This window comes from Chlorocebus sabaeus, chromosome 17, assembly GCF_047675955.1.
Source record: "Chlorocebus sabaeus isolate Y175 chromosome 17, mChlSab1.0.hap1, whole genome shotgun sequence".
NCBI classification, from domain to species: Eukaryota; Metazoa; Chordata; class Mammalia; order Primates; family Cercopithecidae; genus Chlorocebus; species Chlorocebus sabaeus.
This window is the reverse complement of record NC_132920.1, coordinates 31,979,425-32,112,423: the sequence shown is the minus strand read 5'-3', so window position 1 is coordinate 32,112,423 and position 132,999 is coordinate 31,979,425. Positions and strand designations below refer to the sequence as shown.

At 50.8% G+C, this 132,999-nt stretch overlaps 11 protein-coding genes and 2 long non-coding RNA genes across 27 annotated transcripts in view; 6 read left to right on the top strand and 7 right to left on the bottom strand.

Moving 5' to 3' along the window:
* LOC103221732 (complement C4-A) overlaps nucleotides 1-9,816 on the bottom strand; it is a 21,357-nt gene extending 11,541 nt beyond the window's left edge. For both annotated transcript variants that reach the window (XM_073005888.1, XM_073005889.1), the window contains exons 1-9: nucleotides 9,512-9,816; nucleotides 9,182-9,380; nucleotides 8,774-8,975; nucleotides 8,494-8,564; nucleotides 8,327-8,415; nucleotides 8,026-8,108; nucleotides 7,759-7,855; nucleotides 7,515-7,620; nucleotides 7,292-7,424 (exon numbers count right to left, since the gene is read on the bottom strand). In XM_073005888.1, coding sequence (XP_072861989.1) covers nucleotides 7,292-7,424; nucleotides 7,515-7,620; nucleotides 7,759-7,855; nucleotides 8,026-8,108; nucleotides 8,327-8,415; nucleotides 8,494-8,564; nucleotides 8,774-8,975; nucleotides 9,182-9,380; nucleotides 9,512-9,576 — 1,045 coding nt within the window. In that variant the 5' untranslated portion in view covers nucleotides 9,577-9,816. The remainder of the gene's footprint in view (nucleotides 1-7,291; nucleotides 7,425-7,514; nucleotides 7,621-7,758; nucleotides 7,856-8,025; nucleotides 8,109-8,326; nucleotides 8,416-8,493; nucleotides 8,565-8,773; nucleotides 8,976-9,181; nucleotides 9,381-9,511) is intronic.
* Nucleotides 9,817-10,224: 408 nt separating this feature from the next.
* Nucleotides 10,225-17,915, bottom strand: WHR1 (winged helix repair factor 1). Of its 3 annotated transcripts, XM_073005604.1 has the most exons (8): nucleotides 17,669-17,915; nucleotides 17,374-17,583; nucleotides 17,106-17,242; nucleotides 12,631-12,726; nucleotides 12,124-12,263; nucleotides 11,135-11,232; nucleotides 10,872-11,019; nucleotides 10,225-10,669 (listed from the first exon to the last, which is right to left on the bottom strand). In XM_073005604.1, exons 1-8 carry the CDS (start codon nucleotides 17,913-17,915, stop codon nucleotides 10,624-10,626), a joined length of 1,122 nt encoding a protein of 373 aa, XP_072861705.1. In that variant the 3' UTR covers nucleotides 10,225-10,623.
* DXO (decapping exoribonuclease) lies at nucleotides 17,849-20,067 on the top strand. Of its 2 annotated transcripts, none has more exons than XM_038005932.2 (7): nucleotides 17,849-17,957; nucleotides 18,204-18,639; nucleotides 18,737-18,972; nucleotides 19,060-19,279; nucleotides 19,407-19,542; nucleotides 19,680-19,774; nucleotides 19,859-20,067. In XM_038005932.2, the coding sequence occupies exons 2-7, from the start codon at nucleotides 18,530-18,532 to the stop codon at nucleotides 20,004-20,006; spliced, it is 945 nt and encodes a 314-aa protein (XP_037861860.1). In that variant the 5' UTR covers nucleotides 17,849-17,957; nucleotides 18,204-18,529; the 3' UTR covers nucleotides 20,007-20,067. The 2 variants fall into 2 exon arrangements, with proteins under 2 accessions (XP_037861860.1, XP_007971239.2); XM_007973048.3 differs by having other exon boundaries at nucleotides 17,855-17,957; nucleotides 18,204-18,565.
* Nucleotides 20,068-20,122: 55 nt separating this feature from the next.
* Nucleotides 20,123-30,733, bottom strand: SKIC2 (SKI2 subunit of superkiller complex). Of its 2 annotated transcripts, XM_007973056.3 has the most exons (28): nucleotides 30,618-30,733; nucleotides 30,432-30,535; nucleotides 29,730-29,839; nucleotides 29,512-29,629; nucleotides 29,301-29,415; nucleotides 29,107-29,181; nucleotides 28,788-28,841; nucleotides 28,494-28,684; nucleotides 28,205-28,333; nucleotides 27,826-27,971; nucleotides 27,296-27,442; nucleotides 27,090-27,174; nucleotides 26,797-26,903; nucleotides 26,328-26,474; nucleotides 26,154-26,250; nucleotides 25,769-25,981; nucleotides 25,552-25,662; nucleotides 23,886-24,116; nucleotides 23,043-23,180; nucleotides 22,748-22,885; nucleotides 22,500-22,604; nucleotides 22,015-22,162; nucleotides 21,795-21,921; nucleotides 21,339-21,549; nucleotides 21,081-21,191; nucleotides 20,788-21,006; nucleotides 20,458-20,598; nucleotides 20,123-20,363 (listed from the first exon to the last, which is right to left on the bottom strand). In XM_007973056.3, the coding sequence occupies exons 1-28, from the start codon at nucleotides 30,637-30,639 to the stop codon at nucleotides 20,163-20,165; spliced, it is 3,741 nt and encodes a 1,246-aa protein (XP_007971247.3). In that variant the 5' UTR covers nucleotides 30,640-30,733; the 3' UTR covers nucleotides 20,123-20,162. The 2 variants fall into 2 exon arrangements, with proteins under 2 accessions (XP_007971247.3, XP_007971248.3); XM_007973057.3 differs by lacking the exons at nucleotides 20,123-20,363; nucleotides 20,458-20,598; nucleotides 20,788-21,006 and having other exon boundaries at nucleotides 21,149-21,254.
* Nucleotides 30,734-30,741: 8 nt separating this feature from the next.
* Nucleotides 30,742-37,332, top strand: NELFE (negative elongation factor complex member E). 2 transcript variants are annotated; one of them, XM_007973053.3, is made up of 11 exons: nucleotides 30,742-30,939; nucleotides 31,377-31,459; nucleotides 32,838-32,907; nucleotides 33,010-33,155; nucleotides 34,254-34,328; nucleotides 34,451-34,488; nucleotides 34,654-35,015; nucleotides 35,128-35,272; nucleotides 35,436-35,490; nucleotides 35,739-35,841; nucleotides 37,162-37,332. In XM_007973053.3, the coding sequence occupies exons 2-11, from the start codon at nucleotides 31,385-31,387 to the stop codon at nucleotides 37,257-37,259; spliced, it is 1,167 nt and encodes a 388-aa protein (XP_007971244.3). In that variant the 5' UTR covers nucleotides 30,742-30,939; nucleotides 31,377-31,384; the 3' UTR covers nucleotides 37,260-37,332. The 2 variants fall into 2 exon arrangements, with proteins under 2 accessions (XP_007971244.3, XP_007971246.3); XM_007973055.3 differs by having other exon boundaries at nucleotides 30,826-30,939; nucleotides 34,669-35,015.
* A 143-nt stretch (nucleotides 37,333-37,475) lies between these two features.
* CFB (complement factor B) lies at nucleotides 37,476-43,494 on the bottom strand. Its single transcript, NM_001329959.1, is given in 19 exon segments — nucleotides 37,476-37,685; nucleotides 37,955-38,004; nucleotides 38,086-38,218; nucleotides 38,317-38,417; nucleotides 38,616-38,692; nucleotides 38,792-38,942; nucleotides 39,158-39,275; nucleotides 39,415-39,512; nucleotides 40,009-40,146; nucleotides 40,222-40,323; nucleotides 40,598-40,729; nucleotides 41,051-41,189; nucleotides 41,459-41,595; nucleotides 41,700-41,801; nucleotides 42,022-42,135; nucleotides 42,137-42,196; nucleotides 42,352-42,537; nucleotides 42,940-43,173; nucleotides 43,261-43,494. Coding segments are annotated over 19 exon segments (2,292 nt in total). The 5' UTR covers nucleotides 43,325-43,494; the 3' UTR covers nucleotides 37,476-37,529.
* A 381-nt stretch (nucleotides 43,495-43,875) lies between these two features.
* C2 (complement C2) lies at nucleotides 43,876-61,904 on the bottom strand. Its single transcript, XM_007973062.3, has 18 exons — nucleotides 61,636-61,904; nucleotides 61,270-61,479; nucleotides 60,517-60,702; nucleotides 56,955-57,128; nucleotides 56,773-56,871; nucleotides 56,439-56,572; nucleotides 54,069-54,207; nucleotides 52,686-52,826; nucleotides 50,885-50,974; nucleotides 46,445-46,585; nucleotides 46,225-46,319; nucleotides 46,016-46,127; nucleotides 45,734-45,899; nucleotides 45,550-45,626; nucleotides 45,317-45,408; nucleotides 44,694-44,820; nucleotides 44,517-44,566; nucleotides 43,876-44,368 (listed from the first exon to the last, which is right to left on the bottom strand). The coding sequence occupies exons 1-18, from the start codon at nucleotides 61,679-61,681 to the stop codon at nucleotides 44,189-44,191; spliced, it is 2,259 nt and encodes a 752-aa protein (XP_007971253.3). The 5' UTR covers nucleotides 61,682-61,904; the 3' UTR covers nucleotides 43,876-44,188.
* Nucleotides 61,905-66,248: 4,344 nt separating this feature from the next.
* LOC140708868 (uncharacterized) lies at nucleotides 66,249-89,220 on the bottom strand. Its single transcript, XR_012089117.1, has 2 exons — nucleotides 88,777-89,220; nucleotides 66,249-67,176 (listed from the first exon to the last, which is right to left on the bottom strand). It is a non-coding gene; the product is annotated as an uncharacterized lncRNA (long non-coding RNA).
* Nucleotides 89,221-89,243: 23 nt separating this feature from the next.
* Nucleotides 89,244-92,415, top strand: ZBTB12 (zinc finger and BTB domain containing 12). The gene is made up of 2 exons (XM_007973076.3): nucleotides 89,244-89,485; nucleotides 89,995-92,415. Exon 2 carries the CDS (start codon nucleotides 90,015-90,017, stop codon nucleotides 91,392-91,394), a length of 1,380 nt encoding a protein of 459 aa, XP_007971267.1. The 5' UTR covers nucleotides 89,244-89,485; nucleotides 89,995-90,014; the 3' UTR covers nucleotides 91,395-92,415.
* Nucleotides 92,416-92,519: 104 nt separating this feature from the next.
* LOC103221738 (uncharacterized) lies at nucleotides 92,520-93,542 on the bottom strand. The gene is made up of 3 exons (XR_005242990.2): nucleotides 93,376-93,542; nucleotides 93,051-93,084; nucleotides 92,520-92,665 (listed from the first exon to the last, which is right to left on the bottom strand). It is a non-coding gene; the product is annotated as an uncharacterized lncRNA (long non-coding RNA).
* A 49-nt stretch (nucleotides 93,543-93,591) lies between these two features.
* On the top strand, nucleotides 93,592-111,632 carry EHMT2 (euchromatic histone lysine methyltransferase 2). Of its 8 annotated transcripts, none has more exons than XM_007973074.3 (28): nucleotides 93,593-93,682; nucleotides 94,329-94,395; nucleotides 94,494-94,712; nucleotides 94,801-95,054; nucleotides 98,752-98,836; nucleotides 98,928-98,968; nucleotides 99,099-99,251; nucleotides 102,055-102,189; nucleotides 102,314-102,428; nucleotides 102,588-102,689; nucleotides 102,909-103,057; nucleotides 103,150-103,293; nucleotides 103,380-103,615; nucleotides 103,695-103,877; nucleotides 103,997-104,079; nucleotides 104,553-104,659; nucleotides 104,757-104,879; nucleotides 104,969-105,070; nucleotides 106,392-106,496; nucleotides 106,609-106,763; nucleotides 106,849-107,016; nucleotides 107,455-107,599; nucleotides 107,972-108,049; nucleotides 108,426-108,541; nucleotides 108,650-108,736; nucleotides 110,293-110,371; nucleotides 110,546-110,721; nucleotides 111,129-111,632. In XM_007973074.3, exons 1-28 carry the CDS (start codon nucleotides 93,641-93,643, stop codon nucleotides 111,307-111,309), a joined length of 3,630 nt encoding a protein of 1,209 aa, XP_007971265.1. In that variant the 5' UTR covers nucleotides 93,593-93,640; the 3' UTR covers nucleotides 111,310-111,632. The 8 variants fall into 8 exon arrangements, with proteins under 8 accessions (XP_072861991.1, XP_007971265.1, XP_007971264.1 ...); XM_007973073.3 differs by having other exon boundaries at nucleotides 106,392-106,517; XM_073005890.1 differs by lacking the exon at nucleotides 102,588-102,689 and having other exon boundaries at nucleotides 93,592-93,682; nucleotides 106,392-106,517.
* Nucleotides 111,633-112,362: 730 nt separating this feature from the next.
* SLC44A4 (solute carrier family 44 member 4) lies at nucleotides 112,363-128,847 on the top strand. Its single transcript, XM_073005884.1, has 21 exons — nucleotides 112,363-112,459; nucleotides 114,302-114,350; nucleotides 115,249-115,322; nucleotides 115,448-115,526; nucleotides 116,663-116,762; nucleotides 116,845-116,970; nucleotides 117,171-117,231; nucleotides 120,445-120,532; nucleotides 120,609-120,692; nucleotides 120,959-121,194; nucleotides 121,303-121,402; nucleotides 122,063-122,160; nucleotides 122,448-122,545; nucleotides 125,891-126,144; nucleotides 126,233-126,327; nucleotides 126,427-126,530; nucleotides 126,640-126,713; nucleotides 126,948-127,018; nucleotides 127,118-127,212; nucleotides 127,294-127,378; nucleotides 128,291-128,847. Exons 1-21 carry the CDS (start codon nucleotides 112,420-112,422, stop codon nucleotides 128,410-128,412), a joined length of 2,133 nt encoding a protein of 710 aa, XP_072861985.1. The 5' UTR covers nucleotides 112,363-112,419; the 3' UTR covers nucleotides 128,413-128,847.
* A 301-nt stretch (nucleotides 128,848-129,148) lies between these two features.
* NEU1 (neuraminidase 1) lies at nucleotides 129,149-132,792 on the top strand. Of its 2 annotated transcripts, XM_007973077.3 has the most exons (6): nucleotides 129,149-129,391; nucleotides 129,813-130,005; nucleotides 130,552-130,814; nucleotides 131,375-131,557; nucleotides 131,732-131,954; nucleotides 132,051-132,792. In XM_007973077.3, exons 1-6 carry the CDS (start codon nucleotides 129,230-129,232, stop codon nucleotides 132,275-132,277), a joined length of 1,251 nt encoding a protein of 416 aa, XP_007971268.1. In that variant the 5' UTR covers nucleotides 129,149-129,229; the 3' UTR covers nucleotides 132,278-132,792. The 2 variants fall into 2 exon arrangements, with proteins under 2 accessions (XP_007971268.1, XP_007971269.1); XM_007973078.3 differs by lacking the exon at nucleotides 130,552-130,814 and having other exon boundaries at nucleotides 129,813-129,938.
* Nucleotides 132,793-132,999: the final 207 nt, after the last annotated feature.

Sequence of the window (132,999 nt, the reverse complement as noted above, 5' to 3'; positions counted from 1 at the left end):
TTCTGTGTTGGGAAAAGGACTTGTCGGGTATCTGTATAAACTGGCCATAAGAATATGGGAGAATAAGTTGTGGAAAGCCACAAGAGGCCTCTGAGGAGAAAAGTCTCCTAATTGCCATGCTCAGAGCAAGACCCGCTCTCTTATCTGTAAATACTGTGTTCAAGGAGAAAGACCCTCCTTTGAAGCATTGGAATATGGGCAGATGTGCAGGCTCCTAGTTAGGCCCGCTGCCACTAGCTACTCTCTGATGAGTTAAAGATATGCTGTTTGAGCACAAAGGAGATTCATTTAAACTGCTATTGCCATAGATTATGCCTGTGAGGCACTGCTATCCTTTCACTGTTTTGCCCTGAACATCTTCTTCTTAGATCTGAGTCATTGTACTCAATAGTGTGGAGACCAGAGCTCTGAGCCTTTTGCAGTCTCCATTTTGCAATTGGCCCCCTGGCCCCCTACTCTTTATGAACTCTTAACCTGTCTCTTCTCATTCCTTTGTCACCACTGGACTTCATGTACCCTATGGGTGGTGTTGAGGCTGGTCCCCAACATTGTGGCGCCCAACGTGGGGCCCAAAAGAATTCGGTGAAGAAACGCTCAAGCGTGTAAAACAGAGGACCAACGAACAAAGGACTCCTAAGGACATAAAAGTTTTAACCTCTACAGGTAAGCAGGACAACCAGAGAAAACTAGGGACACAATGCGAAAAACTGCAAGTAAGTACATCACGTATTTGAGCTTGCTACGGCAGCTCTTGAAGCATGGTGGGGTAAAAGTTGATATAGAAAATCTTATGGATTTGTTTCATGCTGTGGAACAATTTTGCCCTTGGTTCCCGAAACAGAAAATTTCAAAATTAAAAAAGTAAAAAAGAATTGGAAAGGACCTTAAAAGAGCATATAGTGAAGGAAAGGAAATTCCTTTGTCTGTTTAGTCAGTTTGGTCATTGGTGTGTGCAGCACTGTAGTCTTTTCAGAAAGAAAATTAGGCTGAGTCAGAGGAGGAGAGAGAGGAGTTTGATAATCAGAACTCTGAACCACCTCTACCTAGTACTAACAAAAAGGAGAGTCTGAAGGTGATTTATGCCAATTTCCCCAGTCTCCCTAAACCTGCTCAAAAAATTGTTCAGCCCATGGTTCTTCTAAAGGAATGTCCAGAATGGCCGCCACCTCCTCAGCCAAGTGAGTGCACGGGGAGGGAGCCCGAGACTCAGCTCACCAAGACTCGGCTCACCTCTCCCATTATTGCCCGACCCCACAGTTCATTATGGAGATGGGGCAATTCAGGTTTGCCCTGCAGTTCATTACGGTGAAGGAGCAATTCCCCTTAAAATGGATGACCCACCGCCCGTTTGGGTCGAACAGTGGCCTCTTCCTAAGGAAAAGTTGGGGGTGCTTTATAAAATACTTAAACTACTTTTAAAAAGGATATTATTTCACCCACTTTCTCTCCTTGGAATTCCCCAGTATTTGTAATTAAGAAAAAGTCCGGTAGATGGCGCATGCTGACCGACTTGCCAGCAGGTCAACGCTGTAATTGAACCGATGGGAGCTTTACAACCCTGGCTCCCATCCCCCACTATGCTCCCTAAAGACTGGCCACTTGTTATTATAGATTTAAAAGACTGCTTTTTAACAATTTCTTTAGCAGAGGCAGATTTCAAAAATTTGCCTTTACCATCCCTGCCATTAATAATAAAAAACCTGCAGCCAAATATCGTTGGAAAGTTTTGCCCCAGGGTATGTTAAACAGTCCCAAAATTTGTCAAACTTTTGTAGGCAGAACTATCCAGCCTGTTAGAGATCAATTTCCAGATTTGTGCAGCAAAAAATAGAGACCAACTTATTCAATGTGATTCATCTTTGTAAAAAATTACAAATGCTGAATTACTTACAGCACCTGACAAAATTCAAATAACCACTCCTTTTCAGTATTTGAAAATATAAGTACAGGATAGAGCTATGAAGCCTCAAAAGGTTCAAATTAGAAGGGATCCTTTCAAAACCTTAAATAATTTTCAAAAATTGTTAGAAGATATTAATTGGATTTGGCCCACTTTAACAATTCCTACTTATGCTATGTCTAATCTTTTCTCAATATTGAGGGGAGATTCCAACTTACACAGTAAAAGAGAACTAACACCCAAGGCCATGAAAGAGTTATGAGTAATTGAAAAAAAAATTCAGCAAGCCCAGGTCAGTAGGATTGTCTCAGACTTGCCTTTACAATTCATTGTGTTCCCTACTTCACACTCCCCAACGGGGGTTATTGTTCAAAATGATGATTTAGTTAAATGGTCCTTTTTGCTACATAATACCATAAAAGCACTTACAGTATACTTAAATCAGATGGCAATTCTAATTGGACAGGCTCATATACGAATTATTAAACTTCGTGGCACTGAGCCCAATAAAATTATAGTTCCAATAAATAAAAATCAGGTTAAACACGCATTTATTAACTCAGTTACATGACAATTTAACAAAATTTGTTGGATGTATTAATAATCATTATCACAAAAATAACACTTTCCAGTTCTTAAAATTACATGGATTCTTCCAAAAATTACTTGTGATGCCCCTTTGGAAGGAGCCATAGCTATTTTTACTGGTGGGTCTGGTAAACATGAAAAAGCAACAGTCTGGTGGAGACCACATAATCCAATCACTTGATCTGAATTTACTAACATTCAGAGAACTAAGGTTATTCTGTTTGTTTATTTTAAAACTTTTACAGCCTTAAGTTTGCTCTGGAGCCCACTGTGTGTGCTCTTTTTCTTCAACTTCAGCAATTACTAGACCAAGGTACACATCCTATTTTTATTACACACATTCGAGCCCACACTACTCTGCCTGGCCCATTGGCTTACGGCAATAATCAAGCAGACCTTAAGGTTATGACATCACTGATTGACCAAGCCACCCAATCACATCACTTTTTCAGCAAAATTGGAGAAACTCATCTAAATAATTTCAACTTACACAGAGGCTGGCTAAACAAATTATCCTACAATGACCAGATTACCAGCTCACAGTCACATCCCCTCCTCCAACAGGTATTAACACTAAAGAATTGGAACCTAATCAGTTGTGGCAAACAGATGTTAAACACATCCCTAAATTTTAAAAACTAAAATACGTACATATATCAATTGTTACCAACACTCATCTAATTATTACACATTTTAAAAAATAATAATAAAGTTTAAAAAACTAAAAAAGACAAAAATCAAAAAATAAATAAATAAATAAATAAAAGTAAAAAATTTTAAAAAGTTATAAAAATGTACTTTTAGTAAAAAAATTATAAAATACGAAAAGACAAGCCGGGCGCAGTGGCTCACGCCTGTAATCCCAGCACTTTGGGAGGCCGAGGCAGGCGGATCACAACGTCAGGAGACCAAGACCATCCTGGCTAACACGGTGAAACCCCTTCTCTACTAAAAACGCCAAAAATTATCCAGGCGTGGTGGCGGGCACCTGTAGTCCCAGTTACTCGGGAGGCTGAGGCAGGAGAATTGCGGGAACCCAGGAGGCGGAGCTTGCAGTGAGCGAGATCGTGTCACTGCACTCCAGCCTGGGTGACAGAGCGAGACTCCATCCCCCCTCCCAAAAAAAAAAACATTAAAAAAATATTAAATTGTCTGTAAAAGTCATAAACAATTTTATAAAAATTTATACAAAAACAGTTGTATAATTTATATTTTAAAGGTCTAAACAAGTTTTAAAATGATAATTGTAAAAAATTCTGGTGTAAACATGTTTACTAAAGTTAGAAAGGTAACCAGTTTTTCTATAAACTAAACATTAACAAAAACACAAGTTTTTCTTAAAATAGTAACCTGCTCTTTAAAAATTGTAAAAAGTCTCTGAACACAGACACCACCCCTAAAATTTCCAGTACCAGCCTAAAGACTACGTCCTCATCAAAGGATAAAAAAGTTTAAAATTTAAAAAAATTCGAGCCAGCCTAAAAAAACCCTACAGGAACTACAGCCTCAACAATACGACTTCCACAAACAACACAGGCCCCAGATGTTATACTACAATAAAGAAAGTCTAAGCCAAATAATTTATTCATTTTTAATTCTCTCACTTTGCCTACTGCCTATACCTGCTACACTCTATTAAGTTCATACCTTAAATCCACCTTTCTTCTGCCCTGTTACTTTAACGAACACCCCCTTCTCAGTTTCTAAGAACTGCTTAGCTGAAATAAATTAACATACCCCAGTGGCATTCCACATTAATAACATATAGTAAACTAAGATGCCAAGTAACACTACAGGTCACTCTTTAACTAAAAAAAAATGTTACTAATTATACTCACGTTTGTCTTCCGTTATTTACTAATGCTAGAATACAAAGCCAAAATAAAAACAGTGACTTCCTCACCTAACAAACCTGTGGCTACAACAGCCCAAAATTATACCTATTGGGCATATGTCTCATTCCTCCCTTTAATTAGGCCTGTCACATGGTTAAAACCCCCAGTTGAGGTTTATGTTAATAATAGTGTTTGGATGCCTAAGCCTACAAATACTCACAGGCCCTCTCACCCAAAGAAAAAAAATGTTAATAAATGTGTCCATAGGTTATTAGTTCCCCCCTCTTTACATAAGGCCAACTATCGGTTGCCTAAAAGGCTACCGACAACATTGACTAGTTAAAATTCCAGGTCATAATCAAAGACCAGTATCCTATCATTTATTTTCTGGATGGAGCCCGGATCATTCACAGAGTTCAATTCAATTAAAACAGTTTAAGCCCCCAAAAAAGAGGTGCTGACAACCTCAACAATGGTCAAAGGATTTTAAAATATTAATCTTTAAAAATTACATATCTGATCACACTATGGTACTACAAAATAATTCCTATGAAGTTATCATTATTTGGTCCCCTAAGGGGACCTTTACAGTTAATTGTACCAATCAAAATAATAAATACAAGACAAAACTAAAACAGAAACTATACTATCAAAAAGATAACACTACTTACACTGAAAAACGTGCTCATTTTCCCATAATTTGGATCAATTTTAGTACGGCCGGCCCACATCCTAAAATAATTAATCCAATAATAGGCCCTAAACACTCCAAATTATGAAAGTTAATAATGGCCCAATCTTGGGCCGGGCGCGGTGGCTCAAGCCTGTAATCCCAGCACTTTGGGAGGCCGAGACAGGCGGATCACGAGGTCAGGAGATCGAGACCATGGTGAAACCCCGTCTCTACTAAAAATACAAAAAACTAGCCGGGCGAGGTGGCGGGCGCCTGTAGTCCCAGCTACTCCGGAGGCTGAGGCAGGAGAATGGCGTAAACCCGGGAGGCGGAGCTTGCAGTGAGCTGAGATCCGGCCACTGCAGTCCAGCCCGGGCTACAGAGCAAGACTCCGTCTCAAAAAAAAAAAAAAAAAAAAAAAAAATAATGGCCCAATCTCATATTTAAGTTTAGAAAAAACTATATTATCTTTTAAAAAAAGGTTAAAAACTTCAATTTGTGTATCAGTTTTCTTCCAACCAAATGGTGACCATTCAGAGTTGTGTCAACCCTCCTTTTATGTTAATGGTCAAAAATATTGATATTCGACCTAATTCGCAAACTATGCCTTGTCAAAACTGTCACCTTTTCACCTGTATTAATTCCACATTCAGTGTAAAAACATCTGTGTTACTGATAAAAACTAAAAAAGGAGTTTCGATACCGGTTTCCCTCAATAGACCTTAGAAAGCCTCTCCTTCCATTCATATCGTCACAAATATGTTTTTTAAAAAAAAGTATTTACCAAAACAAAGAGATTTATTTTTACCCTTATAACAGTCATTATGGGCCTTCTTGCAGTCACAGCTACTGCTGCGGCTGCTGGAATTGCTTTACACTCCTCTGTTCAAACTACAAAATATGTAAATAGTTAACAAAAAAATTCCACAAAATTGTGGAATTCTCAGACCCAAACAGACCAACAACTGACAAATCAAACAAATGATCTCAGACAGACTGTTATTTAAAAGGAAGATTGTACAATAAACTTGAAACATCAATTACAAATACAATATAATTGAAATACTTCTAATTTCTACATAACTCCCTGTTTGTATAATACTACTAAACATCATTTAAAAATAGTTAGACATAATCTAAAAGAAAGAAATAAAACTTCAACATTAAATATAACCAAATTTTCAAAAAACAGGTTTTTAAAGCATCTCAGGCTCATCTAACTCTCCTGCCTGAAACTGACATTCTCACTGGACCTACTGATAGACTTTCAAACGGAAATCCTCTTAAATGGATTAAGACCATTAAAGGATCAACTATTGCAAATTTTACTTCAATGTGTATCTGTTTATACTGTTTACTTTTAGTCTACAGATGCAAAAGACGCTTCTGAAAACAGACCAAACACCACAAATAAGCCATAATAGCAATAGCGGTTTAAAAAAAAAAGGGGGGGGTGCATGTTGGGAAAAGGACTTTGGGGTGCCTGTATAAACTGGCCATAAAAATATAGGACAATAAGTTGTGGAAAGCCACAAGAGGCCTCTGAGGAGAAAAGTCTCCTAACTGCCATCATGTTCCCATGCTCTGAGTGAGACGCGCTCTCTTATCTGTAAACACTGTGTTCAAGGAGAAAGACCCTCCTTTGAAGCATTGGAATGTGGACAGACGTGCAGGCTCCTAGTTAAGCCCACATCCACTAGCTACTCTCCGATAGGTTAAAGACATGCTGTTTGAGCACAAAAGAGATTCATTTAAACCTCTATTGCTATACATTACGCCTATGATGTACTGCCACCCTTTCACTGTTTCGCCCTGAACATCTGCTTTTTAGATCTAAGTGATTGTACTCAATAAATAGTGTGGAGACCAGAGCTCTGGGCCTTTTGCAGCCTCCATTTTGCAACTGGCCCCCTGGCCCCCACTCTTTGTGAACTCTTAACCTGTATCTTCTCATTCCTTTGTCAACACCAGACTTCAGGTACCCTACGGGTGGCGTTGAGGCTGGTCCCCAACGTGTCTGTGCGTGCTGAGGCCCAGCACAGGACATTGAACAACACATGTCCACTGGAGGAGTGAATGAATAGCAGAACAAGCAAATAAATACACAAACTGAGCCAGGGAAAAGGGCCGAGTCACAGAGACAGGGTTGGAGAGAGACCAGGTCTCCTGGGTGTTTCCTGGTTTTGAGTCTGAGACGAGGTGGGAGAAGTGGCGTGGTGTTGGTGCTGGAGGACAGAGGGTTAGCTCAGAGGTCAGAGGCAAGGTCTGGGGTTACAATAAGGGAAAGCCACCCACCTGGAGACTCAATGATGGCTGCAGCAACGTAGAGGCGCAGCCCCTGTAGGTCAGTCATGCCCATATTCAGCTTCCCCAGGGCATCCTGGAACTCTGCCTTTGAGAGGGAAATGTGGCTCTGTCCATTCACCAGCTGGGGCATAGAAAGAAACAGGACATAGGATGAGACTGAGTCTCACCTCCCTTGCCCCTTCCCCTCCCCAGCCCCTATTCTCCTTCCTACCTTGGTCTGACTCTCCAGCCCCCGAAGGAAAGTCTTCTTACCATCCTCATCTAGGAGCCCAAAGCGCACATACGCCACCCCCTGCACTGGCTTCCCATAGATGTACCTGTCGTGACAGAGAGAAGAGGGTGGGCCAAGGGCTGGGGGGAATAATGGCCTGAGGGCAGGGAAGCAGGAGCCCATTCATACTGAGTAGGGAGCAGGACCCAGTGCTGGCGGGCAGAGGTGGGGAGGGAGGTATTACCTGGCCTGGATGTCTAACTGGATTTCATCAAGATGGCCTGGCACCGTCAGGATGTAGGGCTTTCCAGGGGTGATCTTCACCTCAAAGTTGGGAAGGACTGACCCAGGGTGAAGGGATAGGCAGGTCAGACTCTAGCTCAAAGACTCCCCTCCACCCAGGGCTGTGGCACCCATATCTCCCTGCCCTGAGCTGCACACACTATGTTTCCTCCCACCCTTATTTCCTTCAGGAAAGCAGTTGCCTGTCCCTCCAGTTTCCAGCTCTCACCATATTTCTTCACCTCAAACTGGGTGCTGCGGTTGGATTCCAGGCCATCTGAGAATCGGGCTGAGATCTTCCAGGTCCCTGGCCTGAGAATGGACAAGGAAGGGACTCAGCCCATCTGTGCAGTGGGGCACGGAGAGCCAGAGGCCTGCTTCCCTGGGCAGAGGACCGTGGGGGTTAACCAGAGGCTCAGGAGGCTGAGGGCCAGGGTATCCCGGGACGTGCTTCTGTGTGGGAGGTGGAGAGCCTAACAGGAATTGGGGTGGTGTAGCTTGGGGACAGCCCCCACACTGGCAGAGCTCACTCTGAGATGTCTGGGATCACAAAGTCATCTTGGAAGATGGACGAGGGCAGGTACACCTCCTTCTTCCGCACGCGGAGGCCGTGAGAGTTCTGCAAGGGGAGAAGTGGTCACAGGCAGGAGGTCGCATCAGTGGCCAGGATCAGGAAGACCAGAGGTCGGGGACTCACCTCCACCGTGACTGTGATGGCGTCAGTGCTCGGGCGCATCTTTTGATCCAGAGCAAAGACCCGGTACCGAACTGGAAAAGGAGGGGGAGAGAGGTGAGCAGGGATCCATGTGCAAGGGGAGAGTGGGTCCAACTCCACAGAGGGAGTGGGGGACAAATATTTCCTAAGCAGCCCTCCCATGTGGCACTTTCTTTCAGGTTATCTCACTTAGGGGGCACCAAACTCGTCCTGACAGGGCTTGGAGGGGGTTCAATGTTGAGGCCCTGGGGCTGAGACTCACCCCGCTGGCCAGGGTTGTAAATGGGCTGGTCCGTCTGCAAAAAGAGGTGCCCCCGGCGAGAGGAGAAGAGCAGGTTGACACCCTGGATGTTTGTCTTTCTGGACAGAGAGTCCTTTAGCCATGGCGACTGGGCCACCAGCTGGACCTCAGGGCCTCTGAGGAGTTGATAGAGGCCACAGCTCTTCACATCTTTCAAGGGCACCTGTCAGGAGAGGGAGACGGAGCGGGTCACAGAGCAAGAGAGAGCTGGCCAAAAAGGACAGAGACCAAGGGAGAAACATAGAAGGAGAATGCGAGGCTGGGAAGACAGGAGGGGAGGAGGCCGGTGGGAAGATGAAGACACTTACAGGACAGAGGGGAACAGGGCGGGAGCCCCACAAGCAGCAGGAGGGCGTGGGGTCTAGTTACCTGGAGACTGAGGAGTGCGAAGTCTCTGTCTGAGCTAAGGGTGAAGTCCACCTTTGGGGAGCAGGGGACATTATTATGAGATGGGTTTCGCAGGAACACTGATCCTTTCACTACCTGTCCTCGGGGCACATCCTGGAGCTGCACCCCCACCGATAGGGGGACCCCCAGATGAACCACAGAAGGAGAGAACAAGAGCAACCTGGGGAGAACAGACAGGATCAGCAGTCAGACTTGGCTCTGACCCTCCAACCCTGCTCTCCCTCACTCCTGAATTGGGTCCTGTCGCCAGCCCTGCCCCAATCCAAGCACCCAGCATCCCGCCTCCAGGACCTGGGCTTCTGCAGAGATAAGGTGAAGAAGCTGGATGCCCAGATCAGCCCCCAGAGGAGCCTCATGGCTGGAGGATGCAAGAGGGGTTAGATCCGTCTGTCTGTCTGCTACCTTCTGGCCAAGCTAGGGCTTGGGGCAGAGTTGACTCTGGACCTTGCTCCTCCCCCAGCCCAGCTAAGCTGGGAAACCACGTGACAGCCAAGAAATGCAACTGGCCTCAGGCCCAGTGTTGTGGGGGCGCCCCGGACACCTGGGTCTCCAGGGGAATCTCTGAATCTTGGCCCAGAAATAACCTTGTCCTTCCCTGTTAACCCCTCATTCCAGTGCCTGAGCACCTCCCCCTACCAGGTATATCTGTATCAGGGTATAGGTGCACACAAGCTCCTGTGTACATGGGCGTACAAAGGCCCAACATGGCCCACGAGTGCAGGATATTTAAAGGCCCTCACAAAACAGCAACACGTTTCTAAGACACTTGTCTCTTACTTTCATTCCAACACAAATTGAACAATACTAGGCTTTTGCTTTTTTAAGCCCTAACAGAAATTCCATGGTTTAGGAGATGAGGTACACCCGTACCACTCCACAGGGAGAGTGGTCTGGTGAACCCCTAACCCCTTTCCTCTCTGAACGAGGCAAAGCTCAGACTTCACCTCTACCCCTAAACAAGGCACCCAAGCACACGTCTCAGTAAATAAAGGACATCCAGAAAATACCACAGGCAGAAGTACTTTATTTGGCAATTTTAACATGACACGTAGGGAAAAGAACCCTGTCCTCCTTCACCAGCCTCCCCAGAAATCCCACCTTCCTATTTCAAGACAGAGTAATAACAGCACCATTTTACACAAAAGGGAACAGCCACAGCCTTGGCACCATTTCTGGTTCCACTTTCCATGGAAGGGCAGAGAAGCACTGCTCAAACCCCACCACAGGGTCAGAGCCCAGGCAAACAGCAGCAGCCACATCTGACCCTTTGCATACACGAGAGCCCAACACTCATCCTGGCTCCCAAGCCTTCCCAAGGTGACCCTGTTTCAGCCACCATCATGCAGCAATTCCAGTCCCCTCCAGGCCCACTCTGGGGAGCTGAGCAATGACGAGAAGAATCTTCATGTCTCTGGCAGGCGGAGGAGGGTTCCAGAAGTGGTAGAGATGCTGTGCAGGAGAAAGACAAGGCTGGAGCCAGACGCCTAGGCTCAAGCTGTGAGGAGAGCTTATAACTTGGAAAGGGGTGTTCCCGGGTTCCAGAGAAGAATGAGATCCACTGGCCTTCACTAGGGAACTAAGCATGAGCTGGGAGGAAATCCGACCTTGGGTCATTGCTCCGTCATCTGCCAGAGGCCCGGGCAAGACTCACCAGTCCACTAGCTGGGCCCCAATGAGGTCATGCACATGGTAGGTGAGACCAAGCCGTACAACGGCAGGAGCCCGCCGGCCCAGGAGCTCTGATAGGAGCAGCTCCCGATACTTGGACTTCCGGACCATGCCAAGGACAGCCTGGCGCCCTGGAGAAGTGACAAAGGAGAAGGGAAAGGTGAATAAGGCGTAGAGGCCTGAAGAGTCACCAAAAGGTGAGGGGCTGCAGGCCTGAACTGCAGGCCTGAGCTGCAGATGGGATACCTTTAACAAAGTACTTGATGAATCTCCCAGCTCCAGGCACAGCTAGCCACCAGCTCCCAGCATCTCGGACGGTGAGGACTCCAGCGTTCACCAGATGCCTGAGGGCAGTGGGAAGCCAGCAGAGATGAGGTCTGGGCTCTGAGAACAACCTCTCCTCCTCATCCATTAATATTTACACAAGTCTCGAAAAACATGGGCAACCACGCAAGAGAAAGTAGATAACAACACCCCAACCTGGGGTGGTTGTGTGCTTGCACTAACTGCCTCTGTTGGTGCAGTTGCTTGTTCTAGGACCCCTACGTGGACTGCCCTCCCTCCACTCTCTTTTCCTGCTACTATTACTCATTCATTTAAATAGCTTCTCTTCCCTGACCACACGTCCTGACACACATTCAGTCTCAGGACTGAGGAGAGGAATCAGGGTCTTCTGCGCTCCTGCCACTACCTAGGCAGACCACGCCAAGGCTCCCACCACATCTGAGAGTGTGTCTGCCCATGTGAGACCGGTGCTACAGCTCTTCAAATACTTTCACATATTCCATGTGTTACAAAGTAGGAGGCCTGAGCCAGATAGAGCCTTTCAAAATTATATTTTTCTTTAGCGCCTGCCCAGTTGTTTTTTAGCTTTGGGGTTTTTTTGTTTTAAAGTGAATGTTTAGGGGTATCCCAACTGCTATCATTCTCTATCCTCTTAGTCCTAGTATAATTAACATCAAGCTTTTACGGTTCCTGCCAGGCCCCTGCATGCTTTTGATAAGCCACCAAGGACTGAATTCTATTCCAGGGCTCTTTCTAAGGCCCCAGGTAAGATAGGTCTCCTCTCTTGTGGGGAGGAATAAAAACTTGGGTAATTTTATTAAAAAGAAGAGTCAGCCTTTTGGCAGCTTTGCTGGCAGGTTCACCAAAAAAGCAAAAGGACAGGCTGCATGGAACTGGAGGGAGCCAGGGAGGCGTCAGATGCCTGACTTTGTTGGTTCCACAAGTCTCACGTGATTTCTGAGTCCCTGAAGCCAAAGGTCTGTGTCATTTGGTCCTGCTGGAAACTAAGGTCCCCACAGGCTGGAAGTACTGAAGCTAGAAATTTCTGCACTGCCCCAGCATACGGTCGGCCATCACAGGCCTTGAGGACCTAGAAGCAGAGATGAGATGCATGGTCCGTCCCCACCCTCACTCTCCACCAACCTCTCCACCCCTAGGACAGCATTTCTCTTCCTGTCTTACCTCTTGCTCAGATCCTTCCACCTCTCATACCCTTCCTCCTCCTCCTCCTCCTCCTCCTCCTCTCCCTCCTCTCCCCACTCTTTACCCTCTCGCTCCTCCCTCTTTCCCTCCTGTCTCTCTCCCTCATATTACTACTTACCAGGGCCCTGTGCCCTCTCCATGGGATGTGGGGGCAGAGAAATTCTTTCTTTTGTTTTTATTTCTGTTTCCCAACTTCCCTATCTCCCCCAACCTGTTCCCTGCCCCTGGCACCCCTGACACACATAGTCACATACTCTGGTCCTGTAGTCCTCAGTGAAGATAATTCCATGGGCATCCAAGTCGAAGCCCAGCTGGACGATTCTGATCTCCCCCTGCTCTTGAAGCTCCTTCTGTCTCCACAGAGAAGAGAGTGAAAAGAGGGGTATCAGGGTAAGATGCTCTGCTATACTCTGGGCACTCTCAGGCAGAGAGATTTTGCCAATATTGGGGCAAATTTATCTTAGTAAAGAAAAAACTGTGTGAGAAGATAATCAGGTAAATGACCAAGCAGCCTTTTCCAACTAGCTACCCACTCTCTCATCCACCTGCCTTATCTATGGTCTGTCAAACAGTCAATATAATTTTCTAAGACCAGGCACTAAGATAAAATAATGATTAAGATGCAGGCTCTGGCTTCAAAACATTAACAGGAAAATTCTGGGTGGGGTAAGGTGGGGAGGAGTATGGGATTCAATGTTTAAAACAAATAAAAATGAACCAGGACTTCTGTTTATGAGAATACAGCAAGAACTAATACACCTGTTGGAAATTTAACTAAAATGTTATTTAAAAATTGTTTAAGACCAGGTACAGTGGTTCATGCCTGTAATCCAGCATTTTGGGAGGCTGAGGTAGCAGGATCAATTGAGGACAGGAGTTCAAGATCAGTCTGGGCAACACAGTGAAACCCCCATCTCTACAAAAAATGTAAAAACTTAGCCAGGCGTGGTGGCAGAGACCTGTAGTCCTAGCTACTTGGCAGATTGAGGCAAGAGGATCACCTGACCCAGGAGTTTGAGGCTGCAGTAAGCTAGGATTGCAACTGGGCAACACAGTGAGACTCTGTCTCTTAAAAAAAATTGTTTAGACACTAAAGAGCTCACAAGATAACAGGAATTACCACTAATATAACATCTAAGTAGGCCAGGTGAGATGGCTCACACCTGTAATCCCAGCACTTTGGGAGGCTGAGTGGGGGTGGATCACCTGAGGTCAGGAGTTCAGTATCAGCCTGACCAATATGGTAAAACCCTACTAAAAATACAAAAATTAGCTGGGCGTGGTGGTGTGCACGTGTAGTCCCAGCTACTTGGGAGGCTGAGACAGGAGAATTGCTTGAACCCAGAAAGTTGCTGTGAGCCAAGATCATGCCACGGCACTCCAGCCTGGATGACAGAATGAGACCCCATCTCAAAAAATAAAAATAAAAATAACTGGGGCCGGGCACAGTAGCTCATGCCTGTAATCCCAGCACTTTGGGAGGCTAAGGGTGATCACTTGAGGTCAGAAGTTCAAGACCAGCCTGGCCAACATGACGAAACCCAGTCTCCATGAAAAATACAAAACTTAGCTGGGTGTGGTGTCAGGTGCCTGTAACGCCAGCTACTTGGGAGGCTGAGGCAGGAGAATCACTTGCACTCGGGAGGCGGAGGTTGCAGTGAGCCAAGATCATGCCACTGCACTCCAGCTTGGGTGACAGGGTGAGACACTGTCTCAAAAAAAAAAGTAATTGGAACATGGAGTGCATTTATTAATCTAGGCAAATCTGCCCAGAACATTTTCAAAAGTAACTGGGTGCATAAGGAAACAAAACTCAAAGAGACAATAAAAACAAACCCCAAAAGACAAATAATAGTGGATTTATCAAAAAGACAAACAAACAAACAACAAAAAAAATGGCATTTTGGGAGGCCGAGGCAGGCAGATCATTTAAGGTCAGGAGTTTGAGACCAGCCTGGCCAACATAGTGAAATCCCATACCTATTAAAAATACAAAATGTGGCCAGGCGCAGTGGCTTATGCCTGTAATCCCAGCACTATGGGAGGCCAAGGGGGGGCGGATCAAGAGGTCAGGAGATCGAGACCATCATGGCCATCATGATGAAACCCTGTCTTTACTAAAAATACCAAAATTAGCTGGGCGTGGTGACATGTGCCTGTAGTCCCAGCTACTCGGGAGGGTGAGGCAGGAGAAGTGCTTGAACCTGGAAGGCAGAGGTTGCAGTGAGTTGAGATCGTGCCACTGCACTTCAGCCTGGGCAACAGAATGAGACTCCACCTCAAAAAAAAAAAAAAAGGAAAACCGAGGGAACAATGACCACAGCAGTCACCTCCCAGGGACACTCTAATCAGAGACATTTTGATCAGAGAGGAATATATGTGGGATACTGGCCATGTTCTATAGTTTGACCTAGGGAGTAGCTAGATGGGTATCTGCTTTATAAACATCATTTAAATTATATATGTTTATATTTTCATTCGGCAACTTTTAAAGGTTTTTTAAAAATAAAAGCTAACATCAATATATTAAAAACAACAAATACTTCTTAAGGAGTGGTTCCATCTGGCATGCTTCCTCACAGGAGACATAGTGAGGGAGACTAGCTCACCTCAAGGGACAGCCAGACTGCCTTCCTTTTCTTCCCTCTTTTCTTGAAAGATCACTATTGACCTTCTACCTGCTAAATCCAATGGACAGATTTCAGTTCTGGGTTTTTTTTGTTGTTTTCATTTTTTTTTAGAGACAGGGTCTCACTCTGTCACCCAGGCTGAAGTGCAGTCGTGCAATCATAGCTCACTACAGCCTCAAATTCTTGGGCTCAAGCAATCCTTCTGCCTCAACTTTCTAAACAGCTAGAACAACAGGTGCATACCACCATGCCCAGCTAAGAATTTTTGTGTTTCAATTTATTTTATTTATTTAGTAGAGATGGGGTCTCAGTTATTTAGTAAACATGGGGTCTCACTTTGTTGCTCAGGCTGGTCTCAAACTTTTGGTTTCAAGCTATACTCCTGCCTCAGTCTCCCAAAGTGGTGGGATTACAGGCATGAGCCACCACACTCAGCCTAGATTTTAGTTTATATTTTACTTTACCTCTTCCCTCTTCTTAGACCACTGTCTTGAATCACAGGTTCTAATACTGCCAACTACTTCACTTTCTCAAAAATCTCTTTACTTTTACAATAGGCCTCTTCCTGGGTTACTTTTTTTTTTTTTTTTTTTGAGACAAGGTCTAGCTCTATCACCCAGGCTGGGGTGCAGTGGTGCTATCTCAGCTCACTGCAATCTCCACTTCCCCAGCTGAAGCAATCCTCCCACTTCAGCCTCCCCAGGCACGTACTACCACGCCTGGCTAATTTTTGTATTTTTTTGTAGAGATGGGGTTTTGTCATGTTGCCCATGCTGGTCTCAAACTCATGAGCTCAAGAGATCCACTCACCTTGGCCTCCCAAAGTGCTGGGATTACAGGCGTGAGCCACCGCCCCGGCCTCTGGGTTCCTCTTAACTCAGGCAATTCCTTCTCTGCCTCTGCCACAGATTCCTCTTCTTCTGCTTTCCCTTTATGTCAGTGGGTCTCAAATTTTAAGGCACACTTAAAAAAGACTTGAGGCAGTTCAAAAGTGTAGAGTCCCAAATCCCACCCCAAGAGATTGTAACTCATTAACCTTGGATGAGTCCCAGGAACCTGTATTTTTTAAATAAACAGCCCATGTAATTTTGACACAGGCATAACTCAGCTCATACATTCAGTAACACTGCCTTAAATGACAGTGTTTCCCAGCATTGTGGATTTGACCCTATGAACTTCCACTCTAAACTTGGAGTCCTTAACCATGGACCTCAGAAGATTAGTGAAGTATTTCCCACCTAACTGTACATACATCCTATGTATATGTGGCATACGTGCATTTTTCTGGAGAGAAATAGCCATAGCTTTTATCACCTTCTAAAGATTATAAAAAGGTTAGAAATCACTCCTCTACCCACTCTTCCTACTGGATCTCACCACATCCACAGAATTAACCACTTGCTATTCACACCTCCATGACTTGTAATTCTATTATCACTGGCCCAGAATTCTCTCCAACTCTAATATCCACTTGTCTAATACGTTTGTCTTTGGATGCTCCACATGCACCATCAACTCAACTTGTACAAAATTAAACACATTATCCGTAGTCCAACAACTAAATGTGCTCCTAATACCACCAGCCACGCAGTCATCTGGAAAGTCTGAGTTGTCCTGGACTCCCCCCTTTCTCACTCTCCTCTCCCTCTGTACTGCACTGACCTAATTTAGGCCTTCACCACTTCTCAGATGCAGTATCTTCTTAGTTGACCTCCCTGCCTCATCCACTACCTCCAATACACCATTCCCTCTCTCTATGACATTCTCTACCAGCCCATCGCCTCAGTGTAAGATGGAAACAACACTGATGTACAAGGCCTGTCATGATCTGACGTCTGTCTGCACTCCCAGTGCTCTATGTTCGAACCATGCCCCATGACTCGGTTTCCCCAAAAGCCTCGTTCTTCTCCCTCCATGACTGAAATGCCCTGTACTGCCTGCGGCCCATTTAACAGGGTCCCTGTGGCACCCCAGTGCCCGGAACAGTGCCCTCCCCTGAAAGGCCTAATGCTTGCTGAACAGCTGGCAGAGTGACTGAGGGACAGGAAATTTTAGGAGTCAGGAAAGGGACTTCCGGCGGTCGCACCGACGCCCCTCACCAGCTGCCGGTCGGCCACGGTCCTGTCAGGCACGAGGCTGTACACCTGGCTCCTCAGCACGATGGGCGGCAGAGCGTCCTCAAACAGACCTCGCGGGAACAGCTGCATGAGCTCTGAGACAGCCGCGCGCGCCGACCCTGGACCGAGACACCGGGTCAGAGACAGGGAACTGGGGCGGGGACGCGGTTCCAACAAAACTCTAGGCTACCGGAAGCGAGGCCCCACCCAGCTGGGGTCTTTAGCCCCGCCCCGGGGTTGCCATGGTTACCTGGCTCACCCAGAAGAGGATCCGACTCCACAAGCCCTGGCTTCCGCCGCCTCTTAACGCCAAAGGTCTCAGGGACCAGCTGATGCCTCTTTCGGCTCATATCCCGGGATTTTATGGTACCGGGGAAGAGGTAGTAATGGAGGGAAGAGAACCTGAAAATAGGGTCTTCCGGCGCAGAACAGTGACGCACGGTCTCCCCGGGCGTCCCTCCTAGACTAGGTGATGACGAAAAGGGCGTCAACTTGTCATCCCTCAGGCCAGTCAGTGTTGGGAGGGGCGGTGGCGACGCAGATACCCGCACCACGTCCGCCCGGCCGGGCCCCAAGCCGACCGCGGATTGGCTCCCTCCAAGGGCACGCACGCCGGGGGACTCGTGGGCGGCGTGGAGGGGCGCCGGTGGCCACGTTGGAATCAATCTCCTTCGTAAAGCTCACACCTCCCCGGCTCCAGGAGGGGTTTGCCCGCCACTGTCGCTGAATGATTGCATCATCGAAAGCAGAAAAACCACTTTTGCATCCTTCGGCCTCTGGTGTGCCTGCCATGACGTCATAGCCCTGCGGAGGTGGAAGTTGGGGAGCTTTGAGGTAACTGGATTCTTGATCTGAGCGCAGGCGTCCTTCCTAATCTCACTGCATTTGGAGGACCTGGAGGGAGGGTGGGTGAAGGGCAAGGAAAGAGGCAGGATGAGAGCTTGGCCGCGGTGGCATCTGAGGGGCCTGAATGTTTCAAGGCCAGAACCTGGCGATCAGGTGGCTCGCTTAGTCCTAAACCAGTCATCCTTCTCCAGGCCTCCTCTGTAAAATGGAAACTCTGTCCCCCTCTTCCCTTAGGACCTCATGGATCCCAGGGGGACCAAGAGAGGAGCTGAGAAGACAGAGGTAGCTGAGCCTCGGAACAAACTACCCCGTCCGGCACCTTCTCTACCCACAGACCCTGCCCTCTACTCTGGGCCCTTTCCTTTCTACCGGCGCCCTTCGGAACTGGGCTGCTTCTCCCTGGATGCTCAACGCCAGTACCATGGAGATGCCCGAGCCCTGCGCTACTATAGCCCACCCCCCACTAACGGTCCAGGCCCCAACTTTGACCTCAGAGACGGATACCCGGATCGATACCAGCCCCGGGACGAGGAGGTCCAAGAAAGGCTGGACCACCTGCTATGCTGGCTCCTGGAACACCGAGGCCGGTTGGAGGGGTGAGCAAAGCGTGGCAGGCAGTATATCTGGAGACCCGTACCTACCCTCTAAAATTAGGAGAGCCACAGCCGGGGTGAGAATCAGTCCTTAGAAGAAACAGACTATTCTTCGAGGGGAGCATCTCACTAATGCTTGTGTCAGACCTTCAGCCTGTAACTCCTGCCTCTCAGGGGTCCAGGCTGGCTGGCAGAGGCCATAGTGACATGGCGGGGGCACCTGACAAAATTGCTGACGACACCGTATGAGCGGCAGGAGGGTTGGCAGCTGGCAGCCTCTCGGTTCCAGGGAACACTATACCTGAGTGAGGTGGAGACGCCGAAAGCCCGGGCCCAGAGGCTTGCTCGGCCACCGCTCCTCCGGGAGCTTATGTACATGGGATACAAATTTGAGCAGTATATGTGTGCAGGTGAGTTGCCCCTGCTTCAAAGCCCCCTTCCCCTTCCCAGAGATTGAGAGCCCCCCCACCCCTGCTGCTGCTTCTCTCCTTGTGCAGACAAACCTGGAAGCTCCCCAGACCCCTCTGGGGAGGTTAACACCAACGTGGCCTTCTGCTCTGTGCTACGCAGCCGCCTGGGAAGCCACCCTCTGCTCTTCTCAGGGGAGGTAGACTGCACAGACCCCCAGACCCCATCCACACAGCCCCCCACCTGCTATGTGGAGCTCAAGACCTCCAAAGAGATGCACAGCCCTGGCCAATGGAGGAGCTTCTACAGGTTCAGGATAGGGGTGGGCAGGGCGAGAGCTTAGACTTGAAGGCTGGGAAAGGGACTTGGGGAGGAGGGTGAAGGCAGAATGGAGGGTGGACGAGGGGTCCCACTGACCCCTTGCTTTTCCTGACAGACACAAGCTCCTGAAATGGTGGGCTCAGTCATTCCTCCCAGGTGTCCCGAATGTTGTTGCTGGCTTCCGTAACCCAGAGGGTTTTGTCTCTTCCCTCAAGACCTTTCCTACCATGAAGATGTTTGACTATGTCAGGGTAAGGGAATGATGCTGCAGCTCCCACCCGCATCCCCAAACACCAAGACCACAGGTCTAGCGTCCAGGGCAGCAGCCTGCCTTCCCCTCGTCCCACCACCCCCACTGCCAATCTTCTGCCTCCTCTGCCTGCTCCAGAATGACCGTGACGGCTGGAATCCCTCTGTGTGCATGAACTTCTGTGCCGCCTTCCTTAGCTTTGCCCAGAGCACGGTTGTCCAGGATGACCCCAGGTGAGGCATTCGGCTCTGTCCATCCTCTCTGGATCCCAGGATCCAGCCTCTGGTCCTCAACTGATTCCTCCATCTGCCCCCCAGGCTCGTTCACCTCTTCTCTTGGGAGCCTGGTGGCCCAGTCACCGTGTCTGTACACCGAGATGCACCCTATGCCTTCCTGCCTATATGGTACGTGGAAGCCATGACTCAGGACTTCCCATCACCCCCCAAGACTCCCTCCCCCAAATAGTGATGTTTAGAGGGGGGCAGTCATATCTCTGTGTGCAGATAATAAAAGCATATTTCTAAGAGGTCCTGCTATCTTCTTAGCTGAGTCATCCCTGCCCAACAACTCAAGCACACACAGTGGTTTGCTGTTTTATCATCACATTTTTACATGGGGCATTCACTGGGTGTAGAGGCTGGCCGCAAATACGATGTCCCGCCGTAGCAAAGTAGCCGCTGTCTCCATCTTGGCGCCCAGCACAGGCTCTCCTACTAGGCGGGCTGCCCCCCGCAGTGAGCGACACATCTCAGCCAGGCGCTGAATGCAGCGGACCACCAGGCCCTCGGGGGTCCCTGAGAGCCCTGCCAACTCGGAGAAGGGCTGTGGGGAAAGTAGGGTGAGAATTGGATGTGCTCACCCTGGGCAGGCTCACCTCAGTCAGCCGTCTGCAAAATCCCAAACCTCAGGTACTCACCATGCCCCGGGCCCACTCATACACAACCTCGACCAGCCCAAAATTCAGCTCGCCCACAAATTCCTCCACCGTTTGGTTCAGGCCACAAGCCACCTGGACCTCACCAATCCGCTTGGCCACAGCCCGGACACGTTCTATTCCCTGCAGGGAAGAAGGAGCGATTAAGGCCTGCCTTCCTGCTCCAGGAGAGGGAAGGACCAGATCAAGGAGGCAGCCATTCCCATCCTCGGGGCACTTACAGGGCAGCAGGGGGTCACTTGGGGGACTACCTGAGGGTGGAGGTCAGGAATGCCACAGCCCTGGCAGGGAGAAAGGAGTGATATCCCCTACCTGCTTGAGGGTGTTTGGGAGCTGATCTCCAGCGTCCCCAGGGCTCTGGCAGACCAGGCCAGAGAGCAAGGCAGCAATCTCCTCAGGCCGCAGGGTACTTAGTGCATTGTCAAACATGAGCTCAGTGAGGAGCAACTCATGGCTGCTCATGGCACAAGCCACCCGCCCTGCCAGCTTCACGGTGCCTGCCTCGTCCACGTAACCCAGGGTTCGGAGCACCTGCAAGAAAAAGAGTGGGCATTGGACACCCTGCTATCCCCTAGCCTCCCTGCCCCAACCACTGCCCCGCCCACCTCTACTCGCTGGTGGTACTCAGGAAGCAGCAGCAGTGACTGATCTGACAGTAGGAAGCGCAGCCGCTCCATCTCCTTCTGTATCTGCATTCGCTCCCGTAGCTTCAGGTACTGCAGAGAGCCACCCGTCAGCCTTCTCCTTGCCCCTTAGCAGGGGTAGACTGAAGACAAGGGCTGAGATGGGGGTGGTCGGTCTACAGGGAACCACAGAGGAAAAGCCCCTACTCCCAGCTCAGGAGTTAGCACCCAGGGTCCTACCTGGGCAGGAAAACGGGGGCTGTGTACACACTGAGCCCCCCGGATCAGCTCCTCCAGCTTCCGGGCCCGGAGCCCACCCTCTACAACCGACACGTCTTTGAGCTGCAGGTCATTGACAGGGTCGAGGGTGGGGGGTCCGGCTGGGTGAGCCTGAGCCAGACGCAGTAGTTCCTGGACAGCAGTGGTCACGGCCGCAAGGGGAGGATCCTTCCTGAAGAGGGAGCAGATCTTAAGATCTGGGGTGAGATCTTCTCTCCCACAGAAGCCCCCCTCAGGCTGTGGGAGCCCTCTTACTACAACCCCCACTTCACAGTCTCCCTTAGGCTGGAGGAGCCCCCTCACTACAACCCCACCAGTTCATGGTCTCCCTCAGGCTGGGGAAAACTCCCAGACCACTGCCCCTCCCCACTTCTACATGCCCCTCTGGAGGAAAAGGGCCTCCCTAGCATCTCTGACTTGAATTTTGGCTGCTGCCTCTTGCTGAAGTCCTCCAAGATCTTCTCCCCATTCACCCGGAGCACTTTGGTGGTGATGGCAGCCATATCTCCTGGCTGGAGCTTGACCACGGTGTGCTCACAAGGCCCTGTGAAAAAGGGAGAGCAGGGCAGACCTTGCCCTGGACCAAGGCATCCTGCTTATACTGCTGGCAGAAAACAGGCATCTGCCGCACTCTCACCTTCAGGCAGGAACAGCTTGAATCCCACGAGGTCATCTGGATAGGGCACCTCTGGAGTGGCTGGCCCCCTGTCCTGTGGGTCCTGGGACAAGGGCTTATCACACAAGACCAGGGTTGTGAATACTCTGCTGGTGGAGTTCGAGGAGACCTGGGGGTGGTCAGAGAGGCCAGGAGAGCGGGGTGTGAGGAGTAGACATCAAAGGTAGGGACCAGATACCCACCCTTGGGCAGGAATCAGGAAGCAACCATGCAGAGCTCACCAGTAGAGAGGGGCGACCAAGTCAAGCGATCAGAGCAGACTTCTTGGGGTTGTGGGAGGAAGGAGTGAGCATGATGTGGTGATGGGAAGGGAGAGGGTGAAAAGGAGGGCAAGAGGGGAAAATGAGGACCCTGTGGTGATGCAACCTGCCCTGGCCAAGTGGGGAAAATGGAGAGAGGGCTCACTCCCTCCCACCCTCTGGAGTCCAAATTCCCATCACCCTCACCTGTAGGATCACTCCCAGTGCGTTGTGATGCTCCTGATTCTTCACAACCACCACCCTTCCTGCTGAGAGAGACTTCAACCCGTTCACAGACTCCATGATGCGTCGCTGAAGAGCAGGGACGCACACAAAGCACAGATGGGAGGAGGCATCACAGGGACACACACTTGGACTAAGTTTAATAGCACCTAGGGTGACACGATCTCCTCCTCCCTTCTCCTATCACCTCCTCAGCACTCACACTTGCTCACCTGAATCATGTGCTGGGTCTCTGTCAGTTCCTCCCCCCAGCCGTAATATTCAGGCAGGTCGACCAGTTGGCCAGTCATGTCAGGCTCCTCCAAAGCCCCCAGCCTCTTGGTCAGTTCGGCCAGGGCTTGTTCTTGGGCCTTGGGTGGAAGCAGGGGGAAGCTGTGAAAGGGGAGTCTCCAGGCCCAGTCTGCCACACCCCCGACCCTCAACACACTGGCCTCTGGATGCCTACCTATTCCCAGCCTGGCTTTGTCCAACCTCCTGCTCCACATACTGGTTACCCAGGCTCCTTACCTTGCTGTCCTTGCGGGAGGGAAACTCAGAGAAGCTCCTCTTCATCATGTCCTCCACCCTGAGGGCATCCACCCGCAGCAAGTTGAGGATCATAGTGTACGTGAGACGGAACTGGGACTGCAGCTGGGATGGCTTCCCCTGGAATCAGGTCAGAGAAGTCAGTGAGATCAGGGTGGGACCTACTGCACCCCAGCCAGTCTTCTGGACTGGGCCTACTCCCATCAGACCTGGTCCCAGCTCTGCAACCATGGGGCCTTTGACAAACCACTTGCTCACCTCTTCTGTAACATAAGGGAGCAAATTGAAATAAATAGACTCAAAGGCCCCATCTAGTTCCGTATTCACGGAGGAGAAAACTGGAAGAGATAGGCTTCAATCTCATCCTTGGATTTGCTCACTCCTACCTCGGCTTCTCCCAGGCAAAACAAAAAAGTCAGAGAAAGTTGGGCGCTGTGGCTCACACCTATAGTCCCAGCACTTTGGGAAGCTGAGGCAGACAGATTGCTTGAGCCCAGGAGTTCAAGACCAACCTGGGCAACATAGCAAAACCTCATCTCTACAAAAAATAGAAAAAGAAAAAAAAAAAAAAATTAGCCAGGCATGGTGCATGTGCCTGGAATCCCAGCTACTTGGGAGGCTGAGATGGGAGGATCACTTGAGCCTGGGAGGCAGAGGTTGCAGTGATCCAAGATTATGCCACTGCACTACAGCCTAGGTGACCCTGCCTCCAAAAAAAAAAAAAGAAGAAGAAGAAAAAGAACAAGTCAGAAGAGAGGAGAATGGAAGACAGAATCCAGCAAGGTCCTGGAGCTGGGGCCCTGCCCAGGATGCTGGGTCACTCACCATCATCATGCGGTGCAGGTCTGCCATCTCGGGCACTCGGCCCTTGCAGAGCAGGATAACGGTGCCTGTGGGGTCCAGGCCCCTCCGCCCTGCCCGGCCTGCCATCTGCACATACTCCCCAGGGAGCAGGTCCCGGAAGGTGGAGCCATCGTGCTTGCGCATGGAGTCAAACACTACTGTACGAGCTGGCATGTTTACTCCCATGGCAAAGGTCTCTGTGGCAAACAAGACCTGGGACAGAGGAGAACAGAAAGGATTAGCAAAGTCTCTACATATACACGCCCCCAGCCCTGGCCAAGCCCACCTTACTTTGTAGGCACAAGGCACCATCCCAGTTGTTACTTATGGGTTCTCATCGAACTCTCCAGGCAAATCTATGGGATTGGTACTACTGTTTTCCTCATTTTACTTATGTAGCTACTTATTTCTATTTCTTTCCTTTTACCCCCATATCCCATTCCCATCCCTGACTGCAATCATTCCAATGTATCCAACAAATATTTTTATATAAATATGACCTTATAGAACATGTCTTCCTTTGTGAGCTTGTAGTTTATAATTCATATAAAAAGTGGTTATATATCTGATTTTTTGTTTCTTCTTTTTCTCCACCTAGTGTTTCAACATCTGCCCATGTTCCTGTGGTCACTGCTTCCAACTGCTGCTGAACACTCTATGAGTGCACCCCCCACACTAACTTTCCCTCTCTCCCAGTGAAGGGCACCCTGGTACTACCAACACCCTGCCACCACAAACAAAGGAAGGGTGTAAACGTTCTCTCTCAGACCACGGTGAGAATTTCTTGGTGATACATACCCAGGAATGAAATATAGGCTCAGAGTATGATATACCTTTTGTTTGTTTCTTTGTTTGTTTTTGTTTTAAGATGGAGTCTCACTCTGTCACCAGGCTGGAGTGCAACGGCGTGATCTTGGCTCACTGCAACCTCCACCTCCTGGGTTCAAGCAATTCTCCCGCCTCAGCCTCCCGAGTAGCTGGGACTACAGGCGCGCGTCACCGTGCCCAGCTAATTTTTGTATTTTTAGTAGAGACAGGGTTTCACCACGGTGGCCAGGATGGTCTCAATCTCTTGACCTCGTGATCCACCCACCTCAGCCTCCCAAAGTGCTGTGATTACAGGTGTGAGCCACCATGCCTGGCCAATATAGTTATTTTGTCTAAATAGTGCCAGGGTGCATTCCAAACTGGCTAGGCATCCTGTACAAGGATTCCCAGAACCCTGCAACTTCCTACAACTCTGGCAACACTCGGCATTAACTAGTTTCCTAAATTTTACCAGTCTAATAGCTATAAAGTCATATCTTGTGAGTACTTCCATTTGTATATTTCTGATTACTAATAACTTTTCAAATTATTAGCTAGTTTGCTAGCTTCCTGGGTTTCTTTTCTGAGACCTACGTGTTCATATCTTATGCATCCCCATTTTAAGATGAGAAACCTGAAATTCAGGAAGGTTAAGTAATTTGTCCAGGATGATACTATGAATACACGGTGGACCTGGGATTCAAACCCAGGTAGTCTGGATCCAGAGCCCAGGTTCTTAACCACAGCACTGGCCTGCCTAAACCTCTGCCCCTCTGCCCTCTGGGCAGCCCCTAAGCAGGTAACAAGCACCGAGGAGTTCCTTTCCCACCACCACATGCACCTTGACCAGGCCGCGGCTGAAGAGCATCTCCACGATCTCCTTGAGGATAGGCAGGATGCCGCTATGGTGCACACCCAGGCCACGATTCAGGAGCTCTGACATGTGCAGGACCTTTGGTGGGAGGAGGCCCATGGTCAGGGATGGAGTCTCAGAACACCCTATCCTTACCAGTCTGCTAAATGTGTACATGCATACACACATACGCACACAGATGCACCTGGGGCAGCTGGCGGTCAGAGCCACGGAGGCGAGCAAGGCAGCGCTGCAGGAAGAGGTGGATCTCACTCTTCTCTGAACTGGTGGTGAGGTCAAGGGAGGTGAGGCCTGAGGCCTGCTCATCACAGCGGCCCCGGGAGAAGGTGAACACCACCACAGGCAACTGGGCCCGTGTGCGGAGGGAGGCCAGGAGGGACAGGTACACTCCGCGGTCCTGGAGAAGGAAGGGGAAGGGGCAGAGGTTGAGTTCCTGAACCAATGAGAGGTGAGCTAGTGTTAACTGGGGCAGTGCTCAAAGTTCAAGTCAAAACCCCTGGGGAACAACGAAAAAAAAAGATGGGAGGAAAAATGGGTGCTGGCAGGTACAAAACCCTCCCAGTTCTCACCTGTGCAGGGCCCCCCTGATGTGTGGGCTGCTTGGCCCCAAAGGTCTGGGCATGTTTGCTCATTCTCTCCTTCTTGGCCTCCACAGCTGCATAGTACCTGGGGCACAGGGAGGGGCAGCCGTCATGTCCAGCTAGGGACCCAGCCCTAACTCTTTCCCCCATCTCGGGGCTCACCCTTTTGTATGGAAGGCTCCTCGAGAGTCCAGCAACAAAAAGAGCTCCCCCTGGGTTTTGGAGCTGTTCCCTGTGAAAAGATAGTGCTCCAGGGGCACGGGGCGGGTTACAGTGCTAATCACATAGATCTGACGACGCTTCAGTCGCCTGAAGGAAGGAGAGGGTAGCAAGTCAGGGATGGGAGTGTGGGAAGGAACCCACATCCCCACACCCTTCCCTACCGCTCCAACTTTACCCAGTCTTTCCTGAGACCCAAAATGGAAGGCTATCCCCCAACATCCCATTCCATTTCAACATGCAAAGTAATCTGGACCCAAAGGGGATCCCACAGCCACCAGGTGGGACATGTTCCCCAGCCTCACCCCTAAGGCCTGACCACTCTCCTTGCTGTGGTAGACTTAGTGCCCCCACCCCAATCAAGGAGTACTGTAGCCCCCATCAACCAGGCAACCCAGGACACACGTCTCACCCAATCCAGTCAGCAAACTCAAGGGCGTTGGGGACGGTGGCACTCAGAAGGATGATAGAAACGTGGTCAGGGAGCATGATGAGCACCTCCTCCCACACGACCCCACGCTGGGCACAGAGAGGGAAGAGAGGTCACAGGAGGGCAGGAGCTGCCCTTCTGCCCCTAAAGAGGCACGGGATTCCGTATGGGGGTAAAGAAAGCAGGAAGGTGCCCTGAGTGTGTAGAATAAGGGAGCCGTTCAACTGGTCCCAAAGGAAAGGACTGCCGGCATCTGCAGAGCCCAAGGCCCTTACCTCGGCATCGTTGATATAGTGAACCTCATCAAAGATGACCCACTCCAGGTCCCGAATAACATCTGAGCCACTGTACAGCATGGAGCTGGGGAGAAGAGGCCAAGGATTGACTCCTCAGTGGCTCGTCTCCATCCCCTCTTCAGACTCTCCACAACAGCCACATCTTCCCAGCCAAAACTCGCCTGTATTGAGTGTCCATCTCTCACCGAAGGATCTCTGTGGTCATGATGAGGCAGGAGGCCTCCGGGTGCAGCTGCACATCCCCAGTGAGCAACCCCACATCCCCAAACGTGTTTCGGAAGTCCCGGAACTTCTGGTTGCTCAGGGCCTTGATGGGCGAAGTGTAGATGGTGCTGGGGAAAGAACATGAAGTTAGCCAGTCCCTCTGCAGACTCATGGCCCACGCCTCCTCTCCCACATGGAGCTCTCGCAGAAGCATGCCCCAGAAGCTTAGTTGCTCCACTTCTTCACCCAAACTGCCCTACATTCTCTTTCATGATATAACCCCAGAAAAATTCTGTCCCCAATCCCTTCCTAAACTAACCCAGGTCATTCTTCTAACCTTTCTCCCCACCATGCCTTTTCATTTCTCTCTGGGCTCTTGTCTCAGTCTCACCCCTGAACCTCTCACTTAAAGGATGAGCTAGAGAGGTGGGGGAAGAGATGGGATTTTCAAAGGCTGCAGGAGAAAATGGGGCTGGCTGGTGAAGGGGGAGGTTGGCGAAGCAACTCGTACCGTGTCATGTGTTTCTGGGCCAGGGCAATGGCATATTCAGCCACAACTGTTTTTCCTGCAGATGTGTGAGCTGCAACAAAGACAGAGTCATGCCGCTCCAAGTGCAGGATGGCCTGTTTCTGAAACACATCTGGCTCAAATGCCCACTATGGGAGAGAGAAATAGACAGGAGCTGAAGAAAGGAGCAGGGCCTTCCTGCCTCCTGCTTATGGAGCACACAGGGCAGGGGGATGAAGGCCAGAGCCAGCCGAGGCTAGGACTAAGGACCAAGACTGGCCTGGGATGGATCTGACCTCTGGCGGATAGAGGAGACAAGGGGTTGGCTGGGAGTGTGACCCAGCAAGAGGTAGAGGAGCATGTGAACATGGGGCCAAAGTACCTGGAAGGCTGGCTGGGGAATGAGGCGATAGAAATCACCAACGGGGGAGGTGGCATCCACAGGTATGGCCCACTGCTCCTGAGGTGGAGGCTCTGGGGCTTCTGGGGCGGATACAGCTGTGGACGCTTCCTGGAAGAGTCAGGGGTAGGGGTTATAAAGATACAACCAGAGGGCTCTCGATTACCACTCCTCCCAAAAGATGTCCCTTTCTTCCCCTCAGACTCATCCTAGCCAGTCCACATCCTGGTGGCAAGGCTCTTTCTCGCCTCCACTATGCAGAACCACCAACCTTCAACACTAGGTCCTCCAAACTGCTTGCTCGGGCCAGGGGAATACTGCAGGGAGAGGCTGAAACAGTGTCCCTTCTGGAACCTCCTGGCTGTCCCACTGCCTCATTCTCATCCTCTTCACCCCCACCCAAATCCAGAGGCTCCAACAGATAGCTAAGGCTTAGTAGTCCAGGAGCTGGAGTTGGACGATCTGAGAAGCAAGGCAACAAGGTCAACCTCGTCATGCTGACATCTCTGTTCCTTAGGAGAAAGACATGATTTCTCCTACACCCCACTCAAAAACCAAAACGAACCTTTTGGTGCAAAGTCCATGCCTTTCTTGAAACCAGGTGGAACAGTAAGAAGATCTGTAGGACAGGGACATGGAATCAGGGTCACTGCACACTGGTGAACAAATCGTGTACATTATATAAACCTAAAAGATACCATTTACAGGACAGATGCTGTAGAAGGGGATGTTTGCTATGGCACTTTCCCAACAGATGACAGTAAAGGTTGTTGTGGACAGGATATCTCTTTCTAATTTTCTCAGAGGCATGGGAGGGCTAGCAGTAGCCCAGTGATAGCCTGGGCTCTTCCTCCTCAGGGTTCAGACTCAGAGCCCTACCTTACCTTTCTCAAAGTCTATCTCCTCCTCAGCCTCCTCCCATGTGTTCAGATCTGTTATGGTGGGTTCATCCATCCCCCCTGGGAAGAGACAGGACAGACAGGGATTCATGGGATGAGGATAATACAAGATAGGTGGGGAACCCTTCCCTGGAGATTAAGGACACCCTCTTCTACCATCCCATCTCCACAAGAGTCACCTGGCCAGAAGGGATACTGAGTTGGATTTCCCCATAAGGACTGGGAGGCTGGCCCTGGAGGCCGGCGAAGAGACAAGGAGGTTGTGGCCGAGAGATTTGTGTTCTCCAGCAAGACCTAAAGCAAGAGATCAGAGCCCCAATGAGGTTGAGCTTGTCTCTGATCACCTCCCCTTCTCCCCAACTCTGTTTCTTATGACCCCTGACCTCCTACCTCTTTGTAACCCAGTATCTGGCCTGTGGTTGGGTGTCTTTGGGCCTGTAGGTCAGATGGGACTGGGGCTCCCAGGACAGCCAAAAGAGACCAGGGATCCGTCTTCCTTTGCCATTTTCTGGAGAGGAAAAAAGTAATTTTTGGGTCTTTTTTCTTCCTCTGCCCCAGCTTCCTTCAGGAACCCATCACCCTAGTCTAAGCCCCTCCAGACTCCTCACCTGGCTGAGTGCTCCACACCATGCAGAGGCAGCCAGGCTGGGGATGACAGAAACAACTGTTCTGCTTCTTGCTGCAGATCTGGGGCACAGGGAGGGAGGCCATGGGGAAGCTGAAACAAGGGCAAGATGAGAGGCATTAGGTAAGGAAAGAGGGTAAAATGCAGACAAAAGAGGTGATGGGATTTGTGTTCAGATCAGAAATGGTAGATGTGTCGAACAGACTAGGACAATCAGGCTTGGCCAAAAACTACCCGCTACTGAATTACCTGGGGCAGATTTTGGATTTCAGAAACATGGAGGCTGGACCTAGGAATCTGCATTTTTAAAAAGCTCCCCTGCTAGTCATGAAGCACATGAAATTTAAGACTCACTGATTTTAGAAAAAGGGGTCCCAGACCTAAGGATGAAGAGTTGGAGGCTCAAAGCCTAGCATCTCAGTCACCAAGTGCCCTGGGGCTTGGAGACAGAAGGGAGCTCCATGGAGAAAGAGCAGCTCTTAAAGCAAAAATATCCCCAGGACTCTCTGCTGTCTTCACATGGACTGCAGATACACTGGGCTGGAAGCTGTCCAACACCCGTTCAGGCTGGGATGGACAGGAGTACAAGCACAGATGAACAAGGTTAAGCTAGATCCTACTGTGAGGAGGGTGAAGGAGGTTTGGACTCAATCAGGGTCAAAGGTTAGGGTCAAAAGTCACTCACGCTGCTCTCCGGAGCTCCAGGCAAGTTCAGCAGCTCCCAGCGACCCGTGCATCCGAGCTCCACGGCCCGAAGGGGTAGGTCCAGGGGATCTGGAGGAGGTAGCACTACGGGGAAAAGTCAAAAGTCAGGGGTCAAAGGTCATTCCATGTCTGCTACTCCGTTCCATTTCACTCCCCTCCCCCTCACCGAGTCGCTCTGTCTCCATCATTCTGGAGCCACAGCGCCTGCCGAGCACCCGGAAATGCTGCAAGTAGTCCCTGCGAGGTAAGCCCCGCCCCGGAACGGGCGGAAGTAGAGACAACTTCCGGCACGGCCCCGCCGAGAGCGTGAACTATCGCTGCGGAGGGGCAGACCTGGACCGGTGGAAGGCCGGGCGGAAGTGCGTGCCTGGGGCCGCCTTGGTTACCGCGTTTTCCGCCCTTCGCTACGTCATCGTTGTGAGCCCGCTATCAGCGGCCAGCGCGGGCGCGGCCGGAGACCGTGGGGCCTGCGGTTGCCGCCCCCTCAGGTAAGGCCCTCTGCTTCTCACTCTTCGGCCCCTTTTTTCATAGCCCTTTCTCTCTTCTTCCTCTTTGAGTTGCTCTGAGGGCGCTACGCTGGCTCCACCGCCTTCTCTGCCGTTCGAACCCCGCGGCTGTCCTTACCCCAGCGAGGGTAGGGGGGTCGGGTGCCATCGTCTTGCCGACGGAGTGGGTGTTTGTCCCTCCCTGAGCCACATGGTTCCTCGAGGTGCTGGTGTCTGTGATCCCTGGAGACAGGAGGGAATGCTGGATGATCCCGACCAGCGGGAGCTTGGACAGCATCCTGGTTTAAGCAAGGAGTAGGGAAAGCCAAAGGCAAGAGTAGGCAGACCTGAAGGGGTGGAGTTGGGTACAGTGTGGACGGCGTGTGAACCCCGGGTGGTAACAGGGGAGAAAGATGTCTTGGGCCCTGCCCCTGAACTAGGAGCCACCATGTTGGTGATACCCCCCGGACTGAGCGAGGAAGAGGAGGCTCTGCAGAAGAAATTCAACAAACTCAAGAAAAAGGTGAGGGACTGTGTGTGGACATGGCCTAACCTTTCACAGACTCTGCACTCTGAGAAGATCTGGGGTGAGTGTGAGCGAATGGGAAAGTTTTTCTGGCCCGTATCTAGAGACATATCACCCACCTCACAGTGTAGCTTCGAGAGGTGGGCTTTCCCAAGCCCTAGTGTGGACCTTCTGTCTTTTCTGTGCAATCGGCCATGGGATTTTCTTCCTTTCCAATGGCTTTTAGTACCACCTAAGAGCTGATGATCCCCAAGTTTGTTTTTCCAGTTCTATCCAGTGTCATACTGAAAAACTTCAGATACCCAAAGTTGGAGCTATCATCTTTCTATTCTTGATCTTCCAAGTAAGATTGACTACACCAATTCTGCCACGCGTTTGGACTCAAAATCTCATCTCTGACTTCTCCGCTATTTGCATAATCAAGCGTTTGCCAAGTCTTCTTGTTTTTTCTTTTGAAGCAATTTTTCCTGTTTATTCTCCATTGTGTATTCCCCCGAGCAGGGCTTTATTGACATTCACATGGGCCATTGTAATGGTCTCTCAACAAATTTCTCAGTCTTTTTGTTTTTATAACAGACTTCTTCACTCTTGGTCAAACGATCCATTGAAAACACAAAATTCTGCTCCCTCTGTTTCTCAAAAACCGTAAATGGCTTCACATTGTCTATATAACAAAGCCCCAAAACCTTAGTTTGGCAGCCTTGTCTAGTAAAGTAGAACTATTCACTACTCCCAAAACATGCATTCCCAAAGCATTCTTACCTCTGCATGTTTGCCATCCTGTCTTCTTTTTCTAAAATACCCTTCTTCTCTCTGTGTCGTGCAGAGATACGGGGGAGGGCCTAGTTTAATAGCCATTAAACATCAGAAAATCTTACTAGCTTTCAGCTATGAATAATCTGCACCTCTTATCGTATTGCTAACTCACTCAGTTTATTTTTATTTCTCAGACTATAAGCTTCTTGAGGATAGGAACAATGCTTTAGCCTCCTGGATATCCCTGTTACAAAGTCATGTCTGGGCCTTATTCAATATGCAGGAAATAGATGGATGAAGCCTCCAGGAAAGGCACATAGACTTATACTTACTTGCAGCTTATATCCTAGGATTCTAGTCCATGATCAAATTCTTTGTCTTCAACCTCAAAAATGTAACACTCTGGAAAACCTCTGGGTTCCGTGGTTTGGTTAGATTAGGAATTTCCGGCATCATACATGATCTAGGGGACCAGAGGCAAGAGGCAGAGTACATCAATGCACCACTCTGAGGACATCAAGAAAGATGGTCCCTGGAGTGATGTGCCCAGGGGTCTTGGGAGAAGAACCGGCTAGGGGCTGGCCCTCACTGACCTCTCTCCTCTCACCCTTGTTCCCAGAAAAAGGCATTGCTGGCTCTGAAGAAGCAAAGTAGCAGCAGCACAACCAGCCAAGGCGGTGTCAAACGCTGTGAGTGACAGGGGAAATGGGGATGGACTGGAAGTGGGCAGCATGGGGCTGACCTTCATCATGGCCTGGTCAACATAATGCCTCTTCCCCTTATCACTCCAGCACTATCAGAGCAGCCTGTCGTGGACACAGCCACAGCAACAGAGCAGGCAAAGCAGCTGGTGAAATCAGGAGCCATCAGTGCCATCAAGGCTGAGACCAAGAACTCAGGCTTCAAGCGTTCTCGAACCCTTGAGGGGAAGTTAAAGGTGGGCACAAACAGAAGGATTGTTTAGAGGGCATCCCTCCAAGTTGGAATGTAGATGGGTTTGGGGAAAAATATGCATACTCAAGCACTGGCAAATTGCTGTACCATTCTGAGTTTCGCCTCTCAAATATAAAATGAAAAAACTAGGTGACTCCTGAATTCTCCATTTTACAAATTTTGTAGTTCTAATCCACCTTGGATTGGAGCTCTTGGAATATGTCGCTCTAAGGGATGGAAAGGGCAGAAAATGTTATCAGATTCAAGAGAGGTTCAAATAAACTGAATATATAACATATCAAGTCACTTATAAAAAGTATCAGCTGGGCGTGGTGGCTCATGCCTATAATCCCAGCACTTTGGGAGGCCAAGGTGGGCAGATCACTTGAGGTTAGGAGTTTGAGACCAACCTGGCCAATATGGTGAAACCCGTCTCTACTAAACATAACAAAAATTCGCAGGGCATGGTGATGCACGCCTATAGTCCCAGTTACTGAGGAGTCTGAGGCCAGAGAATCGCTTGAACCTAGGAGGCACAGGTTGCAGTGAGTGGAGATCGCACCACTGTACTCCACCCTGGGCGACAGAGCAAGACTCTATCTCAAAACAAAACCAAAAAGCTGCAATGGCAGGTGTGGCAGTGGCTCATTCCTATAATTAGAGCACTTTAGGAGGCCAAGGTAGGAGGATTGCTTGAGGCCAGGAATTTGAGACCAGCCCTGGCAACATAGTGAAACCCTATCTCTACAAAAAAAATAAAAAATAAAAAAATACAGAAATTAGCCAAGCATAGTAGAGCGCATCTCTAGTCTCAGCTACTAGGGAGGCTAAGGTGGGAGGATTGCTTGAGCCTGGGAGGTCAAGGCTGCAGCAAGCTATGATTGCACTATTGCACTCCAACCTGGACAACAGAGCAACACCCTGTCTCAAAAAATAAAAACAAATAAATAAAACCACATAGTCAAATAAGAAATGTATATAGTGTTAAAAGGAAAGAAGAGATCAGAGGAAATCTAGAAGAGGGTGAGGGAAGAGGAACATCTCTGTTCCATGGTTGGGCAGCCTCCTGCTCCACACTGAGGTAGGTCTCTCACCTCTCCAGGACCCCGAGAAGGGACCAGTCCCCACTTTCCAGCCGTTCCAGAGGAGCATATCTGCTGATGACGACCTGCAAGAGGTAAAGGCTTCTAATTTCTGTCCCTGAGGGGTTGGGGATGGAGGAACATGAGAAACTAACTTATTTTGGACCACATGTTAGCAACTGGGAATCATCTTAACTGTTCTTGGTCTCTTTTACAGTCATCTAGACGTCCCCAGAGGAAATCTCTGTATGAGAGGTTAGAGAGTAGAGATAAGACTGGGCCCACTTGGTGGGGTTGATTGCCTGAGTCCTTGGGAGGTTTGGGCTGTAGAAGCTGTGCTATTGAGGGAATATTGAGTCTCCACAGGGTCCGAGGGGAAAGGTAAAACCCCCCTTTGATCTTCAGTCTGCATCTCCCCAGCTTTGTGTCTTCTAGCGATCGACTTCGAGAACTAGGGCCAGATGGAGAAGAGGCAGAGGGCCCAGGGGCTGGTGATGGTCCCCCTCGAAGCTTTGACTGGAGCTATGAAGAACGCAGTGGTGCCCACTCCTCAGCCTCCCCTCCCCGAAGCCGCAGCCGGGACCGCAGCCATGAGAGGAACCGGGACAGAGACCGAGATCGGGAGCGGGATCGAGACAGAGACCGAGAGCGGGACAGGGATCGGGATCGGGATCGGGATCGAGATCGAGATCGAGATCGAGATCGAGACCGGGAACGGGACAGGGATCGGGAGCGGGAGCGGGATCGAGACCGAGACCGAGACCGAGAGGGTCCTTTCCGCAGTGAGTGATCTTGGCTGGAGGTCAAGGTGACCTTAACTGAGGTTTATGTGGGTCCTACCAAGTGAAGTGTGGGATGGACCATGTCTTGTGACTGTGATTCCTGCTCCCAAAGGGTCGGACTCCTTCCCTGAACGGCGAGCCCCTAGGAAAGGGAATACTCTCTATGTATACGGAGAAGACATGACGCCTACCCTTCTCCGTGGGGCCTTCTCTCCTTTTGGAAACATCATTGACCTCTCCATGGACCCACCCAGAAAGTAAGGATGACAACAGGGCATGATGAGAAGTCCTGGGCGAATCCTGGGGTGTGAGACTTGAGGGAGGAAGCTGCCCTCCCGGCAGCCGCCTATGATCGCTGGGTTTGGTTGGGTCCAGAAGAGCCCCTTGGCTCTCCACTGACCCTGTTTTTTCTTATCCCAGCTGTGCCTTCGTCACCTATGAAAAGATGGAGTCAGCAGATCAGGCCGTTGCTGAGGTTGGAACTTCGCAAATCTGTTCTTCCCATCGCTTCTGCTGTTCTCATGTGTTCTCATCAAAATACTAGATGCCAGGAAGAAGTTGGTTCCTCTTGATAAAGAAAGTCTCTCCCTATTCACACAGAAAAACTTACATTCTCAGATTCCTTATTCAGTCTACTCCTAGGATAGCAATTCCTGGAATAGCTTCTTTGGTTTATCTGTAATGTTTTCCTCCCCATCCTCTGCCTCCCCTCTTCTGCTTTAGCTCAACGGGACCCAGGTGGAGTCTGTACAGCTCAAAGTCAACATAGCCCGGAAACAGCCCATGCTGGATGCCGCTACTGGCAAGTCTGTCTGGGGCTCCCTCGGTAAGAATGGGATTTTCTTTCCCATCCTCTCCCCTACAGCACACTCCTTTTGGTTCCCCCACACATCCTTGGGTTTCCTAGAGATTATCGAGGTCAGAGTGTGTGCAGAGGCTGTGGGAATGGGAAGGAAAATTTCAGATCATCTGTTAGTTAGAGGTAAAGAAAGGAGAGAAAAGGATTGAGAACAGCTTCCAAAGCAGCGACTGGAACAAGGAAGAAAATGGGAGCTGGAGTGAGATTAGTGAGAAAGATGAGTGTCTCATGGGGCTTGTTCATTTTGAAATGGAGTAGAGTGAATTTCGTAAGTATTTGAAAGTAGGGATCTGGAACTCAGGTGTGAGGTAAGGAATGAAAACATAGATTAAGTCATCTGCATCACAGGGTGGCTCCGCGATCATGAGGGAGACTGATTTCGGAGAAAAAAAACGACCCAGGACTAGACTTGAGGAATACTCAGGGACTATGTTAGGAAACAGGACTGTCCACCTCACGCCCCACATGTCTCCAGCTCTCCTGACATGTTAGGCTAACGTTGAGCCTAACGTTAGCAAAGGAGACAGGAGGAGGGGTCAGAGGGCTGGGAGCAGCACCAGAGGGGCCTGGGCCACTGAAGCGAAAGGACACATGCTTTGAGAAAGAGGGAGTAGCCAGCAGTGTCAAGGTACAGAGATCACAGGATGGGAAGTGGGTGGGAGAGATTCTCTCTAGGTCAGGGGTGGTGGGCATGGAATCTTTGGATGGGGTGAAGAGAGTAACATGTCTGGTGGAGGGAGGAAAAGAGGAAGGGGAAGAAACAGCTAGAGGCTTGAGAGAGAATGGTGAGGGCCAAAGCTACATGCTGGATGAGTTCTGGTGGAGCTAGTAGCATTCCTTAGTATGAGTAACCCATTTACCTGAAAGTAGATTTTCCTGGGAAAGGAGTGAGGAGAAAGAAGGACTCAGAGCAACAGTGGCCTTTCAGGCAAAAGAAAGGAACTAGAGTTGACCAGCACGTCAATAAAGGGCTACAGAGGCTTTCTAGTTTTTAGCTTCTGACATACTGACTATAAGTAGTGGGTTAATATCATTCATATGTCTCAACAATGACATTTGGGATTTTTCTAAGAACAAAACATTCATCAAAATGTCCACTTACACTCTCCTTGGCCGTGGGTTGGCACAAAGGAGCTAAGGAAGACAGGCCATCCTGGCCACCAGAGGGCAGCGTGGAAACTGGGTTTCCAGGGGCCAGCAGCCAGGACTGAGGTGGTCAGGAGTCAGCCTCAGGGTCTGATCTATGATCTCCTTTAGACCTTAACTGTTCCTCTCCTCCCTCCCTAGCTGTCCAGAACAGCCCTAAGGGTTGCCACCGGGACAAGAGGACCCAGATTGTCTACAGTGATGATGTCTACAAGGAAAACCTTGTGGATGGCTTCTAGGGAACAGAGCTGGATTCCTTGTGCCTCATATGCCCCAATGCTGGTCTCAGTAAAACACTGAGGTAGAAGCTTACACATCTCCCTCAGCCTCTGGTTTTTCAGCACTTGGGATTGGGGTTAAGCCTTTAAAAATGGGTGTCAGGTTTGATCTCAGTGTAACAACATGGCCAGTGCCCATTCCCCACTCCCTTGCCCCAAAAGGATCTGGAACACAAGTGTTGTCGCAGCTGTTTTAATTCAATCCCGCGCCCCTGTCCAGCAGGAAACCCCTTAGAGAAAACCCAAATCCTCATCTTGGAGTTTCTCCTTCAGCCAGGGCAGCACTTGGAAGAGGTTGACGTGAAAGTCTCGGGCGTGAGCAGGTACCTGCTTTTGCCGCTTCTGGTTTTTGCAGACATCCACTACTCCCCAGCTGATTACACCAACCTGCAGAGGCAGTGGGGTGCCATGAATCATTCATAGAATTCCTAATCCTGGAAGCATGACTGTTCCTGATTGTGTCTTAGCTGACCTAAAGGAATCAGGCTAGGGACCCAGCTCAGCCTCATTCTTGACACACACAGGCTAGACATGCAGTCCTAAAGTGAGGCAGGCTCTGCCCACCTCGAATTACTAGCCACGTGCATTGAGCTTTCCTGCTTTGGGGCCCATGCTGACCACTTGGCATCTCCCCAGATAGGAAAGGGAGGACTCACTTGAATGAAACGACTTCTCTTGTGAACTATCAAGGGGCCGCCAGAATCACCTGCAAGGAGAGGAGAAGCTGTAGGGAAAAGGACTCTTGGCCCTCGGGCATTTGGAGCACAACCAGAGAGCGTTCTCTCACCTCTACAAGTATTGGGGTCAGCATAGGGACTCACTCCTCCAGTACAAAGGAACCGAGGGGTGACCACCTCCGAGATGTCCTTGACTTTGTCATAGCCTGGGGCATATTGAGCATCTCTCTCACAGCTGCCTTTCTGTAGGGGAGGTGGGAAGCATGGAGAAAGGTAATGAACAGAGGTGGCTTAGGAAGGATTAGGGCCTAGAGTGCCTCCTTAGGATGCCCATTTCTCACCTTATCCCCATTCTTGATGTAGACCTCCTTCCGAGTCAGCTTCTTCTCCTCCTCAGACACAAACAGAGCTTTGATATCCTGTGCAGGGAGCAGCTCTTCCTCTGGACAAATAGACTGCATCACTTCAGCTGCTCCCACCACTGTCATCTCCCTATTGACTTTGTCACTCAGCAGATGTCCCCTAAGCCCTTCCTAGTGCTAGGTTCTGGGCCAGGCATCGTCTCTTCCTATTGCATCTCCCTCTCATGCCTCCCTTGTCTCGGGATCTCATCCTTATCCTCCCCCCCAGTATGTCTTACTCTGTTGCTGGCAAGTGGTAGTTGGAGGAAGCCTCAAAGCTCGAGTTGTTCCCTCGGTGCAGGGGAGACAAATGGGCCTATAAAGGACAGGGAGAAAGAACAGCAAACTAGGCCTGCTCCTCACCCCAGTCCTCCAGCCTTTCCCAGCCTTTCCTCAGGGATCTGGATGCTCTCACCTGATAGTCGGGTCATAATTCAACTTTTTCTTGAGCTTGATCAGGGCAACGTCATAGTCATAAAATTCAGGAATTCCTGCTTCTTTTTTCCCGCTAATGTTGTAGTCGGGGTGAAATAGGACTTTTTCTATCTCCAGGTCCCGCTTCTTCCCTTGAAGTAGGAGAATAGGTACCACCTCTTTGTGGGCAGCTTCTTGCCTCTGGCCCCATGTCATTCCTAACTTCAAGTCTTCCCCATCCCTGACTGGTGTGGGGTGCAAGGGATGGGGCTGCATTGCAGATGAGTGGAGTGTGGGATCTGTAGAAAGTGGGAGGTGTTGCCTGGAGGGCGTAGGTGCAGCCCGGGACCTTCAGTTGCATCCTTACCCACGCTGACCTTGATCGAGTGTTCCTTGTCGTCCACAGTAAAACAATGTGCTGCTGTCAGCACAAAGTACTCAGACACCACAGCCCCCATACAGCTCTCATGTCCCTTCGAAGGGCGCTGGGAACAGAACAGTAGAAAGGGAAAACTCAACTTTCACAAACCACCATCTCTTACGGCCATTTTGCCCTTCCCCTACTCCCATTTCACCTTGACCTCTTCCTCCCCCAAGTCCTCACTACCGGGATTCTGTGCTTACGGTGACTGAGATCTTGGCCTGCCATGGTTGCTTGTGGTAATCGGTACCCGCGCTGTGTTCCCAAACCATGCCACAGAGACTCAGAGACTGGCTTTCATCTGGCAGAGAAGGAGAATGTGCTGAAAACTCGGAACACTTCATTCCCAAACAGCAGCAGCCTTTGGGTAGGAGTCTATGGGGGGCAGAGGCCCAAAAGGAGAAAGGGAAAGGCCACAGGTATTTGTTTCCTCGTGTTGGGAGAAAACTGCTGTGATGGAGTGAAAAGGGAAAGAACTTGGGATCAAGCTCTCAGAGGCCTGGCTGTTTTCAAGCCCAGCCCTGTTGCTAGCTTGCTGCCCCTTGACCTCCTTTGGCCTTTGTTTCCACATGTGTCAAATGTAGGACAATAGAAAGATCTCTGAAGTGCCTAGAACTCTGTGATTCTAAGGTTAAGAAGCAAACAGTGCCAGGAAACAAGAATAGTGATACTGAGGTAGAGAAGGAGGAATGAAGAAGGCTTTCCAGGCAACTAGAGCTTCAGGGGTAGAGGAAGAATGAATTATTTCAGGGGAACCTGAGGAGAGTTGCATTCTTTATTCCCTTGTATCTGCCTACCAATCATTTGGAAGAAAACGTCTTCCAGGTTTTCCATATCCTTGACTTTGAACACATGTTGCTCATTGTCTTTCTTGGAAGCCAAAGCATTGATGTTCACTTGGTCCACCAAAGGTCCAACCCCAAACACATAGACATCTGAGGGAGAAAAAGGAAGGATGAGGGTCCAAGCCCTGAGGAAGTAGGGTGCTGGGTCCTAGGCAGGTTACTCACCCAGATAATCCTCCCTCGGGTTTTTGCGATCCTTGCCGATGTATAACAAGTCCCGGATCTCATCAATGACAGTAATTGGGTCCCCGCCCATGTTGTGCAATCCTGCAGAAGAGACAGGACCATGAGGGTAGGAGATAAGATAAATTGGCTAGAGGCAGTGATACACGTGGCAGGGTAAGTTGAGGAAGGGTTAGAGGTAGTTGATCACAGGGCTTTAGGAATAATTCTTTATGAAGGGTCACAGGAGAGATGAACAGCCAGTTATGAGTCACATTCAGGGCCCCAACCATGGGTATAGTGTTACAAGTGGACTTAAGGGCCACATGCTGGTCTGAGAAGGTGGGGAGGCTGGGACAGGAGAGAGGTCCCTTCTGACCATCGGTCATGAGGATGATGACATGGCGGGTGCGGTTCCAGCCTTCAGGAGGGATGTCCTCTGGCCAACTCATCATGCTGTACACTGCCTGGAGGGCCCTCTTGGTGTTAGTCCCTGACTTTAACTTGTGGTCTGTGGAGAGGGAAGAGAGCATCACCTCACCTGGTCTTCCAAGCCATCTTTTAACCCCAGAGACCAATCTGCAACTGAAATCTCACATCTTTCAACTTTTTAAGTTAATCATCATACGGACTTCCCTTTGACCACAAAGTGGCCCTTCCAGCCCTCAGCAGGTTCCCACTAACCTCCATTGCCCAATGACCCTGCTGTCCAACCTTTGACTACAAAGTGGTCCCCCTGTTGCCCTCAAGGTAGTCTCATGACCCCCTCCACACAACACTCCTGAACCTCCTGACCCCAAAGTGAACCTCCCACCATTCCCTAACCTCTGACCTTCATAATTGATTTCATTGAGCCTCTTCGTGACCCAGTCTGCATTACTGCTCTCTTGTTCAGACACTTTGACCCAAATTCTGGGGTATGTGGCATATGTCACTAGACCATATCTTGGCTTCACACCATAACTTGCCACCTGTGGGTGAGAACAAGGCGCCATGGCATTGAAAGTAGAATACTGTGATTGGGAGACTTCAGCAACGTTGCTAGGACAGGGAGGCTCTTAGGAAGAGGCTCAAGCACTGAGGTTCATGGAGGAATCACGTACAAGGGAAGGAGGACAGAATAGGACCTGGAGACTTTCCTGGGGCCCTGCGGTTCAGAGGGGCTGGAATGATCAGGGAGCTAGTCCTGGAAGATCAGCAAGATTCCATTCCCCCAAGTTCAGGGATAGGAGGACTCCACCTTCTCAATTAAGTTGACTAGACACTTTTTGGCTCCTGTGAAGTTGCCGGCCCCAATGCTGTCTGATCCATCTAGCACCAGGTAGATGTTCATGGAGCCTGAAGGGTCTATGATGATCCTCCGCTTCTGTTGTTCCCCTGGGTGCCAGGAGAGTGACTCAGGCTCCAGCATGAATGATTATCTTGTCCCTTCTGCATTTTCCCCCAGTTCCCTGCCCTGCCTCCCCTCTCTGCCTTCAAACCTGGGCTGTGCCCATCCTCGGCATCGACTCCTTCTATGGTCTCCGTCAGGGAAGACAGGAAAGCTTCAGCCACCTCTTGAGGGGTGTCGTACATGAAGGAGTCTGAGAGAGTCAGAAATGAGGTCAAATGTCTGGGAGTGTCAGGGACACAGTGACCAAAGAGACAGGGGATTGTGGGTTTCCAGGGTGGAAAAGGCTCAGAAGTGAGACAGTTCTAGAGGGAGGTTTAAAAGAAGTGAGGAAAGAGCAGGGTTGAGGTGGGGAGAGAAGACAGTAGGATGCAAGATCAGGATCTGACCTGGGGGTACAGGTCAAGGGTTACCTTGGCAGGAAGGCTCCGTCCCGCTCCAAGAGCCACCTTCCTGACACGTTCGCCGCTGGGAGCCACGCAGGGTAAGCCCCCGGCTGCAGTGGTAGGTGATGCTGTCTTCAAGGCGGGTACCGGCTGCCCACCTTCCTTGTGCCAATGGGGATGCCTGGGTTGGAGCAGTACCCCGCTGCAAAGGCATGAGACATGGAGGTAAGCGCTGAAGCCTGAGGCCCCGTGGGCAAGGTAGAGAGCAAGAGTTACAGTGTCCGGGGGCAAATGCCCACTCCTCAGGCTAGGCGCTGTCAGGGAGACAGCAATGTGGGGGGAGAGGATGCTTCTCACCTCCGTTGTCACAGATCGCTGTCTGCCCACTCCACCGGCCATTCACTTGGCAGGTGCGATTGGCAGAGCCCCGGAGAGTGTAACCGTCATAGCAGTGGAAAGAGATCTCATCACTCACATTGTAGTAGGGAGACCGGGGCCGGTATTCCCCGTTCTCGAAGTCCTGTGGTCGTGGACAGCGGATTGCTTTGAGAAGAGGGGAGAAGTAGAAGTCATCAAGAGGGAAAGGCTGCCTTAAGTGTTTCCCTCCTGGTCTCAGAGACCAGGTCACTGAGAAACAGAGCATTCCCAGTCCCGCAGAAGCTGCATCTTACCTACCCTTCAACCCATAGGGGTTTCCGCTGCTCCTCCCTCCCCATTGCTGAGTGTTCTCTTGACTTCCAGGGCTGCGTGGAATCCCAGGGTAAATGCTTACTAAAGGTTAACTCCCCCTTTTTTTTTCCTTCCTTTCCCTCTACAACCCTAAAACTGCTCCTACTCCTGGTCAGCCCACCTTGTCACCCTGCCTAGTCTCATCCTAGTCCTGACCTTGCTGCCACCTGCCCTGTTTCTCCCTTAGGCCACTGCCCACACTCATTGCCCTCAAACCTCTGCACTCTGCCTTCTTGACAGTCTTTTGATCTTGAGTCTGCAGGGTGCTCCAGGACCCCGTGGATCTGCAGGTACGTGTCTGCACAGGGTACGGGTAGAAGCCAGAAGGACACACGTACTCCAGTGCCTGGCCCTCTTGGAGAAGTCGGAAGGAGCCACCTTTGATCTCTACCCCCTCCAGAGAGCAGGATCCTTGAGGCCGGGCCGAAGACAATGGAGTGGTGGTCACACCTGAAGGGAAAGGCTGATGAAGCCTGGCCCCAAAAGGCCAAGGAGGGATGCTGGGGACAGCAGGAAGGGAAGGTTACCCTCACTTACCTCCAGATAAGAGGCCCAAGATGAAGGGCATCAGGCAGAGCTGGGGGCTGAGACTGCTCCCCATGGCGTTAGAAGGCAGGAGAGAAGCTGGGCCTGGGGCAGGATGGCGTGTCCTGGCTTGTTTTGCTTGTCTGCTTAGCTCAGTGTCCAAGCTGAAACTCCAGACCTAGACCTGGTCACATTCCCTTCCCCTGCCCCCCACCAGCTCCCAGCCTTTTATGCAATCTGTGTTCTGGCACCTGCAGCTTGCCCCGCCTGTCCTACCCACATCACTTTCCCGGAACATCCAAGCGGGAGGGCCCCGCTGAGCTGCCAGTCAAGGAAACAGAAACTGCAGAAGTCCCACCCTTTGCTGCCCAAGGTCCAGGACTCTCCCCTTCAGTACCTCCTCTCTGGCCTCAGCTCCTCCCCAACAAGCCCAGACCACCCACTTAGGGACCAGAAATAAGGATCCAGCTCACTCCCCTGTTGCTTGTGTGTTATGGTACAGAGTCCAGCCACTGTTTGTCCAGTGGGGTCTCTGACCTGCCTTCCTGTGGCTCTTGGAGTCATTCTGGCCTCCCCTTCCCCCCAGGCCAGCCCTACCTGGCCTCCAGATAGAGGCACAGACAGATGTGGAAACCACTGATTTTTATTAATTTCATAACTGGGAAATTCCATGTGAAAGTGAAATGAGCATGAGTCAAGTCAACCAGGGGAAGAATTTGGGGACAGGCCAAGGAGCGGGAGGTGGGGCAGCGAGGCAGTCCCGCTGGTAGGAGCCCTGAGGATTTCCCAGCTTGTGTGCGCTGCCCCTGGTATCCTAGAGACCCGGATGAACTCAACTAGGAGACGACATGGGTCACAGGGTCTAAGGGTGGGCATTCAGAGGTAGAAGATGGAGGGGGGGAAGATTCTGACAGGACAGCAGAGGGCTCAGTGGCCATGACTAAAGGGGTAAAAAATTCAGGACATCCCCCAGGTGCTGCCTCAGCCAGGGCTGCATGCGGAAGAGATTGATGTGAAAGTCTCGTGGCGGCGGGACCTTGCTACGAGGGGCCCTTTTGCGAGAGTTTTTGTCAGCAGAGCCAAGGCAGGGGTTGTAAAGACCCCAGCTCACCAGACCCACCTGGAGAAAAGGAGAGAACTGGCTGGGAGGCTGCCACAGCTCCAGCTGTAAGCCCCAACCTCCCTAGATCCCTCAAAGGCCTCCCTCATCCCCCCAACAAGGCTGACATCCTATAACCCCTGGGTCCTGCAAGCTTCCACCTTCTCACCTGAAAAAACCTGAATCTCCGCTCAAGGAAAACTGCTCCCCCAGATTCTCCTGCCAGCAAAGGGTGACAGGAGACAGTGTCATACAGGGCAGTGGCCTGGTGTTCTGGCATGCACGCTGGCCACAGAGACACAGGTGGCCTTCCCTTTTGGGAATCCAGGCATGGTGAGGGACTCACCCTTGCAGGGACTCTCATCCTCCTGGGTCCCACTGCATAGAAACTGGTCTGTCACCACCTCCCTGACATCTGTCAAGTTGGGGAACATGGTTTTTTCTTGGGAGACGACCTCGGCACAGCTTGTCCACTGCGGTAGGGGTGGAACCAGAGAGAAGGGAAGAATAAGCAGACCTGACTGGGTGCAATGGCTCACGCCTGTAATCCCAGCACTTTGGGAGGCTGAGGTGGGCGAATCACTTGAGGTCAGGAGTTCAAGACCATCCTGGCCAACATGGCGGAATCCTGTCTCTACTAAAAATACAAAAATTAGCTGCATGTGGTGGCAAGCACCTATAATCCCAGCTACTTGGGAGGCTGAGGTAGGAGAATCACTTGAATCTGGGAGGCAGAAGTCACAGTGTGCCAAGATCGTGCCACTGCACTCCAGTGTGGGAGACAGAGCAAGATTCCATCTCAACAACATCAAAAGAATAAGCAGACTCAGGGACACCTAGCAGGTTTGTGAGACTTGGGAGGAGGGGTGACCCACGTCAGAGAGAGAAAGCAGCCAGAGCTGGAGAAGGAAGAGAGAGATTCTGCGAGCTGTCACGGGGATCCCAGCATCCCCAACCTGAGACCCTCACCTCCACTCCCATCTTAAGGTTAATGTTCAGTTTGCTCCCATTCAAGGCGACAAAATGAGCAGGAACACTCTGTTTGTTCAGCAGTTCATTCTCTATAGTCAAGAGAAGAGGATATTGGTGCTGGTCCTTTTACCCAGAATCCAGATTCCTGGCTTGGGGACTGAAGCCTAGTCCTTGTTATCACCCCTAAACCCCGGCCCCAGCTCTCAAGCACCATAAGTCCCAGCACTCACCATGGTCCCTACAGGTGCTGCCTTGAGGTCTCCGCAGAGCCAGATTGGCCTCCATGGTGCAGGGAAGGCAGATGGGCCTGGGGAGAAGAGCAAGAGTCACACCAGCCTGTCCCCAGTATCTCTTCCAGGGCTCTCCAGAGCACTCTCCCCTGGAGGGCACCCTCCCATCCCAGACTCCAGGCACCTGGCATGGGTGGACATCTTTACTTTCTGGGCCAGCTTCAGCAGGGCGATGTCATCACCATAGAACTCCAGGATTCCCTGGTTCTTTTTGGCAAAGACATCAAACCCTGGGGAAATCACCGCCTTCTCAATAAGGAATTCTTTGCCCCACTGGGATTTGGGGTCTCCTGGAAATGATATGCCAGATTAGGCTAGACCAGGGATCCTGCAGGGGCCAGAGGCTGGGTCAGGTGGTGGGATCTGTGGCTTCAGGATCGGGAGCCTGGTGCATCCCCTGCCTTACCCACATTGACCCTCCATAGGGAGTGGTCCTTGCCATCGCGGAAGCAGTGAGCCGCTGTCAGGACCCATTGGTCGGAGATGAGGGCTCCCCGGCAGGTCTCTTGGCTCTTGGGCTACAGGGGGAACAGGTGATCTTCAGGGATTGCAGTATCTCTGGCCCATGGCCACTTTCACCTCTGGAATCCAAGCCCCGCCCCTCCTTCCTGGTACCTTAATAGTGACATGCCAGGGTGTCCTCTCTTGGTCAGAGGCGTTTGCTGACATGTTCCCCACCCCGCAGATGGTGTCTGTGAGCTTGGAGACATCTGTGGGTGTGAGGATCAGATGGGGAAGGAAGCAAATGAAGGGCACTGTGTCTAGCTTCCCAACATGGGCTTCTGATGGGCTCCTCACCATCCTCCCCACACCAGGGAGGGCAACGCTCACTTACCCAGCATATGTTCAAAGACCTGGTGCAGAGCCTTTGTGTCCTGCAGAATGAAGGCATGCCTCTCGCCATCCTTCTTGGACCCCAGCTCATTCAGTTCTCTCCAGTCCACATCCAGCTTGCCCACCCCGATGGCATAGATATCTGTTGGGGAAGAAGGAAATCACCAGACTCCTGCGGCTTTGGGGCTACCCCATGAGACAGGAGGCTGTCATCTGAAACTCACTGTGTCCAACCAAGACCTACATAAGCTGGACCCCTGCGTCCTCCCCACTGCTACCTGTCTGCCCTCATTTCCTGCCACTCCCTGCCCTTCACTCTCCTGTAGCACACAGCCTCTTTGAAGTTTATCAAATCCTTAGGCATAGTCACACCTCAGGCCCTTGGCCCCAGCTATGCCTCTGCCTAGTTCACTCCTCCCCCAGACTTCCACATAGCTCACTTTCGTACCTTTTTAAGTCTTGGCTCAAATGTCACCTTCTCAGTGAGGCCTTCCCTGGTCTTCCTGTCTAAAACTGCAATGCCCCAGACACTTTCATCCCCACTTTGGGAGGTAAGGTGGGAGGATCCCTTGAAGCCAGAAGTTTGAGACCAGCCTGGGCAACATGACAAGACCTCTTAGCTTGTGTCACCTACCACCTGCTGGGTTCTATGGTTTTCTTATCCTGTTTATTGCCTATAATGGTAGAATTGTGTCCCCCAGAAAGGTGTGTTCAAACCCTAACCCTTAGTATCTGTGACCTTATTTGGAAAAAGGGTATTTGCAGATGTAATCAAGTTAAGATTGAGTCATACTGGATTAGGGTGAGCTCTAGTCCAATGACTGGGGTCCTTATAAGAAGAGGTAAGCCAGGCCAGGCGCAGTGGCTCACGCCTGTAATCCCAGCACTTTAGGAGGCTGAGGTGGGCGGATCATGAGGTCAGGAGATCGAGACCATCCTGGATAACTGGGTGAAACCCTGTCTCCACTAAAAATAATAATAATAAAAATAAGAAGAAGTAAGCCGGGGCCAGGCGTGGTGGCTCACACCTGCAATCACCAGGAGGTGGTGGTTGCTGTGAGCCGAGATCAATCGTGCCATTGCACTTCAGCCTGGGCAACAAGAGCGAAACTTCATTTCAAAAAAAGAAGAAGAAGAAGTGAGCCAGGCGCGGTGGCTCACGCCTGTAATCCCAGCACTTTGGGAGGCTGAGGCAGGCAGATCACGAGGTCAGGAGTTCGAGACCAGCCTGATGAACATAGTGAAATCCCGTCTCTACTAAAAATACAAAGATTAGCTGGGCATGCTGGCACATGCCTGTAATCCCAGCTACTCAGGAGGCTGAGGCAGGAGAATCGCTTGAACCTGGGAGGCAGAGGTTGCAGTGAGCCGAGATTGCACCACTGCACTCCAGGCTGGGCAACAGAGCAAGACACCATCTCAAAAAAAAAAAAAAAAAAAAAAGTGAATTGGCTGGCCATGGTGGTGACTCATACCTGTAATCCCAGCAGCTTTTGAGGCTAAGGCAGGCAGATCGCTTTGAGGCCAGGAGTTCAAGACCAGTCTAGCCAACATGGCGAGACCATGTCTCTACTAAAAATACAAAAATTAGCTGGGCATGGTGGCACATGCCTGTAATCCCAGCTTCTCGGGAGACTGAGGCATAAGAATCTCTTGAACCCAGGAGGCAGAGGTTACACTGAGCTGGGATCTCGCCACTGCACTGTGGCCTGGGCTCCTGGGTGACAGAGCGAGACTCTGTCTCAAACAAATGAACAAAACAAGAAGAAGAAGGGAATTTGGACACAAAGACACAGGCAGTGAGTCTCCTATCTATATAAGAGAACAGCATGTAGCGACACAGAGGTGCACACAGAAAAGAAGGCGAGTTGAAGACAGAGGCAGAGAACGGGTTTATGCTGCCGCAAGCCAAGGCACGGTTGGAGCCAATGGCAGCCAGAAAAGACAGGAAAGAATTCTTCCCAAGAGCCTTCCAAGGAAGCACGGCCCTGTAACACCTCGATTTCAGACTTCTAACCTCCAGAACTATAAGAAAAAGAAATTCTGTGTTCTAAGCCACCCAGGTTTGTAGTACTTTGGTAAGTATTTTTAAATGACTGAATGAATAGAAAGAACTCAGAACATAACATGGAAACAAAACCTCAGATGTGGTCTTCCTCTGTAAAAGGTAGCATCTGGGAGAAGGGCCTAAAGCCAAGTCCTCCCACTGGAGGCCCTGGACCCACGCAGCAGGCTGTGCCTGTTCTCTGACTGCGGTGCCAGTCAGAGCTGCCCTCAGGCAGATCAGAGTCTGCTCCTCTCTCAGCCTTTGCAACCCTTGTGGCGCATTTTTGCTCTCAGAGAGCCCTGCGTTGTGTGTAAAAGCAAGGTGCTTAGGTAGACCAAGGGATCTTCATCCAGGAGGCAATCTGGCAATGGCCCAGAGAGAAACAGTTACAGTTGGAGCTAGACAATGATCATGCCTTGTGCGTTTTCTTTGACTATTTTCATTTGGTTTCCTACTTATTTTCAATAAAATGTTTTTGTAGCATTTGGCCCAATGACCTAACCTTGGCCAGTGATGCTAAGGAGGAAGGGAGTGGGCTTTAAATTTTGTCTTCCTTGGGCCGGAGTTTTAAAGAGGAATCAGCTTACCCCCAGGGCCAGGTGAGCTGGGAGGGAGCAGTGTGAATGGAAAGGAGGGGAGCTAAGGGGAAGATGAAATGTTGGGGCTCAAAACCGGTTGCCCTCCCTGTCTGAGCATCTCTCTCTGAAATTACTTTCTGATCAAAGGTCAGTGCAATTTGTGTTTAGTCTGAACCTGAAGAATTGTTCCTTTAGAGGCTGCAACTGCCAAAGCCTTAGTTAGCCAGCTGTGCTGCTGAAAGAGAAACCACCAGGGACATTCCCTAGAGGGAATCGAGGTCTCTTCTTCCTGGAAAGTTTCCTGAAACATGAGATACTGACGATGATGATGATGATGATGATGACGACGACAGTCGTAGTCATGGCTAACATATGCTGGGCATTTTTCTGTGCCAGGCAGGCAGTGTTTCTCTGAGCATCTTCCCCTGTCAGCTTATGAGCTGGGTCCTAGTACTATTGCCCTTTCGCAGATGAAGAAACTGCCCATGGCCACAGCCCACTGAAGATGAAACCAAGATTCTCTGTCTAAAGCTATTGATTAAAAATAATAAAGGCCGGGCGCGGTGGCTCACACCTGTAATCCCAGCACTTTGGGAGGCCGAAGCGGGCGGATCACGAGGTCAGGAGATCCAGACCCTCCTGGCTGACACGGTGAAACCCCGTCTCTACTAAAAAATACAAAAAACTAGCCAGGCGAGGTGACAGGCGCCTGTAGTCCCAGCTACTCGGGAGGCTGAGGCAGGAGAATGGCATGAACCCGGGAGGCAGAGCTTGCAGTGAGCTGAGATCCGGCCACTGCACTCCAGCCTGGGCCACAGAGCGAGACTCCGTCTCCAAAAAAAAAAAAAAAAAAATTAGCCGGGCATGGTGGCAGGCGCCTGTAGTCCCAGCTACTCTGGAGGGTGAAGCAGGAGAATGGCGTGAACCCGGGAGGCAGAGCTTGCAGTGAGCCGAGATTGCGCCACTGCACTCCAGCCTGGGCCACAGAGCGAGACTCCGTCTCAAAAAAAATAAATAAATAAAAATAATAATAATTTAAAAATTAAAAATTGGCTGGGCACAGTGGCTCACGCCTGTCTATAATCCCAGCATCTTGGGAGGCCAAGGCAGGCAGATCACTTGAGGCCAGGGGTTTGAGACCAGAGTGGCCAATATGGTGAAACTCCGCCTCTACTAAAAATATAAAAATGAGCCGGGCATGGTGGCACACACCTGTAATCCCAGCTACTCTGGAGGCTGAGGCAGTAGAATCGCTTGAAGCCAGGAGGTGGAGGTTGCAGTGAGTTGAGATCCAGTCACTGCACTCTAGCCTGGGCAACACAGCAAGATTCTGTCTCAAAACAAAAAATTAAAAATTAATTTTAAACAATTTGTAAAGATGGGCTGAGCATAGTGGCTCATACCTGTAATCCTAGCACTTTGGGAGGCTGAGTTGAGAGGATCGCTTGAGCCCAGGAGTTTGAGGTTGCAGTGAGCTATGATTGCACCACTGCACTCCATGGGTGGACATCTTTACTTTCTGGACCAGCTTCTGGGCCAGCATGGGTGGACATCTTTCCAGGAATATACCCTGAGTGACAGTGAGACACTGTCTAAAAAAAAAAAAAAAAAGAAGAAGAAGAAGATAAGGTTGAGACCATGGGCAGTAGTTTGACTCCAGACTCTTCAACATGATACTCAGTTGCCTTTGTACAGAACGATGCAGAAATAAAACCATGTGGCTCTGGACGAGAGCTAAGATGCTGGGATCCCTGGCTGAAGATATCGTGACCTCTGCAGGAGCAGCACAAATGTGGTGGCAGTGGCAGGGGCTCACCCAGATAGTCATTCCTCTTCTGGTTGATATTCAGGATCTCTCTGATTTGGTCAACAGCTGTTTTAGGAGAGCCACCCATATTGGACTTTCCTAGAACAAAGAGAATAAAGACTTCTTCTAGGTAATATCAGGATTTCCCAGGGCCCTGGAAGAGTAGGAAAACATTTAGCCTGGGAACCTCAACACTTACACTGCCTATAAGAGCTTCAAAGTATAGTTTCAGACTGGGCATGGTGACTCACACCTGTAATCCTAGCACTTTGGGAGACCGAAACAGGTGGATTGCCTGAGCTCAGGAGTTCGAGAGCAGCCTGGGCAACATGGCAACACCCTGTCTCTACTAAAACTGCAAAAAATTAGCGAGGTGTGGCCGGGCACGGTGACTCATGAGTGTAATCCCATCACTTTGGGAGGCCAAGGCAGGCGGTCACCTGAGGTCGGGAGTTTGAGACCAGCTTGACCAACATGGAGAAACCGTGCTTATACTAAAAATACAAAATTAGCCGGGTGTGGTGGCACATGCCCGTAACCCCAGCTACTCCAGACACTGAGGCAGGAGAATCGTTTGAACCCAGGAGGCGGAGGTTGCAGTGAGCCAAGATCATGCCATTGCACTCCAGCCTGGGCAACAAGAGTGAAACTCTGTCTCAAAAAAAAAAAAAAATTAGCCAGGCGTGTGACAAACACCTGTAGTCCCAGCTACTCTGGAGGCTGAGGCACGATAATTGCTTGAGCCCGGGAGGCAGAGGTTGCAGTGAGCCAAGATCACACCACTGTAGTCCAGCCTGGGTAACAGAGTGAAACCCCGTCTCAAAAAAAAAAAGTATATATATATATATAGTTTTACTGAAATTTTCTACATTCCAGGCACTGGACCAGGTGCTTCCTATACTTTATCTCATTTAATTCTCATGAAACCCCAGGAAGAGTCGGTATCCTCATCTTATAAACTAAGTCCTGGAGGAACTGTGTAATTTGGATAATATCAAGAGGCAAATGACAAGGCCAGATCCACTACAGACTGCTCCTTGCATCTGTGCCCCTCGACATTCCTGCTCGAGAGCCACGTTTCCTCACCTATCTCCAAGTTACCTCCCAGAGGGTAACAAGAGCTAACACAAAGCACTTTCACACAGGCAACTTAAATAGCTTTCCATAAAAACTGTGTAAGGAAAGGAGGACAGCTATCATGATCATCGTTGCTGTCGTTGTGGTTACAGTCATCATCATCAACACTGATTCTATTTTTTAAATTTTATTTTATTTTATTTTGAGACAATGGAGGGTCTCGGTCTGTTGTCCAGGCTGGAGTGCAGTGGCATGATCTTGGCTCACTGCAACCTCTGCCTCCCGGGTTCAAGCGATTCTCCTGCCTCAGCCTCCCAAGTAACTGGGATTACAGGCATGTGCCACCACACCCAGCTAATGGTTTTGTATTGTTAGTACAGACGGGGTTCCACCATGTTGACCCCTCTGATCTCAAACTCCTGACCTTAAGTGATCCACCCACTTTGGCCTCCCAAAGTGCTGACCACACCTGGCCCTATTTTATAAATAAGAAACTGGGCCAGGTTTGGTGGCTCATACCTGTAATCTCAGCACTTTGGGAGGCTAAGGCAGGAGAATTGCTTGAAGCCAGGAGTTTGAGACCAGCTGGGCAACAGAGCAAGGCCCCATTTCTAAAAACAAAAAACCAGGGCCCAAAGTGTCAGGCAGAGGGAGAATCACAACTCAGGGCTTCTGACCCCATATTGTTGCCCCTTCCACTATTCCAGACACACTCAGAGACCATGATACCCACCATCTGTCAGAAGGATGATGGCATGTCGGATTTCCTGCCAGGCCATCGTTTTCATGCCAAGGAGTTGCATTTGATTGTTCATCATGAGATAGACACTGTTTAGGGCTGCATAGGTGTTAGTCCCAGTTCCATTTTCATGATCTGGAATATGCCAAAAGGAAGGACTCTCTTAGAAACTTCCCACCTACCACCAAGGGATAGGGGATCACTCTATTCCCCCAATTATTGGAAATGCAATTTTTTTTCTTTTTTTTTTTTGAGACAGAGTCTCACTCTGCCACCCAGGCTGGAGTGTAGTGGCGTGATCTTGGCTCACTGCAACCTCCGCCTCCCCAGTTCAAGCGATTCTCGTGCCTCAGCCTCCCAAGCAGCTGGGATTATAGGCACTGACCACCATACCCAGTTAATTGTTTGTAATTTTAGTAGAGATGGGGTTTCACTATGTTGGCCAAGCTGGTTTCCTGACCTCAAGTGATCTGCCCATCTCAGCCTCCCAAAGTGCTGGGATTACGGGCATGAGCCACCACACCCGGCCTGGAAATGCAATTTATCAATTGCTTTGATAAACTCAGACATTTGCCATTCAGATAGAGTTTTGGCATCTTTGCTTGTTCAAACATTAAAAGCCTTTCCACCTTAGAGATGTTCATTGCATAGGGCCGGGCAAGGTGGCTCACACCTGTAATCTCAGCACTTTGGAAGGCTGAGGCGGGCGGATCACGAAGTCAGGATCACGAGACCAGCCTGACCAACACAGTGAAACCCCGTCTCTACTAAAAATACAAAAAATTAGCCAGGCGTGGTGGCAGGTGCCTGAAATCTCAGCTGCTTGGGAGGCTGAGGCAGGAGAATCACTTGAACCCGGGAGGCGGAGGTTGCAGTGAGCCGAGATCGTGCCACTGCACTCAAGCCTGGGTGACAGTGCGAGACTCCATCTCAAAAAAAAAAAAGAAATGTTCATTGCATAACCCCAATTCAAGACCACACTAAAGTCCCAAGATTCAAAGATGAGATTTCCAAAACCTTGAGAGGCTTCAGCCATTTGCTAAGTGCCAACAGGCAGCTTTACATGGCGTATGGGTGGCTAATGACATGGGGAGATGGCAATGTGCAGCCATGCAAACCAGACAGTGTGGTTTTGGCAACTGGAAGGAACTGAAGACCTGCACAGTGTCTTTGGACCTGCAGCACCTTAGAATGAGCTATGAGCTGGGGACAGCTGGGTTCCCCCATCATAACCCTGGACGTTGAAACTACCCCAGACTTGTGGGACTCAGGTGCCACCAAGAGGCCTCACTCTCTAACTCATCCAGAATTTGTTTGCAGGCCCTGAGAGGGTCCATCTTCTCCTCTCCCATCGCCATCATGTGATGACACCTGTACCTTTGTATTTGGCATTTTCCAGGCTGCTGATCACCTCAGTTATATCCCGGGAGTTGACGTTCAGGACAGACATGAGGACTTTGGGCTCTGAGGCAAAGGTGATAATGGCAACACTCACATTGATCTCAAAGCTGAAGATCTGTGTGGGGCAAGTGAGAGGCAGTGTAAAGGGCCCTGAAGTCAAAGGGGAGATGGTAAGAGAGCAAGCAAAGAGCTCTGGAGGAAGCAGAGAAACTAGAGTGAGACCGACAGAGGCTAGGACCAGTGGAGACACTAGGAAATGGCTGTTAGGAAGAAGCTATGGGCCAGGCGCGGTAGCTCATGCCTGAATCCCAACACTTTAGGCAGGTGGATCATCTGAGGTCAGGGGTTCGAGACCAGCCTGACCAACATGGCAAAACCCCATCTCTACTAAAAATACAAAAATTAGCCTGGTATGGTGGCAGGCACCTATAGTCCCAGCTACTCAGGAGGCTGAGGCAGGAGAATCACTTGAACTCAGAGGCAGAGGTTGCAGTGAGCCAAGATCACGCCACTGTACTCCAACCTGGATGACAGAGAAAAACTATCTCAGGAAAAAAAAAAAAAAAGTAACCTCTGTTGAGTATCTTTCTCTTTGACAGACTCTCTCCTCATTTAATCTTCACTCAACCCTGTGAGGGGGCATGATGGCCCTTATTTTATGGATAAGGAAATTGAAGCATGGTGCCTCGTCCCCCTCCCCCCATCACATCATGAGGAGGAGGTGGAAGTGGGATCTGAACCTGTCACATGACTCTCAGTCACTGCTCGAACTTGTGTGTGTTGCTGCCTCACAGTGCAACAAGTTACTTAATTTTGAGTCCCGAGAGAGCACAGAAACTGCCCTCTTTAAAATGTAGGTGGGAGGCCGGGCGCGGTGGCTCAAGCCTGTAATCCCAGCACTTTGGGAGGCCGAGGCGGGTGGATCACGAGGTCAGGAGATCGAGACCATCCTGGCTAACACAGTGAAACCCCGTCTCTACTAAAAATACAAAAAACTAGCCGGGCGAGGTGGCGGGCGCCTGTAGTCCCAGCTACTCCGGAGGCTGAGGCAGGAGAATGGCGTAAAACCCGGGAGGCGGAGCTTGCAGTGAGCCGAGATCGCGCCACTGCACTCCAGCCTGGGTGACACAGCGAGACTCTGTCTCAAAAAAAAAAAAAAAAAAAAAAAAAAAATGTAGGTGGGAGGGAAAACTATTTATAATATTACATGAAGTATTGTGAAAAGCATAGTTACAAAACAAAGTTCTGGTGAGGAACTTAAACCAGTGGCTTCCAAACTTCTATCACACATATTTTATTTTATTTTTTTTGAGACAGAGTTTTGCTCTAGTTGCCCAGGCTGGAGTGCAATGGCACAATTTCAGTTCACTGCAACTCCACCTCCCAGATCCAAGCGATTCTCCTGCCTCAGCCTCCCAAGTAGCTGGGTTACAGGCGTGCACCATCACATGTGGCTAATTTTGTATTTTTAGTATAGACAGGGTTTCACCATGTTGGTCAGGCTGATCTCAAACTCCTGACCTCAAGTGATCCACCCACCTCGGCCTCCCAAAGTGTTGGGATTACAGTCACTAGCCACCACACCTGGTCTATCACACACATTTTAAAGCCTGCACAAAATGTTGAAGTTGTTTTTTGTTTTGTTTTGTTTTGTTTTGTTTTTTGAGACAGAGTCTCGCTCTGTCGCCCAGGCTGGAGTGCAGTGGCCGGATCTCAGCTCACTGCAAGCTCCGCCTCCCGGCTTCACACCATTCTCCTGCCTCAGCCTCCCGAGTAGCTGGGACTACAGGCGCCCACCACCTCACCCGGCTAGTTTTTTGTATTTTTTAGTAGAGACGGGGTTTCACTGGGTTAGCCAGGATGGTCTCGATCTCCTGACCTCGTGATCTGCCCGTCTCGGCCTCCCAAAGTGCTGGGATTACAGGCTTGAGCCACCGCGCCCAGCCATAATGTTGAAGTTTTAAGAGGAAATTATTAAATGTTAAATTATTAATCTGATTTAAATTATTCCACAGGGGACCAGTATTTTTTCCTTCACTCCTGTGTGTTATCTCGCTACCTTTCTGTGGAGACCACTGTTCTAGGTGATGAATTCCTGGAAAGCAAGACCTCAGGCTTTCCATCTTTGCTGTTCCCCAGCCCCCAGCACAGGGTCCTAACAGTGCTTGTGGAATAAAAATTATGGTTGTATAAATTGAATTCATGATTCCTACATGGCATGAGTAGAATCTGAGAAGATTTCTAGGAGGAGGTGGGCCGTGAGTGGGGCTCTGAGGAGGGGAAGGAGACAGAGAGAGAGAGTGAGCGCAGGAAGGCTCTGCTGCAGGCAGGCTCCTGATTCCTGACCCGGTCCACCATGAGGGAGGCGCTCTCCTTGAAGATGAGAAAGTCATTTTCCGACACACTCTGCGAAGAGTCCAGGAGCAGGTAGAGGTTCAGGTGTCCAGAGCGCTGGATTTGGATTTTACGGCCCAGGCTTTCTGGAGAAATGTGGAAGGGGAGGATTGAGATCCCCGCCTCCTTCCTGCACTCTTGCCAAGCAGGTCCAGCTTCTCTGCCTCCCTCCCTTCCAGTGGCTGAGCCCACCAAGGCTCCTGGCCTCCAGGAAGCTCGCACCCTCCCTTGCTCCAACCCAGATCCAGCACCCTGCTCAACCAGAAACCCCATCTCAAACACTCACCCTTTGTCCTCTGGGTGGGATTGGTGGCCCCAAGCATGTGGGAGAAGGAGGTGCCCAGGGCAGGGGCCACGTCCTCGGGGAAGTCATAAGAGTAGGGCTCTGTGGGGGGAGCCACACAGGGGTCAGCTGGGGCAGCGGCCGGGTGTGCTGGGGAGTCTCAGGAGGGTAGGGCAGCTACTCACGGCGGCAGATGGGCTCTGTTCCACTCCAGACCCCGTTGCCCTGGCACTCCCGCTCCGCAGACCCCGTGAGCACAAGATTCGAGGAGCAGCGATAGCGGACCTTGTCCCCATGACCAAAGCGGGAGCCTGTCCGCACCGCGCCCAGCGAAATGCCTGGGTTGGGGCAGTGGCCAGCTGCGAGTGAACAAAGGAAGGCAGAGGTGAGCAGCCCCTCCCATCAGGCTCTGCCTCCTCAGCCACCTCAGTTGCCGGCAGAAGCTTCCCAGTTCCAACCCAGGGATGCACCCGTGTCTGTCCCAGAGCCCCCAGAGACCCAGGGAAGACGTCAGCTGATGGTCCCTCCACTCTGTCAGAGAACATTTGTATTTCATAAACCATAGTGAGGCGTCCCTACACACACATCAAAACGGCTAACACTGAAACGACCCGTAATTCCAAGTGTTGGAGAGGATGCAGAGCGACTGGAACTCTGTTACCTTGCTGGCATGTACGTGGGTGAAACTTTCTCAGCCTCTACTACAACTAAACATATGCCAGCCTCTGATGTGACAATTCTACATTTAGATCATTTACTCAAGATAAGCAAGTGCATACATGTACCAAAATCACATGCAAGAATGTTCCTAGAGCTTTACTTCTAATGGCCCCAAACTGAAAATAACCCAAATGTCCACCAAGAGGGGAATGGATAAATTGTAATATATCCATATAATGGAATACTACACAGCAATAAAAAAGAACAAAGTACTGATACACACAACAGCATGGATAAATCTCACAGGCAGAATGTAGAACAAGGGATACCAGAAGTAACAGACCACATCCTGCATGATTCCATTTACAGGAAATGTAAGCACAAAGTAACTAGTCCATGGAGACAGAGGTCGAAAGAGCCATTACCTTGTGGGAGGGGAAAAGAGGCAACCTCATTCTCTGTCTTGGGTGATGATTAGATGAGTGGGTGCTTGTGTAACAAATCGTTGGGCCTAATATTTAAGATTTGTACATTTTACAATAAGTAAATTATGCCTCAATTTTAAAATAAGTTAGAATCACGTCTGAATAAATGGCCATTTGGCAAAGACCCAAGGGCATGAGTGGGGAGCCATGGTCTGGACCACTAGATGAAGGTGGTCCTGCCATCTTGTGGACTCCGTGTCTTCTGTATGATGTGCTGAGAACCATGATCCAAGAAGCTCCCAAACCCACAGGCAAATGCGGCTCCAGGAAATCCTAGGAGCCCTACTTCTGCCAAGCAGAGCCCCTCACCATTCACAGCAGCAGCAATAACCATGATAAAAGTGCTTATGGGCCAGGCACGGTGGCTCATGCCTGTAATTCCAGCACTTTGGGAGGCTGAGGTGGGAGGATCACCTGAGGTCGGGAGTTCAAGACTAGCCTGACCAACATGGAGAAACCTCATCTCTACTAAAAATACAAAATTAGCTGGGCGTGGTGACGCATGCCTGCAGTCCCAGCTACTCAAGAGGCTGAGGCAGGAGAATTGCTTGAACCCAGAGACAGAGTTTGCAGTGAGCTGAGATTGTGCCATTGCACTCCAGTCTGAGCAATAAGAGCAAAACTCTGTCTAAAAGAAAAAAATGATTATGGCCAGGTGTGGTGGCACATGCCTGCATTCCCAGCTACTCAGGAGGCTGAGGTAGGAAGATCACTTGAGCTCAAGAGTTTGAAGCCAGCCTGGGCAACACAGCAAGATCCCGTCTCTTTTTTTTTTTTTTTTCTTTTTTTGAGACAAAGTCTCACTCTATTGCCCAGGCTGGAGTGCAGTGGTGCGATCTCTGCTCACTGTAAGCTCCGCCTCCCAGGTTCATGCCATTCTCCTGCCTCAGCCTCCTGAGAAGCTGGGAGTACAGGCGCCCACCACCACGCCCGGCCAATTTTTTTGTATTTTTAGTAGAGACAGGGTTTCACCGTGTCAGCCAGGATGACCCCGATCTCCCGACCTCGTGATCCGCCCCTCGGCCTCCCAAAGTGCTGGGATTACAGGCGTGAGCCACCGCGCCCGGCCAAGATCCTGTCTCTTAAAGAAATAAAATATATCCATATAAAGCCGGGTGCCATGGCTCACGCCTGTAATCCCAACACTTTGGGAGGCCAAGGTGGGCGGAATCCCCTGAGGTCAAGAGTTTGAGACCAGAGTGGCCAACATGGAGAAACCCAGTCTCTACTAAAAATACACAATTACTGAGGCGTGGTGACACATGCCTATAATCCCAGCTACTTGGGAGGCTGAGGCGGGAGAATCACTTGAACCTGGGAGGCAGATGTTGCAGTGAGCTGAGATTGCACCACTGCACTCCAGCCTGAGCAACAAGAGCGAGACTCCATCTCAAAAAAAATGGAAAAAAAAAAAAAAAGTGTACATGGCGTGTATCAGATTCCAGGGCTGTTTCTCTTGGTTTTGTTTGTTTGCTTGTTTGTTTGTTTGTTTTGAGACAGAGTCTCACTCTGTTACCCAGGCTGGAGTGCAGTGGCACGATCTAGGCTCACTGCAACCTCCACCTCCCAAGTTCAAGTGACTCTCCTGCCTCAGCCTCCCGAGTAGCTGGGATTAACCACACCCAGCTAATTTTTTGTATTTTTAGTATAGACGTGGTTTCACCATGTTGACCAGGCTGGTCTCAAACTCCTGACCTCGGGTGATCCACTCACCTCAGCCTCCCAAAGTGCTGGGATTACAGACATACAGACATGAGGCTCCGCACCCAGCACTTTTTTTTTTTTTTTTTTTTTTTTTGGAGACAGAGTCTTACTCTGCCACCCAGGCTGGAGTGCAATGATGTGATCTCGGCTCACTGCAACCTCCACCTCCTGGTTCAAACGATTCTCCTGCCTCAGCCTCCTGAGTAGCTAGCACTACAGGTGTGCGCCACCACACCTGGCTAATTTTTGTATTTTTAGTAGAGACGGGGTTTCACCATGTTGGCCAGGTTGGTCTCGAACTCCTGACCTTGTGATCCACCCACCTTGGCCTCCCAAAGTGCTGGGATTACAGGCGTGAGCCACCGCACTCCAGGGGCTGTTGTATATGCTTACTAATGTTAACTCATTTAATCCAGATGGCAACCCCATGAGGTCAGCACTCACTATCCTCGTTTTACAGATGGGAAAACTGAGGCTTAGAAAAGTTAAATAACCTTCTCAAAGTCTGTCAAAGTCAGAGCAGGGCTTGGAACCCAAACCTGGCTTTAAAGGCAAGGCATTAAAGCACAGTACTTGACTCTCTCCCAGCATATCTTTCCTACAATAATTTGTGGGGCCTGAATATGAAGTGTTGCTTTGAGGCATTCAGAAAAGCCGGGCAGAGTGTGTGGAGGCTTTATGCTACATCTGAAGCTTAGCACCAGCTGCCTGGGGCCTGGCCCTTGCAGACTTGTGATGTGTGACCTGTAGACCTCAATTTACCAAAATCCAGGAATATTATTATGGCACACTGAACAACAGACCCCTATCCCCACAGAGGCTTCCTGGATGCACATTGGGCCCCAGGGTTCCCCAGGAGACCCCAGCCCCCGTGTAGCCCATCAGCCAGAGCACTCACCCCCATTATCACACACAGCTGTTTCTCCATCCCACATGCCGTTGGGGCGACATTGACGCACAGGCGAGCCCCGCAGTATGAAGCCATCCTCACACTCGAAGCTCACATTGCCACCCACGGGGTAGGACCCCAGCCGTGGGGTATAAATGCCATTCTCAAAGGAGACAGGGGCTGGACAGCGCACAGCTGGAGAGAGAGGAAGTGGGTGGGGAAAATAGGGCTGGATGGATGACACCTGGGCTGGGGATTAAGCAGGTGATTTTATACCGGAATGCATGGGAATGGCCAACTGGCTGTCAAAACACTGATATATTAGGTTGCAACATGTGAAATTACTGTTTTTGGCAACTCATTGAATATTGCCAATTTCACAGAGTCTAAGTGAATTGATTGATAAATAACCACTTCCCTCAGCCCCCTGAGGGCCATGGCCTCCCCAGACACTCCCCTTGGGATCCTCAGATGTCTAGAGGACTCCAGGACCATTCAGCCTCCATTCAGAATGGTCACTACTAGACAGTCAGTTGTACATAAAAAGTCATCCCTCGCTTTAGCACCCCACAGTCTCCATCAAAACCTGTTCCCAATTCCTTGCTACTAGCAATTGACATTTTCTGGATATTTTGAAAAGCCCTCTGCAAAAGCAACTTTGCCATCTAGTCAGGTTAAGTCCCACCCTGAGCAACTCCGAAACAAAAGTTCTGGGGTGGCCCCTGGTGTAGCACCCTGAGCAAAGCCCACAGGGAGCCTCACGTTTGCAGACCGCCTTAGTCAGAGACCGGGTGGCTCTTGGGGTCTGCCACTGTCCACTGCTCTTGCACAGCCGTGATGCTGGGGATGGGTACAGGCCCTGGGGACAGGAGTAGATGAGAAGGCTCCCAGGGGCCCAGCCATGGCTGAGGGTGAAGGTGCCACCAGAGATATTCACGTTCTGAGGGCATGAGGTAGCTGAGTCTGCCGGACCTGGAGGCATGGGAACAAGGAGACAGCAATGGAGAAAGAAGGAAGACACAGATGAGAAAAGGAAAGCAAAAGAGACTGTTTCACACGTGGGAACTCAAGCTGGGAGCACCAGCCTCACACACAGGACCCTGAGGTTCCCCCTTCCCTGCCTCCTACCTGGGTACAGGAACAGCAGGCAAAAAAGAACCATCAGTGGGTCCATGGTGTCCTCCCTAGGAAGAGCGAGAGGCAGAGAGCCGCGGGAGGGAAAAGGTCATCTGACTTCCCGAAAACCAGAGCTGGCTCAGCAGCTGCTTCATTGCTGCCAGAGAAGAAAACCCAGGGAGTGGCAAGGGGGATGGTCTTCTGTTAGGGAAATAATAAGCAGGGATTGGGGACTGAGCTGAAGGGTGGAACCTTTGCCCTGTCTCCCTGATGCTAATATATCTATAGAGTCAATAGATCTCCCCCACAGGCTTTGTGTACTGCCCCCGTGCTCCACCCACCCATGTGTGCACATGTGCACCAGACACGCATGCTCACAAACACGCAGGAAAACACATATTTGCGTTTGTGTGTGCACACATGCACCTTGCTCTTGTGTGAATAGTCTAAAGCACACAATCCCACAAACCATCCAAAATATTGCAAAATAATTTATTTAAGTAAAGTTTTAGTGTTATTTTGGGTTTTACCAAGTGGGTTTTACTTTCTGAGAGCCTAGAACAGTTCTGTCTTCTTGAACATAAATGTCCAAGGGGGGGGGTGAAACTAATTTTTTTAGAACTTCTTGATAAACAGGAAGATTGACAATACTTTCATTCCCTACAGTCCTTCCCCAGAGAGAATCTAGGGGGGAAGAAATGAAATCAACACTTAGTTTTGGAGACAGGAAAAATGTTTACAACATTTTTACGGAAAGTCTAGTAGATGAAATTCCCAACTGGCAAAGTAAATACATTTGGGGTTGGTTACTCAAAGGAATAAAAGTTTTGGGGGTGCTGGGATGTGCCTTTACATCATAACCTACACTTGTATGAAATGCAGGAAGCAAAGAAACTTGAGGCTAGTGTGTTAGTCTCCCTGACCCACAGAAGTCTTTTCAGTACCTTTTGAACAATGTAGGGTAAAAATAAATAAGATCAATTTAAAAAATGAAGATGAAACCTCTCTGAAGTGATCATTTAAGTTCGTAAAAACCCTTTTGATTTACAAGTGAGTCCTTAGAGAACTGATTGAACCCAGAAGGTGGAGGTTGCAGTGAGCCAAGATTGTGCCACTGCACTCCAGCCTGGGCAACAGAGCAAGACTACATCTCAAAAAGAAAAATAAATAAATAAGACCAGGCACGGTGACTCACGCCTGTAATCCCAGCACTTTGGGAGGCTGAGGTGGGTGGATCATGAGGTCAGGAGTTTGAGACCAGCCTGGGCAACATGGCAAAACCCTGTCTCTACTAAAAATACAAAATATTAGCCGGGTGTGGTGGCAGGCGCCTGTAATCCCAGCTACTTGGGAGGCTGAGGCAGGAGAATCACTTGAACCCGGGAGGCAGAGGTTGCAGTGAGCTGAGATCATGCCACTGCACTCCAGTCTGGGTGACAAGAGCAAGACTCTGTATCAAAAAACAAAAACAAAACAAAGAGTCCTCAGAAACACATGTATACAAAGTGGGACTCCCCTTGGACAGGGCTGAGTGCATGAGGATCAGGACCCCCTGGTGTTAGGGACTCCAAAGTGGCTGCTGTGGCAGAGCTGCTGGTGCCTCCTCTGCCTCTTAAATATCTTTTCTCCCTCCTTCCACAGTAAGAGATGGTTAGGGGGTACACACAGTCACCCAGCTAAAGACCATATTTCCTAACTTCCCTTGCAGCTAGGTAACCGGGTGACTTGGCTCCAGCCAATGGAATGTTAGTAGAACTTATGTATGTAATTTCCAAGTTATGCCCCTAAAATAAAAAGGCAGTGTGCCTTTTCTTTTCATGGAATATAAACCTAGTGGAGATCCGTCTTCCACCAGGAGGATGAAGGCAACATGCTGGAGATGACAGAGCAAACAGACAGAGGAGCCTGGGTATCTGACACAGCGTTGATGTCATACCAGCCCTGCACAGCCACTTAGATTGTTACAAGAGAGAAATAAACTATCTTAAAGGTGGGGGGTACTTAAGGATGTTCACAAATATTGTGGCCTTGTCTTCTTTCAGTCACATGGTAGGATAGAATTTCCCCCAGCCACTTGTTTTAGCCAGTAAGATGTGAGTACAAGTAATATGTATCACTTCCTGATGGAAGCTCAATGCAGTCTTCACCCTGCTCTTCCCCTCTGTATAGTAATGTTTGAGATGGTGGCTGCTCCACCAGCCAAGATCCCTGGGTGATATCAAAAGCACAGTACCAGCCGGGCGCAGTGGCTCACACCTGTAATCCCAGCACTTTGGGAGGCCAAGGCAGGCAGATCACCTGAGTTCAGGAGTCGGGGACCAGCCTGACCAACATGGTAAAACCCCATCTCTACTAAAAATACAAAAATTAGCTGGGTGTGGTGGCATACACCTGTAATCCCAGCTGCTCAGGAGGCTGAGGCAGGAGAATCGCTTGAACCCAGGAGGCAGAGGTTGCAATGAACTGAGATCATGCCACTGCACTTCAGTCTGGGCGACACACGGAGACTCTGTCTCAAAAAAAAAAAAGAAAGGCAATACCCGGCTGACTCTCAGTGGATAAGTAATATGACCAAAAAGTAAACCTTTGTTATTTTAATTCATTGCATTTCTACTAATGCAGGAAAAAAAGTACCACCCAATGTGTAGGAAATTTAAAAATGATTTATTCTTTCTCATATTGGCCAGACGGTTCTTCTGCTGGTCTTCCATGCAGCGGCAGTCAGCTAGGGGCTGAGTTCAGTGGAGAGCAGGACAGCTGGCACTTCCTCCTCAGGGTCTTTTATCCCTAGCCATCATAGCATGGCAGTCTCAGGGCAATTTCTGAGGAATCCAAAACATAAACTGCAAGGTCTCTTGAGGCCTAGCCCCAAAAGTCACATAACATCACTTCTGCCACATTCTATTTGTCAAAGCAAATCACAAAGTCAGCCCAGATTTAAGGCTGGGAGCCTAGAATTTACCTCTTGATAGGAGGAATGGCAAAGTCACACTGCAAAGGGGCAGGCACATCAGAATAGGAGAGATTGATGGCTATATTTCGTAAGCCCTCCTAGGGCAACAAATATTTCTAGGTTGTTGGTTACCAGAACATAATGAAGCCTAACCTGACTGAACATTCAAATCACTAAACTTTGGGTGCCTTTTAGAGCCATCAAACTAATATGTAACAGCTGCCTTCAAAAGAAAAGTCCTTTCTTTCAAGAGTTTCTCCCAGTATTTGTTGAGTTAAATCAATTTGGCACAGTGTAGCAGAATCATTTTCTCTTCCTGCTTAAGTAATAAAACTCCCAAGTTTTCTGGGCCCATGGAGTATGTTCTTAAGGAGAAGTGTTTACTCCTCAATTTGTCTTCTCCCTTCCCACCAGCTGGAATGTGGACGGAATGGTGGACTTTGGAACAGCCACCTAGATCACAAAATGGAAGTCACATGTGGATGATGATAAAGAAACAAATTAAAGAGGCCCTGCTCTCCAATCCTCTGGAGCTAATAAGATTGACCTGGACCACTTATGCTCAGACCATTTAAGCTGCTGTTATTCTAGCTTGGTTATAACAAAGCCAGACCATGTCTTACTGATATACCTAGTGAGAAATCAATGTGAGAGCCACAGGCAACACTCAGAGAAGTGTGTTTATTAGGATACAAGTTAAACTTCTGTAATAAAGAGACCCTAAAATACAGTAACTCAAATAAGATAGAATTTTGCAGCACTTTCAAATAAGAGCCTCAGGGTAAGCAGAGAAGGCTGAGATGGCGTGTGTGACCCTGGCTGGCAGAGCTGCTCATCAGCCTCCTTCAGGCCTCCAGGTTCCTTCCATCTGTGGTTCATGCCTTTGGAAACTGTCCTTGTCTGCATGGTTGAAACAGGGTCTCCATCAAGTCTGCCTCCCACCCCACTCTTCCACTCATATTCCACTGGCAAAAACTCAGTTACCGTCCACTGTCAGCTCTCCAGGAGGCCCAGTCGAATGTGGAAGGACCATGACCTGACCTGCAGGGCTAAAGACACAGACCTTTATTCCCCTTGGTGCTCCCAATTAGCTTTTCAGTAGACCCCACCAGATGAGGGCGATCTTGGCTTCTCTATTTCTTGTACCATTCAAAAGCCCAGCAAATGTAACCATGTTTTCACTCCAGGTAGAGGGAAGGAGATGAATAATATCTGAAAAAACAGACGTGCCTCTCCTGCCAGCTTCTTCCATCTTGTCCAAATTTCTTCTTATCAATTCTAGGTTCTAATATCTGCTTCCAGGGGTACAATTCCAAAGAGAAAAAACCAATACCCCAATTCTGTACTTCACTAGTCAGAGTTGGGTTTTTATGTTTGTTTGTTTTGAGACGGAGTCTTGCTTTGTTGCCCAGGCTGGAGTGAAGCAGTACGATCTCGGCTCACTGCAACCTCCACCTCCTGGGTTCAAGGGATTCTCCTACCTCAGCCTCCCGGGTAGCTGGGATTACAGGCATGTGCTCTCCAATCCTCTAGAGCTAATAGGATTGACCTGGACCACTTATGCTCAGACCATTTAAGCTGCTGTTATTCTAGCTTGGTTATAACAAAGCCAGACCATGTCTTACTGATATACCTAGTGAGAAATCAATGTGAGAGCCACAGGCAACACTCAGAGAAGTGTGTTTATTAGGATACAAGTTAAACTTCTGTAATAAAGAGACCCTAAAATACAGTAACTCAAATAAGATAGAATTTTGCAGCACTTTCACATAAGAGCCTCAGGGTAAGCAGAGAAGGCTGAGATGGTGTGTGTGACCCTGGCTGGCAGAGCTGCTCATCAGCCTCCTTCAGGCCTCCAGGTTCCTTCCATCTGTGGTTCATGCCTTTGGAAACTGTCCTTGTCTGTATGGTTGAAACAGGGTCTCCATCAAGTCTGCCTCCCACCCCACTCTTCCACTTATATTCCACTGGCAAAAATTCAGTTAATTCAGCAGCTAATTTTTGCATTTTTAGTAGAGATGGGGTTTCACCATGTTGGCCAGGCTGGTCTCAAACTCCTGACCTCAGGTGATCCACCTGCCTCGGCTTCCTGAAGTGCTGGAATTACAGGTGTGAGCCACTGTGCCAGGTCCCCTAATCAGAGTTTAAAAATCAGAAATGATGCTGTGATGGCCTCTCAGGATGCCTTCTTCTCCCCTGGAGAGCTCAGCACCTTGCAGCTGAAAATTTCTGAGGAAATGTGGCAGACAGCACAAGCCGATCCATTGGCCAGTCTACTCCTTATCCAGTCTGGCCACTTGGACATGGACTTCACTGTCATCCTAGGATCTGCCACCCCTCAACCTTCCATGGCAACTGCAGGTCAACCCCCAAATTGGAAAACTAGGCTGACTTGGCCTGGTTCACAGCCTTAACGTGTGACTTTAGCTGGGGATTCAGTATTGCTCTGCAAGCCTCTTGGTGGTTGTAGTGGATCTGTCCTTGCCCCACCATATCCCTTGGGCCTTATCACTGGGGTGCTCCACTGATTTGCAGCTGCAGCATCTCTGTCTCTGCCCGATGATTGTTTTTGGTGTCCTGCACCATCTGTGCGCAGAAAGCTGGAAATGACAGAGAATTAAGGTCTTCAACCAATGACTGACTGGTACAAATACCAGGCTCCCTCACCCTGGACCATGGGATAACTCTGCACCACTCCAGGGTTCCTGAGTGGGAGTGGCCTCCACTCACCCACAATGGTAAATTTGCCCGATAACACACCCTCACGGACTGCCTTCCTTCTCTATCACACTCCACTACTCATGTTTCCTGCGATAAGTAATAATAGCCACTGGGGGAGGAAGACTTCGTATTAACAGGACATAGTGCCAGACACTATTTTTAAGTCTTAAATGTAGGTGCTCACTTAATCCTCACAACAAGCTTATGACACAGGTTCTGTTGTTACTCCCACTTTACAGATGAGGGAACTGAGGCACAGAAAGGTTGAGTGAGCTGTCCCAGGTTCATACAGGTACAAAGCAGCAGAGCCAGGATTCAAACCCAGGCAGCATGGCTCCTGGGTCCACACTTGTAGCCACCAAGGGGTAGTGCCTCTTCCTCACATCTTCTCTTTAGTGACTGCTGGGAGCTCCTTGAGCATCCCTGAAGCCCTCTCTCCCCTAGGCTCTTTTCCTCTTGGCACCCCCTCTCCCACAACACCTTCTTCTCCATCCTTCTCAAATCCCTCATCTTCCAGACTTCTACAAGACTTGTCCACGCCACTTCCCACCTTCTAGTTACTTGTGCTCTTGTCTCAAGCTTCCCAGAGGAAGGATCCAGGAGGTTTTTTTGAAACAATGAGCTATACAAGTAAGGTCAAAGCCAACGCCCTCCCCCATCCTATTTCCACTCCAAGTAAATGGCATCTTTCAGGTCAGCAACAGAATTGGCTTTGGTTTCTCATCCATTTCTTTTTTAATAAAAATATTTACATTGGGTCAGACCCCACCCACTTCCACACAAAGGCCTCTGCTAGGTTCCTCGGTACACACACCATCCCCCATCCTAGCAGGCACTGCCTACTAACTTTGAAGTGGTTGCCCAATTGTGATCTTGAGGAATCTCCACATATATCACCCTTAGAGCCTCAGAAAGGGTTATGCCCCATGGGGCTCCTCCTTATGCCCAGGCTCTTCCAGGGCCCTGGGCCTCAGAGGCCATCGTGCAGGCCCAGACACTGGGTTAGACACTGAACCTCCCGTCCTTGTCCATCCATTGCACAAACAATTCGTGAGAATGGAACGAGGAACTAAGGGGTGGGGTAGGGCCTCCCAAGAAACAGAAGACCTGTCCCTGACCTTCGGTAGGTGCCGTATCTCTTTCAGACAAAAACTCAACCTCTAAAGACTCACAGGCCTGGGGTGTACCAGGGTGTCTGTCTGACCACACCACAGCTCTTACCTCATCCCTCTGAGGTCTCCACTATCCTTGGGCTGATGCGGGGTGTGGTGCATGTTATCACCCATTTCTTGCTACCCATTGGGGAGGCTGCCCTGGGTAACCCAGGTGAGAGGGTGGTAAACACAACTCGGGTGCTCAAGGTTCAGCTGGGGATGGGCCGGGGGGAGGGGTGGCCTATGGCTGAACTGCCCTGGCTTCTGTCCTCACCACCCCAACCCCAGCTCTGAGCTTAGCATTGGTGGAAGTGGGGACCTCACTAGGCTCCTCCACCCTTTCATTGAAAATTCCTCTGTAATGTTTTCCTATATACTGGGGAGTAGGGAGATATTCATCCCCTTCCCAGTTCTGGGTACCAGTCCCCTCTTGCCAAAAGGATAGCCCGGGGCTCACGTGGGAGAAGCCTCCTGCCCTTACTCCTCCAGTGCTGCCAAGGGGTGAAGAGGGAACTTGCCAGGTAGAAAGACATACGTTCATGCCTTGCTTTCCTGCCCAACACAAATGAAAAGTTATGCCCAAGAAGAGCTCCTCCTGCCTCGTCTCTGGCCCCAGCCCCACTGTGGTATGAGGAATTCAGGCTTTGACTTAAGACAGCCTGGAACCTCAGGTTTGGCTTGGCAAATTCACTCGCTATTTCACAGCCTTACTCACCCTGTTTTGTCACCTGTCATCCACAGAACCAACAGCAAAATACACTCCCCTTAAGGTTACCTCCGAGAATTAGGACCATCAAAAGGAGAAGATCAGCTACCCTACAGGTGTAAAAGGTGCCAGGATATTTGCTTTAGCATTCACTGTTACCAAGAGCAAATGTTTAGAAACAACCCACGTCCATTAATAGGGGACAGACACAGCACATTGTGGTATGGGGACAACTGAATACTATGCAGGCTCTGCAAGCTTAAAGGCTTATCTGTGTGTACAGAGCTGAATGTCTCCAGATATATATGTAATATAATATACACTTTTAAACTAGATATTCAGAACTGTATGTATATGTATGGGATGCCACCATTTATGCAAAAAAGGGGGGAAAAGAGGATAGTAGCCACATATGCTCTCTCTGTGTATATAATTTCTCTGGAAAAGTTTACAAAAAACTGGATAGGAAAGTTGCCTCTAGGGAGAAATGGGGGATGGAAAATGGGGTGGGAGGTAAAGAAGGCAACTTAATTTTCACCAAATCCCCTTTATTACTGCTTGTACTTTTCATTGGGTACATATGATACCTATTCAAGGCCAGGCCAGGCCCAGTGGCTCACACTTGTAATCCCAGCACTTTGGGAGGCCGAGGCAGGTAGATCACCTGAGGTCAGGAGTTCAAGACCAGCCTGACCAACATGGTGAAACCCCCGTTTCTACTAAAAATACAAAAATTAGCCAGGCGTGTTGGTAGGTGCCTGTAATCCCAGCTACTCAGGAGGCTGAGGCAGGAGAATTGCTTGAACCTAGGAGGCAGAGGTTGCGGTGAGCCAAGATTGCGCCACTGCACTCCAAACTCAGCAACAAAAGCAAAACTCCGCCGGGCGCGGTGGCTCAAGCCTGTAATCCTAGCACTTTGGGAGGCCGAGACGGGCGGATCACGAGGTCAGGAGATCGAGACCATCCTGGCTAACACGGTGAAACCCCGTCTCTACTAAAAAATACAAAAAACTAGCCGGGCGCGGTGGCGGGCGCCTGTAGTCCCAGCTACTCGGGAGGCTGAGGCAGGAGAATGGCGTAAACCCGGGAGGCGGAGCTTGCAGTGAGCTGAGATCGGCCACTGCACTCCAGCCTGGGCGACAGAGCGAGACTCCGCCTCAAAAAAAAAAAAAAAAAAAAGCAAAACTCCGTCGAAAGAAAGAAAGAGAAAGAAAGAAAGAAAGAAAGAAAGAAAGAAAGAAAGAAAGAAAGAAAGAAAGAAAGAAAGAAAGAAAGAAAGAAAGAAAGACCCTACTGGACTATTAATAAGAGACCCTAATACAATCTCTCTGCAGATTAGATTTTATTTTGTAAAATTTCAAACATATTGTAAAGTAGAGAGAATAGTAAAATGAACCTTCATGTATGTATCCATCATCTGGCTTCAGTTCATAGACGGCCTAGGTTAATGTCTATATACCACCCATTCCTTTAAGGATTTTTTTTTTTTTTTTTTTTTTTTTTTTTGAGATGAAATCTTGCTCTGTCGCCCAGGCTGGAGGGCAGTGGCGTGATCTCGGCCCACTGCAACCTCTGCCTCCCGGGTTCAAGTCTCCAGAGTAGCTGGGATTACAGGCGCCTGCCACCATGCCCAGCTAATTTTTTTTGTATTTTTAGTAGACACAGGGTTTCAACATCTTGGCCAGGCTGGTCTTGAACTCCTGACCTCGTGATCCACCCGCCTCGGCCTCCCAAAGTGCTGGAATTACAAGCATGAGCCACTGCTCCCGGCCAGGAATTTTTTTTTTTTTTTTTTTTTTTTTTTTTTTTTTAAGTTAAAGACAGGGTCTGACTCTGTCACCCAGGCTGGAGTTTAGTGGTGCAATCACAGCTCACTGTAACCACAAACTCCCGGGTTTACATGATCCTTCCACCTCAGCCTTCCAAGAAGCTAGGACAACAAGCATGCATCACCATGCCCAGTTAATTTATTCATTCATTTATTTTTGTAAAGACAGAGTCTCAGTGTGTTGCCCAGGCTGGCCTCAAACTCCTAGCTTCAAGTGCTCCTCCTACCTCAGTCTCCCAAAGTGTTAGGATTACAAGTATAAGCCACTGTGCCCGGCCTCCAGGAATATTTTTTTTCTGAGATGGGGTCTTGTTTTGTTGCCCAGGCTGGAGTGCAGTGACTTGATCATAGCTCACGGCAGCCTCAAACTCCTGGGCTTTCACAGTCCTCCCACCTCAGCCTCCTGAGTAGCTGAGATTACAGGCATGTGCCACCATGCCAGGCTAAGTTTTTTTTAATTGTTTAGCTTAATTAGAGATGAGGTCTTGCTATGTTGTCCAGGCTGGTCTTGAACTCCTAGCCTCAAGCAACCCCCCAACCTAGGCCTCCCAAAGTGCTGGGAATTCATTAAAAATTTTTTTACGGAAAAGCCCAAATTTTTCATTTAAAATATTTCTTTTTCTTTTTTCAGAACATTTCTCACTTGCATACGAGTGCATTTTCTTTCCCTTTTTTTTAGATGGAGTCTCTCTGTGTCACGCAGGCTGGAGTGCAATGGCACCATCTCGGCTCACTGCAACCTCTGCCTCCCGGGCTCAAGCAATTCTCCTGCCTCAGCCTCCCAAGTACCTGGGATTACAGACGGCTGACGTCACACCCGGCTAACTTTTGCAATTTTAGTAGAGATGGGGTTTCACCACGTTGGCCAGGCTGGTCTCCAACTCCTGGCCTCAGGTGATCCACCTACCTCAGCCTCCCAAAGTACTGGGATTAGAAGCATGAACCACCGCACCAGGCCTTTTTTTCTTTTTTAAAAATTTCAACTTTTAGTTTAGATATGGGGGTACAGGTGCAGGTTTGTTACACGGGTATATTGCACCTAGGTAGTCATAGAACCCATTAGGTAATTTTTTAACCCACACTCCCTCCCTCTCTCTCCCTTCTAGTAGTCTTCAGTGTCTATTGTTCCTATATTTATGTCCACATGTGCTCAATATTTAGCTCGCACCTAAAAGTGAGAACATTAGGCATTTGGTTTTCTGTTCCTATGTTAATTCATTTAGGATTTGGTCCTCCTGCTCCATCCATGCTGCTGCAAAGGACATGATTTAATTTTTTATGGCTGCAAAACTATTTATCTTTCACTTTTTGGCTTTTACCAAAATAAAATGTTTCTTTTGAACTACAAATTTATAAAACACCTCATTGTTCTCTGTATCATAATTTTTTTCTTTTCTTTTTTTTTTTTTTTTTTCTGAGACAGTCTCACTCTGTCACCCAGGCTGGAGTGCAGTGGTGCGATCTTGGCTCACCGCAACCTCCGCCTCCTGGGTTCAAGCAATTCTCCTGCCTTAGCCTCCCAAGTAGCTGGGATTACAGGCACCCACCAGTGCACCGGCTGATTTTTGTATTTTTAGTAGAGACAAGGTTTCGAGGTTTCACCATGTTTGCCAGGCTAGTCTCGAACTCATGACCTTAGGTAATCCACCTGCCTTGGCCTCCCAAAGTGCTGGGATTACAGACGTGAGCCACCGCACCAAGACTTTCTTTTTTTTTTTCTTTTTGAGATGGAGTATCGCCCTGTCACCCAGGCTGGAGTACAGTGGCACCATCTTGGCTCACTACAACCTCCACCGCCCGGGTCCAAGCGATTCTCATGCCTCAGCCCCCTGAGTAGCGGGATTACAGGCACCCGCCACCATGCCTGGCTAATTTTTGTATTTTTAGTAGAGACAGGGTTTCACCCTGTTAGCCAGGCTGGTCTCAAACTCCTGACCTCAAGTGATCTGCCCACCTCGGCTTCCCAAAGTGCTGGGATTACAGGCACAAGCCACCGCACCCAGCCTGTTTCCATTTTTAAAGTATGTGGAATAACAAAAGATCTGACTTCTACCACAAATAATTGTCATGCAAAAATGGAAGAGGAATTGTAATGGATTGAACAACTTTGGAGTCATGTTAACCAAATGCAATGTGTGACCCTTGCTTACCTGAGTCTAACAAAAAAAGGTATTTCTGAGACAATCAGGGAAATGTGAACATAAACAGCATTGCAGATATCATGGAATGTGGTTAATTTTGTTAGATGTGATCATGGTATTATGGTGATATTGTTTTAAAATTCTTCTTTTGGCTGGGTGCAGTGGCTCATGGCCTGTAATCCCAGCATTTTGGGAGGCCAAGGTGGGTGGATTACCTGAGGTCAGGAGTTCAAGACTAGCCTGGCCAACACGTTGAAACCCTGTCTCTACTAAAAATACAAAAATTAGCTGGGCATGGTGGCAGGCACCTGTAATCCCTGCTACTCAGGAGGCTGAGGCACCAGAATCGCTTGAACCTGGGAGGTGGAGGTTGCAGTGAGCCGAGATCGTGCCATTGCACTCCAGCCTGGGCAAAAAGAGCAGAACTCCATCTCAGGGCCGGGCGCGGTGGCTCAAGCCTGTAATCCCAGCACTTTGGGAGGCCGAGACGGGCGGATCACGAGGTCAGGAGATCGAGACCATCCTGGCTAACACAGTGAAACCCCGTCTCTACTAAAAAATACAAAAAAAACTAGCCGGGCGTGGTGGCGGCGCCTGTAGTCCCAGCTACTCGGGAGGCTGAGGCAGGAGAATGGCGTAAACCCGGGAGGCGGAGCTTGCAGTGAGCTGAGATCCCGCCACTGCACTCCAGCCTGGGCGACAGAGCCAGACTCCGTCTCAAAAAAAAAAAAAAAAAAAAAAAAGAACTCCATCTCAGAAAAAAAAAAAAAAAAAGGGCAGGGAACTAATGCCCCAGAGTCAACCTGCAACATTACAGAGTGGGAAGCAGTAGACAGATGCTCCTGCCTTCTGTCCTTCGAGTGGAAAATGTCTGGAGACATTCAGCTCTCTCCTCAGGAGGGCTGGTGGAATTGAACCACACTGCACACAACAGTGACATCACTCTTTTTTTTGAGATGGAGTCTCGCTCTGTTTCCCACGCTGGAGTGCAATGATGTAATCTCTGCTCACTACAACCTCTGCCTCCCAGGTTCAAGCAATTCTCCTGCCTCAGCCTCCCAAATAGCTGGGATTACAGGCACACGCCACCATGCCAGGTTAATATTTGTATTTTTAGTAGAGACGGGGTTTCATCATGTTCGCCAGGCTCGTCTCGAACTCCTGACCACAGGTGATCCACCCACTCAGCCTCCCAAAGTGCTAGGATTACAGGCATGAGCCACCGCACCTGGCCAACACCATTCTCTTAAGCTGGTCTTTCCTTCTTCAGGATCTCACACTCCCTATAGCCTGGCTTCTGCTTTCTGGGATCACCTAAAGTGACTACTTATGCCCAAGTCCTGTCTCCAGCTCTGCTCTCAAGGTCACCAAAATTAAGATCATCCCTTTCCATCCTCCTCTCCCTATAAACTACTGCTCTTCTTCCACAAACTCCTTCCATGCCAGCAAACCCAGACTGTAACATTGACACAGAGTTATAATCCATCGATATACTGGTCTCTCCACATCCCTGGATCACAAACTGCCGAAGGGCAGGGACCCTGTGACATGTTTGGTTCCCCCACTGTCCAGTGGGAGAGAGATATGTGAGCCAGTCAGCGCTACACGGAGTTGAGGCAGCCGTTGAGGCTCTTCACGAATTTTCCCATTTTCTGCCTTCCAGGCACATGATAGGATGGAATTTCTCAGCCCTCTTGAAGTTAGGCCACTGCAAGAGGCCTAACTGGCTTGCTTTGGCCAGTGAAATAAGAGCAGAAGTGCCGGGCGTGGTGGCTCACGCCTGTAATCCTAGCACTTTGGGAGGCCGAGGCGGGCGGATCACAAGGTCAGGATATCGAGACCACGGTGAAACCCCGTCTCTACTAAAAATACAAAAAATTAGCCGGGCGCGGTTGTGGGCGCCTGTAGTCCCAGCTACTCAGGAGGCTGAGCCAGGAGAATGGAGGGAACCCGGGAGGCGGAGCTTGCAGTGAGCCGAGATCGCGCCACTGCACTCCAGCCTGGGCGACAGAGCGAGACTCCGTCTCAAAAAAAAAAAAAAAAAAAAAAGAAAGAGCAGAAGTCACATGTGTTGCTACTGTCAGGCACAAGTATTTAACTGTCAATGTAACACAAGACACTCCAGCAGCCTCTTTTGATGGAGCTTCCTGTGATCTGGATGCCTGAGTGACTATGATGATCAGAGACTCCAACACCACTCCTACGGACCCACCAGACAGCAATAGTGAGAAATAAAACTGTTGTGTTAAGCTACTGAGATTCCAGGGTTATTACTGCAGCATGACATAGCCATCCTGACTGATACAAGCTGAGATAGGAGTCCATATAAAGTTCACAGGGACACAAACAGGGGAATATTAGGTCTCTCTAGAGGCTCAGAAAAGTTTCACCAAGGAACTTGAGATAGCCTTAAAAGATGAGTGTTTACCTGACAAGGAAGAGAGGCAAGCATCCGGGTGAGCAATGAAACCCCAGAGCACATTAAAGGAACTGCGAGGAGTTCAGGACCTTTCAGGGCTTGGCGAGGGAAGGGAGGCCACAATGACACTAGACCAGGGAGGAAGGAGAGAATACCCTATGGAGGAAACAGCATTTACAGTGTATATGGCGATTTGCTATATGGAATTTTGGACAAGGAAGTGATATGATTTGATTTGCATTTCAGAAATATTATTCTGGAATCAGTACGAAGGGGCTGGAAGACCAGTTAAGAGACATTTAGAGTCCTGGCAAGACACCAGGGGCTAAAAGCAAGCACAGAAATGGGGAAGGGAAAGCCAGCACCAATGTTGAGGCATAGACCACGGGGCCCCTGAGCCCTCCTCTGGACTCTCAGAACACTCGGGTGTCTTATCACATTGCACTATGATTGCTTGTTAATTTTTTTTTTTTTTTTTGAGACAGAGTCTCGCTCAGTTGCCCAGGCTGGAGTGCAGTGGCGTGATCTCGGCTCATTGCAAGCTCTAGCTCGTGGGTTCACACCATTCTCCTGCCTCAGACTCTCAAGTAACTGGGACTACAGGTGCCCGCCACCATGCCCGGCTAATTTTTTTGTATTTTTAGTAGAGACGGGGTTGCACCATGTTAGCCAGGATGGTCTCAATCTCCTGAACTCGTGATCCGCCCGTCTCAGCCTCCCATAGTGCTGGGATTACAGGCATGAGCCACTGCGCCTGGCCGATTGCTTGTTCATTAACTGTAGTCTTCTTCTTCTTCTTTTTTTTTTTTTTTTTTGAGATAGAGTCTTGCTTTGTTGCCCCGGCTGGAGTGCAGTGGCATGATCTCAGCTCACCGCAACCTCTGCCTCCTAGGTTCAAGCAATTCTTCTGCCTCAGCCTCCCAAGTAGCTGGGACTACAGGAATATGCCACCACACCCAGCTAATTTTTGTATTTTTAGTAGAGACGGGGTTTCACCATATTGGCCAGGCTGGTCTCGAACTCCTGACCTCATGATCCACCCGCCTCGGCCTCCCAAAGTGCTGGGATTACAGGCATGAGCCACCGTGACCAGCGAACTATAGTCTTCTTGAGGGGAGGAAATGTGTCTTACTCTCCTTTTGCCATCAGCACTAGCTCACAGTTGGAACATAATAGGTACTCATATGTTTATTAAATTGATGGGTAAAGGATTTGCTGGCCAAGTATATAGGAGGGATGAAGGGGGAAGGGAGTCTATGTTGAATCTCAAGTGTTAGCTTAGGTGATAGGATTGATGGTGGCACCACTACTTGTGACTGTAGGAAGAGAAACAAGTTTGAGGAGAAAAAGAACAAATTCTGTCCAGGACATACTGCGTCTTAAGTACCTTTAGCACACCTGGAGAAGACGGAAATTCCAGACTGGAAACAGGAGGCACAGCTCTGGCTGGGCATAGAATATGGGAGTCTGCATCAGTCAGGATTGTCCAGAGAAACAGAACCAACAGGATATACACACACACAACGAGATGGATTTTAAGGAATTGGCTCATGCCGTGGCAGGAGCCAGCCAAGTCCAAAATTCAAACAGCAGGCCAGCAGGCTGGAAACTCAGGCAGGATTTCTATGTGACAGTCTTGAGGCAGAATTCCTTCTCTGGGAAACCTTAGTCTTTGCTCTTTAGGCCACATTATTAAGAGTAATATCCTGGCTGGGCACAGTGGCTCATGCCTGTAATCCCAGCACTTTGAGAGGCTGAGGTGGGCAGATCACAAGGTCAGGAGATCAAGACCTTCCTGGCCAACATGGTGAAACACAGTGAATACAAAACTTAGCTGGGTGCGGTGGCACATGCCCATAATTGCAGCTACTTGGGAGGCTGAGGCAGGAGAATCACTTGAACCAGGGAGTTGGATCGGAGGTTGCAGTGAGCCGAGATCATGCCACTGCACTCCAGCCTGGGTGACAGAGCGAGATTCCATCAAAAAAAAAAAAAAAAAGGGCCAGGCACAGTGGCTCATGCCTGTAATTCCAGCACTTTGGGAGGCCAAGGTGGGTGGATCATCTGAGGTCACGAGTTCAAGACCAGACTGGCCAACATAGTGAAACCCTGTCTCTACTAAAAATACAAAAATTAGCTGGGTGCGGTGACACGTGCCTGTAGTCCCAGCTACATGGGAGCCTGAGGCAAGAGAATCGCTTACACCCAGGAGGCGGAGGTTGCAGTGAGCCGAGATCATGCCACTACACTCCAGCCTGGGTGATAGAATGAGTCTCTGTCTCAAAAAAAAAAAAAAAAGTAACCTCCTTTACTTAACGTCAACTGAGTATAGATGTCAATGCCTTTGTTTCATTTTGTTTTATTTTTTTGAGACGGAGTTTTGCTCTTGTTGCCCTGACTTGCCCAGACGGGAGTGCAATGGCGCAATCTCGGCTCACTGTAACCTCTGCCTTTCAGGTTCAAATGATTCTTGTCCCTCAGCCTCCCAAGTAGCTGGGATTACAGGCACCCGCCACCATGCCCGGCTAATTTTTGTATTTTTAGTAGAGATAGCGGTTCACCATGTTGGCCAGGCTGGTCGTGAACTCCTGACCTCAGATGATCCGCCCACCTTGGCCTCTCAAAGTGCTGCAATTACAGGCGTGAGCCACTGTGCCCAGCCAAGATGTTAATGTTACCTACAAAATGCCTTCATCGAAGTAGCCAGACTTCAGTCAGGCATGGTGGCATGCTCGTAGTCCCAGATACCCAGGAGGCTGAGGCAGTAGGATCACTTGAGCCTGAGAGTTCGAGCCCAGCCTGGAGAACATAGTGAGCGTCTATCTCATTAAGATAATATATATAGTGCCCAAGGGCACCATATCCTTGAAAAATGACACCTTTTTTTTTTTTTTTTTTTTGTTGTAGAAATAGGGTTTCACCATCTTACCCAGAGTGGTCTTGAAGTCCTGGGCTCAAGTAATCCTCCCACCTTGCCCTCCTAAACTGCTGGGATTACAGGTGTGAGCCACTGCCCCTGGCCTCACACATAAAATTAACCATCAGGCCGGGCACGGTGGCTCACGCCTGTAATCCCAGAACTTTGGGAGGCCGAGGTGGGTGGATCACGAGGTCAGGAGATCGAGACCATCCTGGCTAACACAGTGAAACCCCGTCTCTACTAAAAATACAAAAAATTAGCCGGGTGTGGTGGTGAGCACCTGTAGTCCCAGCTACTCGGGAGGCTGAGGCAGGAGAACGGAATGAACCCAGCAGGCGGAGCTAGCAGTGAGCCCAGATTGCGCCACTGCACTCCAGCCTGGGCGACAGAGCGAGACTCCGTCTCAAAAAAAAAAAAAAAATTAACCATCACAGAGTCATCAATGTGGTAACCAATCTCTCTTTTTTTTTTTTTCTTTTTTGAAATGGAGTCTCACTCCGTCACTCAGGTTGGAGTGTAGTGACACTATCTCGGCTCACTGCAGCCTCTGCCTCCCAGGTTCAGGCGATTCTCCCGCCTCAGCCTCCTGAGTAGCTGGGATTACAGGCACACACCATCACACCTGGTTAAGTTTTTGTATTTTTAGTAGAGACAGGATTTCACCATGTTGGCCACACTGGTCTCGAACCCTCCCAAAGGTGATCCACCTGCCTCAGCCTCCCAAAGTGCTGGAATTACAGGCATGAGCCACTGCGCCCAGCCTGGTAATCAATCTCTAAAGAACACATGGTACCACCCAGAGAGAATGAGATAAAGGCCAAGAAGGCCAAAGGCATCAACAGAGGAAAAGGTCAAGACAGGAAAGGACTGAGGGTTTACAGAACAGACTGAAATTATAGAAGGAAGGGAGCCTGGATACAGGAGTGTCATGGAAACCAGGGAAAAGTAGTGGATCAAACAGTGTGGTCAAGTATGTCACAGACTGCAGAAAGCTCAAGTGAGATGAGCACTGAATAACATCCATTAGATTTGAAGCTGTTAAATCTTTTTTCCCAAGAAGCAACAGTCTCATGGCTGGTGTACAACTGCTTCAGAAAATAGTTTGGCATTATCAGGGAAGCTAAACAGGTGCAGACCTCAACATCCAGCAACTCCACTCTTAGGAATATGTGGATACTTGCTACTCAGACTGTGGTCCACAGACCGACAGCATCAGCATCAGCAGAAGCTTGTAGAAATGCAGAATCTGGCCGGGCACGGTGGCTCACGCCTGTAATCCCAGCACTTTGAGAGACTGCAGCGGGTGGATCGCTTGAGCCCAGGAGTTCAAGACCAGTCTCGGCAACGTAGCAAGACCTGGTCTCAAACTGAAACAATAAAAAGGGGCTGGGCATGGTGGCTCTTGCCTGTAATCTCAGCACGTCGGGAGGCTGAGGTGGGCAGATCACCTGAGGTCAGGAGTTCGAGACCAGCCTGGCCAACATGGTGAAACCCCGTCTCTACTAAAAATACAAAAATTAGCCAGGCGTGGTGGCACGTGCCTGTAGTCCCAGCTACTTGGGAGACTGAGGCAAGAGAATTACTTGAACCCGGGAGGCGGAGGCTGCAGTGTGCCACTGCACTCCAGCCTGGGCAACAGAGCAAGACTCTCTCAAAAAAAAAAAAAAAAAAGAAACGCAGAATGTCAGGCCCCACCCAGACCTACTGACTCAGACTCCAGATTAAAACTCCAGATGACTCATGTGCATGCTGATTTCGAGAAGCATTTAATCTTCAAACTCTCTTGCTCACGTTAAAAGAATTTTGCAAATTATGTACCCTTTGCATGTTTTTATGCTGCTATCTAAAACTTTCCCCAAATGTTTAGTTGCAAAAGAATGCCATTTCCAGTGCGTTGTAAACATGGATCTTTTTAAAAAAGTATTATTTCACTTTTTAACCATTCCCTTCATGATTCATTTTATTTTATTTTATTTATTTGTTTATTTTTTGAGACAATAGTCTCACTCCGTCTCCCAAGCTGGAATGCAGTTGCGCCGTCTTAGCTCACTGCAAGCTCTGCCTCCCAGGTTCAAGCGATTCTCCTGCCTCAGCCTCCCGAGTAGCTGGGATTACAGGCGCCCGCCACCACGTCTGGCTAATTTTTGTATTTTTAGTAGAGACAGGGTTTCACCTTGTTGCTCAGGCTGGTCTTGAACTCCTGACTTCAGGCGATCCACCCGCTTCGGCCTCCCAAAGTGCTGGGATTGCAGGCATGAGCCACCACACCCAGCCCAATTCATTTTATTTTATTTTATTTTATTTTATTTTTAAGACGGAGTCTTGCTCTGTCGCCCAGGCTGGAGTGCAGTGGCACGATTTCGGCTCACTGCAACCTCTGCCTCCCAGGTTCAAGAGATTCTCCTGCCTCAGCCTCCCGAGTAGCTGGGATTACAGGCACAAGCCACCATGCCCCGCTAATTTTTGTATTTTTAGTAGAGACAGGGTTTCACCATGTTGGCCAGGCTGGTCTTGAATTCCTGACCTCAAATGATTCACCTGCCTCGCCTCCCAAAGTGCTGCGATTATAGATGTGAGCCACCATGCTGGGCCCATGATTCACTTTTAAAGTATGTTATTGTAATCTTCTTTAACAGTCAGAAATTTCACATTGTTCTATTTCTTCTAAATTCTTATTTTCATACTTCTATTTCTACCCCCAAGACATTATCCTAATGTAATGTATTTTGTGCTTTAAAGCCTTCTAAGCCTGAGCAACATGGCAAAACCCTGTCTCTACAAAAAATAACAAAAATTAGCTGGGCGTGATGGCATGTGCCTGTAGTCCTACCTACTCTAGAGGCAGAGGTGGGAGGATCACCTGTGCCCGGGGAGGTCAAGGCTGCAGTGAGTCATGATTGTGCATTCCAGCCTGGGCAACAGAGTGAGATCCTGTCAAAAAAAAAAAAAAAAATGAGCACAGAACTTGAATAGATATTTCTCCAGAGAAGACACACAAATGGTCAACAAGGACATGAAAAAATGCTCAACATCATTAGTCATTAAGTAAATGAAAATAAAACTATAACGAGTACGACTTCATATCAACTAGAATGTCTATTAAAAAAAAAAAAAAAAAAAAACAGAAAATAACAACTGTTGCCAAGGATATGGAGAAATAGAAGCTTATGTACAATGTCCTGGTGGGAACATAAAATGGTGCAGCTGCTGTGGAAAACAGTTTGGCAGTTCCTCGAAAGGTTTAACATATAGGGTGGACACAGTGGCTCACGTCTGTGATCCCAGGCTGAGAGGAATTTGAGAAGCTAAGGGTGGAGGATCGCTTGAGCCTAGGAGTTCGAGACCAGCCTGGGAAACACAGCAAGACTTCATCTCTACAAAAAAAAAAAAAAAAGGTCGGGGGCAGGTGCCGTTGCCAATGCCTATAATCTCAACACTTTGGGAAGCCAAGGGAGGCGGATCCCTTGAGCTCAGGAGTTTCAAACCAACCTGGGCAACATGGTGAAACCCTGTCTCTACAAAAATACAAAAATTAGCCAGGCATGGCGGTGCACACTTGTAGTCCTAGCTACTCGGGAGGCTAAGGCTGAAGGATTGCTTGAGCCTGGGAGGCGGAGGTTGCAGTGAGACAAGATCACACTACCGCATTCCAGTCTGGTCAAGAGAGACCCTGTCTAAAAAATAATAATAAAAAAAACTTAAAATTTAAAACATAATTGCCACATAATCCAGCAGTTCCACTCCTAGGTATATACCCAAAAGAACTGAAAATAGGTATACAAACGAATTCTAGTATTGTAAGCATCAATTAAAAAACAATGAATGAATTACAGCTACACAAGTCAATAAAACCATAATGTTGAGTGAAAAGGCCAGCCCCAGAACATGTACAGTATGATGCATCTGTGTGATGGTCAAACAGACAAAACTAAACTGTCTGGGAACACCTACAACTGCACAGATACTGAAACTATTACAATAAGCAAATGAAGTATACACGGTCATACCTCAGAGATATTTTGGGCTTGGTTCCAGATCACCTCAATAAAGTCAGTCATATCAACAACTTTTTGCACACAAGTTATGTTTACACTGTACTGTAGTCTATTCAGTGTGCAACAGCATATGTCTAAAAACAATGTATGTAATCTTAATTTTAAAATACTTTATTGGTAAAAAATGCTAACAGTCATCTGAGTCTTCAGTGAGTTATAATGTTTTTGCTCGTGGAGGATTTGATCTTGATATCAATAGCTGCTGACTGATTAGGGTGGTGGTTGCTGAAGGTTGGGATGTCTGTGACAATTTTATTTTTTTGAGATGAAATCTCACTCTGTCGCCCAGGCTGGAATGCAGTGGTGCAATCTTGGCTCATTACAACCTCCATCTCCCGGGTTCAAGCGATTCTTCTGCCTCAGCCTCCCGAGTAGCTGGGATTACAGGCATCCCTACCACATCCAGCTAATTTTTGTGTTTTTGTGGAGATCGGATTTCACCATGTTGGCCCAGGCTGGCCTCGAACTCCTGACCTCAGGTGATCCACCCACCTCAGCCTCCCAAAGTGCTGGGATTACAGGAGTGAGTCACTGCGCCCGGCCAACCATTTCTTAAAATAAGACAACAATGAAATTTGCTGTATCCATTGACTGTAACTTTTATAAAAGATTTATCTGGGCCAAGCACGGTGGCTCATACCTGTAGTCTCAACACTTTTGGAGGCCAAGGCAGGAGTATCACTTGAACCCAAGAATTCAAGATCAACCTGGGCAACACAGAAAGACCCAGTCTTGCCACTTTTAATTTAAAAAAAAAAAAAAAAAAGTCTGGTTGCGCTGGCTCACGCCTGTAATCCCAACACTTTGGGAGGCCGAGGTGGGTGAATCACAAGGTCAAGAGTTCGAGACCAGCCTGGCCAACATGATGAAACCCCGTCTCTACTAAAAATACAAAAAATTAGCTGGGCGTGGTGGCAGACGCCTATAATCCTAGCTACTCAGGAGGCTGAGGCAGGAGAATTGCTTGAACCCAGGAGGCAGAGGTTGCAGTGAGCTGAGATCACACCACTGCACTCCAGCCTGGACAACAGGAGCAAAAAAAAAATTAGCCAGGAGTGGTAGCGTGCGCCTGTAGTCCCAGCTACTCCGGAGGCTGAGGCAGGAGAATCAGTTGAACCTCGGAGATGGAGGTTGCAGTGAGCCGAGATTGTGCCACTGTACCCCAGCCTGGCGACAGAGCAAGACTCCGTCTAAAAAAAAAAAAATAGCCCAGGGAAGTCGAGACTACAGTGAGCCTGGCTTGCACCACTGTACTCCAGCCTGAGCAATAGAAACCACATTTTTTTTTAACAGGGTCTTGGACTGTCACCCAAGCTGGAGTGCAGCAGTACGAACAAGGCTCAATGCAGCCTTCTCCTCCCCAGGCTGAAGCAGTCCTCCCACCTCAGCCTCTCGAATAGCTGTGACCACAGGCTGCACCACTTCCCGCAGCTTTTTTTTTTTTTTTTTTTGCTGAGACTGGGTTTTGCCTTGTTGCCCAGGCTGGTTTCAAGTGATCCTCTTCCCTTGGCTTCCCAAAAGTGCTGAGTTTACAGGCATGAGCCACCATACCCACCCTTGTACCCTCTTACACATTTTAAATTTTGAACAAAACTTTATAATTTGAATTTCGAATTGTACTTATACTTTTTGAATTTTGAACAAAACTACATTTTGAATTTTGAACTTTGAATTTTGAGTTTGTAAACAAAATTTTACAAACTCTATTTCTTTCCTTTTTTTTTTTTTTTTTTTTTTTTAAGACGGAGTTTCACTCTTGTTGCCCAGGCTGGAGTGCAGTGGCGTGATCTCAACTCACTACAACCTCTGCCTCCCAGGTTCAAGCGATTCTCCTGCCTCAGTCTCCTGAGTAGCTGGGATTACAAGTATGCACCACCATGCCCAGGTAATTTTTGTTTTGTTTTGTTTTGTATTTTTAGTAGAGACCGGGTTTCACCATGTTGGCCAGGCTGTTCTCGAACTTCTGACCTCAAATGATCCGGCCACCTCAGCCTCCCAAAGTGCTGCGATTACAGGTGAGAGCCACTGCACCTGGTCCTACAAACTCTAATTCCTAACTTGACAGCTTTTTGTATTTCTGCTCTCACGAATGACTCTATGAAAAAAATAAAATAAAATGAACAATTTTTTTAGAAACTTGGGATACGGATTAGATCATTTGCAGGGACACAGGTAGGCCTGGGGAGGACAACCTGATCCAGGTATCACAGGCCCGAAAATCAGTTGCTCAAGCAGCAAGGATGACAGAGGGTAGCAAAGCAGACTTGGTGAGGCTCAGAGGATACAATGTTTGGCGAGAAGTGGAAGAGTCTTTTTCTGTCTGGAATTCACAAGGTGCTGGGAGAATCTGCCTCCATTTCCCCAGAGAGACCTGGAGCTGGGCAGAGTCAGCAAGGGTGTGTGGAGGACTTGGACGATGGCAATGTTGGTGGGCTGCAGGGAGTAAATTCCCTCTGAGGTAGGAGAGGGAGGGAAGAGCTTGTCTGGAGGCAGGTTGAGGCTGGGAGAGGGCTCCGAAGAGCTAGGGATAATGAGCTCCGAGGAAGGAGGAGCCAGCATTGAGGAGCAGTCAAGGGGATGGATGGGAGTTCAGAAAAAGTGGTTTTGCCAATGGATGGGAGTGGTGCAGGCACTTTGTTTTCACATGGCTTCTTTCCCCAAGCAGTGAGCCCCTTCCAACATTGCCAAAACTTCCTGCAGTTTTCACCAGGGTTCCTGCACTGAGGGCAGAGCTGAGTGCAGATCAAAGGAGAAAGAGAAAGAAGTTGGAGGTTTTGTTGTAATGCAAGATGGTTTCATCAGCCTATGGATTTAAAAGTCCAGACTGACTTACCTCTTCCTTTCCTATAGGTTGCTCAGGGAATATGGTTATTCTAGTGTGTGTAAGCATCGTTGTAAAAACTAAGCCCACAGCCTAAAATACTTTGAATGTCTCAGAGAAATGTCTGATGTTTGCTACAGTTTTGGATTACCAAGGCCACTCCTTACCTCTATGAGTAGCCAAGGGTAGTGCTCTAAGCTGTGAGCTAGTTCCTCTCAGACACGCCCACAAACATACACACCCCTTTTCAAAGTAAGCTGTTATGGACTCATAGGACTGGCAAATACTTCAGAGAGTAATCCCTCCATTTTGTTAAAGAGAATACTGAAACCTGGGGAGCCTTGATGACTTGAAGATGGACTCCAACCTGGACCTTCTGTCTCCTAGTTGTTCCTTGCATCCCTAGTCAAATTTTGTTTCCTTTTAAAAATGTATTTACTTTTATTTGTTATTTTATTATTTTCAAGACAGGTGTCTTGCTTCGTTGCCCAGGCCAGTCTCAAACTCCTGGCCTCAAGTGATCCTCCCACCTCAGCCTCCCAAAGTGCTGGGATTACAGGCATGAGCCACAGTGCCCAGCCCAGATTTTATTTCTAAAGCTCACTAAGAATCCTAATTTTTTTTTTTTTTTAAAGACAGGGTCTTACTCTGTTGCCCAGGCTGGAGTACAGTGGCACTATCATGGTTCACTGCAGCCTCAACTGCCTGGGCTTAAGCAGTCCTCCCACCTCAGCCTCTCGTGTAGCTGGGATCACAAGCACATACATACCATCATGCCCTCCTAATTTTCTTATTATTTGTAGAGATGGGGTCTTGTTATGTTGCCCAGACTGGTCTCAAACTCCTGGGCTCAAGGGATCCTCTTGCCTCGGCCTCCCAAAGTGCTGGGATTATAGGAATGAGCCTGACCCAAGAATCCTACATGTATCTCCTAAATGTATCTGTTCTTGACACCACACCAAGGCATTTGGTACTGCACGCTAAGGACAGGAGAGCCCCTGGTTTTATACTGGCAGAAGTTGGTGAAGAAGGGACAAGGATCTAAATGACAGCTTGTGCACCTCTGCTGTAACTGGGTGGGCTGGACACTTGAAGGATTCATTGGCTCTCAACTCCACCTGCCACCAAGGACTACCTGTCTTAAGCCATGGACTGAGATTAGGCCCCCTGTCCCATCCACATTCCCAGAAAGGAAAAGTAGCAAGAAAGGTATAGGAAACAAAATTTTACCAACTCTAATTCTTAACTTGACAGCTTTATGTATTTCTGCTCTCAATGAAATGTGAACTGTTCTTCTGAGAAGTTTGGCAATGAGGAAAAGAAGAGATGAGAGAGAAAAACAGAAGTTTTAAAGTTATTTTGGGTCAGGCGCAGTGGCTCATGCCTATAATCCCAACACTTTGGGAGGCTGAGCCAGGCAGATCACCCGAGGTCAGGAGTTCGAGACCAGTCTGGCCAACATGGTGAAACCCCGTCTCTACTAAAAATACGAAAATTAGCTGGGTATGGTGGTGGGCGCCTGTAATCCCAGCTACTTGGGAGGCTGAGGCAGGAGAATCGCTTGAACCTGGGAGGCAGAGGTTGCAGTGAGCCAAGATCATGCCATTGCACTCCAGCCTAGGTGACAAGAGCAAAACTCCAGCTAAATAAATAATTAATTAAAATTCTTTTGAAAATTTCATAGTCCGTCTCCCAAATTAGGAAAAGGGGAACAGAGCCATTGTTTACTCAGCATCTACTGCATGCCAGGCTCATTTAAACCTCACACTAGCCCTGTGAGGGATCAGGGCCTTCAAGATAAAAATGCTTTCAGATGAGCTAAGGATGGGCGGGGGAGACAGAGATAAGGACACTGTGATTCAGAGAATTAAGTAACTTGCCCAAAGGGCCTCAGTTAGTACAGGAATATGGCTTTTATTTTTTAAAGATGATTTGTGAATCTGGCAGCCTTCTGAGCCAGAGTAGGCTCAGAAACTCCTAGGAATGTGGCTTTAAGCCTAGGTGCGTCTGACACAAAATCATGTGTTCTTCCTCAAATCTACATGGCCTAACTACAAAGAGAGCAGTTTAGAACAGACTTTTAGATTCCATAGAGGGAACTGGGTGCAAGCATAAAAATCAGATAATTTAAAATAAAAAGGCAAAGAGTCAAAGTACCACCTAAACGCTGTCTACGCTGCCTCCGCCCTCCTGCCAAACAGCATCCCTTGAGTTCAAGAATTCAGTTTCAGCTCAAGCACAAACTTTTTATGGGTGGATGCTGGCTGAGCCAAAGAGGAATTACGTCAACAATCATTTGTTGCATGACCTTTTTTGGTTTTTTGTTTTGTTTTGTTTCAAGGAGTCTTGCTCTGTCGCCCAGGCTGGAGTGCAATGGCGCAATCTAGGCTCACTGAAACCTCCACCTCCCAGGTTCAAGCGATTCTCCTGCCTCAGCCTCCCCAATAGCTGGGATTACAGGCACCTGCCACCGCGTCCGGCTAATTTTTGTATATTTAGTAAAGACAGGGTTTCACCATGTTGGCCAGGCTGGTCTCGAACTCCTGACCTCAAATGATCCACCTGCCTTGGCCTCCCACAGTGCTGGGATTACAGGCGTGAGCCACCACACCCGCCCTATTGCATGATTTTTTTGTTGTTGTAGTTGTTTTGCAAAACATAACCCACAACATAATTCCTGCAACCAAGAAGTTTATAGTATAGTCTCATGGGGAAACCAGATATTGAACACATTATAAGAAACTTCATCAGAATTGAAACGTAAGGAAAACGCACTATTCTCCTGAAGGACGTAAAAAATAAATCCAATTGGCAGGAAACAGTGGCATCTTCACACAGACTTGGATAGGTGGGGAAGTGAGTGTAAGTATCAGGTGAGAAGAAGGGAAAGAGAAAGGAACAGCCTTCAAGATGCTCCTAAATGCTGTCGCTGAAGCTGTGGAGACCGTAACTTAGTCTGAAAGAGACAAGAGAAAGAGAAGGCCCGGGCGCAGTGTTGAAGGGAAGTTTTGTTTAGAGCTGGATACTGTCAGTCTGGAGGAGAGGTGAGGAATAAGGGGGACGGTGCAGTGGAAGATTAGAGTAGAATCATACTGACATAAATCACATCATTAAAATTAGTCCTAGGGTTAATTATATACCAAAGGTGAAATGGGCAAGGTCACAGATAGCACAAGTGGAGGGCGACTGTCTTGGCAAGAAGTTAGGATTAATCCTGAGAATGGAGGGGAGTGCGGGTGCGATTTTAAAGGACTGACATGGAGTGGAGGAGAGTTGAGGGCACTGGATCGTCTGGTTTTGTGGCAAGTGAAGTCATATTTCAGGCCTGAAGGGCTGAGGCGGCTACTAGCTTTACAAGAGTTGAAAAGCCTGGAAATGTGGCTGGAGCCACTGTGAACACACTCAGCAGCGGAGGCAGGCGTGGGCAATACCTACCAACAGCTCTGTTAGCCACAGGTCGGCTGGGCCCCTGAGAGGTGCCGCTGATGCACCCACGGCAGCGCTCTGCACAGCTGGACCGGAGAGGCACCACCCCTGGGAGCAGGTGACAGCGCCGGCAGCCTAGAGAACGGGTGCGCGCGCGCGCTGCGGGATGCGGCGCAGGCGGGGCGCGCGAGGACGCGGAGCGGGTAGCGCCATGGGCAGCCGGGATTGGGGGGCGGGCCCGAGTGAGCGGGCCTCTGCGCGGCACTTGGCACGCACGCGCAGACTGGCCGCGGGGCCTGGAGGCACAGAGGAGGGGGAGCGAGAAAGAGGGGGGTGTGGAACGTATTTCCGCTCTGGCGGACAAATAATCCCGGCCAAAGAGGAGGCAAGGCCGTCCGGCCCTTTAACCGCGTGGGGGTGCTGGTGAAGAAAGGGGGGTCGGGAAGGGGGGATCCTGCTCCTTTAATTCCCTCCCCTCTTCCTCCTCCCCGAGTCCTAGCCGACGCCGCCGCCGCGCGCGCGGGGCCTGGAACACACGGCACGAGCCGCCCCCGCCCCTCCCCCCTTACGCCCACGCGGAGCCGGCCCCGCGCGCGCGCCCCGTGCACCCCCGCGCCTGCGCGCTGCCCAGGCCCTGCCCGTGTGTGGGGGGCGCTGCAGGCCCCGGGGGGGTGGGGAAAATAGGGGATAAAAAAAACAGCGCGCGGAACCGGGCCAGGTGAGAGGAGCGTGCACTCAGGGTCGTGGGGCTGGGGGGGCGTGCCACGGAGCTCTGAGCGTGGGGGCAGGGCGTGCACGGTGCGTGCAGGCGGCGGGGGGAGGACGTGAAAAGCGCGTGCAAACGTGTAAGGGAGGGCGGAGGAATGAGGCAGCCGGTAAAGGGGGCGGGGTGAGAAGAGTCTGCAACCGGGGCCACCTCGGCGTCCAGAGCCCCAGGCCTCTGCCCCCGCCTTTTCTCTGTCCTTCCACCGTGGGCGCGCGGGCTCGCCCCATCCTAGCGGGCTGCTGGGCTGGGGGGTGTGGACGCCGCTGCCCCGCCCCCGAGAACCACGCCTCCCTCCTTTCAGAGGGACAGCGCCTCCCCAGGGTTGGGGAAACTGAGGAAGAGATCTGAAGACCGGGAGACCGGATGCCGGGGGGCTGGGCAAGAATGGGGACGAGGGTCCTGGAGCCTTGGCTTCGGAGAGCCAGAGACCTTTGTCTCTGACCGGTTTCCTTCCCAACCAGGGTTGCCCACCCCCGCCACAATGGCCTCTGGGGTGGAAGTCCTGCGCTTCCAGCTGCCTGGCCACGAGGCCGCTACGCTACGGAACATGAACCAGCTCCGAGCAGAGGAGCGGTTCTGCGACGTGACCATTGTGGCTGACAGCCTCAAGTTTCGAGGCCACAAGGTCATCTTGGCCGCCTGCTCACCGTTCCTGCGGGACCAGTTCCTGCTGAACCCCAGCTCAGAGCTGCAGGTCTCCCTGATGCACAGTGCCCGCATCGTGGCCGACCTGCTCCTCTCCTGCTACACGGGCGCCCTGGAATTCGCTGTTAGGGACATCGTCAACTACCTGACAGCCGCCTCCTACCTGCAGATGGAGCACGTGGTGGAGAAATGCCGGAATGCTCTCAGCCAGTTCATTGAGCCCAAAATAGGCCTCAAAGAGGATGGGGTCAGTGAGGCTAGCCTTGTGAGCAGCGTCAGCGCCACCAAGTCCCTCCTCCCTCCAGCCAGGACCCCGAAGCCAGCCCCGAAGCCCCCACCCCCACCTCCTCTACCCCCTCCACTCCTGCGGCCAGTGAAGCTGGAGTTCCCACTGGATGAGGACTTGGAGCTGAAAGCGGAGGAAGAGGATGAGGATGAGGATGAGGACGTGTCTGACATCTGCATCGTCAAGGTGGAGTCGGCCCTGGAGGTGGCACACCGGCTCAAACCCCCTGGAGGCCTGGGAGGGGGTCTGGGCATTGGAGGCTCCGTGGGTGGCCACCTTGGGGAGCTGGCCCAGAGCAGCGTGCCCCCCAGCACTGTAGCCCCACCACAGGGTGTGGTGAAGGCCTGCTATAGCCTGTCCGAGGACGCAGAAGGGGAGGGCCTGCTGTTGATTCCTGGAGGCCGGGCCAGCGTGGGGGCCACCTCGGGCCTGGTGGAAGCAGCAGCGGTGGCCATGGCTGCCCGGGGGGCGGGGGGCAGCCTGGGGGCGGGGGGCAGCCGGGGACCCCTGCCTGGGGGATTCTCGGGTGGAAACCCCTTAAAGAACATCAAATGCACCAAGTGCCCGGAAGTGTTCCAGGGCGTGGAGAAGCTGGTCTTCCACATGCGGGCGCAGCACTTCATCTTCATGTGCCCTCGCTGTGGCAAGCAGTTCAACCACAGCAGCAACCTCAACCGCCACATGAACGTGCATCGTGGTGTCAAGTCACACTCGTGCGGCATCTGCGGCAAGTGCTTCACACAGAAGTCCACCCTGCACGACCACCTCAACCTGCACTCGGGAGCGCGGCCCTACCGCTGCTCCTACTGCGATGTGCGCTTCGCCCACAAGCCTGCCATTAGGCGGCACCTCAAGGAGCAACACGGCAAGACCACGGCCGAGAACGTGCTGGAGGCCAGTGTGGCCGAGATCAACGTCCTCATCCGCTAGCCGCGCAGGCGTGGAGGCCAGGAGGCTGGGGTCCCTGGGCTGGGTGGGAAAAGGGCTCTTTGGCCCAGGAGAATTGGGGGGTGGGGGGTCTGGGGCAGAAAGGTAAGAGTAGGAGGCTGAGCAGATGCACACATCCTGAAAGAGGGAAGATGATTCATTGGAGAGAAGACTGTTGCTCTTCAGAGTGCAAGAAGCTGGAGCTGGGGACAGGGTTCTTGGAGTAGGCCAGGGAAATACGGGGTCCCAGAGAAAGATTTCCTTCTCTTAGAGATGCATGTGTATGTGGAGGGAGGGAAAAGGGTCCTATAGAACAAGGGAAGACAAAAATGTTTTATTCCTGGCTAAGGCTGCCCAGGGAAAGGTACTGACATTTCTCCAGATAAGAAGGGTGGGTGGGTGGGTGGGTACAGGGAGGGAATTTGGCAGGAGGACATGCTCTTGCTTAGAATAGACCTGGGGTGAGGGAGTGGTAAGGGGAAAAGATTATTGAGTCCCAGAAAAGGAAGGGGGAGACAGTTTTTGCATGCTGGGGAAATGGGACTGCGAGTATGAGGCTTGCTGAAATTTGAGGGAGAACAAAGTAAGACGCCAGGTAAGAGAACATGGGGTGCGCATCCTGGGTAGATATTGGGAAGTGGGGGTACAATAGCAAGAACAATGGATAGTCATGGGGGTGGGGGGGTAGGGCACTTAGAAAAGAAAGAACACAAGAAGGGCTCTTGGGAGGGAGGGAGAGGAGTAGAGACAGTATTTTTTAAGAAAAAACATATTTTTAAGGATTTTTTCTGGAGTTTGGGGTTTTAGTTTTTCTGCTTTTGTTTTCCACAAAATAAAAAAACAAACAAAAAAACCCAAAAACTTTTTTTTTCTTTACACTCTGGCAACTGCCTGTACATGACTATCCTGCCCTAGACAGCCTCTCCCTGTGATGCTGCATTAATACCTGGAGGTCACAACTCATGCATGTCCCTTGCCTGAAGGAGCCCAGCCCTAAACATAGGAGAGGAGTGTGACAAGTGAGCTCCTCTGGTCAGGGACTCCCCCAAGTCCCCGCCCCCAGCCTTCCATCAGTTCTGCAATCTCAACACTTAGCCAGGTACTTCACGGTACAAGTGATGGCAGTCGTGGGGATGCACATGAACTCTATTTGAGGGACTTAGATCAGTGCTAGGGATGAGCTACAGGTGGCCAACCTGCCCACGGAAATTGTAAGCAGGAATCTGTGTTGGTCATATTTTGTCTGGGATAAATGGTTCATGTCTTCAGGAAAGCTAAAAAAAAAAAAAAAATCTAAGTTTGGATTAAGGTGCAGGGAAAACTACAATTCCCAGAAAGCTCTGGAATAGTTAACCAAAGAGAACTACAGTTCCCAGAAGGCCTTGAATTGGCCTCAGGTGCCCCACCTGCCTGTGTCAAATACTGCGTGTGAAATCATACAGATATTTTCTAACTCGACCAAAACGTAATACCTAAAAGGATGGTGCCCTAAATACAGCTATCGAGGTTGTCTATCTTGGTGTACATCATTTATACTTAAAGTGTCCGCTGGGCTATGACCCACGGAGTACCTGACTGTGCTTATGAAGTGTTCGGCAAAAAAGGTTTACTTACTGCAGTGTCACCAGTCAGTAATGACGTTCGGGCCGCTGGGCTTACCTGGATCCCTAATGCATGTGGAGGTGTAACACGCCTGATATAAACAGAAGAGACATTTTGCCACAGGTTTTCAAAAGGGCACGCTGCTCCAGGGGACATGAAGCAATATGCTAGAAGCAGCCAAGAACAAAGGTGTCCTCCGCGTCCCTATCGCCCTCTTCTTGCTCGTTAGAAAGGCGAGGCCAAAACTGAGGCCAAGCCTTCTATCTGGTAACCCAAAAACTAGAAAGGCAGAAAAGCAACCAGAGGCGGGAAAAGCCCAAGCAGGCCAGAGGAAATACAGCCGCTGCCGAGAGCCGGGAGGTTCAGAAGCTCCGCTTGTTACCTAAAACCAGACGGGGACAGAGACGCCACACCTAGGCCCAGGCGTGCCTCGCCCTCGGTCCCTGCAGAGCTGAGGCCAGGAATGACAGGAATTCTCCCTTGCAGCTCCCAGCTTAGGACAGTCACAGCCATCTCCGAAGCCGCTGTCAGGGGAAAATGGCCAGAAAGCGTGTAGCGGCTCCTTTAAGGCTCCTCCTCGCCCTCCCTCCCTCGCCCACGTGACCCGGGGCGGCCGCGCGCCGGCTCGGCCCCCCGCGCAAGCGGCGATGGCGGCGGCGGCGGGAGCTGCAGCGGCGGCGGCCGCCGAGGTGCGGAAGGGGAGGGGGAGAGGCGGGTGCATGCCCGCGCGCGCGCCCGGGGGAAGCGCGCGCCCGTGCAATGCTCCGGGGGTGCAACGGGGCCGGGGGGCCCGGGCGGGACTTCCAGCAATCCGGGGGGCCAGCACCGGGGGCGGATGAAGGGACCAGGGGGTGGGAGGTGGGGGGAGTGGGCACGGAGGCGCGCGTGCAGCCGCCGGCTGCCCCTGAGTGGGCGGCGGGCGCCGGGGCCCCAGGAGCACGCGTGAGGGGCACGAGGGGCCGTCCACCGGGCTGGGGGGCAGCGGGTGCTGGAGGGGTTGGTGCCCGGGGTCCCCGCGGCCTGGGGGACAAAGGGGGAGCGGCGCGTGCAGCCGGGAGGAGGGGGCGGGGCCGGGGCACGGAGGCCCCGCCCCCTCCCCCTCCTCTTCTCTCGGCCCCAGAGATGCGGGGTCTACCGAGAGGGAGGGGGTTGATGCGGGCCCGGGGGAGGGGTCGTGCGGCCCCTCCGGGCAGCCGAGGCCGCGGAAGGGGGGGGCCCCATAGAGGAAGAGGTAGGCCCCGGAGCCTACTCTCTCTTCCCAGGGCCCAGGCATCCTGGACCCCCCAACTCTCTACTGGGCTGACCAGCCCTCCTGTCCCTTGTCTCCCCTCCCAGGGGGAGGCCCCCGCTGAGATGGGGGCGCTGCTGCTGGAGAAGGAAACCAGAGGAGCCACCGAGAGAGGTGAGTGCAGCTAAAACGGGCCCCAATTGGACCGTCACCTTCCCTAGACACAGGATCTCCGGAGCCCTTAGCTCTGAACTTTTTCTCTTCCTCTACAGTTCATGGCTCTTTGGGGGACACCCCTCGTAGTGAAGAGACCCTGCCCAAGGCCACCCCCGACTCCCTGGAGCCTGCTGGCCCCTCATCTCCAGCCTCTGTCACTGTCACTGTTGGCGATGAGGGGGCTGACACCCCTGTAGGGGCTACACCACTCATTGGGGATGAATCCGAGAATCTTGAGGGAGATGGGGACCTCCATGGGGGCCGGATCCTGCTGGGTGAGAGGATGGGTAGCCTGGGGGGTGGGTGGGAAATTTCTGACTCTGCCTTCCTTCTTATCTTGCCTTCTGCTTGCCTGTTTTTTAGGCCATGCCACAAAGTCATTCCCCTCTTCCCCCAGCAAGGGGGGTTCATGTCCTAGCCGGGCCAAGATGTCAATGACAGGGGCGGGAAAATCACCTCCATCTGTCCAGAGTTTGGCTATGAGGCTGCTGAGTATGCCGGGAGCCCAGGGAGCTGCAGCAGCAGGGCCTGAACCCCCTCCAGCCACCACTAGCCCAGAGGGACAGCCCAAGGTCCACCGAGCCCGCAAAACCATGTCCAAACCAGGAAATGGACAGGTGAGTGGGATGGGAGAGATGGGATAATCAACCATAAACCTTTGGTGAGAGCTCTTTTACAGTTTCATTTAAGGTTTCTACTCCATTTACTCATTCACATGTTTAAACGAGGGGCTACTGTGTGTCAAATATTAGGCTGTGCTTAATCTGTGAACCAACAGACAGGTTCTTCTCTTTCTGCAGTTTACATTCTTGGGTGGTGAGAGTTTGATGTTAAAGAGTCAATTATATAGTTAATGTCTTAATTACTCTTATGATAATGACAAGGTAAGGGAATTTCAAACCACTCTTCCTTTCTACCTCAAAGCAAGCCCTTGGGGAACTCAACTGTCACTGCTCTATTTGTAAAGTTTTTCATGGGAATCCCAGTGGGAAAGGAGATGAGAGCCACAGAAATAATAGAGGAGGGAAGTGGCAAGGGCCCCAGAGGCCCAGAAGCTTTATGACCAAGTTCTAGGGTTACTGGGTCATACCAATTGTTGACCTAAAGGAAAAAACTGAGGCAAACTTAACATTAAGTAGAATATATTTGGGCAGGTTTTGAGGACAGCCTTCAGGAGCAAAGATTCAAGTCGCCCTGAAAATACACTCTGATTAGCAGCGGTTACAAATAGGGTTTTTTGTTTGTTTGTTTGTTTGTTGTGTTTTGGTTTTGAAGACAGTTTCACTATGTTGCCTGGGCTGGTCTCAAACTGCTGGGCTTCAGCAGTCTTCCTGCTTTGGCCTCACGAAGTGCTGGGATTACAGGTGCAAGCCACCACAACCAGCCCACAAGTAGGTTTTTAAAAGAAAAGAAGATTGGATGACATGAAGATACTGAAAAAAAACATGCTGACTCTGGGCACACTGCCTAGGAGTTAGCCCTGCTCTGGAAGGAGCCACAAAAAGAAAAAAAAAAAAGATAAAAATTTTTTAAAATATTGAAAAAATAAAACATAAAGGAAAAGAAGAGGCAGTTCCTAAATTGTTTACCGGAAGTTTACATTAGAATAACAAGCTATTGATCTGCTATACATTGTTCTTTGTCTCACAGATACTATGCACATGAAGATAATGGGTAAAGCAGCACCCTAGTCAGGTACAAAATGCCTTTAAGCAGTTGCCTCCAGGCATGGGCCCTAACGTTCCATACTCACTTCTCTCTGAGCCTGATAAATTTTGCCTGCTTCACGTAGCACAGATTGCTATGAGCTACTTTTCCTTTCTCACTATGATAAACGTTAATTTTTATAGTTGCAGTTCATTTTGTAAAAAATAGGGAAGAAAAGAAAAATTGAATTTATAAATCAGGTACAGTGAGAGATTAACAACAATAATAACATAATAGCATGATTATAACAATAGGCTGGGCGTGACTTGCCTATAATCTCAACACTTTCAGAGGCCAAGGCCAGCAATCACTTGAGGTCAGGAGTTCGAGACCAGCCTGGTCAACATGGCCAAACCCTGTCTCTAACTAAAATAATAATGATAATAATAATAAATTGGCCAGGCATGGTGGCGTGCGCCTGTAATCCCAGCTACTCGAGAGGCTGAAGCAGGAGAATCACTTGCAGTGAGCCGAGATCACGCCACTGCAGTTCAACCTGGGCAACAGAGCGAGACTCAAAATAAAATAGCACAATTCTAACAATATGCCACCATCACTGCTGGTAAACTGGATAAGAGGGGACTAGTGTCACATAAAATTTACCATCTAAAAAACATTTTTAGGCCACGCGCAGTGGCTCACGCCTGTTATCCCAGCACTTTGGAGGCCGAGGTGGGAGGATTACCTGAAGTCAGGAGTTCAAGACCAGCCTGGCCAACATAGTGAAGCCCTGTCTCTACTAAAAATACAAAAATTAGGCCAGGCGGGGTGGCTCACGCCTGTAATTCCAGCACTTTGGGAGGCCGAGGCAGGTGTATCACCTGAGGGCAGGAGTTTGAGACCAGCCTGACAAACATGGTGAAACCCCATCTCTATTAAAAATACAAAATTATGGCCAGGCGGGGTGGCTCACGCCTGTAATCCCAGCACTTTGGGAGGCCGAGACGGGCGGATCACGAGGTCAGGAGATCGAGACCATCCTGGCTAACATGGTGAAACCCCATCTCTACTAAAAAATACAAAAAAAAAACTAGCCAGGCGAGGTGGCAGGCGCCTGTAGTCCCAGCTACTCGGGAGGCTGAGGCAGGAGAATGGCGTGAACCCGGGAGGCGGAGCTTGCAGTGAGCTGAGATCCGGCCACTGCACTCCAGCCTGGGCGACAGAGCGAGACTCCGTCTCAAAAAAAAAAAAAACAAAAACAAAAACCAAATGAGCCGAGCATGGTGGTACCTGACTATAACCCCCCGCTACTTGGGAGGCTGAGGCAGGAGAATCGGTTGAACCCAGGAGGCGGAGGTTGTAGTTAGCCGAGATCCTGCCATTGCACTCCAGCCTGGACAACAAGAGCAAAACTCCGTCTAAAAAAAAATACAAAAATTAGCAGGGCGTGGTGGCGTGTTCCTGTAGTTCCAGCTACTCGGGAGGCAGAGGTGAGAAAAATGCTTAAACCTGGGAGGTGGAGGCTACAGTGAACTGAGATCGCGCCACTGCACTCCAGCATAGGCGACAGAGTAAGACTCCATCTAAAAATTAAAAAATAAAATAAAAAACATTTTTAAGTGTATAATTTAATGGTATTAAATACTTCCATCATGTGCAATCATCAGTCACCATAACTCATCTTGTAAAACTGAAACTCTGTATCCATTAAAAAGTAGTTCTCCATTCCCTCCACCCCCTAGCCCTTGGCAAGGACCATTGTCCTTTCTTTCTCTATAAATTTGACTAAGTACCTCATCTAAGTATAATCATACACTATTTATCCTTTTGTGACTGGCTTATTTCACTTAGCAGAATGTCCTTAAGGTTCATCTATGTTGTAGCATGTCAGAATTTCTTTCCTTTCACCTGGGCAGCGTACCAAGACCCCATCTCTAAAAGCAGTTTAAAAGAATTTTTCAAAGGCCAGGCCCAGTGACTCACACTTGTAATCCTGTACTTTCTGGAAAGGATCGCTTGACACCAGGAGTTCAAGACCAGCCTGGGCAAAATGGCAAGACCTCTTTTCTACCAAAAAAAAATTAAGAAAACATTAGTTGGGCATTGTGACATGTGCCTGTAATCCTAGCTTCCTGGGAAGCAGAGGCAGGAGGATGGCTTGAGCCCAGTTCGAGGCCGAAGTGAGCCATGGTCATGCCACTGCACTCCAGCCTGGGTGACATAATGAGACCTTATCTCTTAAAAAAAGTATATCTTTCCTTTTAATGGCTGAATGTCATTCCATTGCATATAAATGCCACATTTTGCTTATCCATTCATCTGTCAGTGGCACTTGCGTTGCTTCGCACTCAGCTGTTGTGAATAATAGTCCTGCTGTGTACATGGCCACATGTAAAAGGCCTTTTAATTTTGTTCAGCTTTGTTTTCTCATCTGTAAAATGGAAAAGGGCCTGCTCTGCATAGTTGCAGAGATAAGTGAGTGTTAGTGTGCTTGACACTCTTCCTCTGAGGAAATAGCACCCATGGTTGCCACTTTGTGGCTACTGGAGCCTCACATGGCATTTGGAGGTGTGGCTCACTACCCCACCCCCGCCTGGGGCTCCAGGCTAGCCCAGGCAAAACTGTAGGTGCTGTCTGACCCTCAGTGTGCTCCCTCTCGGCCCGCAGCCCCCAGTCCCTGAGAAGCGGCCCCCTGAAGTACAGCATTTCCGCATGAGTGACGATGTCCACTCACTGGGAAAGGTGACCTCAGGTCAGTCCTATACCCCACTCCCGGTGGCTTGATGTGGCCTGTTCTGAAGGTTTCAGTGATAGACCCCACACCATTCTCTCTCTTCTTCCAGATGTGGCCAAAAGGAGGAAGCTGAACTCAGGAGGTGGCCTGGTGAGCAGCAGCGGCAGAGCCTCTACCCCGGGGGGCTGCTCTGAGGGAGGCTCAGAAGTGGGTCTGCATCCCATCCTCAATAGAAATGGGCAGGGTGTCAGTGGCCTCAATTTTTCTGATCTTTTTCTAGTCGGAAGAGTTAGGTTCTGCCCGGCGTTCAGAAGTGACCCTGGCGAAAGGGGACCCCGGGTCCCTGGAGGAGTGGGAGACGGTGGTGGGTGATGACTTCAGTCTCTACTATGATTCCTACTCTGTGGATGAGCGCGTGGACTCCGACAGCAAGGTGAGGCAGAGCTGGTCCGCCCTCCCCGCCAGTGCTCCCCCAGGGCTGGGGTTTACTGTCCAGTCTTCCTTGTTCCCTGTTTTTCTCCTTTCTGTCCTTTTTACCTCTGAACATCCACTAAGTCATTGCCCCATGCTGTCTGTAACTCCTTTTTTTGGGAAGGGGAGACGGAGTCTCCCTCTGTCTCCCAGGCTGGAGTGCAATATCACAATCTGGGCTCACTGCAACCTCTGCCTCCAGGGTTAAAGCAATTCTCCTGCCTCAGCCTCCCAAGTCGCTGGGATTACAGGTGCCCGCCACCACGCCCGGATAATTTTTATATTTTTAGTAGAGACGGGGTTTCCCCTTGTGGGCCAGGCTGGTCTCTAACTCCTGACTTTAGTTGATCCACCCACCTCGGCCTCCCAAAGGGCTGGGATTACAGGCGTGAGCCACCGCGCCCAGCTGCAACTCATTTTCAATGTACGCTCTGCCCATTTCATCCACAAAGGTGGCCACCACCCTGCACATTGGATTTACGATTTTTTTTTTAATCAGCCAATGAAATGATCATTTAACAGACATGTACTGTTTAAAAAAAGAAAAAAAAAAAGGAAATGACCAGAGAGAACTTTTTTTAAACATACATTATACTGTTTATATAAAATTCAAAAGCATTCTATTGTCATTTATTTGCTTATTCTTTGCTCTTTGGTTTTATCTTATATGTTTGCCTACACAGTAGAATGTTTAGTCTGTCTAGTTTTGCCTTTTATTTAACGTTTTATCATGAAAACTTGCAAGCATTATCAAAAGAGTAGAATAGGAAATTCCCGTGTACCCATCACACAGCTCCAGCCATTATCAGTACACAGCCCATCTTGACCCATCTGTACATCTCCCAACACACACACCTAGTAGGTTATTTTAAAACAAGTCCCAGACCTCATATCATTTTACCTAAATGTATTTCCATATATATATGTAAATATAAGGCCTCTTTTTGTCATTCAACATCACTACACTACTGTTTTCACTCCTAAAAAAAATTACTGATTTCTTAATACCATCAAATATCCTGTCAGTCTTCACATTTCCTCAGCTCTCATAAATGGGTTTTTGTCAAGATCCAAATGAGGCCTGCACCTTGATTTGATTAACATTTGTCTTAGGTCAGCCGGGCGCAGTGACTCACGCCTGTAATCCCAGCACTTTGGGAGGCCGAGGCGGGCGGATCACATGAGGTCAGGAGTTCGAGACCAGCCTGACCAACATGGAGAAACCCCGTCTCTACCGAAAAAAATACAAAATTAGCTGGGCGTGGTGGTGCATGCCTGTAATCCCAGCTACTCAGGAGGCTGAGGCAGGAGAATCACTTGAACCTGGAAGGCAGAGGTTGCAGTGAGCCAAGATCGTGCCATTGCACTCCAGCCTGGGCAACAAGAGCAAAATACCGTCTCAAAAAAAAAAAAAAAAATTGTCTTAGGTCTCTCTTGGTATTTAGGTTTCCCCATCTTCTTTTTGTTTGTTTGTTTGTTTGTTTGTTTTTGTTTTTTGAGATGGAGTCTCACACTGTGGCCCAGGCTGGAGTGCAGTGGCACGATCTTGGCTCACTGCAAGCTCCGCCTCCTGAGTTCAAGCAATTCTCCTGTCTCAGTCTCCCAAGTAGCTGGAATTACAGGCACCCACCACCACACCCAGCTCATTTTTTGTATTTTTAGTAGAGACAGGATTTCACTATGTTGGCCAGGCTGGTCTCAAACTCCTGATCTTGTGATCTGCCCACCTCGGCCTCCCAAAGCACTGGGATTATAAGCATGAGCCACCACACCTGTCTGGTTTCCCCATCTTCTAAAAAAAATTTTCTGCCCAGGCGTGGTGGCTCACGCTTGTAATCCCAGCACTTTGGGAGGCAGGTGGGTCACCTGAGGTCAGGAGTTTGAGACCAGCCTGGCCAACATGGTGAAAACCCATCTCTAATAAAAATACAAAAATTAGTTGGGTGTGGTCGCAGGCACCTGTAATCCCAGCTACTTGGGAGGCTGAGGCAGGAGAATTGCTTGAACCCAGAGGTGGAGGTTGCAGTGAGCTGAGATCACACTATTGCACTGCAGCCTGGGCAACAAGAGCGAAACTCAATAAATAAATAAGAAAGGCATTTTTTTCTTGCCATTTATTTATCAAAGAAACCAGGTCAGTTGTATAGAATTTTTCACATTCTGTATGACGTTGGCTGTTTGGGTGGAGATTGACACATCCTCTCTGCCCATATTTCTTGTAAACTGGTAGATCTAGAGGCGTAATCAACTTCAGGTGCCAAGAAGACTTGACAGTGGGTGCAAGTGCTTCTGGCCACATCACATCAGGATGCATGGAACATCTCATCTGGTCATTTTTCTTAGTGATAAGATTGACCAGTGGGTTCAGGTGATGTCAGCCTGAACCTTTCATATAAAATTTCTCATGAGCTTCGTGTCTAGTGTTTTTAGCAACCATTGGTGGTCTTGCCTGTTTATGAACATCATAAAAGGGGGATCAAACTATGTTTATCTTCTGGTACTTGTTTTTTGTTTTTTAACTTAATGTCACATTACCAAGATCTGTGTACATTGCTCTCTATAACTGTGGCACCTTTCCACTACTGTGTAATAGTCCATGCACCCTCTCTTTATGTGGCCCTTTGTCTCCTCTCCTACCCACACTCATCTTCCCCAGCAGCCATCCGTGGGTAGTGGCGGGGGGCAATGGTGGTGGTGGTTTTTTTAATCTATCTCATTGTCTGAGTCCTGGGGATTGGATATGTCCTGTTCTGCCTCTCTCCCAGTCTGAAGTTGAAGCACTAACTGAACAACTAAGTGAAGAGGAGGAGGAAGAAGAGGAGGAGGAAGAAGAGGAGGAAGAGGAGGAGGAAGAGGAAGAAGAAGAGGAAGATGAGGAGTCAGGGAATCAGTCAGATAGGGTGAGAGATGGAGGCTGATATCTCTAGAGGAGTGGGAGACTGTGGGGCTGGTGGTCTGGTCCTGAAGGTGTTGGGGGCCCCCTTGGGGTGAGGGTTCGTAACTCCTCCTCCTCCCCCTTCCCAGAGTGGTTCCAGTGGCCGGCGCAAGGCCAAGAAGAAGTGGCGAAAAGACAGCCCATGGGTGAAGCCATCTCGGAAACGGCGCAAGCGGGAGCCTCCGCGGGCCAAGGAGCCACGAGGTAAGGAGGCTCTGCTGCTTTTGGGTGCCCTCCTCCAGCCCCCGCCCAGCCCCCAGAGTGTGTGCACGCACACACACGCTCTCGCATGTCCACCTGCATGTACCCACGCGTCCAGGCACCTGTGAGCTCGCACTCTCACTCTCTCTGTCTCTGTGTCAGGAGTGAATGGTGTGGGCTCCTCAGGCCCCAGTGAGTACATGGAGGTCCCTCTGGGGTCCCTGGAGCTGCCCAGCGAGGGGACCCTCTCCCCCAACCACGCTGGTAATTGCCAATTGCTGGGACAGGGAGCCACTAGGGGGCGACCTCAGGGCAGGAGGGAAAGGGAAGGAGGGGAACCACGCCAGAGCCGGGGTGTCCATGGCCAGGCTTTAGGGGTTCTGGGGCATGGGGGTGAGGTAGGGAGGGAGTGACAGGACCCGCCAGGGGTCCCAATGGGTGAAGTTCAGGGCCTCCCTCAGCTCCTCTTTTTCTCCGTCCAAGGGGTGTCCAATGACACATCTTCGCTGGAGACAGAGCGAGGGTTTGAGGAGTTGCCCCTGTGCAGCTGCCGCATGGAGGCACCCAAAATCGACCGCATCAGCGAGAGGGCGGGGCACAAGTGCATGGCCACAGAGAGTGTGGACGGAGAGGTGGGGCCATGGGCTGGTGGGAGAGGTGCCAGGGCGTCCAGTCCCGGGCCCCAGCCTCACCCTCTCTTCTCACCCATCCTCACCACGCACAGCTGTCAGGCTGCAATGCCGCCATCCTCAAGCGGGAGACCATGAGGCCATCCAGCCGCGTGGCCCTGATGGTGCTCTGTGAGACCCACCGCGCCCGCATGGTCAAACACCACTGCTGCCCGGGCTGCGGCTACTTCTGCACGGCGGTGAGTGACCAGTGGGGCAGACAGGTAGAATGCCCCATGGCAGAGGGGGCCCCGGCAACCTGACCATGTCGTTTCCCTGCTCCCAGGGCACCTTCCTGGAATGCCACCCTGACTTCCGTGTGGCCCACCGCTTCCACAAGGCCTGTGTGTCTCAGCTGAATGGGATGGTCTTCTGTCCCCACTGTGGGGAGGATGCTTCTGAAGCTCAAGAGGTGACCATCCCCCGGGGTGATGGGGTGACCCCACCGGCTGGTGCTGCAGCTCCTGCACCCCCACCCCTGTCCCAGGATGCCCCCGGGAGAGCAGACACTTCTCAGCCCAGGTACTGGCCTCCCCTTTCTCTACTGTCTGTTCCCTGCCCCATCACTATTGCTCCTGGACATGAGCTCCTTCTTCCACAGCGCCCGGATGCGAGGGCATGGGGAGCCCCGGCGCCCACCCTGCGATCCCCTGGCTGACACCATCGACAGCTCAGGGCCCTCCCTGACCCTGCCCAATGGGGGCTGCCTTTCAGCTGTGGGGCTGCCACTGGGGCCAGGCCGGGAGGCCCTGGAAAAGGCCCTGGTCATCCAGGAGTCAGAGAGGTGAGTGGGGAGTTGTTCAGGCACAGCAACTGGGGCTGAGGCCAGAGGAGCAGTGTCAAGGCTGATGCTGGAATCTGAGGAGCTCCCCTTCTCTCCCCACTCCCGTGCTCCCTTGGCAGGCGGAAGAAGCTCCGTTTCCACCCTCGGCAGTTGTACCTGTCCGTGAAGCAGGGCGAGCTGCAGAAGGTGATCCTGATGCTGTGTGAGTGCCACCTATTCCTTCAGCAGACCTTGACCAAGTTCCATGTATATACCAGGCACTGGGCACAGGGCCAGGAGTAGTCATGAAGGATACAGTCCTTGCCTGAAGGACTTAGTGTGGTGGGGAAAAGACACACATAACCCGTGACGATGGGGACGGTGGTGACTCATAGGTGCTGGGTCCTGTTCTGAGTGCTTATACTTGTTAGCCTTGGCTTGCACAGAGAGGTTAGGGACCTTGCTCAGTGTACAGCGGTACTGAGAAGCAAGGCAGGGTTTGAATTCAGGCAGAGCTGATGCCTTTGACTCCTTATTCTGATAAATGCCGTGGTGGAGGCAAGCTCAGAGAATGCCAGGAGGGGCCCTGACCCAACATGGGGCTCTGAGAAGCCTTCCTGAAAGAAGTGCCACCTGCCCCCTAGCTTGCTTACCACTTGTCCCTCCCTCTCCCGGTGTGGCGGGCTCTCCCCGCAGTGGACAACCTGGACCCCAACTTCCAGAGCGACCAGCAGAGCAAGCGCACGCCCCTGCATGCAGCCGCCCAGAAGGGCTCCGTGGAGATCTGCCATGTGCTGCTGCAGGTCAGCACGGGCCCGGCCCCATGCCTCATTCACCAGGCCCTTAGGCCCCTCCCCTGCCCCATGCCTCCCTGGTGCCAGCCCTCCTGCCCCCTCACAGGCTGGAGCCAACATAAACGCAGTGGACAAACAGCAGCGGACACCACTGATGGAGGCTGTGGTGAACAACCACCTGGAGGTGGCCCGTTACATGGTGCAGCGTGGTGGCTGTGTCTATAGCAAGGTGTGCATGCGGCAGCAGGGTGTGGCCCCGGAGTCAGGGACCAGGTTTGGGGTGCCAGCCGGAGACTCATTTGCCCATGTCTCCCTCAGGAGGAGGACGGCTCCACCTGCCTCCACCACGCAGCCAAAATCGGGAACTTGGAGATGGTCAGTCTGCTGCTGAGCACAGGACAGGTGGACGTCAATGCCCAGGTCAGTGGCCCACCCAGCGCAGCCCCTCCGGCTCCCTGGTGCCTGGGTTCCTTGGCTCAGCCTCAGACTTTGGGCCCCCTTTCTACATCTGACCTCTGGCCCTTTCACTCTGCCTCAGGCCGCTTGTGTCTGTCCCCCTTGCTTTCTTCCTCATTTGTATTTCTCTTCATTCTTTTCTTTTTCTTGCTGGTTTCTCTTGATCAAGTTTCAGAATAATCAGTTCCTGCCTTCATCTCTAAAAGTGTCCAGTGAGGCTTTTTTAACTCTCAGGTTGTCACACATTGGAGGTGTTTTCGTCATTTATTGGCATTCTTCTCAGTCTTTGAATTATTCCATCATTATCTAGGAGAAGCCCCTTCAAGAGGCCTCTGTGGCCGTGACATGACCCAGTGGCCCAGTGGCCTTTGAGAGCATCCTGACCTTTCAGCACATTTCCTGCCCCTGACTCAGCATCCACCATTTCTCTAAGAAACTCTGCTTCCTTTATGGGAAACTTTTTTTTTTTTTTTTTTTGAGATGGAGTCTTGCTCTGTTGCCCAGGCTGGAGTGCAATTGCGTGATCTTGGCTCACTGCAACCTCTACCTCCTGGGTTCAAGTGATTCCCCTGCCTCAGCCTCCCGAGTAGCTGGGATTACAGGCGCCAGCCACCATGCCCAGCTAATTTTTGTATTTTTAGTAGAGATGGGTTTTCACCATATTGGCCAGGCTAATCCTGAACTCCTGACCTCATGATCCACCCACCTCAGCCTCCCAGCGTGCTGGGATTACAGGCGTGATCTGGCCACTGCGCCGGCCAGAAACATGTTTTAGAGAATAGTCTATGGACCTCGGAGTGTTTATTATTACTGGGTGGTCACTGCTTCTAGGACTTGTGAGTGGGCAGACTGAGAAAATTTTTGTTTGTTTTTTGTTTTAAGAGACAGAGTCTTGCTGTGTCACCCAGGCTGAAGTACAGTAGCAATTCACAGACAGTCATAGTTCACTGCATTCTCGAAATCCTGGGCTCAAGCGACACTCCCATCTCAGTCACATGAGTAGCTGGGACTACAGGCACGCGCCTCCATGACCAGCTCCTGGCTGTATTTTTTGGAAAGAGAACAGTTACTCACTTTACTTTCTCTCTGGCATCAGGCAGTAGGCACTACTAGTCCCATTTTTTAGATGAAAAAACTATGACCCGGAGACGTTAAGTGACTTACCCCGGGTCCCACAGCTCGTGAATGGTGGAGCTGGGATTCACACACACAGCCAATCTTGACCATTTGCAGCTTTGGTGAGCAGGCCCAGCTGCCCCCACCCTCACTCCCTTCCCACCCACAGGACAGTGGGGGGTGGACGCCCATCATCTGGGCTGCAGAGCACAAGCACATCGAGGTGATCCGCATGCTACTGACGCGGGGCGCCGACGTCACCCTCACTGACAACGTGAGTGAGAGTTTGGTTGAGGTAGGGCAGCCCCAGGCCCCTGAGCAAGGTGGAGGCTGGATTCAAGGGCCCAGCTACCTGCACCTCATCTGTTCCCCTCGTATCTCTACAGGAGGAGAACATCTGCCTGCACTGGGCCTCCTTCACGGGCAGCGCCGCCATCGCCGAAGTCCTTCTGAATGCGCGCTGCGACCTCCATGCTGTCAACTACCATGGGGACACCCCCCTGCACATCGCAGCCCGGGAGAGCTACCATGACTGCGTGCTGTGAGCCCCTGCCCCGCCCTCGATGCCCCTGCCCCCACTTCTTGCAGCCTCAGACCCCACATTGGGCATCTTGTCCCCTCTTCAGATTATTCCTGTCACGTGGGGCCAACCCTGAGCTGCGGAACAAGGAGGGGGACACAGCATGGGACCTGACTCCCGAGCGCTCCGACGTGTGGTTTGCGCTTCAGCTCAACCGCAAGCTCCGACTCGGGGTGGGAAATCGGGCCATCCGCACGGAGAAGATCATCTGCCGGTGAGCCCTGGGCCCCTCTCTGCACCCAAGGCCACCTCCCCACCCACCCTCCCCAGGCTCCGTTGCATCCTCACAACATTCCCCGACCCCTCCCCATGTACCACTGAATCCCCAGAACCACCCACAGGCCCCCTCCCCACTGGGGTTGCCAGATATAGCAAGTAAAAATAGAAGACACCCCGTTAAACTGGAATTTCAGATGCACACATGCATACTTTTTTAGTGCGAGAATGTCCTGTGTAATTTTTGGGACATAGTGTACTAAAAAGCTATTTCTTGTTTATCAAAAATTCCACATTAACTGGCTGTCCTGCATCTTACCTGCCAACCTTACTCCCCTGCCCCCAGCCCCAGGAACCTCCCCAACTGTCTCCCTGTACCTGGAGTAGCTCCTCACCCCGTTCCAGCCTGCCATCACCTTCTCCCCGTCTTCTGCAGGGACGTGGCTCGGGGCTATGAGAACGTGCCCATTCCCTGTGTCAATGGCGTGGACGGGGAGTCCTGCCCCGAGGATTACAAGTACATCTCGGAGAACTGTGAGACGTCCACCATGAACATCGACCGCAACATCACCCACCTGCAGGTGAGTAGGGGGCCGGGGCCTCCCCAAAAGGACACCGAGAGCTGCCAAGTACAGTTAGACAAGCTTCAAACCAACAAAGGCACCTGGCCTAGGAAGGGTTGGCTGAAAGGGAGCCCTGGTGTGGGGTCGCATCCACCCCAGGGGAGGGAGCCTTTTCCTGGGTCACAGAAAGGTGTCATATGAACTCCCAGTAGCCGTGGGGACATCACCATGAGCAACATACTGATTCCCCATCACCCTCGGACCATCGCCACCCACTGTTATAACACATGGACCCCAAAGAGAGGACAGTGGTTAGGGGGTCGGGGCACCAAGAGTAGAGGAACCCAGACCTATCGTGGGGTTGAGCTGACCCCTGCCTCCTCGCCCCAGCACTGCACATGTGTGGACGACTGCTCCAGCTCCAACTGCCTGTGCGGCCAGCTCAGCATCCGGTGCTGGTATGACAAGGTGCGTGCCCCTTGCCTTGGCCACAGACACCTGGCCCCTCCTTCAGAGGAGCCAGCCTCCAACAGGCCAGCTCCCTGGGGCCTTGTCCTTCACCTACCCTGTGGGGGAAGTGACTGAGAGGACGGGGCAAGGCCTGGGAATCCTGGGACATGGCTGGGATAGCGATGGGCGTGTGCCCAGGTCTATGCAAATCAGGGATGATGCTCCTGCATTTCCTGCTCTTGGATCTCAGAGCCTGTGTGACCTCCCCAACCCCATCTTCTGTGTCTCTGGGTTGGGTTCAGCAGTGGATTTTTCTGTAGAGTCTTGGGGTTCCTGGGCGGGCAACTGAGGTGGCCCCCAAGGAGAAACCACTGTGTTCCCCTCCGCACCCTAGGATGGGCGATTGCTCCAGGAATTTAACAAGATTGAGCCCCCGCTGATTTTCGAGTGTAACCAGGCGTGCTCCTGCTGGAGAAACTGCAAGAACCGGGTCGTACAGAGTGGTATCAAGTGAGGCCCTGCTCCACAGCCCACCCTCTCCCCACCTCACCCTTTCCTCCCTGCCCCTGGGGCTTTTCCAGGGCCTCCACCCAACAGCGCCCTCTCTCCTACTGCCAGGGTGCGACTACAGCTCTACCGAACAGCCAAAATGGGCTGGGGGGTCCGCGCCCTGCAGACCATCCCACAGGGGACCTTCATCTGCGAGTAAGTCACCAGGAGCACCTTGACACCTGGTGGGAAGGAGATACATGGCCACTGCTGACTGCCAGGCCTCCCTCTCATCCCCCTGCCCTGATGAGTCACATGTCTCCATCTGGCCACTCTCTAGCCAGCCTCCTCTGACCCCTGTTCCTGCAGCTGAGAATGGCACCTGCCTCCACTCTGCCCAGACCACAGGTCTTCCCTCCCTCCACCTCCACCCTCTACCTTCCCCTCTACCCCCTCCTCGCCCTTCCTAGCTGGAGAAAGTGCCAGTTTGGGAGACAGACAGACTTGGGTTTGAACCCCTCTCTGCTTCTGGATGTCCTTGGCCAAGTTACTTAACTTTTGTGAGCCTTATTTTTCTTGTCTGTAGAGTGGAGGTGATAACAGCTACCTTTCTGTCCACCTCCTCAGGGGCCTGTCCCTCTCCATCAGTTCTCCGCCCAGCATCTGTAATCCTCCCCTTTCTCTTGGCTTCCATCTCATGATCCTCAGTCTTACCTTGGTCTCCTTTGGCCTTTATTTTTTATTTTATTTTATTTATTTTTTGAGACGGAGTTTCACTCTTGTTGCCCAAGCTGGAGCGCAGTGGCACAATCTTGACTCACTGCAGTCTCCACCTCCCCAGGTTCCAGCGATTCTTCTGCCTCAGCCTCCCAAGTAGCTGGGATTACAGACATGTGCCACCACACCTGGCTAATTTTTTGTATTTTTAGTAGAAACGGGGTTTCACCATGTTAGTCAGGCTGGTCTCGAACTCCTGACCTCAGATGATCCGCCTGCCTCAGCCTCCCAAAATGCTGGAATTACAGGCTTGAGCCACCGCGCCCAACTGTCCTCTGGCCTTTAAAAAAGATAGTCCTCTAAGCATACTTGCCTGTTCAAGAGACCATCCAGTTTCTCTCCATCATGTCATCTCTCAACTTCTCTAGCAAGCAGCCCTTTCCTGCTGGGCCTCAGTTTCCCCACCATCCACTCACTGCCTGTCCCTGGCAAAATCGGCCTTTGCCCTTCCTGCTCTGCTGAAGCTGTCTCTTGACAGTCACTCCCCACCCCACGTCCTCTCCATGTGTCTTAATCTCCCAGTGTCTGCTCACCCCTCCTTAGATAGCCGGCTCCTCTCCTCCCTCTGGTGTCCAGATATGGGTGCTCTTGCCCTGACTCATGCCTTGAGTTCCTTGCCACTCCTGTACCTCTGGCTCTTCCTGCAGTCCTGGCCCCTCTTCTGTCCCATATCGCCCATTCCTGCCGGGTGGCTCCTAGTACACAAACCTCTCTGTATCCAAACCTGAACATCCCCACCCAGGCCAACTGCCCCTACACACTAATCCCCTTAACCACAGAGCCTGTGATCTCTCTGTGCTGACTGAAGGCTTCCTCTGTCGAGGCTGGAATGCTGCCCTTTCACTTGCCCACCACTGCTACTCCAGGCCTTCCCTTCCCCACACCTGCCAGCCCTGCCTATTCCAGATTCCACAGGCTTGTGAGGAGAGATGGGGCCTAAGCTGCCTCCTAATAACCCACACTCACCTTCAGAACCATGGATTCTTGTCCCACAGGTATGTCGGGGAGCTGATCTCTGATGCTGAGGCTGATGTGAGAGAGGATGATTCTTACCTCTTCGACTTGGACAACAAGGTGAGCAGGAGACCCCCCCTTATCCTGCTGCTCCCCAGGGCTGGCTTTCAGGAGCTCCTGGGAAGTCAGTAAATGGAAACCTGGGGATGAGGGACTGGGGAGTCAGTGGGTGGGGAGGGTGATCAGGGAAGCAGGGCAGGGGGAGATGTGAAGAGTGCCGTCCCCCCACCCCAGGATGGAGAGGTGTATTGCATTGATGCCCGTTACTATGGCAACATAAGCCGCTTCATCAACCACCTGTGTGACCCCAACATCATTCCCGTCCGGGTCTTCATGCTGCACCAAGACCTGCGATTTCCACGCATCGCCTTCTTCAGTTCCCGAGACATCCGGACTGGGGAGGAGCTAGGGTGAGACTCTAGGGGTCGCTAGGGGCTCTGCCAGAGGGTGGGAGATGCAGCAAACCTGGGACCTGAAGGCTGGCGTGTGCCTGGTGTCCAGGCTTGGAGCAGTGCAGAGCTTCTCAGACTTCAGTGTACATAAGTATCTCTGGTGAGACTTGGTGAAACAGTCCTGCGCCTCCCAGCGAGATTCTGAATCAGGAGGCCTGGAATGGGACCCAGGATTCTGCATTTCTAACAAGTCCCCAGGCAGCGCTGATGCTGCACGTCCATAGAACAGACAAGGGCTCAGATCCCATCTGGGGAAGATAGGTTGGCTGCGGGGTCCCTCTTAGGGAGTAGGATCCACAGGGTCTTCCGGGTGGGCTCTTGGTGGCTGGGTCCAGCTCCCACAAGCTCCTGTTTTCCTCTGACAGGTTTGACTATGGCGATCGCTTCTGGGACATCAAAAGCAAGTATTTCACCTGCCAGTGTGGCTCTGAGAAGTGCAAGCACTCAGCCGAAGCCATTGCCCTGGAGCAGAGCCGTCTGGCCCGCCTGGACCCACACCCTGAGCTGCTGCCCGAGCTCGGCTCCTTGCCCCCTGTCAACACATGAGAACGGACCACACCCTCCCTTCCCAGCATGGATGGCCACAGCTCAGCCGCCTCCTCTGCCACCAGCTGCTCGCAGCCCTTGCCTGGGGGTGCTGCCATCTTTTCTCCCTACCACCCCTTCACACATTCCTGACCAGAGATCCCAGCCAGGCCCTGGAGGTCTGACAGCCCCTCCCTCCCAGAGCTGGTTCCTCCCTGGGAGGGCAACTTCAGGGCTGGCCACCCCCCTGTTCCCATCCTCAGTTGAAGTTTGATGAATTGAAGTCGGGCCTCTATGCCAACTGGTTCCTTTTGTTCTCAATAAATGTTGGGTTTGGTAATAAACTGCTATTTTTGTGTTGGGGTGGGGAGAAAGCACACTCTGCTGGGGGGAATGTGGGTCCAAGGGCCAGAAGAGGATGGAAAGCAGGCTGGATGGGTGTGGCTGCTGTGACGGCTGCCCAGTGTGGGGCAGGGAGGTGGGGGGTTGTGGGGGCCCACTATGAAGATCCCATTTCCCAGGCGCAGTGGCGCATGCCTATAATCCCAGCACTTTGGGAGGCTGAGGCAGGAGAAACCTGAGGTCAGGAGTTCAAGACCAGCCTGGCCAACATGGTGAAACCCCATCTATACTCAAAATACAAAAAAACTTGCTGGGCGTGGTGACGGGCACCTGTAATCCCAGCTACTCGGAGGCTGAGGCAGAACCGCTGAACCCAGGAGGCAGAGGTTGCGGTGAGCCAAGATCAAGCCACTGCACTCCAGCCTGGGCAACAAGAGTGAAACTCCATCTCAAAAAAAAAAAAAATACAGGTCCAATTTCCACACTTTAATCTTTGGCAGGAGCGTGTTGTGAGTGTACGGCAGTTAAGGTAGTTTGTGAGATTATAAAGTGTTTTCTTATCAGAGCATGCCAGGTCGTTCACTGTGGTCCGTAGTGCCCCCGGGAAATAGCCCTGAGCCCCAGTCCCAGGCTCCAGCTCCCCAACCCACTGGGCAAAAGTTGAGAAGAAGGAACTAGAGTGTGTCAGGGACCACAGGCAGGGGTGGGGCTGTGACGTGTAGGAGGGCGGGACAGGCAGCAGGTGAGTCGCCAGGTCTCCAGGGCTCCAATCACTCTGGAGACTGAACCATGGGGGGAAAACAGTGGGACAAGGATGATGAAGCCTATGGTGAGACCCGGGCAAGGCCCAGGACCCTGTGGAGGGGGGAGAGGACGGGTGCTATGGGAATGGTGGCTAGGGCTGGCTCCAGGGAGAGGAACTAAGGAGAGTCCTGTGTCCCTGAGGGGAGGGCCCGGGAACCGGGAGCCATGGAGGGAGGGAGTCAGGATCCTGGGAGGAGGATGGGGCTTGGGGGCTGGGGCTGTTGCTGGAGAGCCCGTGGGGAGTGAAGCTAGGTGCTTCTGAGGAGTTGGGGCTGAGATCCTTGGGAGGAGGGAGAGATTTCAGGCCTGGACTCTGGGTCCCTAAGGGCAGGGCCCTAGGAAACAAAGCCGAGATGAAAGGTGGCAGGTTGGGGCCCTGAGCAGAATGGGGCTGGAGGCTGGGAGTGTACTGTGCTGCAGAGCCTGGGTGAGGCTAGGGTCCCTGTAAGGAGGAGGAGGTTCAGCCTGGAGTCTGGGTCCCTGACGGGGAAAGCTGCTTGTAGCCTGCTGGCTCCCTTAAGGAGTCAGGGGACCCTGAGTGGGCTGGTATCCACCTGCCAGGCTCTCCCGGAGAAGTGGCAGAGGGAGTGGGTTCTGCTGGGCGTCCCTGTGAGGGGTTGGGGTGAAGGTCTTTGTGGAAAGGGGGCTGGGGTCCTGCCTAGGGGTCTCTGTGAGGAGCTAGGAGCAGGAGCTGGTCTTGGAGTACTTTGAGGAATAGGGACAGGGCCCCTGGGGTTCCTGTGAAGGGTGAGGCCTGAGGGGAGAAACGGCAGGGAGCCTGTTTCCAGAATCTTCGAGGAAAAGGGGCTGGAGTTCTGAGGAGAGAAGGAGCTAGGGGCCGGCGTCCAGATCCCCATGGGCAGCAAAGGCTGGGGACTCACCTGCAGAGTTTCTGCTCTGAAGGGGAAGGAACCCACATGAGGGACCTTCTCGAGGAGAGGCTTGAATCCCTTAGGGCCATAGGGGAGTGGGCAGTGAGGACTCCCGAGTAGACTTCCTGGAACGGCTTCAGGTCAATCATTGTCCATAAGTCATGGAGGGACAGAGTCCAGGGCACCTGGGGAGAGCAGACCCCACCCGCCCCTTCCCAGACTCCTGCCCAACCCTCGGCCCTCCCTCCTCAGTGCCCATAAGGAACCCTGACTGCCTGGCCCTCCTCCTCCGTGTGTGTGTACTCAGGGAGGACCAGGAACTCAACGTGCCTGCAATCTCTGTAGCCGGGCTCAGGTGTCACTCTGACTGCTGGCCCAGAGCCTGGAGCATACTGTGGCCAGAGGACTGAGGTCCCACTGGAGTGAGGATGTACAGGGCTGCTTCCCTCCCCAGGCCCTGCTGGGGTTGACACCTTTGCCTCCAGTTTCTTTCCCCATAGCCTTGAGCCAGAGTGTAAGGCAGGGCCTGGGACAGATGTGAGAAGAAACTATGACCTCCCTGAGGGGACTGTGGGTCTGTGTGGTCCCCATGGAGGGATTAGGGAGGAGAGAGGGATGAGAATGAGGGTGTGAGAGCCACTGGGAGTCCCACATCCCAGCTAAAGGGAGACTCAGGAGAACCATGCGAGGGTAGGGCAGGGGACCAAGGCCATTTCCCAGACTGACTGCCTTGAGATGTGAGCCGGAAACTATAAAGGCCTTCCTTCCCCTCCCCGTGGCCGCCTGGGTGGAGTTCCCAGGGAGCTGCTGAGCTGCTGACCAGGCCTGGATCCTACCTTTCCTACTCCCCAGTTTTCCCCTCCTGCAAGTCCTGCTCTAGCCCATCTCCCTCCAAACACCTGAGGCCTGGGTAGGATCCTGGGGCTAGGAGGACTCAGCAGGACAAGATATGCAGAGAGAGACTCACTCTCCACACCTCTTCCCATGTCCCTCAGGGAAGCCAGTCAAATACGACCCCTCCTTTCGAGGCCCCATCAAGAACAGGTGAGCTCTGGGTACTGCTCTGGGGGCTGGCAGGGGTGGTGGGTGCAGTGTGGAATCCAATATCTGCTTTGTATTTGCTAAAATATTAGTAAGAAATTTGTGAAAAAGACGAACTCCTGCCCCAGGCGGGTGGTGCCCTGGGGGGATTGTTGTGTCTGGAGCAGGCATCCAGGACTTCCCAGTTCCGGGGCATGTTCTGTTTCTTAAGTGCGGGCTTCACAGGTGGGAGGACTCACCCCGCTGAGCCCTTGAGAGCTGTGTGCTTTCCTGTCTTTTGCTTCAGAAGAAAGTTTACCCACCCAGAAAAAAGTTTTCTTTCTTTTTGTGTTTTGGAGATGGGGGTTCACTGCAGCCTCAAACTCCTGTGCTCAAGTGATCCACCTGCCCTAGCCTTCTGAGTAGCTGGGACTACAGGCATGCACCATCACACCAGGCTAATTTCTCTGAGATGGGAATCTCATTATGTTGCCCAGGCTGGTCTCAAACTCCTGGCCTCAAGTGATTCCCCTGCCTTAGCCTCCTAAGTAGCTGGGATTACAGTCATGAGCCAATGTGCCTGGCTAGGTTTTCTAAATAAAATAATATATTTTTTAAAACTTAGCTGGGCAGTAGTGGCACATACCTGTAATCCCAGCTACTTGGGAGGCTAAGGCAGGAGAATCGCTTGAACCCAGGAGGCAGAGGTTGCAGTGAGTCAAGATCGTGCCACTGCACTCCAGTCTGTGTGACAGAGTGAGACCCTGTCTCAAAATAAAAAAATTAAAGCAATAAAAAATAAAAATAAAGCCTACTGATGCCCACGCTGCAGCATCCCCCAACTCTCTAACCCTTGACCCCTCCAGACCATAAGCCCCACCTCCCCAAGTCTCCTTAGCTCAGCCTCCCATTTCTCTCTCAGAAGCTGTACAGATGTCATCTGCTGCGTCCTCTTCCTGCTCTTCATTCTAGGTTACATCGTGGTGGGGATTGTGGGTGAGTTTCCAGCTGCTCAGAGCCGGGGCAGTGGGCGAGGGACAGTAACCCAGGGAGGGACCATTCCTATAATCGCCCCACTAAGTCCCTGCCCTCCAATGACTCATCTGTGCCTCTGTCTGCAGCCTGGTTGTATGGAGACCCGCGGCAAGTCCTCTACCCCAGGAACTCTACCGGGGCCTACTGTGGCATGGGGGAAAACAAGTGAGTACAAAGGCGAGAAGAGGAGGGCAGGAGCGAGGTCAGGTGGGGTGGGCAGGAGACACCCCCCCGCCAACTCAGGCTCCAGACCTGTCCGTGCTCTTCCACAGCCATTCCCTGCTGTCCCCACCCCACCTCGGTCTCCCTGAATCTGACCACTCCAGGTCACGTTGAGAACCACTGCAGGACAGTTAGCTTCTTGAGTCCCCCCAGAATGGGAGGCAGTGGAGAGTCGTGTTAAGTGTATGAGTTTTACCGTTCAGAGACTGGTGTCTGGATCCCCAACTGGACCAACTTTTGGTTGCGTGGCCTTGGGCAAGTTACTCAAGCTTTGATTTCCTTATCTGAAATTCAAGGAGAATTCCATAAACAATGCCAAGAGTCCTCACCTGCAGATGTCCAATAAGTAATAAAACCTCTAATATGTGTATAGCATTTACTATGTTCCAGGAAGGCAGTAAACTTTACACACACACGCTCATTGAAATCTCATGAGGTAGGCACTATTCTTTTCTTTTTTTTTTTTTTTTTTTTGAGACGTAGTCTCACTCTGTCGCCCAGGCTGGAGTGCAGTGGCATGATCTCGGCTCACTGCAAGCTCTGCCTCACGGGTTCACACCCTTCTCCTGCCTCAGCCTCCCAAGTAGCTGGGACTACCAGCGCCCACTACCATGCCCGGCTAATTTTTTTGTATTTTTAGTAGAGACAGGGTTTCACCGTGTCAGCCAGGACAGGATGGTCTCGATCTCCTGACCTCGTGATCTGCCCACCTCGGCCTCCCAAAGTGCTGGGATTACAAGCGTGAGCCACTGTGCCTGGCCCACTATTCTTTTAGATGGAGTAGAACCAAGACCGAGAACAAGTGACTTGCTCAAGATCATAAAGATGATATGAAGTCATGGAGCTCCAAGTTCATGCTCTGAGCCATTTGTCAGCTGCTGCAATGCTGACTTACCCTGAGAGATCTTCTAGGCGTCTCCCTACCTCCCCAGCTGAGCTAGGGCCAGGAGCTGGGGGATGACTGGTCTGGGCCACGCTGGACTGGGCCCACTGTATTCTTGAGAAATCACCCTAGTGGTCCCTCCCCTCCCCCAACACCTGACCAGGCCCTGATGCACACGGTCCCTCCCTTCCCACAGAGATAAGCCGTATCTCCTGTACTTCAACATCTTCAGCTGCATCCTATCCACCAACATCATCTCAGTGGCTGAGAATGGCTTACAGTGCCCCACGCCCCAGGTCAGAGCCTGGGACCTGCCTCTGCCCCAGATCTCACCCAGGGTCTCAGGTTCCAGCCCCTTAGCATTCTCTCTGCGCCCAGGTGTGTGTGTCCTCCTGCCCGGAGGCCCCATGGACTGTGGAAAAAAACCAGTTCTCGCAGACTGTTGGGGAAGTCTTCTATACAAAAAACAGGAACTTTTGTCTGCCAGGGGTACCCTGGAATATGGTGACTATTGCCCCTAACCTCATCACTGTCGCCCAGGAGGGCTCAGGGTGGGTGCAAGTGGGAGGGGGAGTTGGGTAGATGATCACCAGGTTGGCTCTCCTGGGGCGTGGGGATAGGCTGAGCCCCATGGTGGTGGTGAGGGGACCCGCTTCTTCATCCTGCTCTGTGTCTGTGTGTCTGTCCTTTCACTCCTGACACAGATGGTGATCACAAGCCTACAACAGGAACTCTGCCCCAGTTTCCTCCTCCCCTCTGCTCCAGGTGAGAAGCACAAATTCCTTCCTCAGACATCATCTAGTACAATGTTTTCTTTTTTTTTTTTTTTTTTTTTTTTTGAGACGGAATCTTGGTCTGTCGCCCAGGCTGGAGTGCAGTGGCATGATCTCGGCTCACTGCAACCTCCGGCTCACTGCAAGCTCCTCCTCCCGGGTTCACGCCATTCTCCTGCCTCAGCCTCCTGAGTAGCTGGAACTACAGGCGCCCGCCACCACGCCCGGCTAATTTTTTTGTATTTTTAGTAGAGACAGGGTTTCACCATGTTAGCCAGGATGGTCTCAATCTCCCGACCTCATGATCCACCTGCATCGGCCTCCCAAAGTGCTGGGATTACAGGTGTGAGCCACCGCGCCCAGCCTAGCCCAATGTTTTCATTGCTTGAATGAAGAAACCAGGCCCAGAGAGAATGAAGTCACATAGCTTGTTGGTGGTAAAATTGGAATTAGCATCAGGTCTTCATTTTTATCTGTTATGTGGCCTTGCAGTCAGACCATCAGTGTTTTGGGGAACTACTATGTGCCAGGTGCTGGGGACAGAGGCAGGGATAACAACTGGTCCCTGCTTCAGCTACATTCTAGGTGAAGAGATCAGAGTTATTCACAAAGAGACTGTATGAAAATCTCATGAAAACATACATAGGTGAATCTACACACTTTTTTTTTTTAGACAGAGTCTTCCTCTGTCGCCCAGGCTGGAGTGCAGTGGTGTGATCTCGGCTCACCGCAACCCCCGCCTCCCAGGTTCAAGCAATTTTCCTGCCTCGGCCTCCCGACTAGCTGGGATTACAGCACAAGGTGCCTGCCACCACGCCCGGCTAATTTTTATTTTTATTTTATTTATTAAATTTATTTATTAAATTTGTATTTTTAGTGGAGACAAGGTTTCACTATCTTGGCTAAGCTGGTCTTAAACTCCTGACCTCGTGATCCACCCACCTCGGCCTCCCAAAGTGCTAGGATTACAGGCACAAGCCACCACGCCCGGCCTGCACACTTATTATTTTTATATATGCACAGGGAAAAGGCTAGAAGGATATTTGTTCAAATGTTATAAGTGAACGTGGCTGGGTGGTAGGATCACAGTTGAACGTTTTTTCTTTTACAGTATGCTCTTCTTTCTAATAGCAAACGTCTTTTTTTCTTTTTTTAAGAGATGAGGTCTTGCTATGTTGCCCAGGCTGGTCTTGAACTCCCGGACTCAAGCAATCCTCCCACCTCAGCCTCCCAAAGTGCTGGGATTACAGACATGAGCCCTGACACACAGTTGCAAATGTCATTTTTAATATAAAACATTTTTTTAGGCCAGGCATGGTGACTCCCACCTGTAATCCTAGCACTTTGGGAGGCTGAGGCAGGCAGATCACCTAAGGTCAGGAGTTCGAGACCAGCCTGGCCAACATGGCAAAACCCCATCTCTACCAAAAATACAAAAATTAGCTAGGCATGGTGGCATGCACCTATTATCCCAGCTACTTGGGAGGCTGAGGCAGGAGAATTGCTTGAAACCAGGAAGCAGAGGTTGCAGTGAGCCAAGATCGCACCACTGCACTCCAGCCTTGGTGACAGAGTGAGACTCCATCTCAAAAAAAACAAAATTTTTAGGCCGGGAGTGGTGGCTCACACCTGTAATCCCAGCACTTTGGGAGGCCAAGGCAGGCAGATCACAAGGTCAGGAGTTCGAGACTAGCCTGGCCAACATGGTGAAACCCCGTGTCTATTAAAAATACAAAAATTAGCCAGGCATGATGGTGGGCACCTGAAATCCCAGCTACTCTGGAGGTTGAGGCAGGAGAATCGTTTGAACCCAGAGGTGGAGGTTACAGTGAGCCAAGATGGTGCGACTGCACTCCAGCCTGGGCAACAGTGAGACTCCATCTCAAAAAAAAAAAACCATTTTTTAAAACAATTTATAGCATAAGATAAGATATCCAGTTATCAATTTAAGTACAATAAGGAGTATCTCAAGTGAATGCTTCAAAGTCACGTAGATCTGAATATAAATTCTAGTACTTTCCAGCCCTATGGTCTTGACCCAACTAGGCAACCTCTCTGAACCTTGTTTCCTCATCTTTAGAATGTAAATGACAGTGAGGTGCGGTGGCTCACGCCTGTAGTCCCAACTGTTCAGGAGGCTAAGGCAGGAGGATCACTTGAGTCCTGGAGTTTGAGGTCACAGTGAGCTATGATTGCGCCACTGCACTGCAGCCTGGGCAATAGAGTGAGAGACCCTGTCTCTAAACAAATAAATGGGCTAAATGAGGTGACTTATACCTGTAATCCCAACACTTTGGGGGGCTGAGGTGGGAGGACTGCTTGAGCCCAGGAGTTCAAGGCCAGCCTAGGCAACATAGCAAAACCCCATCTGTAGAAAAAACTTTAAAAGTAGCCAAGTGTGGTGGTGCGCATCTGCAGTCCCAGTTGCTTGGGAGGCTACGTGGGGAGGATCGCTTGAGCCCAGGAGTTTGATGTTGCAGTAAACTATGATCATGCACCTGCACTCTAGCCTGGGTGACAGAGCCAGACCCTGACAAATAAATAAATAAATAACAAAGCAAGCCTGCCTGGCAAAGTTGTTGCAAGGATGGCAGTAAGTGGCTCTGTAGGCACATAACAGGTGCCAAAGGAGGTAGGGATAAGGTCAGAAGGCTTCCGGGAGGAGGTGAGATGCAGCTGGATTTGAACAGGGAGTCATGGATGGGATTTCTGGTGGAAAGAGAGCCCTGAGAGAGAGGCACAGTAAGAGCAAAGGTATAGAGTAGAAGGGAACATGGGCTGGATTTGGACAGCAGAGCCTGGAAGGCTGGCCAGGGAGTGCGGACGCTGTCTCTGGGGCAGAGCCTCTGGAGATGTCTGAGTCACAAAGGGACCCAGAGCCCTGGAGTGACGAAGTCCAGGCCTTGCCACGGTCTCCCTGGCACTCCACTTGGGTGGAGGGCGGATGGAAGGCTGACAGGGTGTTCTAAGAGTTGAGGCCAGCGGAGAGGAGGGTCCAAACCAAGGCAGCAATAGGGAGGGGAGGCAGGGGATGGACTGGGCTCCACAGGGCAGAAGCCCATTTGTGAAATCAAAAGCAGCCCACTGAGGGACAAAAAGTCCATCACCCTTCCCTCCCCTAAGGGCACTGTGGACTGGGAGGGGGCCAGAGACCTTCCAGGCAGAGCTCCCGGCCCCGACCCAGCAGCCCGGCTCTCCCTTCTAGCTCTGGGGCGCTGCTTCCCATGGACCAACGTCACTCTACCAGAGCTCCCAGGGATCACCAATGACACCACCATAGCGCAGGGGATCAGGTAGGCACCTCCCTCCCCCACATCCTGGCCACACCCCTTCCACCCACAGCCCCGTCTGACTCTGTCTCCCCAACAGCGGTCTTATTGACAGCCTCAATGCCCGAGACATCAGTGTTAAGATCTTTGAAGATTTTGCCCAGTCCTGGTATTGGATTCTTGTGTGAGTCACCAGATTCCCCTTCTCTCGTGTCCTTGCCTTCTCCCTCCCTGATCCTCTATCCCCTCGCCCAATGTCTGAAACACAGGCTTTGGACAGAGGAGGAGGAGCCAGAGCTCAGAATGGATTCCAAAACCAACAGGATTTATAAGGGAAAGAGGCCTAATCTGGGGACGTTGGGTGGTGTGTGGCAAGGCAGGGGGAGTCTCTGAAAGGGGAAAGATTTGAGGGACTAGGGCTGAACCTCACTGTCCTCACCCTGCCTACAGAGCCCTGGGAGTGGCTCTGGTCTTGAGCCTACTGTTTATCTTGCTTCTGCGCCTGGTGGCCGGGCCCCTGGTGCTGGTGCTGATCCTGGGGGTCCTGGGCGTGCTGGCATACGGCATCTACTACAGCTGGGAGGAGTACCGAGTGCTGCGGGACAAGGGCGCCTCCATCTCCCAGCTGGGTTTCACCACCAACCTCAGTGCCTACCAGAGCGTGCAGGAGACCTGGCTGGCCGCCCGTGAGTGTCCTGCCCACCCCCAAGCCACCAGCTGCCCAAGGACTGCCCTGGGCCATGCCCGGCCCCAGCCCTGGCCCTGATCTAGGTCTGTCTGCCCGTCCCCTGCAGTGATCGTGCTGGTGGTGCTTGAAGCCATCCTGCTGCTGGTGCTCATCTTCCTGCGGCAGCGGATTCGTATTGCCATCGCCCTCCTGAAGGAGGCCAGCAAGTTAGGGCCTGCCTGGGAGGGACACGGGGCTGAGGACAGCGTGGACCCAGGACGGGGGGTGCTAGAGAGGTGGCAGGGAGCCTCAGAGGAGAAGGCAGGAATAGCACAGTGGTGAACACTGCTGTGGCTTTGCCTCTCTAAGCCTCTGCTTCCCCATCTGTAAAATGGGGGTAACAATAGTTCCTGCCTTCCAGGGTTGTCGTGAGGATTAAATGAGTGCCTGGAACATGACATAGGCCTTCTAGAGGGGTTGGTGGGAGTGGTGGTGGCTGAGTGGAATGGCAGGAATCCAGGCCAGGAGGGGCAGCAGCTTGCTCCTGACCAGGAACTGCCACACATACCTGCCAAGGGATCACACTTGGGGGTGATCTTCCCTTACTCCACCTGAAGCTGCCCCAGATGGTTTCTCTGTGAATCTAGTTTCCTCTAAGGGTCCTGTGAGCCTGATTTATTCAGTTCTGTTTATCCAGTGAGCACCTACAGTGTGCCTAGCCCTGCACCAGGCCCTGAGGACACAGATATGAAAGACAATGTCACTGCCCCTGTTGGTCCCACCCTGGGGGAGTGGGGCAGGCCCCAGCGAGGGCAGAGATGGGGTCAGCCCCTTGAGAAGATGGACAGCTGGGGCAGTGACAGTGAACAGCTCTTGTTTCCCTGCAGGGCTGTGGGACAGATGATGTCTACCATGTTCTACCCGCTGGTCACCTTTGTCCTCCTCCTCATCTGCATTGCCTACTGGGTCATGACTGCTCTGTATCCTCTGCCCATGCAGCCAGCCACTCTTGGAGTCCTGGAGGGTGATGGAAAACAAAGCAATACTTGCCCCATACAGTGCCTTGGTGTCACTGGAAGAGGTGCCCCTTTCTCTGGGCAGACACAGCAGCACTGTGCCTGAACAGAGTTGAAAGGGTACACACAGGCTGAATTTCAGTCCTCTCTGTGCAGCAAAAGATCTGCACAAGCACCTAGGAACAGGTCCCTAAGGAGTGAGTGGTCTGTGGAGACCTCGTGTGACCATGCTTTCCTTGACTCCCCTCTGGGTACCTGGCTACATCAGGGCAACCCCAGTATGTGCTCTGGGCATCCAACATCAGTTCCCCCGGCTGTGAGAAAGTGTCAATAAATACATCATGCAACCCCATGGTAAGAGAAAGCGGGGGACATGGAGGCAGGACTGGTAGGGCTGAGGGGCCGTAGGGACCACATTCCTCATTGTACAGAGAAGACTGAGACCACAGAGGGCAATAAACTCATGCAAGGTCACACACCCAACTCCCAGCAGCACTAGAAGAAACCAGTTCCCAGAATACCTGGTATTCCTGTTGAGCCGTCCATCATGTGGGGAGGGAAACTGAGGCTGGGAGAGACAGCCCTGGATACCAGGACTTACTCCACCCCTCCCCAGGACATTCCTCTGACTTAAGGACCATTAACCCACTTCACCCTCTGAGTCTCAGCCTACTCCTGTCTGTTTGTTTGTTTGTTTTAAGACAGGGTCTTACTCTGTTGCCCAGGCTGGAGTACAGCAGTGCAGTCTCAGCTCACTGCAACCTCCATCCCCCAGGCTCAAGCAATCCTCCCACCTCAGTCTCCTGAGTAGCTGGGACTACTAGCGTGTGACACCACGCCAGGCTAATTTTTTTTTTTTTTTTTTTTGAAATGGAGTCTCGCTCTGTCGCCCAGGCTGGAGTGCAGTGGCGCAATCTCAGCTCACTGCAAGCTCCGCCTCCCGGGTTCCCGCCATTCTCCTGCCTCAGCCTCCCGAGTAGCTGGGACTGCAGGTACCCACCACCACCCCCGGCTAATTTTTGAATTTTTTAGTAGAGACAGGGTTTCACCGTATTAGCCAGGATGGTCTCGATCTCCTGACCTCATGATCCACCCACCTCGGCCTCCCAAAGTGCTGGGATTACAGGCGTGACCACCGTGCCCGGCCACGCCAGGCTAATTTTAAGCTTTTTGTAGAGGCAAGGTCTTGCTGTGTTGCCCAGGCTGGTCTTGATCTCCTGGGGTTGCCCCGATGTAGTCAGGTACCCAAGCGATACTCTGGCTTAACCTCCCAAAGTACTGGGATTATAAGAGTGAGCCGCCACATGCCCCACTCCTCTGTAAGATGGGGACAATTACAATAGCCATCCCTGGGGCGGCTGAGAAGATGAAATTACTTTGGGCACATAAAGTGCTTAGTACTATGCCTGGCACCTGATAAGAGCTCAATAACAGGTTGGATTGTATTGTATTGTTAAGTCTTCCTCCCTTGGAACACAGAGCCCTAGGTAGTAGCTAGGTGGGACTCCCTGGGGGGAACCCGGGACAGAAGCTGCTTCCAAAACTCTCTCTGAGGTTTCCCGGGAGTGGCGCTGGGTTGCTGGGAATTTACTCTTCTCAAACCTGCCATGTCTTCACCTCGTCTGAGCTGGAAACATGAGCTGTGCTGCAGGCATTAGCCTCACTCCTATTAAAAAGGGGAGGTTTGGCCGGGCGCGATGGCTCACACCTGTATTCCCAGCACTTTGGGAGGCCGAGGCAGGCGGATCGCCTGAGATCAGGAGTTTGAGACCAGTCTGGCCAACATGGTGAAACCCTGCCTCTACTAAAAGTACAAAAATTAGAAGGGCGTGGTAGCAGGCACCTGTAACCCCAGCTACTTAGGAGGCTGAGGCAGAAGAATTGCTTGAACCCGGGAGGCGGAGGTTGCAGTGAGCTGAGATCACGCCATTGCACTCCAGGCTGGGCAGTGAGACTCTCTGTCTCAAAAAAAAAAAAAAAAGGGGGGGAGGTTTATTTACATGTACAGAGGACCCACTATGTGCCAGGCCACTGGGTAGACAAAGCCCAAAATGATGTGGTTCTTTTTCTTTTTTAACGAAAAAAAAGGCTGTTACCCAGGCTGAAGTGCATTTATGCAATCATGGCTCACTGCAGCCTTGTCTCCCAGGCTCAAGTGATCTTCTCACCTCAGTCTCCCAAGTAGCCGGGACTACAAACGAGTGCCACCATGCCCGGCTAATTTTTTTTTTTTTTTAAGAGATGGGGTTTCACTATGTTGCCCAGGCTGGTCTCGAACAACTGGGCTCAAGCAATTTGCCTGCTTCAGCCTCCAGAAGTGTTGGGATTACAGGCGTGCGCAACTGTGCTGGGTATGACATGAGTGTTGTTTTCAACTTGCTTGTGATCTAGCAGTAAAGACTGACAGAAGGCCGGGCATGGTGGCTCACGCTTGTAATCCCAGCACTTTGGGAGGCCGAGGCAGGTGGATCATGAGGTCCGGAGTTCAAGACCAGCCTGGCCAATATGGTGACAGAGTGAGACTCCATCTCAAAAAAGAAAAAAAAAATTTTTTTGATTAGCCAGGCATGGTGGCGCACACCTGCAGTCCCAGCTACTCGAGAGGTTGAGGCAGGAGCATTGTTTGAACAGGGGAGGCAGAGGTTGCAGTGAGCTGAGATTGAGCCACTGCACTCCATTCTGGGCAACAGACTGAGACCCTGTCTCAAAAAAAAATTTTCTTGGTTATATTTGCTATAAAAGGTTGTTTTTTAATTTGTGACTTTTTACTTTTTATTATGGGAATTTTGAAATATATGCAAAAGTAGAGATGATAGCAGAGTCAGTCCCTGTACCCAGATTCCACAACCCTCAACTTTCTACTATTCTTATTTCATCTATATCCTCACCCATATATATATATATATATATATTTTTTTTTTTTTTTTTTTGAGACGGAGTGTTTCTCGTCTCCCAGGCTGGAATGCAGTGGCGTGATCTCGGCTCACTGCAACCTTTGCCACCTAGGTTCAAGCGATTCTCCTGCCTCAGCCTCCTGAATAGGTGGGATTATAGGCGTCTGCCACCATGCCCGGCTAATTTTTTGTATTTTCAGTAGAGATGCGGTTTCACCATGTTGGCGAAGCTAGTCTTGAACTCCTGACCTCAGGTGATATGCCCGCTTTGGCCTCCCAAAGTGCTGAGATTACAGGCTTGAGCCACCATGCCCACCTTGTTAATTTTTTTTTCCGGAGACTTTTAAGGCAAATTCTGGACATCATGCCATTTCGCCTGTACATACATCGGGATGGATCTCAACAGATAAGAACTGTTTAAAAGCATAGCCACTATATCATTATCACATCTCACAAAATTAACAATAATTCCTTAATATCATCAAATACCCAGCCTGTTCTATCTGCTGGAAAGGGTTTTGGTAGACGTTGCAGAGGCTGCTCTGGAAGAGGAATACTGAGTGAGTGCCTTCCCCTGTGATTGAGACTGAGGGAGCTGATTATGTTTATGCTATAGGCAGAGCAAACTGACTTTGAGCCTAGAGATGGAACTCTCAGACAGAACTTGACTCCCGCAGTTCAGAGAAGCTGCTACTTCCCACCTGTCAACTTTGGGAGGGGCAGAAGCTACTGGGAATGGGACACCCAGGCTCCATACTGAGGTGCCTGAAGCCTGAGCCTACTCTATCTCCGTCTACCCTCCCAGGACCAGCCTGTGAACTCCTCGTGCCCAGGGCTGATGTGCGTCTTCCAGGGCTACTCATCCAAAGGCCTAGTCCAACGTTCTCTCTTCAACTTGCAAATCTATGGGGTCCTGGGGCTCTTCTGGACCCTTAACTGGGTACTGGCCCTGGGCCAGTGTGTCCTGGCCGGAGCCTTTGCCTCTTTCTACTGGGCCTTCCACAAGCCCCAGGACATCCCTACCTTCCCCCTAATCTCTGCCTTCATCCGCACACTCCGGTAAGGATGGGGCAGGGGCCTGGTCATTGTAAGCACGGGGGCCCCAGGGGTCCTGGAGCCGTCTCTGACTGCATGACACCCTCTGCAGTTACCACACCGGGTCGTTGGCATTTGGAGCCCTCATCCTGACCCTTGTGCAGATAGCCCGGGTTATCTTGGAGTATATTGACCACAAGCTGAGAGGTGAGCCTGGAGTCAGAGTAGGAGTCAGGAGCTGGGGAAGGCCATTAGGGAGGGGCTGTAAGAGGCCAGTGACCAAACATGAGCTTTCCTCGCTCCCAGGAGTGCAGAACCCTGTAGCCCGCTGCATCATGTGCTGTTTCAAGTGCTGCCTCTGGTGTCTGGAAAAATTTATCAAGTTCCTAAACCGCAATGCATACATCATGGTGAGCCACACTGCAAGCAACCCTTTGTCCTGGTGCCCTTTGGTGTAGACACCCCCATCCTGGTCCAGGCAGCTCACCTTGGTAACTCTGACCTTTCCACCTCGCTCAGATCGCCATCTATGGGAAGAATTTCTGTGTCTCAGCCAAAAATGCCTTCACACTACTCATGCGAAACATTGTCAGGTTAGGCTGTTCCCCACTCCCTTTGTGGCTCCCTCCTCCGATCTCCCACGCAAGGCTGGCTTCATGGGCATGCTGTGCTTATCCGGGCCCTAGACTTGGTTTAGTGCTCTGCTCTTGCCATCTTGAAATGTGAACAATTTTCGTTTTGCACCAGTCCCCACAAATTACAAAGCCAGTTTTACTCTCAGCATTGCCAGGCTTCTCACCCTCAACCTCCCCAAACTTCTGGCACAGGGTGGTCGTCCTGGATAAAGTCACAGACCTGCTGCTGTTCTTTGGGAAGCTGCTGGTGGTCGGAGGCGTTGGTAAGGGACCAGGAGCTGTGGGGACAGAGGGTAGGTGTGCTGGGCAGCTGAAGAGGTGGCCTCAGAGGAGCAGCACTAACCCCCAGAATTATTCCACAGGGGTCCTGTCCTTCTTTTTTTTCTCCGGTCGCATCCAGGGACTGGGTAGAGACTTTAAGAGCCCCCATCTCAACTATTACTGGCTGCCCATCATGGTGAGTGACTCCCCTCTCTGCCGCTCCACCCCCAACTCCCCAAAGGAACCCTATAGCCCCAACGGGTCGTGTGTCTTCCAGACCTCCATCGTGGGGGCCTACGTCATCGCCAGTGGCTTCTTCAGCGTTTTCGGCATGTGTGTGGACACGCTCTTCCTCTGCTTCCGTGAGTGACACCCCCAGCCACCTGTCCCCAACCTCAAAGTACTGAGCCATTCAAGCATTTTTTTGGAGATGTGGTGCTTCTAGAAACAGTTCCTTCGTGAGCTAAACGAACCAGAGGGAGCTTCTTGTGACATCCTGAGGCCAGGAGTTCAGGGAAGAAGGGAGAGAGTGAGCCCCCAGGCCAGTAGGCTCTCCAAAGAAGGAGTATTCTGATGGAGAGGTCTCTGCTATCTTCCCTAGGAAATCTCGGGTAGAAGTTAGCCATTAGAGGCCAGGTGCGGTGGCTCACTCCTGTAATCCCAGCACTTTGGGAGGCCGAGGTGGGCAGATCACTCTGAGGTCAGGAGTTTGAGACCAGCCTGGCCAACATGGTGAAACCTCTCTCTACTAAAAATACAAAAAATTAGCTGGGCGTGGTGGCGGGCGCCTGTAATCCCAGCCACCTGGGAGGCTGAAGCAGGAGAATCGCTTGAACTCAGGAGGCGGCGGTTGCAGCGAGCCGAGATTGTGCCACTGCACTCCAGCCTGGGCGACAGAGCAAGGCTCCATCTCAAAAAAAAAAAAAAAAAAAAAAAAAGGGTTAAAAAAAGAAAAAAAAAAAGCCATTAGAGAGACTTCCCAGCAGGTGGCTGTAGCGGCAGGGGATTTTCTTAATCTACAGCATGCATCCATTCAGGGTTTGCCAGGCTCCTCCTTAGCGACTGACACGCATTTTCCTGCTAATTCTTATCATCACTCTATGCAATATAATATTGCCGACCCCAGTTCACATGAGGAAACTGAGATTACATAACCTGCCCAGGGGTAGGGGTGGTAGTGCAGCTTGGATTCCAAACCCGGCAGGCCGCTTGCCTCCTAGTCCCCGATTTCCCGGCCCCAGGGTCCGCTCTAACCCGTCTCTGTTGCGGCTCAGTGGAAGACCTGGAGCGGAACGACGGCTCCCTGGACCGGCCCTACTACATGTCCAAGAGCCTTCTAAAGATTCTGGGCAAGAAGAACGAGGCTCCCCCGGACAACAAGAAGAGGGAGAAGTGAGAGTTCCGGCCCAGATCCAGGACTGCACCCCACCCCCACCGTCCAGCAGTGCAGCCTCACTTTGCCTTACAGGTCTCCGTTTTGTAGTAAAAAAAGGTTTTACGCCAGGCGCGGTGGCTCACGCCTGTAATCCAACACTTTGGGATGCCGAGGCGGGCGGATCACCTGAGTCAGGAGTTCGAGACCAGCCTGGCCAACATGTTGAAACCCCCGTCTCTACTAAAAATGCAAAAATTAGCCGAGCGTGGCGGCATGCACCTGTCATCCCAGCTACTCAGGAGGTTGAGGCAGGAGAATCGCTTGAACCCGGGAGGCAGAGGTTGCAGTGAGCCGAGATCGCGCCACTGCACTCCAACCTGGGTGACAGACTCCGTCTCCAAAACAAAGCAAACAAAAAAAAATAGTTTATTAAAGATATTTTGTTTTCTCCGTAAATCTGTACAGGCGGCCTTTTTTTTTCCGCGCCCGGCTCTTTAAAATCGGCCCGCCCCTGTGACGCGTCCTGGTGCCCCGGCCAATCAAAAAGCCCAATACGGATGGTGCAGGTCTCTTCTTCGCCCCAGCCAGTCCGCTTCCCGTTCGAGTCACGCACTCCGGGCCTCCAAGAGGGCCAATCGGAAGGGCAAGCTTCGAGGCGCTGCGTGATCACGTGAGAGAAGATGTGCTGCTTGAAGACCAATTAGAGTCCTGGAAGCGCGGTGGAGCCTCCAGACGGGGGCGGGCTTAAGGGTGACATCTGCGCTTTAAAGGGTCCGGGTCAGCTGACTCTCGACCCTGTGGAGTCTAGCTGCTGGAGTCACGGCAGTTTCGGGGAGAGATGACTGGGGAGCGACCCGGCACGGCGCTCCGGGGCAGACGCTGGGGGCCGTGGATTCTGGGCTTCTGGGGAGGCTGTAGGGTTCGGGTGTTTGCCACGATCTTCCTGCTGCTGTTATCTCTGGCAGACTCCTGGTCCAGGGCTGAGAACGACTTCGGTCTGGTGAGTCACCCGTCACATAGCCCTATCCCCGACCCGATCACCACGCAGGTGATCGACACCTAGTGTCCCCCGGGACGCGGGCAGCTGAACCGCCTTTCCGCGACAGGACTCTTTTCTTTCTCCCAGACCCCGTTTCCTCCGACCGCTCCCTCTCCGGGTCCCTGTCTTCCTCCTCATTCGAGCCCCTTCCTCTTTTGGGGTCCCCATCCCTCCCTGAAGGCTCCTTCTCCTCTCGTAGACCCTCCCCTGCTCCGAACCGCTAGCTTCGCTCCAAACTCTCCTTCGTGTTCCTCTTTCTTATTCTGGGACCCCAGCCCCTACTCGGGATCCCCATTAGATCCTCCCTCTCCCATCGGAACCTGAGTTCCTAAAACCCCTAAGACAAGGTTGTATTTGTTGACCCTTCCTTCTCCCATGACAGGTGCAGCCGCTGGTGACCATGGAGCAACTGCTGTGGGTGAGCGGGAGACAGATCGGCTCAGTGGACACTTTCCGCATCCCACTTATCACAGCCACTCCGCGGGGCACTCTCCTCGCCTTTGCTGAGGCAAGGAAAATGTCCTCATCCGATGAGGGGGCCAAGTTCATCGCCCTGAGGAGGTCCATGGACCAGGGTATAAAGATGCCTGGGTGAAAGAGCCGGTGCTAGGTCGGATGAGTAGGCAGCCTAATGGGCCCAAGGGCCCTGAGGATAGGGGAACTTAGAGGGTTGGTTGCCTGGGTCCCTGAAGGGTAGGGAGAAACTAACAAGGGCAAGTGTCTAGGACAGTGATCTGGAAATTGGGATCACCAAGGAGTTGGACATTCACTCAGCAAACATTTATTGGGTACCTACTATATACCTATACCAGGCACTATTTTAGGTTTAATGAATATAGCCACGAACAAAACAAAAACCTCTGCCCTCACAGGACTTAAATTCTGTTGGAAGGAGACAGACAAGCATAATAAACGAGTAAACTTTTTTGTGTGTTGCAAGGTGATAAATGCAATGGAGAAAAATAAAACAGGATAAGAGTTATAGATAGTACAAGTGTGATTGCACCCTGGGGCTGTTGGAAGGCCTGGGGTCCCTAGCAGGAGGTGGGAAATTAACGGGAAGTGGTAGAAAGGGTACCTGTGGAGTGCTCACTCTGGGTTTCTTCCTCCACTTTTTTCAGGCAGCACATGGTCTCCTACAGCGTTCATTGTCAATGATGGGGATGTCCCCGATGGGCTGAACCTTGGGGCGGTGGTGAGCGATGTTGAGACAGGAGTGGTATTTCTTTTCTACTCCCTTTGTGCTCACAAGGCCGGCTGCCAGGTGGCCTCTACCATGTTGGTTTGGAGCAAGGATGATGGTGTTTCCTGGAGCACACCCCGGAATCTCTCCCTGGATATTGGCACTGAAGTGTTTGCCCCTGGACCGGGCTCTGGTATTCAGGTCTCTGTCCTAGGAGATAGGTGGAGGGGGCTGCCTTGTGGAGAGTCTGAGGGATACCCCCAAGTGGACTCCTTTCCAAGGGGAAGATTCTCTGAAGTCAGATTTTCTGGCTTGGGTGGGATTCCTTGAAAGACAGGGCAGCCTGATAGGAACACACCATCAGGAGTAGAGGGAACTTTGCCATTGGCTTCCCATTTGGCATTGTCAACAGGACTGTGCTAGTCCATGCAATACCCTCATGCAAAGTGGAAAAAGGCACTGCCTCTTTGGACAGACACAAGCCTGTGCCGGGGTGCACAGCTTGACAGGTAAGCACAGGTTGGGCTTAAGCTCTCGTGCACCCTGTGACTGGGCCCCCGGTGCCCATATCCAGCTGTACACCCTGGAGAGCTTCTTAAACAGGGTGTGTGTTTATGGGATCCGACTGGAACCCTCAGTGAGCAAGGGCCGAACTGAAGGGGACCATACATGTGATTGCATTTGGGAAGTGGTGGGTTCCCTGTCCCTGCCTCTGAGCCTCTAGAGTCTCCTTCTGTGACACCCAGTTCCCTTTCCCACAGAAACAGCGGGAGCCACGGAAGGGACGCCTCATTGTGTGTGGCCATGGGACGCTGGAGCGGGACGGAGTCTTCTGTCTCCTCAGCGATGATCATGGTGCCTCCTGGCGCTATGGGAGTGGGGTCAGCGGCATCCCCTACGGTCAGCCCAAGCGGGAAAATGATTTCAATCCTGATGAATGCCAGGTCAGGAGTCCATGAGATGTTCCCTACCCATTTGACCCTCCCTGCCCTCCAGAGCATCAATTCGCACACAGACCCAGGGTCTGACTGCTCAGCTCAGTGCCACACACCCTTGCTCCCTTCAGGGACAGGGCATTTTGCCTGTTCCCTCCCTGAGGTCCTGTCCTCTCCCCTCAGCCCTATGAGCTCCCAGATGGCTCAGTCGTCATCAATGCCCGAAACCAGAACAACTACCACTGCCACTGCCGGATTGTCCTCCGTAGCTATGATGCCTGTGATACACTGAGGCCCCGTGATGTGACCTTCGACCCTGAGCTCGTGGACCCCGTGGTAGCTGCAGGAGCTGTAGTCACTAGCTCCGGCATTGTCTTCTTCTCCAACCCAGCACATCCAGAGTTCCGTGAGTGCCTCATGGGTGGGGTCAGCAGGGATAGCCCTGTGTCTAGATAAGGCCTGGGCAGAGACCCTCCCTTCCTGACTCTCCTGCTCTCCCCAGGAGTGAACCTGACCCTGCGCTGGAGCTTCAGCAATGGTACCTCATGGCGGAAAGAGACAGTCCAGCTATGGCCAGGCCCCAGTGGCTACTCATCCCTGGCAACCCTGGAGGGCAGCATGGATGGAGAAGAGCAGGCCCCCCAGCTCTACGTCCTGTATGAGAAAGGCCGGAACCACTACACAGAGAGCATCTCCATGGCCAAAATCAGTGTCTATGGGACGCTCTGAGCTGTGCCGCTGCCACAGGGGTATTAGGCCCAGGACTCTGCCTTCAGGACCACAGGTCTGTAGAAGGTCTGCTGGAGATGTCTGAAAGACAGTTCCATCTTCATTTAGACTCCAGTCTTGGCAAAATCACCTTCCCTTTACCAGGGAAATCACTTCCTTTAGGACTGAAAGCCAGGCATCCTCTCCCACAAAAAAGTCCTGCCCACATCCTTCCCATGTGGCCAAGTGTGTGGCCCCACCACCCTCTCTGCCCTCCCTCCCGGGACATTGATTGGTCCTGTCTTGAGCAGGGCTAGTGAGCTGTAGAATTGAATCAGTGTGAACTCAGGGAACTGGGGAAGGTTGAGCCTCCTCTTTGGTGTTGGGGTAAGATAACCGCTTTCAAGAGGGCTGGTGAAAGTCCCCAGATGGCAGGATATTTGGTTTCAGAGTAAGGACTAGGTGCACCACCCCCATTGATTATTTATCAATCAAAATATTTGTAACTTAAAATTTTTAATGAAGGATAATCAATATTTGTAGAGTCTCTATGGTTCTGTCAATGTACATCTTCATGTCTGTTTTCCTCATGTATCCTTGTGAGCCTGGGTGAGTTCTGGGGAGAGAGCTGACGTGCGTATTACCTGTGAAAATCTGACTTTGGCAAATCAAATCCTCTTTTCCTTTTGACATTCCCTCTTTTTTTGTTGTTGCTTTTTTTGAGACAGGGCTTGTTGTCACCC

What these genes read in the sequence shown, in the direction of transcription:
- EHMT2 (XM_007973069.3), top strand. Translation starts at nt 93,753, where the DNA reads ATGCTCCGGGGGTGCAACGGGGCCGGGGGGCCCGGGCGGGACTTCCAG. An exon ending in CAGAGAGTGTGGACGGAGAG is followed by an intron (nt 103,058 to 103,149) that starts GTGGGGCCATGG and finishes CACCACGCACAG; the next exon opens with CTGTCAGGCTGCAATGCCGC. An exon ending in CAGGGGACCTTCATCTGCGA is followed by an intron (nt 108,737 to 110,292) that starts GTAAGTCACCAG and finishes CTTGTCCCACAG; the next exon opens with GTATGTCGGGGAGCTGATCT.
- ZBTB12 (XM_007973076.3), top strand. Translation starts at nt 90,015, where the DNA reads ATGGCCTCTGGGGTGGAAGTCCTGCGCTTCCAGCTGCCTGGCCACGAG.
- DXO (XM_007973048.3), top strand. Translation starts at nt 18,210, where the DNA reads ATGGATCCCAGGGGGACCAAGAGAGGAGCTGAGAAGACAGAGGTAGCT. An exon ending in CACCGAGGCCGGTTGGAGGG is followed by an intron (nt 18,566 to 18,736) that starts GTGAGCAAAGCG and finishes CCTGCCTCTCAG; the next exon opens with GGGTCCAGGCTGGCTGGCAG. An exon ending in AGATGTTTGACTATGTCAGG is followed by an intron (nt 19,543 to 19,679) that starts GTAAGGGAATGA and finishes TGCCTGCTCCAG; the next exon opens with AATGACCGTGACGGCTGGAA.
- WHR1 (XM_073005604.1), bottom strand. Translation starts at nt 17,915, where the DNA reads ATGGCAGGCACACCAGAGGCCGAAGGATGCAAAAGTGGTTTTTCTGCT. An exon ending in GCCGGGCGGACGTGGTGCGG is followed by an intron (nt 17,584 to 17,668) that starts GTATCTGCGTCG and finishes CACCTAGTCTAG; the next exon opens with GAGGGACGCCCGGGGAGACC. An exon ending in TTCAGGGACTCAGAAATCAC is followed by an intron (nt 11,233 to 12,123) that starts GTGAGACTTGTG and finishes CACTGCCCTCAG; the next exon opens with GCATCTGGTGAACGCTGGAG.
- SLC44A4 (XM_073005884.1), top strand. Translation starts at nt 112,420, where the DNA reads ATGGGGGGAAAACAGTGGGACAAGGATGATGAAGCCTATG. An exon ending in CAGGGGTACCCTGGAATATG is followed by an intron (nt 116,971 to 117,170) that starts GTGACTATTGCC and finishes CTCCTGACACAG; the next exon opens with ATGGTGATCACAAGCCTACA. An exon ending in TCCTGGTATTGGATTCTTGT is followed by an intron (nt 120,693 to 120,958) that starts GTGAGTCACCAG and finishes CCCTGCCTACAG; the next exon opens with AGCCCTGGGAGTGGCTCTGG.
- NELFE (XM_007973053.3), top strand. Translation starts at nt 31,385, where the DNA reads ATGTTGGTGATACCCCCCGGACTGAGCGAGGAAGAGGAGGCTCTGCAG. An exon ending in CCCTTGAGGGGAAGTTAAAG is followed by an intron (nt 33,156 to 34,253) that starts GTGGGCACAAAC and finishes TCACCTCTCCAG; the next exon opens with GACCCCGAGAAGGGACCAGT. An exon ending in CTGATGACGACCTGCAAGAG is followed by an intron (nt 34,329 to 34,450) that starts GTAAAGGCTTCT and finishes TCTCTTTTACAG; the next exon opens with TCATCTAGACGTCCCCAGAG.
- C2 (XM_007973062.3), bottom strand. Translation starts at nt 61,681, where the DNA reads ATGGACCCACTGATGGTTCTTTTTTGCCTGCTGTTCCTGTACCCAG. An exon ending in CCTATGGAGGGTCAATGTGG is followed by an intron (nt 45,900 to 46,015) that starts GTAAGGCAGGGG and finishes TATCATTTCCAG; the next exon opens with GAGACCCCAAATCCCAGTGG. An exon ending in AAGATGTCCACCCATGCCAG is followed by an intron (nt 45,627 to 45,733) that starts GTGCCTGGAGTC and finishes TCTTCTCCCCAG; the next exon opens with GCCCATCTGCCTTCCCTGCA.
- SKIC2 (XM_007973056.3), bottom strand. Translation starts at nt 30,639, where the DNA reads ATGATGGAGACAGAGCGACTCG. An exon ending in GCCCAGAAACACATGACACG is followed by an intron (nt 27,443 to 27,825) that starts GTACGAGTTGCT and finishes TTCTTTCCCCAG; the next exon opens with CACCATCTACACTTCGCCCA. An exon ending in GAGTTTGCTGACTGGATTGG is followed by an intron (nt 26,475 to 26,796) that starts GTGAGACGTGTG and finishes TCCTTCCTTCAG; the next exon opens with GCGACTGAAGCGTCGTCAGA.
- NEU1 (XM_007973077.3), top strand. Translation starts at nt 129,230, where the DNA reads ATGACTGGGGAGCGACCCGGCACGGCGCTCCGGGGCAGACGCTGGGGG. An exon ending in GACCGGGCTCTGGTATTCAG is followed by an intron (nt 130,815 to 131,374) that starts GTCTCTGTCCTA and finishes CCTTTCCCACAG; the next exon opens with AAACAGCGGGAGCCACGGAA. An exon ending in TCAATCCTGATGAATGCCAG is followed by an intron (nt 131,558 to 131,731) that starts GTCAGGAGTCCA and finishes CTCTCCCCTCAG; the next exon opens with CCCTATGAGCTCCCAGATGG.